Below are 109,021 nucleotides of genomic sequence, written 5' to 3'. Positions count from 1 at the left end.
GACAGGCAGCAGATACCTCTTCTCCATAGAGCTAAGCTGCCTTCCCAGAGCCCCATGGCTCTCAGCAGGAGGAAGGCACAGTGGTCTCTGTTGACTTGTTTTTAAGAGAGCTTTGTTCTGGGCTGGTTTAGGTTTAAATACCCTCTATACCAGCCCCACCCCAAAGTCCACATACAACTCAGGCAAAGCTGCTCCATTTCATAGTCTTCATCCAAAACAGTGGGGAGCCCCTGACTCACTTGGAAGTTAATGGGGGCCCTCCCCTGAAGGTCCACCATGCTCTGTGCACTCTTCACAATGAATCCCTTCGATCAGCCCTGGTTTTATACATTTCTGCCTTCAAAACATCAAAAAGGAGAGGTAGGGAGGACACCTTGCACCTTCCAAGAGGCCTGTCACTCAAGAACATTCAAGTGGCTCCTTTTCCTCTCCAGTGCAGTTTTGTCTGAAGTAACCCAAGGGAGGGGTTTCTACACCCCCCTGGGCTAGTCTAAGATTGTTCTTCACTTTGCATTATAGCAAGTGGGAAGAGCTAGGAAATGATCTGAAGCAGACCGCCTGGTTCTGGATAGCTTAGCTGCAGTGTTTCTAAGGAGACCCATAAAAAGACATCAGCTGTAATTTGTGGTTAACTCATTAACTTAGAAGCCAGAAAAGGATGGGATGAGATAATGTTTATCCCACTTGGGTGGAAAGCTTTGCCTTTCTCCCTACTGCTTCTGTTCTGAGATCCCGAGCTGTGTAGGCCAGTCTGGACCAGGCTAAATCACTGCTGGTCGGGAGACCAGGTGCTGCAGGAAGGGATGCAGTCCTCTCCCCTCCAACAGAGCTTGGCATGGGGGCAGGTACTTCTATGCAGCCAAAGGCACAGCCTTTTAGATTAGTGTTGAGCCCCAGGGTCCAGCTTTGCTTATCAATACCTTGCGTGGGAAGTCCCACTTCCCATTACACAGAGGGGGAAGGAAGCCAAGGCAAAGAGAAATGAAACAACTTACCTAAAGCCCCTAGGCCTCTTACTGCCATGTCAGTTCTTCCCCCATTGGATACGGGCTCTTTCCCTTTGTTCCCCTTTAGCTAAGGCCTCACTGAGTTTCAGCACTGGCTGAAATGACCCGGAAGGCACACTGTCCTAGTGCAAAGACTCAGCTGAGACTTGAGCTCTGCCACTGGTCTACTTTGTGACCTCAGGATAGTCACTTCTCCCCCTCCCCTTCCCTGTGCCTCAATTTCCTCCTCTAGATAACAGATGACTTACCTCTCTTTGTGGTACCCCTTAAGATCCACCAGTGAAGAACACTAGGGAAGATCAAGATATTACTCATCCAGGCTGAGACAGTCACAAAGCTTGGCAAAATCCCTCCTTACAGTTCTGTAGGATGAGACATTAGAAAACACGCCAGTGTAATCTGAAGATGAACTAAATCCCTGTGCAACTTCCCCCAAGTTCAAAGTTTGTGTCAATTGTGCTATTTCATGCACCATTTTAAGACACCCTTTCAAAGTTGGCGCTAAAACTCCCCAACAGATACTTTTTGGACAGTCCCATGTCTTTGTTATAGCCGGTAAGATCAGCCGACTCTGTTTTATATTTGGCCTGTGAATAGTTTGTGGTCTGCACAGTGGCTGAGTGTCATTTCCGCTCTCCAGTGTTATATTATTGCAGGACCTGGTCCCAGGACTAATTTCAGCTGAACTGTTTGAAAGGCAAGTTCATCAGGAGCTGGTAGGCTCCGGATTGTTTTTGCATTTCAGGAGCAGGCAAGCTGAGTTACAAGAGCGCTTTGTTTTTCCTTTAAAGGTCCCGGTACTTTCTAACAGTCTTCGCTATCCATCAAAATGACTCTGATTATTATTTCTGCTACAGTGGTGACCAGGACACCAATGAGGCTGAGAGCCACTGTGCCAGGCACTGTACACACACAAAAGAAAAAACAGTCAGTGCTTGAAGGATTCGACAATCTAGACACTTGACTCTTCGATCTAGATCCGCTGTCATGGATCGTGCATCCAGAGCCCCAGGAGGCCTCAGTTTTTCCCTCATTCATGCTGGGCTGGCCTGGCAGTGACCCCAGCACTGTGAGCGAGAAGAGGACTAGCTGCAGACAGGGAGGCCATCACACAGTGTCCAGCTAACCTTTCCTCATCAAAAACACCACTTTTGCAATAGAAGCGTTTCGTGGAAACATCTGTTTTAACTAAAATGTCTCAGGGCAAGGATGGGATTTCTGGTGCGAGAGCAACGAAGAAAAATCAACAGCCCTATAAACCTGGGAAGTGGTTCAAGTACCTATCTCTGGCTGACTCAGAGGGTGGACTTCAACCCAAGTTGTGCACCTGGCAGGTTTTGAGCACCCTAAATGCTAAGCTTCTTCCTTTCATGTTTTGTTCTTTCCCAACAATGTTTAAAAAATCTTGGATTTTCTTCTGTATTGAAACAAAAAATGAACTATAGAAACCTCAGTGGGGGAGGGGAGGGGAGGGTTGTTTGGGGGTTTTTTTGCTACCCCTGCTCAACTGGGCTCCTCTGAGACACAGGAGCCAATGCCAGTGCATCCCAGTGCAGGAATGGAGCTCACGGCATGCAAGCCGACACACTACCGTACGCACGTGCTTAACTTTACACAGGTGTGTAGGGTCAGCCAATCCAATGGGGAACGCTACCCACAAATGCAGGGCCTGGGGGCATCTGAGGCCAACTCATGTGTCTCACCTGTGGTATGTGCCTTGGTGACCTCCTAACACAGACCAGCTGTGTCCTTCAAGTGACAGGATATGTACCGTTGTTTGGAAAAGCCACTTTTCAAATACAGTCCAAACTCCCTGTGCCTGCCAGATGCATTCTTTTGATTCAGTGGCTGGATTTGCATTTGCTGTTGGGAGTGCTGTCAGCTTCACGGTCCTTCTTCTTTTAAATGGTCCTGATGCATGGGAACATTATCCAAAAACATAGAAACCAAGGGAATCCTCACAACAATATAGAGTAGGGGCGTGCTAAATATGATCTGTAGGCCAGATCCGGGCTGCAGTGTGATTGTATCTGGCCCACAGCAAGTCCCTTGGCCCCACCTGGCCCAGACATAGGGGACAGCCTGGGCCATAGCACATGTGGCCGGTCATGCTACCCCCAGGCACGGAGGTGTCGCCTGGAACAACCTGCCCTGTCCCTGCACATGGCTCTCAGATAGGGAACCACAAGGCAGGGAACCGGTTCATGGAGAGGGTCCAGAGGAGGTCACCCACATGGTCAGGGGGCAGCAGGGCAGACCATACGAGGGGAGGCTACGGGACCTGAACCTGTTCAGCCTCCACAAGAGAAGGCTGAGGGGGACCTAGTGGCCTGTTACAAGCTGGTCGGGGGGACCAGCAGGCACTGGGGGAGTCCCTGTTCCCCCGAGCACCGCCAGGAGTGACCAGGAATAACGGCCACAAGCTGGCAGAGGGGAGATTCAGACTAGACATCAGGAGGCGCGACTTCACGGTCAGGGCGGCTAGGATCTGGGACCAACTTCCAAGCGAAGTGGTGCTCGCTTCTGCCCTGGGGGTCTTTAAGACAAGGCTTGACAATCATCTTGCCGGGGTTGTTTGACCCCAGGACTCTTTCCTGCCATGGCAGGGGGTCGGACTCAATGATCTGCTCAGGTCCCTTCTGACCTGACCAACTATGAAACTATGAAACTATGAGCTGGCCCCAGCTGCTATGATAACTAGAGTGCAAGGAGCTCTGGTTTCACTAAAGCCAATGGGACTACTAACAGGTTTCAATGGGAGCAAGAGCTGGCCCCAAAAATGCCAGTGGGAAGACATGGAGCATGGAGAGGTGATTGCAGACCTCTGTGCAATTTACACCCATTTTGCAATCCAGTGTAAATTAGGCTAGGACCAGGTGTAGAGATAGACAGGCAGTTGTCCTGAGGCAGCTGCAGGCAGCAGGCAACTTATTGTTGCACCTTGCCGCTACTTAGGGGAGCAGGTAAGGACAGCTGTCCTGGGATTTGCATGGACACATGAAACTTAACCAGTGTAACCTGCACTTGTGGGTTTTATCTCAGATTCTTTCAGAGGTAATTCTACACCAGCCTGGGCAAAGTGACCCCCATGTAGTGGGGGGGTGCACCTGCTTTAATTTTTTAACATTGTCTGTCTTTTATTGTTTAATACTAATATTACCCATTATAGGTGTGAACATGTCTGTCCATGCCCTGAAATCATTCTGGAAGAAAGCTTTCGGCAGGGTTGACTACAGTGCATCCCCCCCACACTGATTCAGATCACTTAGAAGAAGTGGTAGATGGAAACATGATGGAGGCTGATGGGAGCTTAATGACTAATTATGGTAGCCAAGGAGAGTTTGCTTATTATTTTTTGCCCATGCTGAAAATTCCCTTGTACATTAACCCAGCATCAAGCGGCAGTATAATTTCTCCGCTAATTAACCCATTCCTGGCTCCTGTTGTTCTGCATTTTGAATGGTGCAGTAGCATCATTCATTTTAAGGGTGGTGTTCAATATTTCCTGAGAAATGACCAAGAGCATAATGAGCGAGCGAGTGTGACTTCAGATAAAGAAGAACAAGGGTGCCCAGAACCCAGCTGTGCCCAGGGCAGGCAGATTATCAGTGCAGCTCAGTATTTATCACGCTGAGCCCTCCTGAGACTCCAGGCCTGCCGGAACATGCTGAGCCTTTCTAAAAAGTCTAAGTGACTTCATAAGTGACACAGAGTTAGTGGCAGAGACTCCAGAGCCCTGAGCTAGTGCTTGGTTACGGTAGTTGTCAGAGTGTTTCGCAAAGGACAAACATACTATTATCCCCACTTTATGGATGGGAAAACTGAGGTGCACAGTGCACAGAGAGGCTTTCCCAGTATTACTCAGTAGTCCAGTGCTAGAGACAGGAATAGACCTGTGGCATCCCAGTCCAGTGTTCTTCTAAACCATCACTGGCATTAAACAGGTGGATGAAATCCAGGCTGGGGCATCAAACATCTGGGAAGAGGGAATCACACTGCAAAGTGACCCAGGAGGACCAGAGCTGTGGGAGGCTGAAGGGAGACTGGATGGTAGTAAATGTAGTGTCAGACACCCATGAGAGGAGGCAAAGGAACCAAATCCGAAGTAGCAGCCATCCCACCCCATTGCCCTGCAGCATATTTATTTTCACGTTCTCTTCCTGATGCCCAAACTGGCTTGCTTGCCTGAGCAAGAACTGCAGGATCAGGCCTTTGCTCTGCCTGAACTGTTCTTTGAGGATCAAGTTCCTTCTGGAGAGGCCAAACAACAAGACACACCGGCAGGGAGGACTTTCAGGTTGTAGATCTCAACGTGCACTTCCACAGTGGGTAAACGGCACCCCCATTTTGCTGATGGGGAAACCGAGGCTGGAGGGGATGAAAAGATTTATCCCTGAGCGAGTCAGTAGCAGAGATAGGACCAGCACCCTGGAGGCCTGACACTCCTCATGACACCAGTGTAATGCCATCCGTTTCCTACCTTTCTCATGTGCATAGAGTTCAGAGCAGCAGCCAGCCTCTGCCCCTTTGCCCTCAATCCTATGCTCCATCCATGAGACAGGGCTGCAGCCTGGTAGGGTTTTTTTGATCCTGCTCTTATAGCCACGAAATGCCTTGGAGGAAAGAAACAGCGCAGCAGTAACGGGGCAGTTCTGAATTTTGCAGCTGCCAAAAATCTTCCTCCAAGAGCTGCGCTCTCACGTCCCTGATGCTTTAGAAATCAGCCTTCGTTCAGTCTCATTGAAAGGGAGGGTTAACCCTTCGGGATGTGACTCCTCCCTTCTTCTGTTGTTGCCTCAGCTCTGCCCCTCTGTTGCAGAAAGTGAAGAGCGTCTTTGGCCTCTTGGTCCTTTCAGGCTGGGGCCTGTCACCAGCGGAGCCCCTTTGTGTGGTATGACAGGCACAGCCTGCTTCTCTGTCTTACGGGCCACGGTGAAACTGCTCTTTGAATCAGGCTGAATAGAAGCACCAGATGTTTCTTGTACCAGAATTAGAGCCAAAAAGTGTGCAGGGCAGCCAAGGAGCCCCATTTCCTTTCGATACACCAGGGTGGTTTAGAAGATCAAAGACAGAGGAGATGAGCCAGGTTGGAAGAGACCCCTTGTTTAGATTTTCCTGGCTGGACTTTCCAGTTATCAATGAGCTCCGCTCCCAGTCAGGTCCGTAGCAAAGGGCCAGATGCTTTGAGCGCGCTCCAGGTGCTGGGTGTAAGTTTGATGCTGACGCTTGAAAAGCTGCCCCGACCATTTGATCTGGTCCTACGCACTGCCTGCCTGGCTTCTCAGGGTCTCAGTCTTCAGAAGAGCAGGACCCCATGAACCAAGTGGCTGAGAGCACATATTTGCCACAGAGGATCTCAAAGCACGGAGGCAAGTTTCAGCATCCCCTGTCCAGACACAGAAAGCAGAGGCCCAGGTAGGGGAACCAACCTGCTCCTAGTCCCACAAACAGCCTCCCACAAACTCCAGCCCAGGCTGACTTTCTAGAGTCAGGTAGCAATGCGGTGCCCTCAGCTCTTCCCCAGCAAGGCAGATAAGTGACAGCGTCTTGCTCTGGCTCCAGAACCATGCTCCCGACTCATTCTGACCGGGGCCGTTCAGGCTGGGGAGTCGCGAACAGCCCATGTGATGCCAGCCACATCCCTCCCTTGTGTGCCTTTGGCTAGAGAAACTCGCAGGCCTTCACAATGCAAGCCCTGTGGGCCATACAGCAGAGGCAGATCCTTGACTTGAGGACCGGTTTCCTCCAAAGCCCCTAATTCACCTTGTTTTGATATCACAATGATCAACATCTCATAGACCAAACCCCAGAGCAAATCCTATTTTAAGGGTAACGGAGGGGAAATGGGCTTCAAGACTGTTTCTGGGAATGTGCTCAAAAGTTCCTCTTCCAAACAACAATTGCGCTGTTTTGTTCTCTTGTAACGGTAGTGTCCATTCACAGCAGAAACACTTTCTTTGAGCTGAGAGGAAATATCTCTCATAAGCTTGGTTTTCAGCTTTCACCGCTATACGTTTTTGTCATCAGGCAGTTCGACCCGTCCACTGGGCTCAACTCTCACTTGTTAAAGAGACATTAAAAAGCTGAATGAATTAGCATAATACTTTCATGGGCAAGTGATTATTTCTTTACTGGGAAACAATGCATCTCTTGACAGCAGCAGCAGCTTCGGCAACCTCAATCTGGCACAGACTGTAGCTGTAGCATGAGCACTGCGTGCAAGGGGCCACCCTGACAAAAAAACCCCAAACCTCTCTTCTGTTAAAATCGATACAATACAGCCAAAGAGACAAGCGACTTTGCCATGTGTTCTTCATGCTTGCAGGGAATTAAATGTATAGCACAGAACGCGCCGAAGTGTTGATATAAGCCAGATCCAGGAACTCGCGCACACTTTTTCCAGCATCGCCAGCCAGCCCAGCTACTACTGACGATCCAGCAGGCACATGCATCACCACTCAGCGGCTCCACTTGCAGGCAGCATGGGCTAGTGGATACAGTGGTAGATGGAGACTTGGGAGACCTAGTGTCTGCTTGGTCAAGGTCACCCAACAGACCACTATTTGAATAGCAGGCTCCATGCTGAATACATGTAATTGAAGGCAATGAAAGTTGTGGACGCTCTGCTCTTCTCAAGTCACGTCAGGCTTCCTAGTACCTAGCAGTGATCATCAGTGCTGTGCAAACACTAACCATGCATCCCCACAAGCCCTTTAGCACACCCTGTTTCTATTTCATACCTCCAGAACCTGAGCCACACCGCTCAGAAGCACAGGAGTTCCTGCATCTTGGTACTACTCTCGTTCAACAGGTACAGACAATCTCCACTATGCTGCAGGTAGCGAGCACTTGACGTGAACAACAAGCTCACTTACTACTGCAGAGTAAATCGCTTTTTTTACACATGCGCTGGAAGGCACTGGGGGGGGGTGCTTTAGTTAGCAAGTCACGCTAATCAAAAGCACCTATGTATCAGTGTCCCCTGCACTGAAATATAGTGGGGGGGCACTTTGAACTAAAGCTCATTCAGTGAGCTTTAGTTCAAAGCACCCCGCTGCTTTTCAGTGCGGGGACACTGATGCATGTGACACTAGAGTCTGCTCAGACACACTAGACTTCCAGCGCGTCGGAGCCGGCCCCCTTCACGTGTATAGGAGCCCCACGGTAGAGAACATCCCTTGCTTGGGAGAGGGCTGGCCTTCAGCTCGGATGCATAAATAAACAGGTGGTTAATATTGAATGAAGCAGGCTCCATTCCTCCTGGGACATAAATAAACCCAGATCCATCCATCATTTCACTTCTGGTAGGTTTAAAAACAGCTTCATTTTTTGGAGGAAAACCAAAGCATCTTGCCTTTCCTGACATGGGAAACAGCCTGCCACATGTGGGAATGAATCACATACAGCCCAGCAGCTTTAGGTGCTGTGTCCTGCCAGTGCAGGACCCCAGAGTGCAAGCGGGCCCTTTTGAACAGGCCGGCAGGTACAGGGCCCTGGCCTCAGCCTTGGCACAGGGCGAGCCACAGGGACCAGAATTAGTCAGGACACAGAAGGAATAACACTGAGCATTTATTTTTCCTCTACGGATCTCAAAGCGCTTTAAAGATGGAATATAGCTATGTGGTAACTCTCTGCAGCAGGTGAATGGTTAAAATGCAGAGAAATTGAAGCAGAGAGGGGAAGCGATTACAAAGAAGGGAGTTAGGAAGTTAGTTAAGCTTTCCAATATCTGCAAATAGGGAAAACTACATGGAAGCAGATGCACTCAAGGCTCCAGGACTCCCCCCACCCCCTGACCAGCTAGGCATTTATACTACACCCATGCCATGGTATTTTAACACCTGATAAATATTAGATCTTGCTGGCTTTTTTCTTAACATCGCTCTCATGGCTCACTTATTCTTGTCCTTCTCCCATGAAGCTTGTAAAAGTCATCAGTACTTTGCGACACCAGGGGCATAGTACAAAGCCACAAGTGTACTGGAATTCCAGGATGAATTGCTTTTTGGCTGACGTGTGGCAACGACCTTCAGCTCCTAATAGCCTCACGGGAGTTCACGTTGGTTGGGCCATGCATTCAGGATCCTCCGTACATGCAGACCAGCCTTCTGGGGCTGAAAGGGCAGAGCTGGAGAAAGCAGCTACGGAGCCCAAAGGCCTTGCTGATGCTGGGCTTACCAGTGCAACTTCACAGGAAGGCAAACAGCCTCACTGCCTTGTGCCGCTGGGAGAGCAGGAACTGCACAAGGAATCGGTGGCCCATCGCACACAGCAGGAGAACAGCTGTCTCACGGTCTGGGCGGTAGGTAGCGGCACAGTGGGTCGCTCAGGGAAGTGGAGCAGCAAGCCCCTTCTGTGCAATCGGAGGGGGATCATTCCCCGGAGAGAACAAACCGTGTTTCCACCATGATCCTTTAGGATTTCCGCCAGGCGAGCAGCATTCGTTCCCTTAAGGCTTCTGATCTGTAGAGTCAGCACATGCCTGGCAGTCCCCCGCTCTGCCCACCCCTCCCAGTCTTCCAGTGACCCCAGGGATACCAGGTACGTGGCAACCATTTTCTACCACTTGGCAGGGTTTGTACATGAGACTGCACAGAAGCAATTCCCAAGTATCCGATCCTGGGAAATACTGGCCGGTTTCAGTGGGAGCAGAGGCCCTATTCCAGCAGAATACACTGATGCGTGCTGAGCTCCGAGCGCAGGAGCAGTCCCAGTGAAATCAATTGGACCCCACACATCCTTTAAGGTCAACACCTGCTTGTGTAGCTGTGCTGTACTCGGGCCTGAGGATGCTCAGCACTCCACAGGATCAGGCCACGATGTGAACTTCTTCCACTCCCTTTGTTTCTATGCGGTAGAGCACAGGTGCACAGGGATGTCATTAGGGACAGCGCTGGGATTTTATACTGCCAATGGTTTATTTCCTCAGGAAAGCTCTGCTCCACTGCAGCAGGTTTTCAATGGTGTTCCTGCCTCTTCCTTTATTTTCCAGCTGCACTGAGGCATAAGGAAGTCAAATCCTTAGTCAAGGTTACACTGGCTGATAGATGTCTTGGCCCAGCACACTCCTGACTGTTGGAAACAAATCTCTTCAATCGTCTACAGCAACACAATTAAAAAAAAACCCAGTTCCAAAAGGACCCATTTATAATCCTGTCAGATGAGGTGCGCCTATTCAATATCTCTCTCATGCACAATATACTCCGCGTATACCTTATTTGTGAAGCCATTTTTGTAGAGAACATAATTCTGAGATGAAGTTCGCTCTAGCAAGAATTACCAATACGCACAGCATCAGGCAGTGAAACACCTGGGCCCGTTCATGCTGCTCCACAAGAAGAGTTTGCTGGTTCCTCTATAGGTCAAACCCTCATATCAGAGGGAGGACTAATTGTGATAATCATACAAACCAAGGCTGGATGGCTGCTGTGACCGCTATACCCCAGAGATGAAGGTAAAGCCATCTATTTTCAGTACTTCCATCTCAAAATAGGCTCCACTTCTGGAGCAATGCAGCACAGGTTGACAAAGCATTATACTGCATTGGCATAGTCCGTACAAGATGAAATTGTGAAAGGGAAAGAGAAGCCACCAGCCCAGCCCTAGTCGAATGGGAGCAAATGAGCATCTCTCATCCTTCAGAGCTGACATTGCCCAATGGCAGCACACAGTTAGAGGGGTTGTTACTGACAGCTCAATGACCCGACAGACATTAACATCTCTGAAAAAACAGTCAAGGTCTCTCAGGTCACTGTGCATTTATGGAGCTCTCAATTCGCACCCCCGTGCCTGCTTTGGGCAGCAATTTCCTGATTAAGAAACCTCCCAAAATGCAGCATTAAATCCCAGTTCACATTAATAATGACCATCTCATTGGGTGAATAATACAGATGTTTAACAATTGTATTTTACTTACTTCAGCACCAAAATCAGATAAATCCATATTATCCAATAGGACCCAGGAGGACTTTGTTAAAACCCAAAGCCTGTTCCAAATTAAGGGAATCCAAATAGCATCTGAACGTAGACAACTTTTATTCTAAAGTACTCAATTGATACAAATACATGTCGTACACAAACACTTGTATGCAACACACACTCACATACAAAAGCCACGTGCACACACATATAAACATGCACTATGCAAAGGGAGAGCATCACTGCTTGTTGTAGCAGACTGAGAGTCAATATTTCAGCCATGTCCTTTGCTCAGCAATTAAACTGTTCAGCGACCTCAGACAATTAACCCCGCAGCTTCACGCTTTGGTCTCCCCATCTGTAAAATGGCACTAATAATGCTGTCTTCGTGTGTCCTTAAAATTAACTCATGAAAATCCATAAATTGTTTTCAGCCATTGGACGAAACCTGCTACAGAAGGATAAATTATAATGATTAATGCCAATGTAGGTTCTAATGCTTGGAAACAGTGAATTGTAAGAGCAATATTGACACTGAGCAGACAGATATGCTCCTTGATGCTATTTATGTGCATTACACACCCAAACTATGGTCAAAGGCCATTCAGCTTGCAAAGTCGAGCACCTGCAAGACAGAAGATGCAAGAGTAAAGGTTGTCCATGCTACCTTAATTCAGACCCATGGGTCATGTCCACAAGAGTAAGCACACGCCTGCTGCAGCACCTCAAAGCAATTTGAAATGCTGCGAGAGGCACGCTAAGACTCCCATGCCGGAAAAAAGTGGTGCAGGACATGCTCCTGGAGCATGCCCAGAGGCAACCAGAGACTGGGATGTCCAAGGAGACATACTGACATGCTCTGGCACCTGTGGGTGGAGAGGCTGTGTGGGGATGGGGGGACTACGTGGGAGGTATAGGTTCCCCACCTGCCTCCCCACATGGCGCATAGCCCTCCCACCCTGCAGCAGCAGCGGCCATCGGGGAGCTCCTGCTTGCTCCTGGCAGAGACCCCCAGTGGCTGCACATGGTGCAGGGCACAGGCCCAGACCCGCTGATACTCACCCTCGGGCAAGACTAGGCTGCTCTTGCTGTCACCCATGGTTCTCAGCACCACACACAGAAGCCATGTGCCCTCGAACACATGAAGGCAGGAACCAGCCCAACCCAAGGGCACGTGGCTTCTACGTGTGGTGCCAGGACCCTGGGTGACAACAAGAGCAGCCTGCTCCTGTCTGAGGGTGTGCACCACTGAGCCAGGCCCGCAGCCTGCACCATGTGCAGCCAGCGGGGGCCTCTGCCAGGAGCGGGCATGAGCTCCCCAATGGCCACCGCTGCTCCTGTTGCAGGGGTGGGGCTGTACACTGTGCAGAGGGCTGGGTGGGGGACCCATTCCTCCTGAGCAGTCCCCCCCCAGCACCACAGTCCCTCCACACCCACAAACCCCCTACAATCCATCCACAAACACCACACCACCAAACTACCCCCACAAACCCCCCACCCACATACCCAGCTACAAACCCCATACCACTGCAAACCCCTGCACAAGCCCCGCCCCCACAAACCACACCCCACAAATTCTACACCCACCCACAAACCCTCCCCACAAACCCCACACCCACCTCCCCACTCCCAAATCCTACATCCTCTCCACAAATCTCACACTCTGTGTGCCCAGCAGCCAGATGGGACGGGACCTGCTGACAGCTGCAAGGGCAACTGCCACACTGCAGCCCTGCCCTGTGCCCACACCACTGCTGGGTCATGGGGCCCCAGTCTGGTGGGGCTCCTGCTCCCAGGAACCACTTAGGAGAGGTGACGGGCTAGGGCAAGGGGTGGGGGTGGCAACAGGTGTGTGTGTGAGGGAAACAGAGATGCGGGAGAGCTCTGGGTAGGAGCGGTTGCCAGAGCCAGGCTTGGAGTGGCCCCTGCCCTCCTAGAGCAGCCCGTGCAGGGGCAGGCCAGTTTGGAAGGGAAGGGGCTTGCCCAGCCCAGTCCCTGAGCTCCAGTTGAGGGCTTCCCAGGAACAGCACGGGGATCGCTGAGGCCTGGGCACAGGCACAGGGAGCAGAGCAGCAAGGGCTGGCACTGCTCAGAGCCACAAAGCAGTGGGTGGGACATCTGCAGCTGGACTCATGTCCATCAGCCAGGAAGGAGATAGTGGGGGCAGGCAGGGGCTGCGGGTCAGGAGTGCGGGGCACTGGCAGGGCTGCTGGTTGGGAGTGAGGGGCAAGGGCAGGGGCAGGGCACTGGCATCCCAGTGCTGCTCAGTGCCCCACATCCTGGTGCACAAAGGAGACAGGGGCAGTTCTGATTTTTCTACAACAAAAAAACACAAAAGCAAATGCCAGAGTATATAGTTATTTAGAATTCATTTTATTACTATGATAGAGGCACTGGTAGGCTTCCAAATTGCTTTAAAATTGTAAATATTATAAAACATTGCCCAGCTGATCTCTTTCTATATCGTGGTGTTTTGTTTTAATTGTTGGAGAACATGGATTTTGGGTATTTTAATGAGAGAATTTGGAGGTTTTTTATCAGAGAATTTACAGTTTTTAAACACAGAACACCAGGATCTCTATGAAGCAAGTGGCAGCACATGGGCAGAGGAGCCTGCCCAGGGCCAGCACCAGGGACCCAGCTGGAGGGCAGATGAGGTAGCTGACCTCCTGGACATTTAGGGTCAGGAGGACATGCATCAACAGTTTGAAGCGGGCAACCACAAGGAACACATCTTCTGGGCAACAGCTGCCCAGATGGCAGAGCGGCGACACCAGAGGACATGACAGCAGTGCCACCCAAAGGCCAACTGTGCAGCCACAGCCCACTGGCAGTGCCTGTACCACAGCCCAGGTGGCCATGTGGTCCCTGTCTGGGTCTGGCAGGCACGCAGCCATTGGGCTGATGCTGGCACAGGTGGCCGCAAGTCACAGCCACGCAGCAGCCCCCACTGCCAGACTGCTGCAGTGGGTAGAGGGTGCAGGGGCCACTCTAGGTTAGGGCTGCTTCAGCAGTCCAGCTGGCACACGGGGCTAGTGTCCCCACATGCAGGTGTTAAAACGCATTAACACTGTGTGTGAACTGACTTGGGACTAAAGTTATTCCCAAGTCAGTCCAGACACACACAGTGTTACTGCACAGTAGGGCATCTACACATGTGTTACTGCACAGTAACTGATCGGGCATAAATCTGATACCTGCAAGGTATCAAATCTGTGCTCAAGCCAGCTTAAGTTCCCATATTTACTGCACAGTACAGGCATGCACATGCAGATACATGCCCGTACTGCACAGTAATTTTGGTTACTGCACAGTAAATGCACACGTGTAGATGCGCCCACTGAGAACCCAAGAGAGATCATTTCCCTGCCCCCTATCACCTGTTGCCACAGCAGTTTGCATTTACAGTGTCCTGCTCAGCCCTGAGGTCCATGCCCAGAACCAGCTCAGTGAAAATGGAAATAGTCAGAGAACTTAGCTGCCAGACTCCAATGAGACCCTCATGAGCATGTGCAAAGTAAAATGTTGCACAGACAGAGCAAAATGTGAGTCGTTGGTCATAGGACCAGTGAAAAGGCCGAACTCTGACACTGGTGATGCCCTTCAATGAAGTTTCAAGAGCTTGCCCCATGGCACGGAAGCAGGGGTACTGCTCAACAAACATTTGGGTGCTTTCAGCCTTTTTTAATGTGGGTGAAGCACTGTATTTTTTCCATTCTCATCCTTTAAAACTTTTTTTAAAAGGTCAGCCTGAAGCAGAGACCCAGCGTGGAAGACTGTAGCCCAAATAGGAAGGGCTCAGAGTCCGACAAAAAGATATAAAAAAACAAAAGCAAACATCAGGCAACACCGACTATCAAAAGCTTTGTTCCTGCACTGCCTACCCCTCTGCTGCTGGTAATTCAGTGCCACAGCACCTCAGAAATAGCCGATGGCATGAAATCCCAAAGGCCTGACTGCCTTTTTCCTCTCCCCTCCAGCTCTCTTTACACTGAGAGGTGGGAGGCATCAGCAACCAAAGCAATAAAGAGCTGTGGGCTGCACCAGCTGGCAGTGGTTTCCTCCCTTCATGGCTCCAGAAGAACAGCTCATATTTTATTCATGAAAAGCAGGGCCTCTGGAGGTCCAGGCACAAAACAGGAAGTAAATATTTCTTAGGGGCACCAGGTCATCATTTGGCTAGCATCCAAAGTGACAAGAGTGTGGGAGAGAGGCAGAGGCGTGAAGCCGCCCGCCTACAGGACCCTGCAGCGGGAAGGAAAAGGATAACAGGGCATGCAGAGCTGGGCTTGGCTTTATTTCCCAGAGCAGGGCACTGCCCTTCTTGCTGTGGGTGCAAGGGCTCTCGCAGAAGTGGCGGCTTAGCAAGCAAAGGGGGTAAGGTCTCCTGCACTGCAGCTGCTTCCCACCAGCTCTGCCATGTGCTGCTGCGACATGAGGAAACACCATGTATCTGGGTCCAAGAAGGCAGTTTTCCTTAAGCGTTCCCGAAGATAACTGTTCTTCTGGCGTGGTTTAGTACCCGCCAAGGTGTTGGGGCTTAATGCCCATTTTATGGAAATGGGAGGCTCCACCCTCGCTTGTTCCTGCAGCCACATGGCTAAAGGCAGGCGAAACTTGGGGGCGTCTGAACCCCAAGCCTCCAGGCTTGGGTCTGCATGTAGGATGCTTGCCAAAAGACGCTGGAAATATCTGAAGCCCCTCATGGGGGTGGAGGACGTTTGCCAGTTGTAGGGTCATTTATGGTTCTGGACTGACACGGATTTGGACTTGATTTGGCTTGGAACACAACATTTCTTTAAAAAAAAGAAAGTTGTTGCGAGTGCTGCATGAATCCTGCAGGGCTGGCACAGGACTGTGCCCTCCACGGGCTGGCTCACAGAAGCTGCTGCTAGCTCCTGCCAGCTTGCACAGATGCTTGATTTGAAGCATCTCAGACTCTCCTCCTAAAAAATACATGAACCATCCAGGGATGGCAACTACCTCAGTGGGAACAGACCTGAGACCCTGGCAGTGTCCAAGCGACAGACATCCCACACTGCTCTGAGCTGGCCACCTAAAGAGCCAGGAGCAGGGTGGCACTGCAGGGAGCCTGGCTCACCTGGGGTGGGCTAGCTGGCAGTGTCCCTCAGCAGTGCTAGGCAGCCCATCCACAGGGCTAGGCAACACAGTTACATGGCTGCCACTTGAGAAGGCGACCCACAAGGAGTTGTAGAGCATGTCTGAGGGCACTGCTGCTGGGCATCGTGAGTTTGCTCGTCTAGACATGGCCTAAGAATCAGAAATCCCCCTTCCTTCCCTTGATGTCTTTCCCACGCTCCTTACTCACATGACTGTCTCCCTCAACCCTGCAGTGCTCTTCCTCCAGGGGCAGAGACAGGTGGGCAGGAGATGCCCTCACAGCTTCCCACTACAGCTGCTGAGGAAAATAATACAAGATACATGCCCCGCAGGTCTCCAGCCACTTTGACCAAGGAATCCCCACTAGAAATGCCCCCTCTTCCTTCACTTGTTCATAAGAAAGCATCCAGTACTGCCTCAGCTGCCCAGCAAAAAGGATTTCATGGTGTTGCTTGCCTCTAGTCAGGTCCCTGCCCTTGACAGCAGGATTGACTCAGGCACCTATCCCCGATGAGCTTTTTTTGCCATGAAGCCTGTGACCCTTCCTGCTACCCAGAAGAGAAGGAGCAGCTATGCAACTAGGGCCGTAAGAGGAAGAGTGGACAGCGGGAGCTTCTCCCAGGGACAGTGGCAAAGGTGACACAACATGCCACATTAACATCCCTTGTTCATCCATTTTACTGCCCGTCTTGTGAACAGCATGGAGAGGCCCCCAAAACATCTGTCCTACAAGCCCGAACAAGCAAGAAAAAAGCCACAGCTGGCCAGTGAGGATGAAAAGAGGCAGGGAAAAATTATGGAGCGGCAGAAAGCTGCAACCTGGGATATTGCCCCCTAATTTAATGATGCCAGCACTTGTATGCAAAGCTTCCCTGGGTGGCGGGGAGGGGTGTGGATTTGTAATACCATGTGGTGGGATTAGATAGGAAAATACATTAACATTTAATTGCCCTTACAGGTGGGGGAAAGAAAGGAGATCACATTTTCAGCATGAAAATGTCCAAGCGCCACCTCAGCTGATTGTCACGGGAAGAAGCTAGAAAAAATATACTAAAGGAAGTCAATGGGAGTTTTGCCACAGACTACAGCAAGCCAGGATTTTGCTCGTGTATCTTGTCAGTTAGTCACTTTGAAAATCCTCCCCAACACACCCTCCAAATGCACAAAGCTGCCCAGGGGACTTGAATAGTTGAACACCATTAGAAATTCATAGGAATCAGCAGGCAATTATGGGCAAAGACAACTCCAAGATGGCATTCAGTACCTCAGCCTGCGAACCTAATCGGCTTCACTGTTCTTCTCTTACAGTCAGTCTTTCCCTTGCCAAAAAAAAAAAAATCTCTCAAATCTCTGCAGGGGACTGAAACAGAAGAGTGCCTCAAACATTGACAGAAATATTTATAATAAGGACGTGGTTTGTCAGAAGCCTTTTTAAAAATGACCATTGTTGGGTTTTCCCCGCCTCCAATTCAAACTCACTGAGTCCCCTTCAGATGTAGAGAGGGTTTTACCCATGAAGATATGCAAAATATAGATCTTATTTCAATGCACTGTTTAAGGTTGAGTGCTCCTTAAAATGTCAGCAAAAAAAAAAAAAGAAAGGAAAAAAGGACGCATCCCCTAGTAGCATGTGCAGCTATTCTATGTAAAGGTGATGGCATTTGTTTAAGCTCTGTTTGATAGTGATGATAATGATCTTACTTTTACCCAGATGAGGCCCAAAGCATTTGCCAAATTATGGCCCAGATCCTGCAAATATTTAATCATAATGTTTGGAAGCTTGAAGCCTATCACAGAAGGACGCTGCCCCTATATAATAAAATACGGTAATAGTAGCCTATCTTGCATAGTGGTCAGAGGAGCTGGGTAGTAAGCCTTGGGCTTAAATTCACGCATATGCAGGCAGCCACATGGGTTATGAACCGTTAAGGTTTCCTTTTCATCTCATAATTCCTACCCCTTCTCCCTGCAGTTCTGCCTACTGCCACCTGCACAATGTTGCTGGAGTCAGTCCTTACCTTCACTTCCTGCTGAAATCCTTTGTCGTGCTTTGCACTGCTTGGCTTAGCTGCTGCTCTTCTCCTTATGGCAGGTCTGAATCCTTTCCTGCAAAGTTCAGGTAGTCTGGAGTGCTGCAGCCAGATCACTCCTGGGATCTAGATAAATAGCGAATTAGCATTTCATAGATGTCATAGATATTAGGGCTGGAAGGGACCTTGGAATTATTCCCTACTTGTAAACACTGGTAATAGGCACCAAGCAAGCAGTTCTGATATGGGCCCCTTTATTTCGTGCCCCCACAGAACTATGAGAAACAGTTTGGGCACGTGCCTAAGCAGCCGCATAAAAATTAACTGGATTGCGTTAGCTCATGTGTCTGGTTCAAGCTAGCAGTAGGAGTAAAGGATTAGCAAGCTGCTGATGCCAGAAAATAATCATGAGATGGTATATGTGACAGGGGCCCTTCACTAGGCCAGCCACAACACTGGTTTGCCCACCTATCTAGGGCAGGCTGCCCTGTCTCGCCTGCCATGTCTTGCTTTTTAAATAACAGATATAAAAATATGGGAGGCTGCCCGTTAAGTGCTTCGATGCCTAGGGCATTATACATTACTCTGACCTTCCCTATACCGTGCCCCATGCCTCACAGATGACATCCAAAATCAAACAGCCCACTATTGCTCCCCTAGCTCCCTTGCTGAACCGCACTTGGACTCTGGCCCAAACTCTGCCTCAGGCATGTGTAGACTTACATTGGCCACTATGCCCCCTCCCTGCCCCTCCCGCTCATGCCCTCTCACCAGGGCCTCCCATTCATGCTCTCGATCCTTTGGGGCCAGCCTCTGCACAACCCTTCGGGCTGCCCCTGCAGCCCTACTCTGTGTGCCCATGTGCAGCCCTTCAGGCCCGCCTACATATACCCTACTCTGGACCTACATTTACAGTCCTTCAGGCTACTCCTGCAAACCTACTCTGCACGGCCTCAACACTTCACCCCCTCACTGGGGCCATTCTTGTGCCCTGTCGCTGGGGTCACACTACTGCTCCCTCACTGGGGCCACCAGGGTCTTACACCCCATGGAACTCAGGTGTCTCACTAGATGTGCCAAGCCCCTTTCCTGTCCCCACTATTGGGTTACCCACCACATTGTGGGGGCTGAGGAGGCTAGAAGGCATCCCATACTCGCCTTTCACTAGGGAGGCAACTGGTGTGGCATTTCCTGGGGACCACCCCACCACAAGCAGCCCCACTACACCATCCTACCCTAGCAGGATGTAGCGTTAGGTCATATCCAGGACCAGGAATCCCCATAGTCTCTGCCCTGTACCTCCAAGGATGTTATGGGAACAGCAGCTCCAACCAGGTGATGCTCCCCCTCTGACTGCTCTCAGCAAACTACTGGCCCTGCTGCTCAGGGTCTGCTCCTATCCCCAACAGCTGTGCCTCCTTCCCAATCAGGTGGCCTCCTGAAGGCCATGTGACCCCTGATTGGGAGTGCAACCACCTGCAGGCTGCTCTGCTGCTTGTCTAAGCCCTTAAAGTGGCAAGCACCAAAGATGCCCTGCTACAGTATAAATGCTACAACAGAACCAAGCCAGAACCCAGGAGAGATAGCAAACCTGAACTACTTGGGGGGTAGGATCTGGAAGTACTCTGACGTACCTTACAGCTTTCTAAATCTTAAATGAACTCAGTCTCTTCAGCAATCTGGCATTCCCCAAACTGTCGACTTTACCTTGTATTTCTGGAGCAGCCTCCATCTTAGAGAATTTCAAAGCACTTTTCAAACATTACTTGAGTTTCAAACTACCCTTAGTGCCATTTTGATGTAAAAGACAAAGAGCAGAGGTTCAGCAACGTGCCTAAGGTCGCACAGAAAGTCTGTGGCAGAACTGGGAATAGACTGATGTTTGAATCCCACTTCTAACCTCCAGCACAAGGGCAGGGTTAGGTAAGGAATGAATCCCCTACTTGATCATTGCTATCTGCCCAGTAGCCCAGGTGGACCTCACCAGGACCCTCACAGGGCACTACAGGTGAGACAAAGGGATAAGATCCTCCCTCTGGCTGAGCCAGCAAGAGCCAGGCCGGGCTGGTCTCAGCTGCAAGCTGCCCTTAGCTGTGCTTACATCCAGCAGCAAAACTCACACACGCAAATGCTTCCTTAGGCAAGGAAGGGAGGTATCATCCTTCCTGAAAGCCCACAACATGCAAACACAAAGGTAGCTGCAGCAGTCACTAACAGCACCATGACAGCCTTCTCCTTACAATAAAAAGGACTAGCCCTTGCCAGCCATTAGCAGCAGGTATAAGTGGCCAGAGGGCCCCATACTGTCAGCTGCAATAGTGAAGCCATTTAGAAGCACAGATGATCGTTTCCTTCCTCATTGTCTTTCACTCCATCACCAGTGGTAACATCTCCCCCCCTGCATTTTGGCCTCCAGGAAAATCTGCGATACAAGGAAGTCTCTTTTTAGGGAGACAAAAGAGGAGTCTCTGTCTGCAATCTGTTTGTGTTCATGGCTGTCACTGCCGACTTTCTAAATGACCCACAAGACAGGAGTACAGGTTCCCTCTAGTGCCTGATATTGTGACCGCATCTGGTTTTCCATCAGTGTTTTGTACAAATGTCTCATTCTTCACTGCTTTAAGCAGAAAGACAGAGGACGTCCCTGAGGCTCACTATTAGTCATCTGTGCAGAGGGTATGTGCTCCAGGGCAGAGCTGAACTTGGGAGTCTCAGCTTCTGAACCCGATTCTCAGTGGCTCCCCAGGCCCAGGACAAGTTAGTTCTGTGCTTCAGTTTCCTCCTGTGTGAAACTGGGTTAACACTTCCCTGCCCCACAAGTGCAGCAATGTGCATGCATTGTTCATATGGTTTGCCCAAAAGACACACCATATGCTATTTAAATACTAACAATGATATTGGAGCTCCCTACACGCGCGGAGATGTCCTGATGCAAAATCAATGTTAAATGGCTGCTATCTATTTAACCACTGGAGCATGCTGGCTAATTGCATGTGCTCCATGTTTCTTCCAGCAGCATGAATTTGCTAACTTTGAGTGAAGGCATCAAGCCCATGTTTGGATACTACCTGCAACTGTGCATATAATGCAGACAAATCATGTGGACCACTCAAGCATGTCCAGCGCAAAGAGTATGCTCCGAGTCAAGTAACAGCAATGGACTGGACAACCCCAGCCTGTTCTGATGAGGATCCACTAGTCTGCATCCATTGGTCACCTTTACTTAAGAGGAAAGATGAGCCAGTTTTGGGCACAGACTCGGGTCCCTGGCACTGCTCTGCTACACTCTGCCTCACCTCAGACAAATTACTTAGGACCCAATTATTAAAAGGTCCTGGGATGTCTAACTCCTAGTGAAATTAGTGGGACTCACAGATCTAGCCTTTTGTCACTGTGTGTCTGATTCCTGCCTGTGGCATGGGGATAACAGCATTTCCCTGAAGTATTCTGGTACTATGGTAATAAAGGTCACATCGGTACATCAGGTAAACTTCCCCTTCTGGCTTAGAGGATCCACCACCCCTGGTCTGGGGAGGGAGAGGCCAGGTGCAGGAACCACACATACAATAATGCAGTTTTTGACACTAAAGCTCTTTTCTCATCTCTATCCTAACCTTCCCATCAGTGTTTCTTCAGCTCGTGCCTCCTGGACCTGTTTCCCCTTTGCAACCTGTGCAATTAGACACAAAATAAAATGCAGCCTTTGTGCTCCTATCTCCGCCGAGCTTCCCAGAGCAAAGGAGAGAGAGCAGGGAAGAGCCTCAGAGGAAATTGCAGGCACTGCACTTCACTGGCAGCGAGACAGTCTGTGCTGCATGACCTAGTTGAGCCTGAACACCAGCCAGTGGCACTAAAAAGAGACAAACTAAAGGAGAGGGAAGCACAGGTGGTTTGCAGAAGACATTTTGCTAAGGGTCACATTACAAGGGAAAGAGCCCAGCACTGGAGTCAGTCTCAGCCTTTGGCCTGAGCAGTACAGGACGGGGAGCCACTGTGTGTTATTCCTAGCTTTGCTGAGTAGCTAAACTGAATTCAAGTATTTCCCACAGCTTTAAGTATCATCTGTATCTTCTCTTGGTCAGCAGTGGGTAGAGTAAATCTTCCTTGAGATCTCGTGATCGGGGAAAGGATCTTCCAAAAGAACCTATGGAGTACTTCTCATGTGAGCTATTTAAGGGTAACATGGACAAAGTACCATTTAGTGGAGTGGTGAATCTCTTCTTGCACTGGTGCTCTGGCCAGGGCTAATCTCCTGATTCTTTAATCTGGTATGGGATTCTTTAACTTCATCCTTTCACTTGGCAGGGTGTTGAAGGCCGCAGATCCTCTGTGTGGGCTCACCTCCTCTGCTGGAATAAAGCACATGGATTTAGAAGCAGGAGTACAGTACAACAAGAGCCCATCTGGCTTTGTGGGACTCAGAAGCACAGTTCAGCTCAGGCTGGCAAGGCTGTACGTGGGTTGGGTAGTTCACAACAATAAAGGGAAGTATAGAGCATTAGGCCATTTTGAGAAACTGGCTACTTCACTCAGATATTGAAATGAAAGCAGGACCCTGAAAAAACCCTAAAAGGAAGGGTCCATTCAGCATTACCAGCTCTGTGAGTTATCCAGTCCCACAGGTTTCCCTCCCTGTGCTGTTTGCTAAGGGCTGGAAACTCCCAAAGGAAAGCTTCAGTGAGTGAGCACATATTATAAAAAGCGCACAGTTTAGTTGCCCTCTTCTTCTACCTGTAATTTTCCTGTCTTTTTGCCCTGTTGGTGCAGTACTGGAACAGACAGGCCCACCTCCTTTCTTCCTTTCTCACCCTGTACTTCCTCAATGTTTGCAATTTCCTGGCAGCAGTCACAATTTTCTGTCCTGCCAGGGGAGGCAGATTAGTGATTATTTGTGGGGTCCAAGAGCAGCCCGAAGTGTTTACAGTGGAGTTTGCTGCAATATGTTCTCACCCTACAGCAGCTCCATTTCCTGCCCATATAGTCAGGGCCTAAGGCTTTCTGTTCCTCCAGCCTGTCGGGGACCAAGTGGTACTAGTATTCATCAGGGCTGGTCCTTCCCCTTGTAAGATGCTACATGGTTTGGTTACATTTTCACAGGTGTTGAAGTCAGGCCTTTGGGGGCTGGCTTTTAGGAGCAAGAACAGCTCCAAAGGAGAGATGTGTGAATGCGCAACTGAATCCTGCACCGTGACACTTTTTTCTCCAGCAGGGATCCTCACATAGCGCATGGTTATTTTACAGCTTACTCTGAAGTGCCTGGATAAAGCTCTCCAGCCTTGTGCTCTCCCTCAGATTTTATTTTTCCAATTCTATTTTTAATTACACCATTTTGGATTTAAGTATGCAGTATCTGGATTAGGTGCCAATGGCTGCCCTTTAGCTTTTCCTCAGCACATGTTTGCTGGACCTGCTGCTCTCATCTTGGTTGACATATTAAGCCATTTTTTTTTCATTTTAGCTCCAGATATGCTGGACCTGAGCCCTGAATTTGGTCTGTGATATTAACTGAGAGGCCAGGTTAGCAACAGCTGAAATTGTGGCGTGCACATGCTGGTTTCAATGGGTTAGCTCAAGGGATTCCCGTGCCCCAGGACAGGGGTGCTTAACCACTGGTCCACAGGTCAGATCTGGCTCCCAGGGCTGTGTCATCCAACCTGCAGGGCTCCCTGCTGTCTCATCCCACCACGGGGCCATGGGAAGCCCTGTGGGCCATGGCCCTGAATGCCAGAACAGGTGCGCAGGGCCGTGCATTGACTAATCTGGGTGTATTGGGCTGGGCAGAGGCCCTGGAGCCTGATCCTGATGCCACTTTTTACATTACACCACTGGATTGCCATAGATCTAAAAGAGGGTACTCTTTCTAACAAAAATCTGAGACCCCTGCATAGAGGCTGGAGAGGTCCTGTGCTCCAAAAGGACACCATGATTGCATTTAGCTGGTGGAAAGATGCCATTCAAGCTGTCGACATGCACTCAGCAGCAACTCTATAGCAGGTCCACCCCTGCCTACTTCAGGTGCTAATCTGCAGCAATATTGCATGCATAATGGGAGAATGGATGTTGGACAGGAAATGACCTCTTATCTGAAGGCTGGCACTTCTTCAGAGCATGACACCTGTTGCATTTGGCCAAGAACCAAGGCACGTTTTGGCATTGTACTGTGTGAATGAATGCACTAAGTGCATCTGCATTATCTCAACTAACTAACCTTCAAGAGTGGCTATCTAGGAAATGTGGTCGTGAGCTACTTCCAAAGATAACACCACAAATACTTTAGTGGCATCACTCTAGAGAGTAAGACGTATTACAAGTTCTAGGCACTCAGCTGTGAGAGTGATGGAAATGGTATAAACACTGACTGTCCTGCTCTCAATCAGCCACGCTCTGCAGCACTATTTAATCTATTCTTTTACTCTCTGCGGATAAACTTTGCAGTTGTATAAAGAGCCAGCATGATGCTTATCTCTTGAATTTGAATGGTGCACGGGCATCCTGCCATTCCTCTGAACAGAGAATTTCACCTTTCTATAGCTCGTCACCAAGTCACAGGAAACTGTGCAATACATTAGCCAACATAGCCAGAACTCTAAATGAGCTATAAAAGTTACTGTCATCATAATTCACCTGTTGTGTGAACTCCTACCAACCAGAGTAACTCAAACAGACACGAGCAAAACTGGAACTTGATTTTTAAAGCGAGCCTGGGTTTTTTGTAGGTCCAGATAGAAGCAAGTCCCATGGGCATATTCTGTTCCAGGTGCCAAATCAAACTAATACAAATGGAAGCCTACATTGAATACCAGGCCCCACAAGGGTCAACGAACTAACTGTTGGGACCAAAAACAGAGTCATGTAAAAAGAAACCGGTCAAACTCAACAGGCTCAGCCACGAAGCCAGCAGAACACACACAAAGGGTGGAAAGTGGTGCTTTCAACTGAGAATGCCCCAACCTCAAAAACGGAGTAAGGCTGGTAAGCGAATTCATTGGAAAACTAACATCATGGTAAGACAGAGACCATGAGGTGGCCTCTTAAGGAAAGATCGCAAGCAAAGTGCCTGTTTGACATTAAGTTTAAGTTATAGAGACACTTTCCATAGTTTACGTTGAGATAGAGACTGAGGGCTTGATCTCATGCTCATTAAAAAGTGATGGGGATGGTCCTGCTGACTTCAACAAGCAGTCAGGGCCTATTGCTGTATCCCGGCTGTAAGAACTGACAGAAGTTTCAAGCCAGTAGAACTGCCCAAATACTAACAAATAACACCGCTTGGGTAGTATTTTAACATAACCCATCTACAATGCCCTTGTGAGCCTGCTAAGTGTTACTGCACCCATTGGCAGATGGCAATAAGAAAGCAGAGAGGCTAAGCCTCCGTTTTTTTCAAAGGTATTTAGTTACTTACAGACATAACTAGGCATCTGATGACATTTTCAAAAGTTGAAGTAAATTGATCATGAAAACTCTCTGAGTCAGGACAAAAATACCTGAAAAAAATCTGTTCCACAAGACGTTGCAAGAGGCCACACAGCGAGTCAGTGCCAGACCCGGGGAAATATATATACCAAGGTCTAAAACCTGGCTGCCAAGCTATGGGGCAGCTCCCAGGCTGTTTAAACGTGACTCCTGAGGAAAGTGATTTAACAAGACATTTTTATTTGAACTGGGAAGTTTGTGCCGATCCTTGGCTCTGGGAAATCCCTGGAGCATTTTTAAAGCCATTCTTGGAAGCTTTCGGTTTGTAAAGAGCAGGATTATGAACCTCAGCCAGTCCTGGAGTATCCAGGCACCTCACTGTCTGCTCACATCACTCAAAGTCACCTCTCTGTTTTAAATGGTACCAATCCCACAATTTGAGCATGATCTCTACCATGGCTCATTGATGGGCTTTGAAATGACTTAAAAGTCCAATCCTTGAGCCAAAGATCCATCCAGAGAGATTGCAAGGTCCTTCCACAGGGAAGAATAGGCTGCAGACTGGGATTTCTCTGCTTTTCCTTCCTCCACTCCCTCTTCTCTGCTTCAAGGGCAAGATGCTTTACCTTAAACCAGGCTGCCACTTGGTTAATGTTGAGGCACCATTGGTGGTCAGCAGCCAGCCCCTCCCAGCTCTTGACGTTGGCATCCTTTTTCTTGAGGTGCACCTTCAATGTGGCCTTGGAGCATTTATTCTGGGTATCATGAGATCTCAGGCCACAACTAAGGTGGGAGTAGAGCACTTGCTCTGGAAGCAGAGAGCTGAGCATCTGCACACAATGTCCAGTCTGGCAAAGTTGGTGCCTGCAGATCACCAACTCAATAGTGGTAATGCTGGCTTCGGTACGGATTCTGGCACTTCTATGGCAATCTTCCTATTTGATGCAGAGGATTTTCCAGAGGTATCATTGGTGATCCCTCCCAGGTTCTTGAGATGACAATAGTAAGTCACCCACATTTCTCCATAGAAGAGAGTGGGCATTATGTTGTAGATCTGGATCTTGGTGTCTTTCCGGAGATCGTGATCAATAAAAATATGCAGAAGCAATTTCCCAAAGGAGGTGCTTGCAAATCAGATCCTGTGCTGGGATCGCCTAATCAACATTCACTCTCTGGTAGACATGGCTACTGTGGTAAAGGAAGTGCTCAACTACCTCCAGGGTCCTTCCCTTGCTGGTAATTTGAGGACAGGGGTCACATTCATGGCCTGGAGCAGGCTGAGAGAGCACTTTAGTCTTTTCAATGTTGACAGAGAGGCCCAAAGTTCAACAGGCTTCTGCAAAGACATCCATTGCAGTCTGGAGATGTGCGCAAGGATGGCCCAGTCATCAGCATATTAATGGTCAAGAACGGCTGTTTAAGATGCTCTGGTCTTCGGGAGAAAAGATCCCGAATTGAAGGGCCCTCCATCTGTTCGATGTTCAGTATTGATTGTGAAAGGGAGGTGGTCCTTAACAAGAACCAGGATGAGAGTCAAAAAAACATGGAGAACAGAATTGGGGTGATGATACATCCTTCCTTCACCCCAGTTCAGATGACAAATGGGTCTGTCTCTGACCCGCTACAAAGAATGGCCATAGTCATCTGGTCACGGAGGGGCCTCAGGACCTTGATGTACTTTTCAGGGCATCTAAATCTGGCCAGTACGTTCCACAACACTTTGCAACTGAGGGAGTCAAAGGCCTCAATGAGGTCAATGAAGGCCATATACGGGTCCTAATGACGTTTCCAAAACTTTTCTTGGGCCTGGCAGGCAACAAAGATCAAGTTAATTGCTCTGCAGGGTGGTCTGAAATCACATGGAGATTTTGGCAGGACTTCCTTAGCAAGAGGTTGAAGATGGTACAGGAGTACGCAGACAAGGATTTTCCCTGCTGTGCAAAGGAGGGCCATACCTCAATAGTTCCTGTACACAGATTTATCTCGTTTCTTAAAAGATAAGAAAGATAAGCTGGCAGTCCTCAGGTCCCCAGGGACATCCTTGTTGTTCCAAACTTGAAGAATAAATTTGTGGAGTCCCAGTACTGGTTTCTTGCTGGCCATCTTGAGGATTTCAGCACATATGCCATCCAGTCTAGCAGCTTTGTTATTCTTGGCTTCTTTGGTTAGCAAGGGACCTCCTTTCAGGGTGTTGAGGGACAGACTCAATAGTGGCATCTGTAACAGTCGGCTCATGGCTCAGAAGTGCCTCAAAGTGCTCGTTCCACCTAGCTTGGATAGGTTCATTGTCTTAAAGGAACATCAAACTATCCTGTGATTGTAATAAAGTAGGAGCACAGGAGGATGGACCACTGACCCAACCTCCCTTTTGCTACCTGGAAGAAACTAGGTGTGTCATATTTGTCAGCACAGAGCTGTCTCTCCCTGGCTTTATCTTGCCACCAATGTTTTTTCATGTCCTGAATCCTGTTTTTTGAACTTCAGCTTTGAGGAGCTGATATCATAGGTGGGAGGGTATGGGGGAGCACATGCCCCCCCCGACAGGGCTGTCCCCACCGCTGCCACAGCTGGTGGCTTCTGTGGGTGCTCGCCAGCCCTGTCCCTGCTGCTGCCGGCTTCTGCGGACGCTCATCAGCCTCATCCCCACTGCTGCTAGCTTCTGCAAATGCTCGCGAGCCCCATCCCCACTGCCGCTGGCTTAAGCAGGGAGCGTGGCTGGTCAGGGGGTGCACCAGCGCTCTCAGGGGGTGCATGTGCACCCCCGTGCACCCCCTACACATCACCACTGCCAGTGCTTAGAGCAAGAGAGTCTACAGGTAGTCTTGTATTTGTCCCTGCATCTGAAGATGGTGTTTGTAAGGACAGCACCATGCTCCACACATTTGCTCAGGAGAAAGATACTGTTGAAATTGGCTTGCCCTACCCCTTCCTTCCCAACAGTGCCACTCCATGCCCAGCTCCACAGCTGAAGTCACCAAGGAGAATGATCTTGTCCCTGGGAGCATTAGTCAGAACACGGTCAAGGTTGGAGTGGACTTGTTCTTGGACATGAGTGCCAGCATTGAGTGCCGGGGCGCTGGCACGGATGGCGTTGGCCGCGCTGCTGTTTGCAACCGATCACAGACTGGAGACAACCCGTACAATCTTCAAGTCCGGTCTCCTGCCACGGGCAGGAAGTATTGGGCTCAGATGAGCTCGACAAGGTGCCTGTCCAGCCTTGCCTTGAACAGAGACCTTTCAGACAGAACGGTGACCTTTACAGAGAAGCTTTTTTCCTTATATCCAACCTGAATTTACCCTCTGTTAGTTTATGCCCATTGGTCCTTGTCCTCCCTTGAGGTGCCCTCCTGAATAGTTGCTTTCCTAGTTTTCACCAGCACCTCACTGCTGATCATTTGTGCACTTGGGCTTTTAACTGCCTTCCTGGCGTAGGTGTTGGCTTTTATTTTTGCCGGGGAGGGACCAAAGATGATGGACATGCGGAAAGTTTTACACACAGACTTCCCTCACTTTATGCTGCCCCTGGAAAACGGCAGGTAACTGAAATTCGCACTTTGCAACGTAACCAACAGCGACACGTCCCAAGACCTCGACCGCGCTGACCCCCAGGCCCATTTCTACCGCTTTTACAAGGCAATTTCGGTACTCGCCAACAGCAGCCTAGTACACACAGCAAGCACATCACCGTACCGGGGACAGCAACACGTGTCGCACACGACGGCCCATCCACGCCGGAGACCACGTTTTGGGCGGTCCTCCACCGTACCCATCGCGGAAGAGTGAATTCACCTCGCATATATTGAATTTTTGGTATAAAAAAAATTGTCTGAGGGGGGCCCGGCGACCACGCGCAGGCGGCCGTGGCAGCAGCGGTGAGGGCGGGGGCACAGGCGGTGTTGGTGGCAAGGGGGGTGGGGAGCGCTGCCCCGTGACTGGCGACCGCCTGCAGATGCCACAGGCTGTGTGTGGCGGGGGGGGGGTGCCCAATTTCAGGGTCATCGCACAAGGCCGCACTGCCACACCCAGGCCCGCAGGAAGCCGAGCGACCTGCCGCGCATGCGTCAGAGGAACCCCCTCTCACGCCCCGCCCCTCTCGGCGGGAGCCCCGCCCCGCCCGTGACGCAGCGCGGGAAAGGGCCCACGCGCGCGGGAATGGCGGCGGCCGAGGCCGGCCCCGCTCCCGCCGGCAGCGGCCACTACGAGCTGCCCTGGTGAGCGCGGGGCCGGGGCCGGGCCCGGGGGCGGCCGGGGCGGGGAGGCCGGGCCGGGCCCGCCCTGACCCGGCCGGGCCCGCCCTGACCCGGCCGCGCTGTCTCCGCAGGGTGGAGAAGTACCGGCCGCAGACGCTGGCGGAGATCGTGGGCAACGAGGACACCGTGAGCCGCCTGCAGGTGCGGGGGGGCCGGCAGCCATGGGGACAAGCTACTGCCGGTTCACTTGGTGGGGTCGCTTGATCCACCTTGGTGCTGGGAGTCGGGGGAAGGGCGTAGCTGGGTCACAATTTCAGGTGGGATCAACTGGCAAAGGGATCTGCCTATAAAACAGCCCCGCGCCTCTGCGGTTTAAAGCGAACCACCTCGACACGCCAGTCGCCCTTGCCCGGCGGCTCAGCCAAGCACCCAACCAGCGCGCGGGTGAGTGACGGGGACCTTTCCGCAAGCGTCGTTCGGCTCGTCCCGAGTTTGAGCGAGGACCCTGTGTCCACCGTAAAGGAGGAAACCCACAAGCGCGGCTGGAGCCCGGGGTGGGGGGCTTGGGCAGGAGCTACACCTCACATGCACTACACGATTAGCTGGGTAATCGCACCATAAGTTTAGACCGGCCACGCGCAGACACGGTCAAAATGGCAGTCTAGCTGTAAAAAGGCGAACCAGCTATAAAGTTAGTGCTTGAAAACGGTAACCACTCTATATCTGGTTTCTATCCAGGTTTAATTTGAACCTGTAGCAGAGCCCCTAGTCGTGGATTTGCTAGGGACTGACTGTCAGCATCCCTTTAAAGATGAATGCAAGGGTACTAACAGCCTCAGACCAAATGAGTACTCCAGGATGTGGCATACAAAGGATGAAAGAAAGAAAGAAGGGAAAAAATGAGAAAGAAACAGGGAAGTGATGTAACAACTGAGTTCTTTGTTCTTGTCCTGAAAAACAGGAGAACATCAAAACTACAGATTTTCAAAGGGGTTTTTTTCCTTGCAAGTAACCAATTCTGTCCTCTCCCTAGGTCTTTGCAAGGGAGGGAAATGTACCCAATATAATAATTGCCGTAAGTATTTGTTTTTTGCCTCGTACCCTGTTCCTTCTTGCTGTGCTTTCTGGTCAAACATTGTCTTTTACTAGATGTACAGATGCGCTGAAGATGTTAACAAGTGAGCTTAGTCTATAGCCAAGGATGAAGTTTGTCTTTAATCTGTTCTTCTGTCAGCAGTGTCCTTAGCTAGCTTGCTGGGCATTATTCTGGCACCTGGCTGCCAGATGCCTGTTATTCACTGCTGTTGATGGAGACAGGATCCTGGAGTAGGTGACCTCCCAGTCTAGTTTTTCCCTTTGGCAATTCTTGTGATCCTGTTCCTGCTAATGGAGACCATCCAACCATTTTCAGGCGTCACCTTTATCAGCCATTGCTTTTCACAGGGTCCTCCAGGAACCGGCAAGACCACCAGTATCCTCTGTTTGGCTCGTGCACTTCTCGGTCCTGCATTAAAAGATGCTGTTCTGGAACTGAATGCCTCAAATGATAGGTGAGTGAAAGCAGAGTCCTGATCAAGGCACGTAAACCTTGGAAAGGGATGGGATCTAAGACACCTTTATCCCAAGTCATTGCTTTAACTCCTGACTGCTCCCCATTCAGCATAGTGGCTGTATGGGACCCCGTCTTGAGGCACGAAGATGTCTTTAACAAGGGGGTCGGTATTTTACTTTGGAAATCAGATGCTTAAAAGTGAGATGTTGCAGCACTGAGCTTCCTCAGATGCACAGGTGTTTTAAGATGATGGATGGAGAGTGCTGTGAGCGCACAGGATGGCTTGGATAGGGATGATCCTGCCACGGGCAGGGAGGGAGTTGGACTACATGGTCTCTGGAGGTCCCCTTCAGCCGTGCTTCTCTATGATTCTGAGTGCAGCATATTGTGCTGCCTTTATTAATGTTCATTATTGAGCAGCTGCCGAACCATAAATCTTGTCTCTCTAAACTGAGCACTGGAAGATAATGTAATTTTGTTTCCAAGAAAAATCACTCGATATTTTTCTGTCCGACAAAAGCGCCTGGTTAGTGACGGGGAAAAGGAGTCTGTCAAGTTGGTTTCCTTAAATGGTGTAGGAAGCCAGAAGCAAGTCTGGGTGAACGTTCAACTGCTTTAATTATTGTTTCAGGGGCATCGATGTTGTGAGGAACAAAATTAAGATGTTTGCTCAGCAGAAGGTCACGCTTCCAAAAGGTCGGCATAAGATAATCATTCTGGATGAAGCCGACAGGTACGGTGTTTTTCTCCTGATTTCAGCTCCTCGGAAGTGTTCTACAGAATTTCGACTTGCATTAAAATACAGAGTTCCTATTGCAAGCATCCTTATATTTTTATGATATTTTTATTGGCCTCTCAAAAATTATTTGTTGTGAATAATGGTCTGTTTAGCAGTTGTCTGAAAGGACTCATCTCTCAGGGCCATCTTATTGCAGAGGAGATGGCGACTATCTGAATGGAGCACTTAAAGATTCAGTGGGATGTGAAATAGCATCCAATTTACTGGCTATTTCTAAGCTCTCATCTGGAAAGAGGGGGGTCATTGCAGCTTTGAACCATTTTGTTAGAAACAAAGGATGAAGCTGGCTGCCAGGGAGACTCGTACCTATCCGTTTATGGCCAAAAATGATTGTTCTTCTAAACATGAATGGGTTTCTTTAAGCTGTGCTTCAGTTGTATGTATTCTGCTTGTAATGCAGGGTGACTTGGTCACGTCTGATTGTCTAGATAAAGCTACATCAGTTTACATGTTGTCCAACCACAAGACCAAATCGTTTGCAAGGTGTGAGCTAACAAACAGACTCTGAAGGCTGTATAAGCAATTCGATTGCAACTGGAAGTCAGTGAAGGGTAAAATAGACCCCAACTGCCTCTTTTTTTTTTTTTTCCTCAGCATGACAGATGGAGCCCAGCAAGCCTTGAGAAGAACAATGGAAATTTATTCTAAAACCACTCGCTTTGCACTGGCATGCAACGCCTCTGATAAGATCATAGGTAAAAAAGCTGCTGGTCTTTAGATGGTCCTCTTTTTAAACTACTTCCATGCTGACCATTAACTTCCTCCTATGTAGCATGTGATGATAGGGCTTGGAGATCAAAGTTTTCCACAATTTAAATCACCAAGTTCTTTGCTGTAGAGTATAAACATGAAACCCCAACCTCTCCCTTTTGTTGCTTTAGTCAAGAACTATGGAGCTTGATGTGATCATTTAAAAAAAAAAAAAAAAAAAAAAAGGAAGAAAAGTCGGGCTTTCCAACAAGCAGCTGGTATGTAGCATGTCTGAAAGACGAGGCACCACATTAACAAAAGCTGTGAACACACTCTGGTTAGGGTACAATCTCTGCCCTGATATTTTATTTCTAACCGACTGCCCTAAAGATTTAAAAGTATTTTGTCATCTGACATTCCTAAACCAATGATGGCTGATGGTACGAGGGGTGGCTCACTCAAGATATGCCCCATTCAAATAGTTTCCCTCCAACACATCTATTACTTCCCGCAGCCAGAAACAAGCTACTCGGGTACATAGGCCGTGGGTCTGACTCAGTTTGTACTTGTTATGTTCTTAACCTTCTTAGCAAAGCAGAATTACATTGTATCAACATTTAGATGGATATTCTTGTAAAATATACCCTTTTCTTGGTTTGTTTTGTTTCTTATTCTCATTGTCCTATTTCCTGTGACACCAAGGTTTTCAGAGTTACAAGTTTAATTACATTTGTCTTTTGGGCCGTATAGGATACTATTAAACTTCTTCTGGGGCAATTAAATAACAGGGTAAACAAAAGTGAGGGTCTTTCACATTTTGGACACTTGCGAACATTTCAGGTGACCAGCAGAACAAAATTCAATTTTTAGATTAGTTTGTCACAAGCCAGATGCATCACAACTGATGTTTTAAACTTGCCTTAGAAGAAGCCATAGTAGACACCATTCCCTGCCAGCTTTCTTGGGGCTGAGCTACATCAGGGAAATTTTCCTGCGAGGAGAAGTGGAGTGAGGGGTTGGGCAGAAACTTCCTAGCTACCTTTCCCCTAAATGTGTGACTCTCTTCCCTCAGAGCCGATCCAGTCTCGCTGTGCAGTGCTGCGCTACACCAAGCTGACGGATGCACAGATCCTTGCCAGGTTAATGAAAATTGTAGAGAAAGAGAATGTGCCATATGCAGATGATGGACTGGAAGCCATTATATTCACAGCACAAGGAGATATGAGACAGGTAGAGAAACACCTCGGTTAGAAATAGGCCTCCTTGCTGAAACTATGAAACTTTGAATTTGGCCTTGTATGCTTTAGGTTCCAGTCAATAAAGAATTGAGGTCATCTTCAGTACTCGGGTCACTAGCCTGCATGGTTAGATCCACTAGAGAACTGAGCTAATCTCCTTGATAATTCACTTGTGGCAACTGAAGGATGACCTGCAGAGGAAACAGTTTGTCCAAATCATGGTGTTTACCCATAACAGTGGCAGTTGTCCCCAAAAATAAATCGGTATTTGACTCTGAGGAGGGGGCAGGCTAGAGGTGGAACACCTCAAAGTAATGGAAATGTTCTTACTAATTGCAGGCCTTAAACAACTTGCAGTCCACCTATTCCGGATTTGGCTTTATTAACAGCGAGAATGTTTTTAAGGTTAGTAGCTACATGTGATTGCTCACCATTGCTATGCAAATGGGACTATGCTGCAGGGAAATGTACTGTGCATCTGATATCAACCCATCCTACCAACGTAGAACACGGCAGTAGAAATCTGCTATGACACATCAGACGCTCTCAAGTTTTGAGATTCCTTTGTCAGATTTTTAGGTAGTTTTGCATATCTAATATTAACTACGTTAAATAAATGCATGCGCTGTTTGAGAAGATGGCTAGAGTACAAAGTTTCCCCACTAATGCTGTAAGAAGAATATGGTACTTCAGAATGTTTGCTGAATTTTGAGATCTTTGGCTTTATAACAGAAAGCAAGTCTCGAGTATACTGTTACCAGGACTGTTACAATGTTCATTAGTGATATGTTGGTTCTTTTCAGGCCAAGATATTAAGTCTGATAGTGTTAGGTAAGTCACATTATCAGAAATATCAGTCAGTTAAAAGTAGTAGTGAGTTGGGCCTTTATTAGATGGTGCCCTCAGATGAGATACTTGAGCTGAATAAAAGCCTTTTTAAAATTATTCTGGGTTTTTCTGAGCAGGAAGGGAAAGCGTGCATTGGAGTCTCTTGAACTCCTGATTCCTCTTTTGGTACAGGTGTGTGATGAGCCACACCCTCTGCTGGTGAAAGAAATGATACAGCACTGTGTGAATGCAAACATCGATGAAGCATACAAGGTTTGGATGTCTGTTCTCAGTCACTTCCTCTACAGCATGTTTGGTTGGTCAGTTGGGTTTTTGTTTGTGCAAAACTTCCACTTTGCTTTGCTGCTTGTCTAAGACAAAGGTAAAAAGCCTCCTACTGAAATGTTTTCATGCAAGTAAGCTTAATGCACAGGGATGCATGTACTGTCCAGACTTCTACGCTGAAAGGCATCCCTGCTACCAACTGGATCTAAGGGTATTTATACACATACCTTTTTGTCCCGTGATGCACCAGATATGCAGCAGGTTGGAGCAGACTCGATTAACAGAGTCTGTTCCACACGTGAGCTGATGCACACTGTGCTATGTCACATGCAGTTGTATAAGCAGCAAAACGCGTGTCAGTGTGGAAAGTGGCAGCGATGTGCTTTTGAACCAAAACTTCTCCGATGTGTCTTAGTTCAAAAGTGCACCACTACCATTTTCTCAGCGCTAATGCGCATTGTTGCCACTTATACAACCGCGTGTGCCAAAGCGCCCAGTGTTGCAGTGCAGGCCCTAAATGTGTACAAATGTGTACAAATGCCCTAAATGTGAAACTGAATACAAAGCCACAAATTGAGGCCCAAATAGTTGTAACGCCACTTAAATCTATTGGCACTTGAAAATGTGCCACAAGGCAGTTATTAGCATGCTGCCTTCATGGTATGACTGGTCTAAATGCCACGTCTGTGAAACTAGTCAGTGGCACAGCCCAGCACCACCCCCCACATTATTCTAACAACCCTCTAAAGTGTGCCTGTGAACAGGAAGGCTTTCAGCGTAGACTGCTTACCACAAGATGGCAGGTGTAGCAACTCTGGGTAACAGGAGCGAAACATTTGCTCCCCCATCTCTGAACATTAAGCTTGTTTCTTGTTTGTCTTAATGGTTTGGGTGGAAGTAGCTCGATACAGACATTAAATTTGCTTTTAGCTGGTAATTGGGTATGTTGATACTGACTGCAAAGGAGCAGTCTGCCTGCCTTTGATCAGTGTAATGTGTAAAGGGGGGAAAAGGTGCTGGAATGAGGAAAACTAGTGATTATCATCATTTTGGAACCTGTTTGTTAGAACAGGCCCAAGATTCAACCACTTGCTAAAACATTGGGGATGCCTATGCACCTGCTGTGGGGTGGGTGGGAAAGGAAAGGGTGCTTTTTAATTAGAACGGCGCCTGGACAGCATCTGTAATTAAAATGCCAAAGTGTCATATGTATTCAGAGTCCCACATTTCAAAATAACTGCAGGGCACTAACTAAAACTCATTTGACATGTTTTAGTTAAAGTGCTCCCTGCTGCCATTTTGAAACATGGGACAGGATGCTGAATATACATGACACTGCAACACGCTGACGCTCCAGCAGACGTGATGAATCAAGTCTGCTCCAGCATGTTCTAATTAGTGTATAGGCATCCTAGGTGCAGTCTCACCAGGTGAGAAACTTGATTGTGAATACCAGTTCCTGTATGACCTTATGGAGAGTAAATCAGACTTCTTCTCCCCACCCCCCCCAGATTCTTGCCCATTTGTGGAGGCTTGGATACTCGCCAGAGGATATCATTGGCAACGTCTTTAGAGTGTGCAAAACCTTCCAAATGCCTGAGTATCTGAAACTGGAGTTCATCAAGGTGAGTGCTAAACCAGGTACCGCATCAAATCATGGGAATATTTTTAACAAAAAAGGATGCGATTCCCAGTGAAGGGGCAGCCCCCCAGCCTGTTCTGAGACTTGCTGGCTGGATCTGAGTGCAAAGGCTCGCTGTTAGCTTCTTTTTACCTCCCGTAGACTTCTGTGCCAGATGCCTGCTAGTCTGTTTTAAGAATGGTGACTTGAAAGTTAAAAATAAACACACACCCAATTCCAGCAGCTCGGGGGGTCCTAGAAATGGATTCCACTAAGTTACCAGTATAATAATTTCAGTCAACCACTGAATCAAAGATTCATCCCCTTCAGCTCCCAACAGCCATTTCAACCCCTTGTCCTAGAATACGCCATGCTTCCCTCTCACAAAAGGGAGTTCAGGTGGCTTTTGCAGTAAGCCCAGAGAGACATGTTCAGGCTGCAGTCACCAAGAATTATATGGCATTGAGATCCAACAGGAGAGGTAAAAAGTCTGCACTCCAGCATGTCTTTTAAGGTTAAATCCTGCCCTTGGGTGGATGTTGCTCCCTTAAAGGTGAATAGGAGACGTGCTGGTGTTGGAGAACAATATTGACCTGGTCTATATTCAGATGCTCTTGCTTTGGAATGGCTGGCCTCGTTTAGCCCCACAAACATTGAAACACAAATTGTTTCTAAGTTCAGGTAGCTTCAGCCTTTTGGACCTGAAGAGTGAGGTATGCTTTAGGTAAATATATATTTAATACCAGGGACTTCTGTAAGCATGGACTAGAACAGGTGAAGGTAGATGAGACAATCTTGCTACTAGGGAAACAAAGGACAAGCCAGAGTCTTTGCTACATCTTATCTCCTTTGCTGAAAGAGCAGGAAATGCCCAGGCCTGATGTGCCCTGGCTGTATTTTTCTCATCAGGAAATTGGATATACTCACATGAAGATCATGGAAGGGGTGAACTCCCTCCTGCAGATGGCTGGGCTGCTTGGCAGGCTCTGTCAGAAGACGGCTGCACCGGAAGCCAGTTAGAGGATTTCCATGGACCGAAATTACATTACCAGGTTGTAGCATGCAAGGTGTGCAGTTGCCAGAAGGCTGGCACCACATATACACTGCCAGCACAGAATGAGGGGAATTTACTCCTTTTGCTTTTGCTGAACCTGAAAGTGAGAGCCAGCCTTCTTTTTAAGGTGTCTTGTCCTTTTTGTGGACTAAATAAAAAAATTAAAACCTCTTGGAACTGTTCCCTGTTGTATAATGGAGGTGAAGGGTAGGATTGGACAGTCCAAATGTAGAGGTCAGGCTTCTTCCTAGCTCCTGTTTGGAAGGGTGCAAGGCTGTAGTGGCCAGGTGTTAATGGCCAGTGGCTGTAAAGCGACCTTTAAAGTGGGATGATCTCGGCCTCTTTCCTCCAAGACGGGTCTCACGTCTCACAGCATCCATGCCTGAATGGTCCACTGAGGCCAAGGAAGGAGAGGGTTGTGTAAGGCGAGTGCTCCGCTTTGGCATAGATGTGGTTTTTTAGATGACCAAGGCCTATTGGGTAAGTGCTGGCATCAGTGCTGTCACTGTTGTGGCTCACTCGGTAATGTCTACAACATAGTGAATGCGTGCATGCTGCCAGCAATATTTACCTCCGCTTTTCCATTTTGAGAGTGAAAATACAGCTTGTGACATGGACGTGCTTTGGTAGTTAAGTGACACTGGGTTATAGATTTGATCACTGCCTTTGGTTGTTACAGACCAGGCTTAACGTTTGATCGGGAGAGTGGAGAAACACCTCTTCCCTTGCTTGTAGTAAGAATTCACTACAGAGCTAGGATAGGAATGAGGATGGGAAAATGGCTATTTGAAAGTAGTTAGCCAGCACTTCAAACAGAGCTGCTGTTTTAAGAGTTAAGCATACAGTATATGAAATACAAAGTGAATTCCACTGTCACCTGTAGGTGAATGCATCTGGAAGTGGAGCTACTCATGTAATTAAGATGACCTTTTTACCTTAAAATTCAGAACTTGCAGGATGCCACACTAATTGGATGCTGTTAATTATATCACCCTTCACTTGTAGGGGGAGGGGAAATTGCCTTGCCTGACTTGGCCACAAGTTGCATTTCCTCAGTGATCAGGGAAATGTAAATAGACATGCTGGATGCAGTGCTACTACCAGGGGCTCTCAGTTAGAGAAGACTTGCATCTTGGCCACAGGTGGAAACAGTTCAAGGGGCAGTGGGCCAAATGAGGGGACAAACTAACATGTTCCCTGCTGTCAGGGTGGAACAATAGTGTTAGATAGTGGAAGAGAGTGTCAAGACTAAGGATGCTGTAGATGAGGCCATCAGTAGCCAAAGACTATGTTCATTTTGCCTAGAAGGGAGAGCAAGGCAAAGGGAGACAGCACTATAGGCAGGTGAGTGGTACTCAGAAAATGTTGTTGTTCCATTGTCATTAAATCTCTACCTAAGCGTATATGATTAGCTCGTATTCCTGGTTGCCATTCAGTGGAATAAGTCTTTTATGTACGATTCATGTGGGATTAGGGGAGCATTCTGCTGGGTCCTGTAGAAGTACAGCATCAGTCTTGATTTCAAAGTGCTGGCCGTATTCACGTGACAAGCTCATAAACAAAAGGCGAAGCACTTATGAAGCCTCTGTCCATCTAGGCCAGCCCCTCAGTGCTACTGCTTTGGCCCCAAGCACCCTCAGTTTCTAGTAATAAGCACAGCTGTTGAAACATAACCTCCCCCCAGCCTTGCAACAGTCTGATCATGGTGGGATGCCCCACTGGCACTTCCAAGTCGCTCACTCCTCCCTGCCCTTGACAAGCTCCTCATCACTCATATTCTTCAGTGGAACAAAGGCCCATCCATTTCAGTGTTTCTAGGACTGCAGTTTTCTGGTCATTGCCTCAGCTTTTTCAGTTTGCTGGCTTGTGTCTCTTCATTTCCCTCCCACCTTCAGGCTGCAGTGCACCCCAGCTTTTAACAATGTTGACACAGGCTGTGCTAACGCAGCACACTTGAATTGAAGAATGGCAGTGGCTTACCAGGATGCCTTCCCATTGCAAGCGAGGCAAAAGGAGGTGGGAGGATGAATTTACTTCCACTTACAGCATTATGTCATCACTTCCTGTTAGCTGAGACTATGCATGGCCAAAATGCCCTGCGCACCTAGACACTTTATTGCTCAGTGATAGAAATGCAGAGTGGGAATGACAACATTTAAAAATGAGTCTGTTGAGTTTCAATAGTTCCAGTAATATGTCCTGGACTTCTTCCAAGGCAGTGAGATCACAGAGTGAAAAGTGCCCCACATGCAGTTTTAAGTTAGGCAAGAATTTACCCCTCTTTAGAGAATGACTATAAGCCCACAGGATGGTGGGAATTTGCCTTTAGTGTGTAAGGAGCAGGTGGTGCAATAGAATCCACGGCTTTGGCTTTAACCAGGAAAACGTGCAACTTCTGTTCTACACCTCTGAGCTCCTGGCTTGGCAACAGAAGCCTCTTTTTCCATATAGGCAGCAAAAAGTATTGATTTATCCACCTCCCTGCTTAGCAATGCACAATAAATATATTGCTTCAGCTTTTCATATACCTAAAATGCACTCAAAAGTTCATACCGGATTAATGGTATGTTGCTGTGCACCAGGCACCTTTTACTGCTGTAAAATATTTCTCCATGCAAGAAACAAGGGCTTGCTCACGTATTTCCTGGCCCATCACAGCTACACCCCCACTCCAACCCAACCTTGCTCTAAGCAGCTCAACGTCTTCCTGTAGTTCAGGCGTTTTCAAACTTTTTTTAATGCGTGTGCTCCCAGCAGCTGGGGAGGTATTCACTGGGGGGTGGGGGATGTACAACTGAACGTGGAGTGGCAGCAGAGGTGGCTGCCCCATGCAGTACACAGAGGGGCACCGCTGCCCTCACCCTGCCCTGGTCCTGGCTCCTGGGAGGTAGCAGTGCAGGGTGATAGCGCTCTGCACCCTGCCACCCACACATACCACCCCCCTAGGACCTTCCCAAGTACCCCCAAGGGGTACACCTACCCCTGGTTGACAAACCCTGCTCTAGCTATTCGATCAGAATGAAACAAGCATCAAGCCAACTGTTTTCTGACAGGAAAGGCTACCATTGTTAAAAGGGACTACTGATCTCAGTGCCTTGCAGCGTTATACAGCACATACAAACCTCCCCTTCTTCAGCTTGCCAACTGGGTACCCAGGATCACTAGTTACTATAATGTTTTGGATTGGGTGCCCCATGTAGGGTAGCTATTGAGGTACCTCAAGAAGAGAGGACAGTTGCATTTAGTTCACCGTGACTGTTGCATGCCTCCTGAGGCTGGGGGTGGGTGGGGGGCATGGCAAGCTCCCACAGGCAGCCGCAGCAGTGTCAGTGCAGAGTGGTGAAAAATAGAGGACATAAAGGGGTCTGGTTTCATCATACAGGACCAGAAAAACAGACTGTCTTCTATAAAACCAGATGAATGGCCACCCTAGCCCTATGACACTCAGCACTTGGCAAGTATAGTGCTTGCTTCTGCTTTCCTGCATAATCCTTTGAATGAAAGCTGCTTTTTCAAAGGAAGCCAGTACAAGATCTGTGTGCTGCTTGTGCATTCACTCTACAGCTTCAAGTGGTACATTCAGCGTGGACCTAGACCAGGGGTTGGCAAAATGGCAAGCAAATCCAGCCAGCAGCTGGACTCCATTTCCCAGCAGCCCCTGTCCCTATTACTGCAGCCAGTTTCCATGGTGACAGGAGGAGGGGTGAGCCTATGGGGCTGGAGTTTCCATGGAGACCCATCCAAGCAGGGGCACAGCTGCTCTGGGGCTGCCGCCAGGATTTTGAAGCACTAACTGCATGGTCCAGAGCTGGGGCAGAGCCAGGGTCCACTGCCCACATACCCAGGGCCGGGGCAGGGGCAGGGGCACGCAGGCAGCAGATCATAGCTTTGATCTAGCTCTGGGCCACAAAATCCCAGCCCCAACCCCACAGCAGCATGCCCTGCCAGCACTGCTTGGGCAGGTCTCCATGGAAATCAGCCATAGTGATGTAGGCAGGGGCTGCTGGGAAGTGGAGTCTGGTGTGGACCAAATCTAGCCTGGAGGCCAGACTTTGCCCGCACTATGGGCCAGCGTGGGTACAAAAGGCAAATATTGCACCTCTCAGCTCTGGTCAGTCCCATTTTTCCCTATACCTTTTCAGTTCCCTTCATTGACACGGCCTTTTGCACAGCAACCGCAAAAGGAAGACCGTTTTGGAAAAGCGCCGGATGCTGGCACTTCAACCTAGCAACCGTGAGGCCTGAGACGGGCAGTCATGTTCTGTAACCAGCACAATGCATCCGGCTAGACCAGCAGGATGGATTCGGTTCAGCCTCCTGCATTATAGCTTTTTGATGTAGGAGTGAAGGAATAAACTGCCTCTTCCACTAACAGGCCAAGGTTTCCCCAACTCCTGTCACATACCAAAAAGTCTGCTGCTGGCAGATAGCACAAGTAGCTGTTGCTTGTGTGTTTTAAAGGACACAAATCCAGTTTTAAATCCACACAAAAAGCTTAAAATATAACCTCCACAGAGGGATTAGAGCCTGTCAACTCAGAACCCCTCCACTTCGAAGAGAAAGGTCTGTTCATCCGTACCTTCAGCTCCAATATGTTCTTTACCATGTCAGTGCTACTCGCTTGTACCAGAAGTAGGGGACTTGGAGGTATAGGCCATCTCTTTACTACACAGAGACAACAGGCTCACAGCGAAGCTGAAGTGCTTTGAGAACCAGTTTCCCGAAACAGCGGAGGGTGTTGAGAGATTCACCTCTGGTAGCTTGCTGTTCTAATGACCCTTTACTAGTTTATTACCTAAATGAGGTCCCCTCTCTCACTCTTGCAAGGATGAAAATTCACCACCAACCCCTTAAGACGGCTGTAGTAGCATCATAGACGTGCTCTACTCTCAGCATGCAAGTGGTATCACACAGCCAAACGGCTACCTGCTCGCAAACTTGCAGATTTCATTACAGGAAAGTACAGCTCCAGGTCCTGGGGCTGCGTGGAGAATATGAATGCACTAGCCAAGTACCCATCACGAATGACTGGCAGGGGGAGCAGGTGGGGACAGAGGCCTGTGTCTGCCCCCCACCCCCGTTGGGGCCAGACCCTCTCCCCCACCGTCACCATCCCGTGTCCCCATCATCATGGCAGCGCTCTGCCACGTTGCCACCTCCTGTCCAAATGCTGTATTCATACTCTAGTTATTTCCATCAGTCAATCAGAGTGCAAATAAAGCATTAGACGCACAGAGGCTTTTATAATACAGGGGCTTCATAATGTCCTTGCGCACCTTTAAACTTTAGTAACTTAGGCTGTAGGTATGATAGAAACAACCTGTAAATAGCATTTAAAAGCAAATTATTAAAAGTTTTAGTACAACTAGAGTACACAATGCTAGACTTCAACATAACCACCATGCATCATGATACAGTGCTCAAGCCCATCTTCCAACTCTTTGTAAACATTTCTCAGCTGCTTTCAAGTTACTGCACTAATTGCATTGGTGATCCTAGCCCTAAGTTCCAGCAAAGAACATGGTTTTGACAAGTACACTATACTTTCAACATATCCCCATAAGAAGTAGTCCAACAGCGATGGGTCAGGTGAACGAGGTGGCCAAGCGATTGGTCCACCTCTGCCTACCCACTTCTCTGGGTAAGCATTGTTTAGGAGCTGTCGTACATTCAGAGCGTAGTGGCACGGCGCTCCATCTTATTTAATAATAAATTCATTATTACTTAGGAATGAGTAATATTCTGGGTAAACTCTTTGAGGTAAGATTCTGGGTAAGCTTTTTGAGAGAATTAACCTGGCACATGTCCACGAGGGGCCAGCAGGGGAGACTATGCTTAGGGACAACCAACATGCGTTCATTCGAGGCAGGTCCTATCAGACCAACTTGGTGGCCTTCCACGACCAGGTCACCAAATCCTTAGACGCAGGGGTAGCAGTGGACATCGTCTTCCTGGACTTTAGGAAGGCCTTCGACACTGTCTCTCACCCCGTTCTCATTAAAAAAACTGGGGGACTGTGGCATCAACACCTACACAGTCAAATGGGTCGCCAACTGGCTGGAGGGCCGCACACAGAGAGTGGTGGTGGATGGGTCATTTTTGACTTAGAGGGATGTGGGCAGTGGGGTCCCCCAGGGCTCGGTCCTCGGGCCCACACTGTTCAACATCTTCATCAGTGACCTGGACAAGGGGGTAAAAACCACCGTTCAAATTTGCTGATAACACTAAGCTGTGGGGGGATGTGGGCATGCCAGTAGGGAGGAGTAGGCTGCAATCAGACCTAGGCAGGTTACAGGGGTGGGTGGAGGGGAATAGGATGGGATTCAACACTGACAAGTGCAGGGTGCTGCACCTGGGGAGGAAGAGCCAGCAGCATACCTACAGGCTGGGGAACTCCCTTCTCATCAGTGCAGAGGCAGAAAAGGATCTTGGAGTCATCATTGATGCCAAGATGAACATGGGCCGGCAGTGTGGGGACGCGGTCAGGAAAGCCAACCGCACCTTGTCAGGCATCCACAGATGCATCTCGAGCAGGTCCAAGGAGGTGATCCTCCCCCTCTATGCAGCACTGGTCAGGCCGCAGCTGGAGTACTGCATCCCGTTCTGGGCACCGCACCTCAGGAGGGAAGTGCATAACATGGCGAGGGTCCAGAGGAGGCCACCCACATGATCAGGGGGCAGCAGGGCAGGCCCTACGAGGGGAGGCTACGGGACCTGAACCTGTTCAGCCTCCACAAGAGAAGGCTGAGGGGGATCTAGTGGCCTCTTACAAACTAGTCAGAGGGGACCAGCAGGCACTGGGGGAGTCCCTGTTCCCCGAAGAGTTACCAGGAGTGACCAGGAATAACGGTCACAAGCTGGCAGAGGGTAGATGCAGACTAGACATCAGGAGGCACAACTTCACTGTCAGGGTGGCTAGGATCTGGGATCAAACTCCCAAGAGAAGTGGTGCTGGCTCCTGCCCTGGCGGTCTTTAAGACAAGGCTTGACAATCACCTTGCTGGGGTCGTTTGACCCCAGTACTCTTTCCTGCCATGGCCAGGGGTCAGACTTGATGATCTGCTCAGGTCTCTTCAGACCCTACCAACTATGAAACTAAGTCTAACATTGTGTACTCTACTTGTCCTAAAACCTCAGTGAATTTGCTTTTAAATGCCATCTACAGATTGTTTCTATCATACCTACAACCCAAGTTATTAACGTTTAGAAGTGCGCAAGGACTTTATGAAGCCCCTGTCCTAGAACAGCATTCCAAGTTGTCACTTTGCCATTGCATTGCTGTAAGACGGATACTGAAGGCACAAGGAAAGTTACCAGAGATGAGCACTCTGAATTATGAACAGCAGAGAGTGGGTTTTTAATAGCCTTCCTCGGACCTTTGTCATTTGTAAATGTTTTGCATCACTGCAGGAAAGCTCTCCTTTTCTTAAAACTTGGCTTGTGACTGGAAGGTTACAGCCTGCTGTTGGCAACAGGGGCCTGGAAACTAGAAAAGAAATATAATCCATATGCTTTAATACAAGTCAGCGTGGCAAATTAAATAGTTGATTGCATTACTGCTCAGCAACTTAAAGATTCATTTCACACTTGACAGCAGCAAACATTGAGCAGACAGGCCTCAGCTCCCTAGAGTGGGTATGGGGGGAGGGAAACCAGGCAGGATTACAAACCTCTGGTTTGGCTCTGCATTGATCAGCTACAATCCCCTGGAGAAGCAGGACAGCTTTCTCCATATGGGCTGTTTTTCTGGTTTTTCTATTTCATGTTTGTGGGCCTTTGAGCCAATAATTCCCTTCCAGGAGCATCTTGGTGGCACTCTTCACATGGTCTTTAGCATGGTTTAGAGAAAAGTCTATTCCATTATACTTGCAGATCAAAGGTCCTTTCTCTTCATGTGTACATGTCACCCCACCTTCAACGTGGAATTACAGTTTTGCAAATAGCGTCTTCAGGTTTTAGGCAGGATACCCTGAAATAAGAGAATGACAGTGAGTTCCCCTCTTTCAATCCCCCTGCATATCTACTGCATTTTATTTCCATTGTTAAGCTTTTCTCCCACAGTCACCATCACTGAGGGACCTTTTTGCACGGGTTTCAATAATAACAGCATTAGGTTTTAAAATTTAAGCAGAAAGCCCATAGTGTACTGCCCGATTGGTGTAACTGATGAACTGAACAAGTCTAAAGAAGAGCCCAGATAGTTTAAGAACCCATCACCTCTGGCAAAGATAGCATCCAAGTAGACCAAGTCCACACTAGAAACTTCTACTGGCATTTGTTAGTGGGATCTTATGGAGCCACACTGGCAAAACGGGAGGGACTGGATGTATTTAAATCAGCTGGTCCGGACAATCTCCACCCCCGAGTGCTGAGGGGATTAGCTGAGGTCGTTGCAGGACCCCTGGCACGGCTGTACGAGCACTCGTGGTGCTGTGGTGTGGTGCCAGAGGACTGGAAGAGGGCCAACGTGATTCCCATCTTCAAAAAAGGGAGGAAGGAAGACCCGGGGAACTACAGGCCAGTTAATCTTACCTTGATCCTGTACACGCTTTTTGAGAGAATTATCCTGCCACATGTCCACAAGGGGCCAGCAAGGGAGATTATGCTTAGGGGCAACCAGCACGGGTTCATTAGCGGCAGGTCATGTCAGACCAACCTGGTGGCCTTCTACAACCAGGTCACCAAATCCTTGGACGCAGGGGTAGCAGTGGACATAGGCCTTCCAGAAGTCCAGAAAGACTTTGATACTGTCTCTCACCCCGTTCTCATTAAAAAACTGGAGGACTGTGGTGTCGACACCCACACAGTCAGATGGGTCACAAATTGGCTGGAAGGCCACACCCAGAGAGTGGTGGTGGACGGGTCATTTCCGACCTGGAGGGATATGGACAGTGGGGTCCCTCAGGGCTCGGTCCTCGGGCCCGCACTGTTCAACATCTTCATCAGTGACTTGGACAAGGGGGTAAAAAGCACCCTGTTCATATTTGCTGATGACACCAAGATGTGGGGGGGATGTGGGCACGCTAGAAGGGAGGAATAGGCTACAATCAGACCTAGACAGGTTACAGCGGTGGGCAGAGGAGAATGGGATGGGATTCAGCACTGACAAGTACAAGGTGCTGCACCTGGGGAGGAAAAACCAGCACCAGACCTACAGGCTGGGGAACTCCCTTCTCGTCAGTGCAGAGGCAGAAAAGGATCTTGGGGTCGTCACTGATGCCAAGATGAACATGGGCCGGCAGTGTGGAGAGGCAGTAAGGAAGGCCAACCGCACTTTGTCAGGCATCCACAGATGCATCTCAAGCAGGTCCAAGGATGTGATCCTCCCCCTCCATGCGGCACTGGTCAGGCCGCCGCTGGAGTACTGCATCCTGTTCTGGGCGCTGCACTTCAAGAGGGATGTGGACAACATGGCGAGGGTCCAGAGGAGGCCACTCATATGATCAGGGGGCAGCAGGGCAGGCCCTACGAGGGGAGGCTACGGGACCTGAACCTGTTCAGCCTCCACAAGAGAAGGCTGAGGGGGGATCTTGTGGCCTGTTACGAACTAGTCAGGGGGGACCAGCAGGCACTGGGGGAGTCCCTGTTCCCCCGAGCGCTCCCAGGAGTGACCAGGAATAACGGTCACAAGCTGGCAGAGGGTAGATTCAGACTAGACATCAGGAGGCGCTACTTCACAGTCAGGGCGGCTAGGATCTGGGACCAACTTCCAAGCAAAGTGGTGCCGGCTCCTACCCTGGGGGTCTTTAAGACAAGACTCAACAAACACCTTGCTGGGATCGTTTGACCCCAGTACTCTTTCCTGCCATGGCCGGGGGTCAGACTTGATGATCTGCTCAGGTCCCTTCTGACCCTACCAACTATGAAACTATGAAACCCCAAATGGCAATGCGCTGACAAATTACTCGCTGTATTTGCAGAATGGGCATGTTGACTATATATTTTCACAGATGCATGTGTACTTTTGCAAGTACAACCTTACCTACCCTCAATAGATTGGGCCAGAGAACTATAAACAAAGTTTCTCTGGGATAAACTAGGTACTTTTGTTGCCCGTCTTCATTGATAATACTGAGTTGATGTGTGGCAGCAACTCAGATGTATTACGCGCTTTCCAGAAAATGAACGAACTTGGTTAAAGCATAGATATCTAACTGATCGTGACCTCACTGTTGAGAGGGTGACACTTTCCATTTTGCAAAGAGAAACCGAGGCACTGTCTGTAATGTGCCTGAGGCCACAGAGATCATTTTTGGAGCAAGGATTGGAACCACTAGACTATGACTAACATGGAAATTGAATCCTTTCATCCTTGACATTTCAGGGCGGAGGGAGTGTCTGTTGTTTATAAATGTTGCCCAGTAGTGTTTTTCCCCCTGTGTTTTGCCACAAGATCTGTTTTCCCCCCATCACTGTCCAGTGTAATAGGCCCTGAAATGCCATAAAGATTTCACGCAGAAATGGGAAAACAATCACATTTTTCATGAGCCTTTCTGAACTAATCCATTTAAAAAAAGTACTTGTTAATTGGGAGCTGTCATTTTGCTGTTGCCCAAGCAAACTGTGACACCTAGCTATGAGACATTGTGGAGTTGTGGATACTGTTTCTCTAAGGGAAACAAAATCTGTTTTGGCTGCTATGTTCCCCTAGCAGATCCCTTACAATAGAGCTGATCTCTTTTAGGGACAGTACGATAAAGCACCTGATCAGTGCAGGAACACTTGGCATGTGAGGAGCGCTTGCTTTGGAGCAAGCATCTGGTACTTAACATCATCTCTGGCATTAGTTTGTGGTGTTGCTAGACTCCCATGCTGGTCCCTGGCTGATCCCAAACCTTGAACTGCTGTAACAGGATACATCGCCACTTGCCAGCTGCTACTCGTTATGGGTCAGTACATACAATATCACTGCCATAAAAGCCAGCACTTCACTGTCATGAAGAGGGCCCCTTGCCCATTTGCTTTATCAATAGCCTAAAGCAGCAGTTCCCACACTTGCTGGGTTTTTTTGTTCCACCTTTGTTGGAAAAAAAAAGTACCATTTAAAGTCCCAGGCGCAGGTTTCTCCTTTCAGCATGTTTTACACTAACAGGCCCCAGTCATTCTGGACTCTATGACAGTAAATTACTAAGGAAACTAAAATGTTCACTTATAAGCAGGGTTTTTGGTTGTAGCCGTGTTGGTCTAAGGACATGGGCAGGCAAGATTCGTTGGGCAGCTGTGATATCTTTTATTAGAGCAACTGAGTAGTCGGAAAAAAGTTCTAAGCAAGTTTTCGGGTGCTGTCGCCCTTCGTCAGGTGTAGTGAGTCTCTCGACCAGCAAAGACTCGCTGTACCCAAAGAAGGGTGCCTGCGTCCAAAAGCTTGCTAAGAACTTTTTTTCCAACTACTCAGTTGATCTAATAAAAGATATCACAGCTGCCCAAAGAATCTTGCCTGCCAATTATAAGCAGGGCTGGCCAGAAAAAAAAAAAGGTTTACTTCAGGAAGGTTTTTTTTTGCTGATTTGTTAAGTTGTAATTTAGAACAAAGCCAAAACCTTTCAAAAAAAATTGAGAAAGAAAAAGAACAAGCCCCAGAATAGCCTGTAGTCCACCAGGCTGGGATGTGGGACATCCATTTCAGTGCCCTGCTGCAAGGCAGGGTGAATGCCTACTAAACTATTGGCTTTTACGTGGTCTCCCCGCTTTTCAACCAAAAACTCCATTCTAAACATGGAGATCCGTCCTGGTGAACCGTGCACACACGCGCACACGCACTTAAAAATATCAGGTTTTCAGGCAGGGCATCAAAAACCCCACACAGTTTTCAGTACATCTCCACTGATGTCTGAATCCATTTTGATCAACTCCTCAGCTATGCACAGTGGATTGTTCTTGTCCGATTTAGGCATAAAGTTCCTGCTTATTCCTTTTTGGGTCCTGGTACCACATAATCCTAAGGCCACTTGGCTTAGCTTTGTACAGAACTTTAACTAAAAATTACAAAGCGTGGAGGGTCATTGGAGAAAAAGTGCCCTCAAGGGGCAGCTCCAGCCCCCTACCTAGCACAGGATGCTCGACTGCCTCCAAGCTTGGGCTCAACTTCCTTAGGTCTCCAAGCAGCTTCAAATACCACCTGGCTACCTGCTGCAGAAATCTGGCCGGTCAATGCTGTACCCAGCCTTTCATCTGCTAGACTTAAACAGCAGAAGAAAGAGGAGAATTCCTCACGCTCCCTGCACCTCCCAGCCTTGCAGATGACAAGCTACAGCTCCTACAGGGAGCTCCTGCTCTGCATCATGTGCAAGTTTGTTCTCAGACCTCCCTGCAGTTCTAGGGTTTGCAGCTGCTCTGGAGCCACATGTTCCTCTTTGGGCAGCACTGGCCTTTCCAACATCACCAGTTGTTGAAGGTGCAGGAAGTCCCGGAAAGGCAGCCAGGGAAGAGCTCACACCGAAGTGGACAGTCGCAGCACAGAGTGCACTGCTCACAGCTACACTGGTCCTTAGATACCATTGTAACAACCCAATAGCAGCCAGGAGAGCACACCAGGCAGTTCCTGGCACACCAAAGTGCAGGCAATGGCTCTTTACTGCAGACAGCGTTATTGGGATGTAGGTTTGGGCTAAATCATTCCAGTCCCAGACCAGCCTGGAGGAGAACGGAGGGGGTCTTGCACTCCAGCCCACAAAACACCCACGCACCCTGCCTCAAAACACCTCAGATGCCAATTTAATCTCTTTCTTACCTTTAGCTCGGCAGGGCTCCCGGGCCAGTGTTAACATAGTCTGGCTCATCATGATCATCCTCCGAACTTGCTAAATGCAGGAATTGGATAGAGGGAAATGGAAAGTATTGACTAATTCGCGTGTTGAACTGAATATACATCACCCACCCTAGCTTTAGGGTTGTTGGATGTAGCCATGTTGGTCTAAGGACATAGGCAGACAAGGTTCTTTGGGTACATGTGATATCTTTTATTAGACCAGCTAAATAATAGGGCTGCGCAAAACGGCACTGTTCTGTTTCTCCTCAAGTTTCGATGGAACAGTGTTTCGTATCGAATTTCATTTCAAGTCAAAACAGCTGTTCCGTTCCAAGTTTTGCTGGGGATGGGGAGTCAGCCCAGCTGAACCGACTTCCCATCCCCGGCCTATGGCTGAAACGTTTTGACTTTTGAAATGTTTCAACCAGCCTTGTTTTGCTTTGAGGCTATTTCAACCGCCTTTGTGCCATTCCGATTTTGCCGTTTCTACCTCAAAATTGGTCGAAACAGTGCTGGAACAAAACAGCCGGCAAAGTCTCGCACAGCCTTACTAAATAGTTGTGAAAAATGTTCTTTGCAAGCTTTTGGGCACAAATACCCTTCTTCAGGCATAGGAAATGTCTGTTGGCGTTTGTGTGCTTTCCCGGGCACAACAGAAGCCAAAATGCAGGGCTGTGGAAAATGCAAATGCACAGCAGTAAGGTTCAAAGGGAATGGGAGACAGTACGTGTGAAAAGGTAGTTGGGGGGAGGGGGGAGAGTGGGAGAAAGTGATAAAATGTAGGTGGTAAAATGCAGACCAGTTACCTGGGGTTATCAGATGGTGGGCAAATTATAATGTACCATAAATCCAATGTCTATATTTAGTCCATGATTTTTTGTATCCAGTAGATTTATGAAATGAAGTTCATAGGCTCCCACAATACACCAACCTTTTTATGGTCTCACAAGAATATCACTTTCTCTCCAGTCTTTCAGTTCTAATCCTCAAAGGGAATCTACAAAACCCCTTTCGTAGACAAGCCTACAAACTTCACTTCACAAAATCTACTGGATACAAAAAATCATGGACTAAATATAGACATTGATTCATGGCACAATATAATCTGCCTGACATCTGATAACCCCAGGTAACCTGTCTGCATTTTACCAGCTACATTTTATCACCTTCTCCCACTTCCCCACCCCACAACTCCCTTTTCACACTGTCTCCCAATCCCTTTGAACTGTACTGCTATGTATTTGCATTTTTCATGCATTGCTCCCTCACACCCCACAAGTGCCACATACCAAAACCCTGTCCCTACAACCCCCACATATACAGAACCCCCCAACATACCCTATGCCCCCCACTACAGAGCCACACCACCTCAACCCCCCACACCCCACCATACACACACCAACACCCCACTATACACACGTACAATATACAAAGCTAAGAATGTATTTTTGAGTTATTATGCTATCACCTCTATATACACCATGCAAACACAAGTCATGACAAAAATATTTTTTGTAATGAAATTAAAATATGTTGTAGTAGGTGTTTGACTTTTACTGCATTTGGGAATTTTTTGGTTCCAAGATGGCAACCCCCCCCCCCACTCCCTGAAGCAGCATTTCTGGGGGGCAAGGGGAGGGACTTCCAGTGGCAAAGGTCAGGGGTGGGATTTCTGGTCCCAAGATGGCAACCAGGGGACAGGGCAACTGTCAAGTGGCGGGGCTACCCATGCAGCCCTTGAAAGCTCACCAAATGGCATTAAGCAGCCGTCCACCCAAAATAATTGCCCACCACTGGTCTAATAAAGGATATCATATCTACCCAAAGAATCTCGTCACAAGCCCCAATGAATCCTGCGCCAGCCTTTTTAGCCTTCAATACTGAACATGCAAGCTATTAATACCAGTACTTGTGTGTTGGCCAGAAAATAGCATATTTCAGCTTCAAAGCTCTTGGGAAAGTCTTTGCATATAACAGAAGTTTAGATCTGTTCCATTTATAATAGATTATAATACAACCAAAGAGACATTATACTCCATTGAATGAATACATCAGGCACAATGAATTGCAGGAATCAATTATCACCAAAGTCAATATTAGAAGCTTCTAAACGCACACATGCACTCAACAGGGCATCTCGCACCCTAAACTAGTCCACACCCCCACCCCACAACACACACTTTACAGGAAGCCACATGTCAGATTAAAACTCTGTTTTAAAGGTTAAGCCCAGGCAAACCTTGCACACTGACAGTTACTGCTAGACCTGCAGGGAGTTTCACAGTTCAGCACCAGAATGTTAGAGAAAGCTATTGCTCATTAAACACTTCCTTGTCTTACGACTCAGGAGCAAGGCAGCATGGAAATCCAAAACTGAAGAGGAGAGGAAACATGAAAAGGAATAACCTTTATTATTTTGGTTATTCCTAACAGCATGGCAGTGCCCTTTCGAGAATCAGAAAAGCAGAGCCATATAAAGATTAGATGCTAGCTCACAGCTGTTGCAAGTCGAAATACAATTTTCAAATTGTTAAATGAGTGGGGACCATGACTGCATTGGATTGTAGAGCCCCTGGCACAATGCAGATCTCAAGCCTGACTAAAGCTACAGGGCACAAGCAGAATATTAAAAATGCCAAGTAATGCTTAACATGTACCTGACATCTCTGATTGTTTCCACATCTGTATAGCTGCACTATTCTCATAGTCATCTGCATCATCTGTAGGTAGAAAGAGTTTGAACAGAAAGTGATGGACTAAAAACCTCTCTGAAATGACACCTCCTCCCCGACTGAAAACGGAGCTAGCTATGTCTGAGGCTGAGTTCCCAGTCACGCGTGTGGGCTTGCCCTTCTCAATCTGAAAAAGCCCTGCTCTGTGCCTGGGGAGAGCCATCTCATCCTTTTTTCAGGCCTGCTCTCTCCCCTTCCCCTCTTCTGGGGCTAGGAAAAGGGTTAGACCTGCTGGTTGATACCACTGCTTCCTAGCAGACATTATACCTGATGTAATCGTTCAGCATCAATGTGTGACTATATCCAGAGGTAATCATCATTGACTCGAGGAAAAAAAAAAAAAAAGATGGATCACTGTTTAAAGTTAAACAACTTAACAATTCTGATGTGCATATCCTGGGAGAGCGGATCATAACCACTCTGCAGAACTGCTGTTCCTTACCAAACTCCAAATTCAGCCCTCAACTCTGTGCAATCCCGTGCTGGTATCTACTGAGTCCCAGACAGGATCCAGGGGCTGCCCACAGGGAGCTCATAAGGGGATCCGAGTCTCCACAGTTAATTTGAGCCAGCTTCCCTTTAAGTAGTGAGACCTGGGAGGTCCTGCACCATGACTGGGCCTTCTAGAGTGCCTGTAGATGCATGGGAAGTCTGCTCCAAGATCCTGTAATTAGTCTCAATTAATTGAGTCTGCTGGTGGATTCCAATTAACGCACTCCAGCAGCCTCAGCGTCTCATGTACTCGGCATCCTCATGCTTCACAATAGCAGCAGGGGCACTTTGATTAAATCTTGTCTGATGAGCTTTAGCTAAAGTGCACCCACCTCCATTCTGAAGCACAGGACTCTGAATCGATATGACGTTGAAGGCGCTTTAATCAGAGTGGCTCCCAAAAGCCACCCTAATTAAAGTGCCTCCTACCCCAGGAGCACGTGTAAAGATGCCCCTAGATGCTACTGCACCGTGCACTATCGTTGCCAAAACCGTGGACACCTACCAGGCTCTGCATTCTGGGACGCCTCACCGACCATCACATTTTGGTAGGCGTGCACATCTTGGTCTCTCCCTGTGAGGGAGAAGAGCAGTGAGTTGGCGAGAGTCTCTGCACGCACAAGATTTTACCTTTCAGTACCACGTCCTGGAAGAGAGGGTCTATTCACCACAGTAAAACAAATGTGGTCGTTAGAAGAACAAATGGAAAGGTCAGCAGAAAAGACTGTGCTAGAACCAGAGTCTGCGCTGAGTGTTTTCCTTAACAAGCTAAACAGGGGCAAATCCTGGATCGCTGCAGTCAGGAGAAGTACTGCTGTTGGCTTCAAATGTTGGCAAGGGTGGGCTTTTACCCTGTTCCTGAGACCGAGATTGTCCTTGTGGCGGGGGTTGGAGGGGAGCAGAAAAATCCACAAAGGTTACCAATCTTGCACCACTGCCTAAGAAACAAAAACTACCAGCCAGAGTGAATTCAGGCCATTTCTGGTAAATGGGAACCTCTGTGAGTTAAATCAGAACCTGCGGGCCAGAGGGGGAAGAAATCCCCAGGCTCTTGTTCAGTCCCTTCTCAGGTTTTTTTCTCCCTGTGAGTTTGAGGCAGGCTGAAGGTTTGAACTGCTCTCCAGACTTTCATTTTAAAACTGGTGTGATTTTTCAATATGCACTCTAGGGCAATGGTTTCCAAACTGTGGTCCGTGGCTCCTTAGGGGTCTACAGACTAAAGGGTCTGCGGAAGATAACGATGATCAATCAAAAGTATGCAAATCCCATGCTTCCAATTCAAAGGCATTCAACACCTCCATTCAAAATTTCCAAAGGGGCCCGCAAATGAAAAAGGTTGCAAGCCACTGCTCTGTGAGCTGTACTAGTGTATAGGGGCCTTGTACCAGGTACAGCTTATGCAGAAATAAGCTCTACCAGCATAAGCATTTTTGCACCATTCTAGCTGTGTTCACAGGAGGCTGTACTGCTCTGCCTATACCAGCACAGCTAAAGGGGTATAGCTGTTATGCCTGTGCAAAGCCAAAGGGGCCAGTGGCCAGCCATTGTAGATGTAGATATATGATGGTCCAGGCAGTGGAAGAACTTGAGCTTTACCTAACCTGGCAGGAGCACTGGCAAAGCCAACGCACCATTTGTTCTGCAGGGCCAGACCACTCCTTGGCCGCTCCTCTGAAGCTGATAGGGGATGTCAGTTGTGGTGGCTTGTTCAGGATGAGGACAGATTCACAGGGCAACAGGCAGCTCTTCATTACTAGTTTCTGCTTGGTTTCATCCAGCAGTCTGCGCTTGTAAGGCCTATTGCCTAAAGCACCGCCTACTCTGAAGGCCCCTTCTCTAAGCTCTTTATGGCCTCTCCTCAAAGACAGGTTGCAAGGCAATGCCAGGATCTGCCTTCCCCCTAGAGTGGAGGCTATGTGAGGACAACATATTCAAGCTCCTGCTACAGCTGGAGAAAGGCACTGTGACTGGGTATGGAAACTGCATCCTTGCAAGACCAGGCAATAGGTAGCCTCATCTCACCAACCCTTTCCACTCCACTCCCTCCTGCCCCATTCTTGTTACTGTCCCTTTTTCCCCCTCTCCTGGCACTGAGCAATCCTCTCTAACCAAATCCCATCCAGAGATTGGAACCAAATCAGTCTTAAAATGACGCTTGCAAGCCACCTCTCTACTCAGACCCCTAACCTTTTTGCCTCATCCATTTCAGCTGCAAGCTTTCAGGGCAGACTCTCTGAGGCTGCTTGGACAGTCCCAGTACAAAGGGTCCCAAGCTCTCAACTGACCCTCCAACTCCACTCTCTTACTCATGTAGTCAGCTGCTTAAATTGTATGGGAATTAATAGGTGTACACCCCCCCCCCCAAATTCCTATTTCAGCCCAGAAATGCAGGGAACTTCTATGGATTTACACCAGCATAGCAAAGAGATCACAATGTGTCCCCGCTCTTTATGCACTAGGACCAATACAACTTGTTTGCTGAAAGTCTCCTTCACAGCTGTCTTATTCTCCCCATGCCTTTATAGCCTCAGCCCACGTTCTGCATGCTATTTGCATATCAACCCTGCAACAGAGATAAGAAAGGCTGAGAGAGGGGCTCACTCTCTGAAGCCTGAGCATTTATTAATACTTAGAAGTGGGATCTGTTTAAGAGCAGCCCACCTGGGGTCTCGAGGGCTATTTTTGCTGCAAGATACGGATGTTCAACCACAGAAGCTATGGCCTGCAGATCACTATCACAAAACGTACATCTACAGATGGGGAACACACAGCTGAAACTTGATGTGGTCACTGCATCTAAACTGGAAAGATTCAGCAAATATGCATCAGCACAGATGTCATTCACTTCCCATCCTTCCACTTAACTGTTAGTCTCCCCCGTGGCTGAAAGTAGGGCGCTAGGCGTATAAAATTAATGGAAGTGATAGACACACCGTGGAAGCACCACTCCTCTTTGCACAACAGAGGGACCCCCCCAAACCCAGAATGCCAAGCTCAGGAGCGAGAAGCATTAGCAGAGCGCTAGCTACTGCACAAACTACCATTGTAACCGATTCAGAGGGACATTGTCTATGGAGTTTCTGCCCTGCTAGAGAACATGAAAGCCTCAACATTAAAAGATTTTTTGTAGGAAGTTTCAAATTCTCAAAATAGCAAAGACAATATTTTCCCCCAAAAAGGAAACACACAACATTTTTCACCTCTTTTCTATCTCAAAGCAAGATCACCTTTGAGGGAAAGCAGGCTTCAGAGTTACTCACAGGAGACAGGAAACCATTATCACATGTATGTACAGTACCTAGCCTAGCAGCTCCTAGTCTTTTTTTTTTTTTTTGGGGGGAGGGAGTGGGGGGGAGTTTGACCCCACTTCCAGGCTCACAATCCAACTTCTGTCCTGAGCCCATTTGTGATAACCGAACATCCTGTGGACCCAGAATCCCACTTCCAAATGCTATGACCTCCAAACAGTGTCATGACTCCCAGTTCCCTAGGTGCTGACCTAGTCCAACGAGACCCTGAACTGCCATGAGGCAAAACCACAATATAAACGTTAGATAATTAAATAGGTCAAGAAGGAAACAGTTTACAGGTCTCCACACCACATCCTCCTTTCACGGACAGACAGTTTATAGCCAGTTAACTCCTCTTCCACATTTCTAGCGTTTTAAGTGCATTCTTCTGTCATGGTTTATTCAACTTTCCCGCAACCAAGGCTTTAATTTGGTAAAAAAGTAAATTGGAAATGGAACATGTATAGGAGACCCTAACTATTATTACAGTGACTGTTTTCATTATTGTGCAAGCAGAGAGGCAGTCTTTACCCTAAAGGGCTGACAGTCTTGCAAGGGGATCCTCAAGCCCAGCCCCTGCTTCTACACAGAGCCCCATTAAGCGGGTCTCTAAACACAACTTCTGGTCTTGCTGCCTCACTTGTTCCTTTACCATCACGGGGTGCTACTTAATAATAGCAAATGGGGGGTGGTGGGGTTCACATGGGTAGACACCACTGACAAAGGGAATGCCAGAGCTGGCAGCCCAGGTCCAGCAAACACTTACTCACAGGTTTCACTGCCCACATTACACAGTAATGCTCACGGGGTAGAAATAAGCACTAGTGCCTCTGTGTGGGACTGAGGCTGAAGTGAATACACTCTCCTGGGCCTAGAGCAAAGCAATGGAGATATCATATGGTTTGAAAAACCAAGGGGTCATCAGGCATGTAAGATCCGTGATGTTTCATATACTTTTCCTAGGACAGCCTGCTGCCTCCGCCAACTTCACTGCACATCAGGCAATGCAACAGGGCAGGGGCTGGGTAATACCACGGGACCAGAAGCAGCAGCTTCCCCAGCATGGCTGGGATCCACCATGCACAGAGCCCACCGAGACAGGATCTCAAGTCTACTGCTGTTCGTCAGAGAAGATGCCACTTCTGAATGATCATGCCTTTGGCTCTGGAGTACGTGGGGATTCAGCAACCACTTCACCATGGGCCTGCAGCCAGGCCAGGGTTGAGCTGATTTATTAGCTTTATTTGCACAAAAGGATGCGTCGCATGAGTACGGTCCCACCCCGCGCCACTTCTTTTCAGTGGTTTTGCTGCTCTGTAGCACTCTTGTTCTTTTGTGTTCCCCCCTGTTTACAAAGCTCTTTAACTCCTTAATGCCCACAGCCCACTGCATATTACATGCCTGTTAGCCCTGAGTTTGTCAAATCATATTGTAACAAAGACTAAAAAAAAAAAAGGGGGGGGGATGGACTGCTTACAGGTTCCCCTACATCCCACAAGACAGGCTTACTGGTAACACTCGGATTGCTTTATCTTCCCCAAGTCTATCAAATCAATTGCTATTCCATTCTGTCTTGCAAGCTTACCATTTGGTGGTCTTAAGTACTTCTCACAGTTGTAGTAATCTGTAGCTATGGGGTCACTGCAAAAGATAAAGCATCCATCTATTAGGTACTTCCTGACCTAGATGGTGCTGGGGCAAAAACCCACACATCTATTTCACACGTGACCCCAGTTTCTCAGCAGCCCCATGGCCATAGAGCACAAAGGAAAGGCCCTTGAGTATGTTTTCCAGGTCTGAATATACCAGGACCTTGTCTAATTGATGCTCATCTCTGGGCATTACAATGCTATGACTAGGTAAGTCAATTCCCAGCCTTACTAGAGATGCAGTGCAAACTGATTTCTAAGCATTCTTTGCACTCCCCCATCCCCTTCTTTTGTAAGGAAACAATTGTCTCCTTTATACCACAAGTATGTGACCTGTATCGGTAAGTACCACAGTCCACTTTTATGCTTCGTGCAGTATGCAGACACTCCGACTCTACAGCAATGGGGCCATCTAACCATCTTTGAGACTAAAAGGAAAGCATTTGGTTTCCTGTGCGTTTTGCACAGTTCAAGCAGTTGGCTATTTGGCCAGCAACATTTACAAAACAAGCCTATTTTATTTGTCGAGTCTTCAAAGACCTGAAGACCTGCAAAAATGTGCAGCTTCACAGTTAGGTAAGAGCTGCGCAGAAAGTGGACACGATTCAGTAGAAAGCTTATCAACATGAGCTTTGTGTGACAACAGAGGGTGGGCTTGGAACGCCTTCTTGGAATATGCCTATTGATGCTGAGTGACTGCCTTCCCATGTTATATTTATGATCAAGTCAGAAGCATTTGGGGAAAACACTTTTCTTCCTGTTCTAAGCAGTAGTTGCACCAGGCTGAGGGGGACTGCAATTGAAAGTTACTGATCATGATGGAAATAGTGGCTCAGGGTGGTTTGTGATCCCTTATCAAGTATTATTGAGGCTGTGAAATAAAAGAGAGCTAAACATAAAAGTCTCAATAATAAACTGCAGCTATGATCTCCAGAATCCAAACTAGAGTTTAATTTTCCTTTTAAGATGGATTAAAGGCAAAAGCAGTGAGTCTCAAGAGTGCCTTGGGGTTCCTGGAGATCCTTTCAAGGATGCCACAGGCTGCCATGCAATATCAGCAGCGTTGGGTGCTTGATTCACTAGATAACCCCAGAGACTTCATCTAGGCATCCGTACTCTTAAAAACATTTTGACCTGTTGTACTCTTTCTGAGGTCTTTATAACAGAAAAATTGCTATTTTGTTTCTGTAGTCAAAAAATAAGCGCTGGCATTTTCCAAGGGATGCCTCGAGTCTAACCAGGGTGACTTGAGTCTAAAAAGGTTGAGAACTACTGGGCTAAAGGATTAAATGGATGCACTGGTACATTAGAGAAAGAACGACTTACACATAGGTAGCCTCGCAATCCTGGCTAGCTCCTGAAAACACAACGTATTTGCCATTAGTACAACCGCCAGGAAAGTTGTCAGAGCACAAAGTCAAAGTAAAATTGTAGGATTGATCCAGATGAATGGAGACACAGAGACAGCGGGGAAACAGCGGCTGCACCTAGACCATCGGTAATCCTCTGGTGACGGAAGCCAAGTTAGATTCTGGAGGTGCATCTGTGGGCTGCTGCTTCCCCTCAGGCAAGCATCTAGCTGCCTCTGCTTTGTTACTCAGGTTTCTTTATCTGAATTCAGGGTATGTTTTTGGCCCTCCCCCCTGCCCTTTATTTTAGGGGTTTAGAAGTTGTAAGCTTCACCTTCCTATCCTCTTGTCTTGGTCCATCAGTCTCCCCTCCACCACTGCCACTCCCTACCCTGTTGCATTACCTGTTCTCTGCTAAGCACTTTCTGCCATACAGCCGACTCAAGTCAACTGACCCCAAAACCTTCAGAAATAATACTCAAGTCTGCAGCTCAGACCAGGCAAAAGAGTGCTTGCCACAGGACTAAAACATTAAGCCATCCACATCCACCCCTTGAACTTAGGCACACGGACCGGGTTCTTACATCCGTAATCTCAATGCAAGTTTTGCTACAAACTACAGCCGGAGCAGGCGTGGACCTGAAGAATTCAGGGAAAGAATTTAAGGACATTATTTTACAGAAAGAGTAAGTCAGTGCATGGCCTGCATTATCCTGAAGGCCCCTAAAATATAGTCAAGGCTTATGACTCTTAACATGAAACAATTTGATCTGCTTCTGCATCAAGGTGGGTTAAACAATTTCGACACGTTTTGCTGTGGGAGGGTTGCTCTACTATATGCCACTGCCCGATCAGCCCTAGACAGCAGGAATTCCCCAGCCCTTAAAGATGCAAAACGTCCTTCATGTAACCTCACTACTGAAGGCCTGAAGACTAAAATTGCTCTTCATCACATGTCACATAGGAAATACCACAGGTAGGAGATGCTGCCTTTATTATTTGTGAATTATTAGGATTATAGTGCAAGCTAACGGCCTCAACTCAGATCAGAGCCTCTGGATGCTATGGACAGCAGCTAGATTACAATTTAAATGGACAGGACAGGCAAAAAGTGGGAGAAAAGGAGGATAATGTTGTTTTAGAGATGGGAAACTTCTTGTAGCTAAAGCAATATCCTGCTGCCGTTGATGCTGCATTATGATAGGTGCTGTAGTAACTGAACCGAAGGCACTCTCTGACCCTAAGAGTTTATGAGATGAGAGATGGATACTGCCAGACAGTGACGTTCATGGAAAAATGCTGACACAGTACTGGTAGCCTGTACTGGTAGAGTACAAGCAGTGAGCAGGACACATGGGGAGCCCAACTGGTAAATTTTCCACAGGCATAATTTTAAAAGAGGGATTTGAAGGAGGACAGTGGCACGGCTTTATAGGCGCGTTTAGGAGGAGCTCCCTGCAAACAAGGGGCATCAAGGAGAAAGTAAATTGTTAGCATAAAATGTAACAAGTGGGCAACAAAGACTGGTGTCACAGGCCAAGAGAAGGCAGGAGTTGACCTCTAGATGCTGCATGAGAGGAGTAAGATGGACCACCAAAAGCCTTGAGTGGGAAGATAAGTAGATCATTTGATGCTACAAGAGCGATTTCATAGACATCAGGGCTGGAAGGGACCTCGGGAGATCGAGTCCAGCCCCCTGCCCAAAAGGCAGGAAGTCAGCCGGGGTCATAGGATCCCAGCAAGATAAGCATCCAATTTACTCTTGAAGGTGTTCAATGTAGGTGCTTGAACCACCTCCGCTGGCAGACTGTTCCAGACCTTGGGGGCTCAGACAGTAAAGAAATTCTTCCTTATGTCCAGCCTGAAACCGTCTTGCAGGAGTTTGTGACCGTTCGACCTTGTCATCCCTTGGGGCGCTCTGGTGAACAGACGTTCCCCCAGATCCTGGTGATCACCCCGGATAAACTTATAGGTGGCCATCAGATCACCCCTGAGCCTGCGCTTTTCCAGGCTAAAGAGTCCCGTGGCTCTCAGCCTGTCATCGTAAGATCTGTTTTCCTGACCTCTGATCATGCGCGTGGCTCTCCTCTGGACTCTCTCAAGCTTCTCCACATCCTTTTTGAATTGTGGGGCCCAAAACTGGGCGCAGTACTCCAGCTGCGGCCTCACCAAGGCCGAGTACAAGGGGAGAATGACGTCCCGGGATTTGCTCGAGAAGCATCTATGGATGCAAGCCAGCATTTTGGTCACTTTATTAGCCGCAGCATTGCATTGCAGGAGGAAGGTTAAGAGAGCGATGGTCTAAGGAACAGGGTAGGAAAATGATTTCAGCAGCAGCCTTGTAGAGGACACAAGTGGAACAGGATTTGTCAAGGGCGGAGATGGATGTTGCAACAGTTGAGAAGCAGCGAGATGTGAAGTGATGAGAGCCTGCGCAGGAGGTTCGGCCGTGAGGCTGAGAAAGGCTGCATCCTAGAGATGCTGTGCAGGAAGAACCTGAAGCATTTAGACACAGCCTGGGCGCAAAGGCTGAGAGGAAGGTCTGATTTGAAGATTACACCCAGGCGAAAGGCCTGAGTGATGGCAGGATGTAGTGTTGTCTGCAGTGATCGACCAAAGGACCTGGGGGTTACAGGGGACAATAAGCTAAATATGACCCAACAGCGTGGCCTTGTTGTGGAGAAGGCTTATGGCACACTGGGCTGCATTGGTAGAAGTGTTGCCAGCAGGTCAAGGGAAGTGATTATTCCTCTTTATTTGGCACTGGTGAGGCCACATCTGGAGTTCTGTGTCCAATTTTGGGCTCGCCACTACAGAAAGGATGCAGACAAATTGGGGAGAGTCCAGCAGAGGGCAACAAAACTGGTTTGGGGGCTGGGGGGCCATGACTTCTGAGGGGAGGCTCAGGGAACTGGGTTTATTTAGTCTGGAGAAGAGAAGACTGAGGTGGGATTTAATAGCAGCCTTCAACTCCCCGAAGGGTGGTTCAGAAGAGGATGGAGCTGGGCTGTTCCCGAACGGAACAAGGAGAAACGGTCTCAAATTGCAGCAAGGGAAGTTTATTTTAGATATTAGGAAAAACCTCACTAGGAGGGTAGCAAAACACTGGAACAGGTTACCCAGAGAAGTTGTGGACTCTCCACCCTTAGAGGTTTTTAAGATCTGGCTAGATAAAGCCTTGGCTGGGATGACATAGTTGGGGATGGCCCTGCTGGTTGGACTAGATGTGACCTCCTGAGGTCCCCTCCAACCCTAATTTTCTGCTATTCTAAAGAGGTGACGAGGAGGATTTTGCTGTGAGGAAAGGGGTATGAAGGTGAGTTGGTAGCACAGGAGAGGCCCTGGGTGCTCAGGTTCTCCGCTTCATAACAGCAACACAGAGGGAGGGTGGGGGAAATGGAGAATATCACTCAGGTCTCTTCCGAGCTGCTTCCAAGCCACTACTCTGTTTAATTGCTAGTCTCTGCTGCACCTGGACCGGAGCACAAGTTCAAGGCTTGTCTGGTCAGTGATAATCCTAGCACTGGGAGGGGAATCACATAGACATGGCCTGCAGGACACCCACAGCAGGGCAGGGAGATGGATGCCCAGAAGGTGGCAAGGCCTCTTAGGGAGGCAGGAAGAGCACCTAGAGAGGCAGAAACCAGACAAGGACATTGAGGACAGCCAATCAATGGCACTGGAGACAGATGACCCATCAGTAGGACAAGGAGGCAGTTGCGGTTCTGAGATCTGCTTAAGAGGAAGGTCCTTGTAGATTTTGGCCAAGCCATTTTGGTTAAACTTATGGGGCAGGAAACAGCTCCCAACCATGGTCCTTGGGATGGCAGGTGAAGCCAGATACTGTCGCAGCTGGATAAACAGGTGGGGTCAAGAGTCTTTTCTTTAAAGATGGACGAGACTAAAGCATGGCGTGTCAAGGACAGAGTTATTTCACTGTTTTAACAACATTTCAACAGTCCATTGTACAGGTGGGTATATCGTCTGATGAGCACTGACCAAACACTACCAGCCCTAGGATTGTCACCCTCCATGTTTTTAGCCTAATTGCATTATATTGCAGCACAGCTTTTACCTGTTGTTGAATTTTGGCATTTGGGCTCAGCACTGCCACGTAGAAGACAGCACATGTTTACATGGTATTATAGCTGCAGCCAGCTAACTGATGGCTAGGAGGGCTACAAAATTAGATAAGGAAGGATTTGGATCCATTAACTGAGGACTTCCAGGTGTCCAATAGATCAGTATCAAATAAAAGGCAGAATAATTCATGGGAGAACAAGAGGTTACTCTGGCAAAAATACACCAAAGGGAACACCATCTAGGTCATCTCTTAGGAAGTAGATTTAAAGGCGTGATAAAGAATCACTGATACCATCAGCTCAGCGTGATATTGTGGCGAAAACAAAACCAAAAGGCAGAAGTCACAGGCAGAGCCTAGAATAGTGATGACAGGACTGCTTCTTACAGGGTTTTTGTTAAACCCCACCCCACACAGGGAGGACAGCACTGCAATTAAGGCACTGGTCTTGGACTCGGCGGGCTGAGGTTCAGTCTCCACTTCGCCGCACGCTTCCCATATGAGCATGGGCAAGTCACCTAGTACCTCAGTTCTGTGAAGTGAGAAGCAGATTTTCCAGGGATGCAAAGCAAATATTTCTGAGATACTCAGATATCACTGGGGAAAGAGGTGGGGACTCTAGAAATCCCACATAAAACCCCAGGTGATTGTCTCTATTACCCACTAGGGTCGCCAGAGGCTTTGCAAATAGTCCTGAGCTATGCAGTGGGCCACAAGTGAAACCTCCCTCCCCCTGGTAGCTCACCAGAACCCAGGTTTACTGACCTTTCTTCCAGGAGGGATGAAAGACCTGTGATTTAGGACGAACTATGTACCACCACGGTGTTACGCAGGGTAAGTGGGACAGTCCAGATGTTAGCGTGGCCCAGCAGTTGCAGTCCTAAAAGTCTTTCCCTCCCAGCCATGGGGTAACATGTATAGCAAGAAAGAATCAATAAAAAAGCAGAAAGAGGAAAAATCCCACTACTGCTATTTGATCTAGTCTTGAGGCCACCGCCTGACCTAAAAGCATATTCTCCCCATCCTCTCTCACACAGACATACTCTCATATCCCTGAGCAGCCAAACTAAGACAAGAGCAGACAGCTGAACTAGAGTTAACCCCCTATTCACCAGTGACCTGACAGAGTACCATGTCTCAGCAGTGCCTGGAAGGAAGCTGGCTGTGCTGAATGTGAAGGCTGTATAGTGGCATGTTTCCACTTAACATCATGTCGAGTGCCTGATTTTCAGAAGTACTGAGCACCCGAAACTCCAGCTTTGAAATCAATGGGAGCTGTAGATGCTCTCTAGCCATCAAGCCCACAATGTACATCATGTTCCCAGACACCGGGCAAAAGGTAATGAGACAACTAGAGTCAGAATCATGTCTGTGGACTCAGCCAGAGAGTCATAAGATAAAGAGACTGAAGAGAAAAAAAAAACCCCCTACAAGTTCAAGGACACAGACAGGGTTACACCATGCATTTACATATGGCTGTCAAAACCATCAAATACTTATTGTCTGTATAACATTTTAAGTGCTTGTCTACCTGGGGGGAAAGCCCAGAACACCTCCTATTCTGTCCTTCTTCCCCAGAAAAGCACTCCTGGCTGTCTTTGTGGATTAGGTTAACTCACTTTGGCAGTAGATTGAACTACAACCACAGCACACAACAGCTATGACATTTTGAATGCAAGGCATCAGGTTCCCCAGAGACTTCCCAATCAGTCCTCCCTATAGACAAGTCCCAGAAATACCTTGCTGGGTAATGTTATAGGAGTAGATTTAACTCTAAGAAGCTTCCATAGAAATAGGATGTTCAGAAATCAGGAAGGCTGACAAGAAACAAGAATTGAACATCCCTTCACGAACTTCACAGGAGTTGACAGCAGCCAGGGAAACAAGCAGAGATTGGTAACATTCCCAGTTCCTGATTTTCTGTTAGATAAGGGCATCTGTCCGAGAGCAGTTAAAATAAATGAATGTTTTATACAAATACTTACTATCAAGATCTGAGGTCGGGAGCTCCTTGGATCTTCTGAAAGAAATCAAATTGTGGACACAACTAATGACTGCACATGTCATTTACCGGTAGTCCCCCCCATTTCAGTTCATGCTGGATCACAGGAAAGTAGGTCATCTACTCCAGCCCCCTGTTCATGGCAGAGTCATCCCCAACTAAACCATCCCAGACAAATGTCTGTCTAACCTGCTCTTGAAAGCTTCCGGGGGAGATTCCAGTTTCTTTAGGTTATGCCTGTTCCAATACTTGAACCCCTCATAGTCAGAAAGTACATCCTAATCTCCAACCTGCATTTCCCCTGCTGCAGCTTGAGGCCATTGCTCCTAGTCCTGTCCCCTGCAGCCAGAGAGAAAAGCCCATCTCCATCCTCTCCATAATTGCCTTTCAGGTATTTGAAGACCATTAGCAAACTCCCTCCCTACCCCCAGTATCATACCTCCTCTAAACTAAATGACTCATTTTTTCAGCCTTTCCTCATAAGGCTGTCTCAGCAGTTTCCCCAGGCCCCTCATCATTTGTGTTGTGCTAGACTCTTTCCAAACTGTCCACGTGCTTGAAGTGTGGAGCCCAAAACTGGACACAGTGGACACATCTACATGAGATGCTAGCTGAGCAGTACCCTAACAACACTGTGCAGTAGCATGCTGGGCAAAACCCATGCTATTATGCTACTGTGCAGTAGTATTAGGATACTACGCAGTTAGCGTTTGTGAAAACCCACGTGCTGGTGCTACTGCGCAGTAGCACCAGTTACTGCGCGCCGATTCAGGATTATCCAAGTCCTAAACTGAAGGTGTAGTAATTACGGTGCATTAATCAATGTGTAGATGTACCCAGTATGAGGTGAGGCCTCACCAGCACCGAATAGAGTGGAAGAACCCCTCTCCCTTTGATTTGAAGGTGACACTCCTGTTAACAGCATAGTGAATTGTGCTGGGGGGTGGTAATTTTTTTTTTTTTTTTTTTGCAACAAGACCACACACCTCTGGCTCATATTCAGCTTATAGTCTACTGCAGCGGTTTTCAAACTGTGCTCTGTGAAACCCTGGGGTTCTGCAAAGAGAATGGGTGTAATGGTGGAGTGGGCAGGGAAGCAAACGTGCTGCTATATTGGGGCCAGGTTGCCTGGCTCCACATCAGTCTTTAGGATAAGGATGCAGTTGGGGGTTTTGTGGCAGAAGTAGCGATATGAAAGCATTCTATGACTTCAGGAAGTTTGAAAACCACTGGTCTACTATAACCCCCCAGTCCTCCTCTGCAATACTGCAGCCTAGCCAGTCGTTCCCCAATCTGTATTTATGTATGCTGCCTGTGTGTTGGAATACAAATCAACTCACAAAAGGGATGGAAACCAGTGCAGCTATTGCATCTTTCACTGGTCCTCAAACATGGGTCTGAGTAATGACTATAAAAGTGACATGGTCCTTTTTGTGGGTCTGAAACAGAAGATAATTTGGAGGACTCCAACATGGGAGTTGGAGCATTTGGAACAAAACCCAAGGTTTAGAGAAATACTAGTATACATTACAGCAATATTTTTACCATACGTTTCCCATGAGTTTAGTTGGGCTTCACCATATAAAATGGATTAAGATCAAAGAGCCTCAACTTGTTCCTAACATGATTTGCCTTTTATCTGCAACGCTATGGTGTTTCCTCGCGTTTCATTTGAACACTCGTGCTAGTAAATGCTATAAAAGCAACTGGAAGATATAAAAAAGGATCGAGAACCTTACAAAATGATTAAACAGCAGATTCGATATATGCCAAGTCATAGAGCTTAGATCCCAAACCTAAAGATCCCCAGTGTTCCCAACTTTGGCTAAAATTCATATCACATACCGTATAACTGGATCGCTGTCCGGTGACTTAAATTGTTCAAGCCTTGTCGTTGGAACTGGCATAGAGAATAGAATCGAATGTTCAAGGTAAAGGCAACAATAGACATGCTTCCAAACAGGGCACAGAGCAGTTAGGTACAAAGGACTTCCTGTGCATATTCAGTTACCTTCTTAAAAAAAGTGCACAGTGGGCCAAGGGACAAAGTGAATATAGCACACTTTCTCATCTACAAGGAACAGGACAAGCTGCTACAAACACCTTTCCTAATGCTACAATCTCAATAGATGTGCCAGCTGCTATTCCTGCCACAGTTGCCAGTTATTTTCTCCCACTCGGCCTGACCTACAGCCATGCTACAATCAGGTCTTTCTTATAAGCTCTTAAAATAAAAGAACTAGGTTCTTCTAGAAGTCCTAATAACTTCTCTTGGAGTTTGGCTGCACCTGTCATGCTTCCTCCACCATGTTAAAACAAATGTGTTTATTGGTGCTTATCCCACACTCTCCTCCCTCAGATGAAAGTACTTCGGAAAGGCCAGGTGATGTTATAGATAACTTATTGCAGCCCTATTTTAAATGTTTTTTCTCCGCACCTTTAAGCAATCCCTTCCCAGTTCTTTTGCTAGGAACGCATTTGCAGTGCTAACAAAACAGCACTGGGTGGCCAATGGATAAGGAGAGGGACAGTGTCCATGAATCTTTTTACATCAGCTTTCCCCAATGTTTGTTACTGTTCACCATACAGTCCCTGGACTCCAGTGTTGGAAAGTGCTCTTCTGCAGTTAAAAAAAAGTTGGGAGAAGCTGAGCCCAGGCAACAAACACCTGCAACTTCCTCATCTCCTCCTGGGCTGCTCAATGTCCTGAAAACTGCTGCTACAAAGAATGTCTTCCTCCAGTACCAGCCAGCCAAGCCACTGGACCCCATCTGTCCAACAGAGACCTGGTTGTGGTCATCTCTAGGTTAGATCATTGCTACCCACTGTGCCCTGGTAAGAGCTGCCATCTTGTCAGCCATGTGGGCCATCAAGAAAACAATACTCCATAATACAATACTGCATTAGGACAGCCATAATTAAGGTCTTGTGTCTATAAGCAGTATCAGACTGGCCCAAATTACCTTAAAACCTTTCCCCTCTTGCTGACAATGGTCCCTTAATCCCCAATTACGACAGAACTGTCAGCCTCTGCCAGGGGCTCAGGCCTTCCCAGTCAGCCCCAACCAGCAGAGTTCATTTTACAAATCATACTCCCTTCGGAGTAAGGTGGACTCCCTTTTTCAGATTAGCTGTCCCAGAGGAAATAAAAATGCAGCAGAGGAACAGAAGATGGGGGCTAGTGATGGTAAAGAGAAAAGAAAAGAGAAAGCAAGGGAGGGGAGGCACGGGTGGGGTGGGGTGGGGTGGGGTGGAAGGGCAAAGAAAACAAGATGCCGGGGGCGGGGGGGGGGGGAAGAGGAAGTGGAAGCTTCTCCCAGCCCCTGCAAAATCCCAAGGACCAAAGGAGTGACCTGGACCAAGCAGTGGCCCGGGTGTTTGTTGTTATCATATTACTGAGATCGGACTGAAGACGGGAACAAGACAGCACCCGGAAGCCAGATTTGGTTTGTGGCAACTTAATTTCATAGATGTCATAGATATTAGGGCTGGAAGGGACCTCAGAAGATGATCGAGCCCAGCCCCCTGTGCCAAGGGCAGGAAGTCAGCTGGGGTCAAAGTATTGACCCAAAATAACAGCAGCTGAGTTTGGGGAAAAAAGCAAAAAGGTCATCACGTAACCAGATTTGGAACAGGAAGAAGTACCAAGGTGAAAACAAGTGAGTCGCTCATCAGTAGGGGTTCGGGTATCCCATCATGCACAGAGTCATTTTCCCAGGCACAGGCTTCTGTTCAGAGAAGCCAAAAACCAGTAAGCTGTTATTTTTTGCAATACTTGTTTTCTATGACCTAAGGAGCTGGGCTGGGACTTTAGCAGAGTCAGGCCCCTGAGTCTCTTAACTCTCCTTTGAAGGAGCAATAAATTGAGATGGTCAGTCAGGTCTTAAAGAGCAAGGATTCAAGCCATGACTTTCCTTCTCTATAGGGTAGGTGGTAGTGTTGAAAAGCTACACAAACCAGTACGCCAGCAAGAACTGCAGCCACATCTTAGGGCCGTGAGTTTCCTTCCGATGTCCAATGAGCACGGTAAAATTCATACTTACTTGAGTAGGTCCGAATCACCTCAAATGTCTGCCGGTTTCCACGCCTGAAAATACAAGGAAAGTTCTGTCCTTATGAGAGGGAACTACAGGTGTGGAGGGCACAACCAAGGTCTAGGTCACAGCTGTTAAGATGACAACAACAAGATGAGGTCAACGTTGCACAGCTCTCCAGTGCACAGGCCATTACCACACAAGTCAAAAGCGAGATACTTCTCTGACGCAGTGAAACGTTTCTGCTTTTGTCATGGGTGGAGAAGCGGAATTTCAGAGGGAAAAATAAAAGGATTGTGAAGGGCAACTTACCGACCCCTTTGCTGATGCAGCTGTTTATTTTCCCGTTTAGCAGCTAGAAGAAAAAAAGAATCAGAATGGGTGACTTGGGATTTAAAGTTCAGGAAAAGGAGAAGGAAAAGATCTAGAAAACCTGAGTGAACATACACTGCACACAACTTGCGAAGGCAAGCAGCAAAGAAGGCAGAGGGCACCAGCTGCGAAAACATTTCAAGAACCGTCTCCATCAAGCAAACCTGCAGCCAGGACCAGGAAAGGACATGGGATCCCAACAGCTGTCCCAGTGCTCAGCTAAAAACCGTCTTTAATTTTTAAAATGTTCTCAAAGCTTGCAGAAAAAAAGGGGAGGAGGGAGAGCTTGCACTTTCTTAGTTGGTCTAATACAAGGTATCCCCTCTCAACCAAGAGTTCTGGAGTTTTGCATGTCTTTTGGTCTCAGACCAACACAGCAACTAAATGCATCCCAGCTAAAAACCACACATTCAGAAAGTCTGACCAGGACACCCCCCCTCTTCCCCGATTGAGTCAAACTCATCTCCAGTCAAATTGGACTGGTCTTAGATTTAGCACAACCCTCCGAGTCTGTGGGTCTGCAGGGGAATTTATCATGCTCTCAGATTTACATCCATCGGCTGCACTCTGTGAGGTTATTTCTTTGGGGAGCTGAGCAGTTCCCATATACCCATTCATTTTCAGAAGTGAAAGGGGCCTTTCCTCCACAACTCCCACCCATTGCTGGCTGGCCTTCACTACCAGCAGCACGGGAATCCCTCAAGATTTTTTCCTGAAACCTCTTGCCCCCAGAGGACACAGTGTCTGCAGAAGCGATGCTGTCAAAGGTCCCTTCCATGGCAGATGTCCCCACAGCTCCCCACTGATGGGCATGGATGGGTAGAGGATGCAAAGCCGACATGCAGCTGGACTGTGCTATCTCCCATGGCTCTCCCTGGCTGTAGAAGCAGGTGGAATATGGAGGGTGCAGGCAAGTCCCAACATCTTCCTTCCTTCCAAATCCCAGACCTACTGCACTTCCACAGAAGGGCACTACTGGGCAAAGGGGGAGAGGTATGATGCAGGCCATAAATTAGTGGCTTACATAAGCTGCAACACCCCTGCATCCAACCACAAAAGCAAAGCAGCGGCAGAGATGCACGGAGCAAAAACCAGACAGCAGGACCTCGTGCTGTGCAGGGTGCTGTACTCCAGCCAAAAGTGCTACAGCCTAACTGTCCCCTGCGCACACGAGACACGAACAGAAAGAAAACGTGAGCTTAAGGACATCAGCTTTAGCTTGACCTGCGGGGTACTGCACACCAGCAAAACCATCACACACTGGGACAAAGCTTTCAACACACTGAACAGTATGGTCACCCACGTGAAAAATTAGGCATCCAACTCATTAGACGTGCTGTAGATTGGTCACTTGGGCAACAAACTGCAAGGAGACACGTTGCTGTCTGGCAGCCTTCAGACAAGCTAGGCAGCCCATGTGTTGCCCACACTAGCCTTGGACTGCCCTGTGACTCAAAGAAATGGGGAAAGCCTTACCGGACTGCTGACACTTCATGCACATGCCCACTAGAGCTCCAAGCAGCATCAAGGACGCTGCAGCCCAGAGCAGTTCCACTTGAGCCATTACTCTGCAAATGTCCAGCCTGAAAACACAAGCAATGGAAAAAAACCCATTAATGCACTTGCTTAGTGCCTTGCAGCCCTGTTGGCTCCCGGGAGCATTTAAGTGCTCAAACCTATCATGCAAAGACCAAATAAATCCTTCCTCCTTTCTTCCAGAGATCATCATAATTATATTGTGCAGAATGTAGTTATTATTATTCCCCTTTCCATGACCTTTGTGTTGAAATTGTGATCGCCTCAGAGCAGAGGCTGCCCTTCTGTGTTTGGATGATGCCTCACACTACTTCAAAGGGCTGCCTTCTCCCCATTCTGCTTTGGGGAAACAGAAGCAAAGAGAAAACAAGCGACTTGCCCAAGGTTACACAAGAAAACAGTGGCAGAGCCAGGAATAGAAGCCAGGTTTCCTGACTCGGCCTAGTTTCCCATCCACTAAACTATGTTGCCTGCACACCCAGGAGAGACTGTCACAGAAGTGGAGGTATGATTTCCAAGCATGACATAACTCAGAAATAGGAAAGACCCCAACACCAGATAGTCTAGTCCTTTCTGCCTGCCAGGGTAGAAAATGTTTTCCGACATTGCCCTCAGCAATGCTAGTCTCTGGTTTTAGAAGGCACCTTAGGGCACACTGCTACATTAACAGAGCTCATCGAGAAAAAAAACAAAAAAAAACAAAAACATTCCTCGCTATTCAGCCTGGTGTTTCTTTTGTTTGAGGTTTCCTCCTCAAAATGCAAATGCCATATGTTCTTCTGCTGGGCCAGAGAAAGAGGCAGCTGCCTTCTCCCAGATCTTGCATGGTCATGAACACCTGTACAAAGCAGATACTACTCTTGAGTTCTTCGCTCACACTACCAGCTGCATTTTCCACCTACTTTGCATAGCTGAAGGATAGGGAAAACAAATGCAATAATTCCATTGCTGCAATTTCTGAGTACAGGTTTCCCTTGCCAACCACTGCGCTTCGCTTCCTGAAAGTTCCCGTGATTAGCAAGACAAAAGGCTTTATGAGAAAAACGGCAGGTGGCGAGCTAACACGTGGCCACAGAAAACTGTGGTTAGTCAGAACTGTATACCGTGGTAGCCAAAATGGTATATAGAATATTACGCGTGGATACTCAGAAGCGTGGTTGGCGAAACCGTGGTCGATGAGGGCAACTTGTACATCATTTTAACCCAGCGGAAGCAATGTTTTTGACAGGAGTACAAGAAATTACCCCCACGCCCTCCCCAAGGGCCACTGGTACCCCCCTTGCCTGCTTGATTGCCTGCTCTGCTTTCTGCTCCCTTCCTGATTTGCTGCTCTTTTCTGGTCCCTACCCTATCTGCCACCATATTGCCCGCCCCTTCCCTGGTCTGCTGTGTTGGCTCTTCCTAGAGATAGAGTATGGATAGGACCCGGTCTCTCCCCTCCACACTGACACGCACTTCCTGGCATTGTGCGTTATAGCTGGTGACTTTTTGCCAGCTCTCCCAGGAAGCACTTGGCTAACATCCGTTTATGGGACAGAAGCCCTCATGACTCTGAGTAAGCCAATTGCTTGGCTGTAAGAAAATTCCCCTGTGAGAAAGCTATTGCCTAATCATACATTATGGGATATCTGGCAGTTTCTTTAGAAGCATCTCAGCCCTTTTAAAATTAAAGATTGAGAGGCTATGATACAGCCTGTGGTGTCTGCAGCACAGAATTATTCAGGTTCCAAAAGCAGGGAGAGGCCTTCATCTATGCCAGTATTCCCAGCAAGAAATCGGGGCAGGATGGTCTCTGAAAGACAGGTCTTTCAGGTAGCCAAGAAGCACTGCAGAAGAGAACACCCTTCACATAGCCAGAGCAATCCTCTTGTCCTAGCATTGCATCCCCTTCTCCAGCCACAGGCCAAGGGAAGCTGCAGCCTGGCACATCACACGGAGGTACACAGCACACACGTGGCAGCGGAAGGAAACCTATACTGCAGGCTGGTAACTGCAGCCTATACCCTTGCCTAAGGCTTGAGGATTTTTCTCTCTGGCACCCTCCTGCCCCCTCTTCATTGTGTTCAATTCCATTTCTGTCTGTGCTTTATCATCTCTAGCCTACTCCTTTGCTGGGGCACCCCAGAAGCAGCTGCATTTGATTAATTACTTCACCGAACAAGTGCTTAAAGATGCTTCATGGTGCACAGTGCATACAAAGCAACTGTTTACAAAGCCAAAACTTCAGGATGCAAAACTCCCATTGGCATCTAAGGTTGCAGATTCAAACCCTTATTTTAAAGGCATCCCTATCTGTTTAGTAAGTTTACAAGTTGGCAATGTCAAGCCAAATGAGTCCTTTTGCTGTCAGTAGATGCTGTGTTGCTGGCTTAAATTTAAACTCAAAAACTCCAGCACAGCAAAGCGTAGAGAGGAGCAACATTTCACAAGCCACCCTTCCCAAATCCCTGAAATTTCATGTTTTGGTAGTGTTGAAAATTAGGCAGGGACAAAAATGGATCCCACATCCTCTAAGGGACTTCACCCCTAGAGCTTTGCAACACCTAGTTTGTCTCAAAAACCACGAGTGCAAAAAACACAACAGCAAATATTCTACAACCAAGACAGAGAAATACAACCCAACCCACCCACACTTAACCCTGAAACAGCAAACAATGAAAAAAGAACTCACAAACCTGCATACAGCCCTGATCAGGTTCCCCACTAGGCAACAACAAAAGCATAACCTTCCAGGCACAGGCAGTCATCAGCCAAGCTAGCAGAAGCGTGACCATGAGAAGCCAAGTATGGCCCGTGATTGCTCATCTGCTTATGCTGCGTTAGAACCCATGTGCAAAGGTATTGAGAGACACAACCCACTCTTTTGCAAAAGATCTAACGGAAAAAGCCAACAAGCAGGCTCGTGACTGGGCAGGGAAAGGTTAGTGACACTTGCTCATTGTGGGAGAACATGAACAACATGCATTTCTCCCTTCTCTCATTCTACTAGGTGGGAAATACAGAACAGGCTCAAGGATCTACATTTTCACTTGGGTTTTGACTCGGGTTGGAGTATTTGACTGGTCAAATAAAGGTTTGGTCAACTGGCCTATCAAATACCAGTAATTTTTTGGTTTTTTGTTTGGACCTGTTGGCAATTAAAAACATCACAGAAAAAGCCCAAATCTTCCATTAAAGGCGTCAAACAATTCAAAAAATTATATTTCTGCCAAGAAAACTACAAAAAAAGTAGTTGTTTTTTTTTTTTTGTAAAGTTGCTATATTTTTGACCAGTCAAAAATATGCAGCCAATTGATTGGTCAGCTGACCCACTTGTCATCCCTAGTTTTGACGACATAAGGGGTCAGGCATCGTCTGGTTTGATGATGGGGCCCTTTGCAAGTCTCAGGCATTGATCGCAAACAAAAGAGTTTTACTTTTGTCGGATCCTCTTATCAGAGTTATGAGTAAAGATGCTCAAAGCTTTACCCTCGGTGGCTTGGCCCCGTTTCAAAAACTTCTCGATCTTCTCTATTATTTACCACACATGCCAACACCCACAGAAGTCTCTATGTAAAGTAGCACAAGCCATTAACGGTCTATCCACGCTGTTGGTGAGTCTTAAAAAGCATTTTAAACATGCGTCAGACTATGCACGGGTCCTTAGAATAAATTTCTTAAGTTAAATTATTCCATTCAGAATAACAAGTGGTAGAGACAGGAATAATTGCTAGTTTCCATTGCATGATATTGCCCCATAGGAATTAGCAGTGCACTTACCAAAACAGCGTGGGGCTCTCTTTTCAAATGCCAGGGTATTCTTAGTAAACAAAAAAAGGAAATACTTATTTAAATGAGATGAAACAGAGAAATAGTTTTTTCAAGAGCCCTCCAGGCCTATTCTCTCTAGCTCCTTTGATCTGCACCTGCTGTGTTTAAAGGTAATCTTGGCATTTGCCTGTTACTGCCCTGAGCCTGAAATTCAAGCAGAGCCTCAATAAAAGTTGCAGAGAAGGGCTACAAGGGTGAAAAAGAGCCTAGATTGCTTCATTGAGCAACAGAGACACAGAGGGGAGAAGATTGTTGCCTTGCATGCGCCATAGAAAAGGCTAGTTCAAGTTTAAAGAACTAAATGGGAACAAGAAGAAATGAGTATCCAAATGCCATTATTAAATTTAGGCTGGAAATTAATTGGAAGATTGCTATCAGAGCAGCGAGGCTCTGCAACTGTCTGCCTTTGGCAGTAGTAGGGTCAAAAACTCTTCTGGTTTTAAGATCGAGCTCACTGAACATATGAGCAGGACTGCCCACGAGGGCAGGTACTCATCTATCAAATTATTTATAATGAAGACAGCCGGACTCTCTGAGCCTACCAGGCTCTGCCCATGTAACTCAATTAGAGGAGAGAGGACTGAAACTGGTATTTTAAGGAGTTTATGAAACTCCTCTGCAAAGCCTGCGCTCCTGTTTGAAAATCTGGGGAGAGCAGGTGTCCTTTCCTATTTTAGCTTAGGATTTAAAAGGACTAACCATTTGCAAAGCCTGTAGTACTTTTAAACAAAAGGAGAAGAATCTAGAGTGGTTGGATGAAGTGCTAGAGGGAAAATAAGCTGGATAGATTAAAAACAAACCATTAAAAGCTTAACACACCTTACTCCTTGAACTTCAGCATACAGACTGAACAAGCAGAGTCAGTATTTAGACTGATTTGATAGTTTTTAAGAGCTCCAGAGACCTTCCTTGTCAAAGGCCTCCTCTACCTTAGACTTTCCCCTGCTCCAAAATAACTGATTTTAAAAGGTGGACAGGACCTTCTTGGGTTGGAACAATTTCCAGGATCACTCTAGTTAAGACTTCTAAATAGTCCCAGAAAGGCGTCTGGCTGCCAGTGTCGCCTATACCAGCCCCCAAGGCCATTTGAAGTTATTTAGAAAGTCTCTGCGATATAGAAAAGAACGTAATGCGTATTTGTGCAGAGCCCAATGCAGTGAGGTCTCTGCCCAAGGTCCACAAACAGCACTCTGCCCAGGACATGGGAAATCTGGCCCAGGTACGAAGTAGATCCTGGTGCCAGTTCAAAGTCAAAGGAACTGTGCCGACTCAAGCTAGGGCTGAAGTTTACCCAGCCATTTTTATCTAGCCCCTACCAATGTTGAAATATCTATGGTCTTTATTTTTTCCCCGGGAGGGAAGTCTATGCATTTCTGCGGCAAAGGGAAAGACAGGAACACTGGGACAGACACAGTATTTTATGGATTTTAGCCGATTCTGAGGAACTGCCTCCAAGTTGGATGATTTGTTTCAGTAGGGAAACCTGTTCCCTTCCCAGGGAAAAAGAGAAACCGTCTGGTTCTAAGCATGTTTCGGGAGGGTATAAATGCCCCTGTCTTGATAGAGCAGCACTTCCAAGCTGTATTCAGCTTGGTTGCCTGTTTCCTATTCTCACTCTAATTGCCCATGCATGCAGAAGCCTGAGAAATACCATTCAGATTAAACACCAGAGCATAACAGTGGTTATGACCCCTTAAAGGCAGGTATGAGAACTATTCAGGAAAAAGCCATTGCCGCATTTTCATGCAAGCTTCTTCTTCTTCTTCTTATTATGCACCAGTAGTACATTCTGGGCTACACAGACCTAATAGGGGACAAGGATCCTGAGGTCTAAAACCTACACATACAAGCCTTGACTCTGCGATGCAATCCATGCAGGGGAACCCCTGGTGTCTCCGCAGTGCCACACCAGTGCAGAAAGTTGTCCAGTTGGATCCCAGTATAGGACTGGGGCTTGTAAGACCTGATCCCTGCAAACAACCTGCTGATTCCCACGTAATATATGCTATCGTGCAAAATCCCGCTGAAGTTAGTGGGAGTAAAGAGTGCTGGCAGTCAGCATTGGCTCTGTAGGCCTAATATGCAAGTTTTCAGTTCCGGTACAAGGAACCAGGATGATTTCCTGAACCTGGACCCTGATACTGGGTGGCAAATACATGCATGAGAACAGAAGAATGGTTCAAACAAGAGCAAAACTAAGAGGCAAGCATGGCTGCTGACAGTTAATGTTGCTCTGAAAGTTCGAGGATGACTGAAGCAGCAAGCATTATGAAAAGGATGTGAAAGATTGTCCTGCTGCAAATTAGCTTGTTTATTTATACATCATGAAACACTTTGGAGTCCTCCATTGAAGATGCTATCTATCTTCATAGGCAGGCAAGGTTCTTTGGGTAGATATGATATCTTTTATTGGACCAACTGAGTAGTTGGAAAAAAGTTCTTTGCGGGCTTTTGGGCGCAATCACCCTCCTTTGTACGTAGGCAGTCTCTGCTGTTTAGAGACTTCCTATGCCTGACGGACGATTGTGACCAAATGTTTGCAAAGCACTTCTTTCCGATTACTCAGTTGCTCTAATAAAAGATATCGCATCTACCCAAAGAACCTTGTCTGCCCATGTCCTTAGACTAACGAAGCTACAGCCAAAAACCTCATTTCTTTATGCCACAAGAACTACATCCTTAACTAAAAACTTGTTGTGCGACTGTCTTCCATTTGCCTGGAGCTCAGCAAAGTACAAGACATGTGGTGCAACTAACCCTTACCAGGGCTGTTAGTAGGAAAACCATATTGCAGCGTTAAGTAGCGCATGTGTAGGGAATAAAAGCTTCTATTTAATTTTTGTCCATCGTTTCAAAATATGCATCTTGTAACCAATGTGTCGTATTGAATTCCCTAGTAATTAGCTCGTTTTGCTAAATATCTGGGGCACTACTTACCAATTCTATTACTGTAGCATCATTTTTTTTTTTCACCCGACTAATTTTAAGACCAGTTTAGAAGCTGCAAAAAGTGACCCCCACCCCCGCTGAGACAGAAAGAGAGAAGAAAGGAAGAGGGCGGATAGTCGGGATCCCCGACATCCTAAAGTAGAAGGCTGTGGCCAAATGTATAGAGGACAGCTAGAGAAGCATAGCTTATTCCTCACATAAGGACCCCATCGAACCTAGGATCTATTGTCTTTCTCCTCCTCTCCCAGTAAGGTGTGATACATGAGGAATGTAATAGAAGTAACCAGAGCCAGGACTAACCTGTAGATTGATGGGGAAGGGCTCTTTCCCTATCCCAATGGGGCTAAACACAGATAACAGAAGGCTGGGAAAATTGCATGCAAGCTTTGCACACAGTACTGCTGTAAGCTGATCGTTGTGGACCCCATCTACAGCCCCAACCGCAGTGGGGTCTGATCCAAAGCTCATTGCAACCAACAAACAGATTCTTGCAGGCATCGCAGTGGGCTCTGGGGGCAATGCCTTCCACATCCCCCACTTCCTTCCCTCCTCAGGCCCATCTTACCTGCAGCATCAGTCTGCTCTCTCTGGCTTTCCCATCCACATTATGTCTCTCAAAAGCTGCCAGCAAGACTGGAATAAGTTCCTCCTCAGGATTGTAAGCAGGGCTCGGGTTTCCTGTCACCATCTGAATCACTAAACCCAACATCCGCTGAAGCGCCGGACAGCCCCCTTCAGTTGAGAGAGACCAGCTCACTTCTATGACAGACTGGCCCCAGATGGTTGTAACGCAAGCATGTTTGCCCGGCAAGGGGAAGAGACTCAAACCGCAGTAAACGTGCGCATTACCCCAGCCATCACTACAACACTTTAGACTTTGACTCACAGCCCTATGTAGACCAGCGTCACCAAGCTGTTTCCCCCGGCAAAGAATCTAGTACTAGAAATGAATGACGCTCACGAATTCTGTACGATTTGTATTACTATGAGATCCCTAGTTAAGTTCAAGCTCAGGTGCCTAGGTGCTGTAAACAGGCAGAAAGAAGTAGCCCAGAGTTCAATAATAAGCTCAGAAGCAGACAAGGGACAAAGGAAGAGTCTGTTTTACAGACATGGACAAAGAGGCATGGAAGATTAAGGGACTTGCCCACAATCACAAAGGCAGGCAGTGGCAGAAAATCAGAACTGAACCATGAGCCAAACTGTGGTCTGACATCTTAACCACTGGGAGAGACTTCCCTTCTCATTTCAGCCTCTTTCACCATTGGTGCCTGGGAGTATCACAAGTATTGCGTGATGGACTTGTACAAAAAGTCTGATGAATGTTGTTTTTCCTCCTCCTTTTTTTTTTTTTTTTTTTTTTTAAGATATTTCTGCTTTAGACACTGGGAAGGGTGTGTGAACCTACCACCAGGGGATTGATTTACTGGTTCTGAGCTTTTCAGTGATGACACAAGACATGCGCTCTGGGTTAGAAACAGCTAGTACGTTTCACATAGCAAACACCTATTTGATCGCTTTAGGAATGCAATTAAAATTATTTTTGTTGCATCACACCATAAAGGCACCCCTGATTGCCATGTCCCCTTGAATTCAACTACACATGCATTTTACTTACTTCAGTAATTTCATACTTGCTTGTCAGCAAAAGAAATGCCTTTTAAAGTGTGACACATTTAACAGTTTAATTACAGTGTTCAGAATGGCATACCAAGGATTTGTAAATACAAAACTGAGTAGAGATGTGGTAGTTTCCTCACATCTATTATTGAAACAGACCACCAGTTTTGGGACAAGGAGTATGCTAGCAAAGCAAGCATCAAGAAAATCACTGAGGCATATAAGCCATTATATGGTCCAAATAAAAAGCATTTGCTTCTATGAGTCTCTCTCCAAACGCCAAATATGGAAAGCTGAACTGGAAGCATCACAGGGATGGCACGGCAGCACGCACTTTAACTGGGCAGTTTTCATGCAATGCCAGACTGCTCAGCTATTCAGGTGCTTTCCAGCACCCTTTTTTTGAGGGGGCGTACATCTTTAAAAAAAAAAAAAAAAAAATACAAAAAAAGCAAATATTTGCGTAACTATTTAAGCACAACTTACAACCTCTTCCATTGCGTGGGGAGAAATAAGGGACTTTGTAAATGTAGCTGAGCAGCTGCATGCTCCAAATGGACTGAAGACCACAACAATGGCTTTTTGTTATTTTCCATATTAAAAACACAGCAACGTTTCAAATTGGATGCTTTGTGCTTTCAGATGGTTAGATCGCTTCTCCGCTACCTCCTGTAGATTTAGATGCAACGCACTTTAAATTGCTGTTGGTAGGAATCTCCCACTGTAACAACAAGCATGCTTTGCACTAGGAACCAGGTTCTCTATAGCACGCACCCGCAGGCTGGGCAAACAGTACTCCCACATTTGAACGGTAGTGTTTCACACCCACAACATGCACGGGTAGACTGACTGCAAACAGTACAAAGCACTGGAACTTCAGACCCGTGCTGAACTCTAGCGTCTCCCTCCAGAGGCTGCAGTCGCAGTCTGCATTTTCCCAAGAGAAAAATGAACGTGCACATAACAGACTTTCTAACTTGATTGAAATTTAACTGTTGTAGCCACAGGGTCAGTTGCAACAAACTATTTACCAAGCCTCATGGTAATGATAATGGCCTGCAGCACTGGTTAATTCCATGGAGTTTGCATCCATTCCTCCTCATCTCTTTCTTCTCCAGCCATCCAGACTGAAGACTGACTGCTTTTAAGATATTAGAAATATGGAAGAGGCCAGCTCTTTGGCTGTTAGCAGCATCCGACAGCATTCGGGAGACCGCTATTCCTCCCAGCAGTTACTAGGCTGAATACTCTGATCTTCGCTGGGCAAGGCCGGCAGCATTCCCACTGCTTGAAAGATCCTGCTTTCAAGTTGTTGAGTTCATTTCCCTCTTCTCTCCGTTAATCCCCATCTCAGCTGAAGCGACTTCTCAAGCCGTTGGTCCTTAAGCAGAGGTCACAGGCTTTCACTTATTACAAACTGCTTAAAAAAATCTGCCTGCTTTATTCCTTGTGAAGTCCATTCATTTCAAACCTTTACAAGACAAAATGCACCTTCTTTGCTTTTCTGGACCAGTCCTGACCTGTATATTTTCAGTTTGTGTCCAGCACATGTATTCAGTTTGATGGCAAAATGTTGACTGGACACAATACCTATAAAAACACTAAAAGAGAGTCAGTACCCATTTTCAACGTGTGCCCTTGATAAGAGTCCCATTCAGTGAGGAAAGATGACAAAGACTCAAGCATGAAGATTCTTGCTCTGAAAGTGTGGTGTGTGCATCTCCTGCGTCACACAGAAGCAGTGAATGGTCAATGGCTGTACCCTACTTGAATGGGCTAACCACGACTATAGCTGTCCTGCAGTTTCTCATGAAGCATAAGAACTATGATTTAAATCAAAACCTCTCCAAAGAAACATACCACCTCATAAAAGCTTTTGCTAGCAAAACCACAGGGGCGAGGCCCTTCTCTTCCAAGTACTCTGACAGGTAGAAAACTCACAATTCATGTCTCTGATTTGCGCTGGACATCCCTGGGCACCAAGATGCTGGCTATATTCCTTCCTGTGGTCTCATGTTCATTGTGAAGAATTATTTTCTGACCTACTGAGCATGTTTGCAGGCAACAGCACCGAAATTAACTAAGCTTAAGATGGCACCTGCTATCCCCACTGTGCAGCTCACATCTGACCTCACGGAGATGTTACTGAAAGTAGCTAGGCTATGGATGAAGATGTTATGCTACCCCCCAGTGGTTAAAGCAGCCACTGGCAAAAGACTGCACCTAATATTTGCAGTGGATTTGTGGAAACTTATAATGAAACAACCCAGTCACAAAAATATATCATCTCAAGACTATACAGATGCAGTGGCTTCAGTAAGTGCTGTGTGTTTCTTGCTAAGACCTCTCAGCAAATCTTACAGGCAAAAAACAAATTTCTGAGTTGAACACAAAATGCTAGCAAGGTTTGAATGCCTTTATTGGGTTTTTATACAGCAAGAAGAAAGTTACACAGTTCATTACAGTACAGATTCTTGTAGGGGTTTATAGGTGCTTACTAATTTTTGGTTAGATTCAGAATATAGCAGAGGCTCTTGGGAGCAAGGAGTGCACAGTCAGGTCTCAGATAGCAGGAAGTACTGACCTACTGTGCTGAACAGCAACTTGCTAAGTCAAAAGCTGCCAAGCAAAAAATTTAAACTACATGCAGTGTTTGGCAAAGGCAGCATATTCAAAACATCAGCCCTGGGCTACCCTCTAGGGCTTTACACAAGAGCTTGTGATTTTCAAAGTAGCAGATCTATTGAAAACCAAGATGCTTCAGCCCATGAATATTGTTGTTTCAAGCAGGACAGAAGTATCCAAGAAACCACCGATCCAAGTTGTACCTTGCAGCTGATCATGCAAAATTAAGTGACAGCAAGTCCTATTGATCGCATAAAAGGTGAACCATAACTGCTTTGTATTATAGTATTAGTGCAGCTCTTTTCACTTAAAATGAAAAACACCCTGTGATCCAATGACAACTATTATACCACAATCATAATGCAAGGGTAGGCTCAACCCTGCATCTTTTGCACTCTTAGGCAGCATCCTATTCAACTCAGGTGTGATATGAAGGCATCAGTAAGAAAAAAATCCCATTCTTTAAATGCGAGGGAGAAGTCCAGATAATGAAGTATTATCTAAGCCAGTGGTTCTCAAACACTTTTTTCGTGGACAATTTGAAAATGACTGAGGGTCTCAGTGGACCACTTAATAAGCTTTTTTTTGTTCTACAAATCAAAGCACACAACTCATAATTTTAATATCAGTAGTCTTACCTTTCTAATGTGATGGATGTGCCTGTTTTTTTGAGCAAAGTTCTGGGAACTCGGATGTAATGTTTGTCAGCTTTGTCCTCAGGTCACCTTTCTGTGGATCACCTGAATGGAGTTCATGGACCAGTGGTGGTCTATGGACCAGTTTGAGAACTTCTGATCTAAGCCGCATCAGAGTGGGGAATGGGGAATAGCAGCTGGTTGCCCAAAATATCCTTGGGCTATTAATCCTTCTAGCCCAACTCAAGAAGCTTCAGTGCTGTGCTGTTAGGACCTACAGTCAGTTTCAGGGCTGCTGTCAGTCGCAAAACTTCTTGTAACGGGGGAGAGGTCTTTCGGCTAAAGCCTTAATGAAGTGCCAACAGCTGAGCACATGCTGTTCTTCCATGAATTAACCAGCAAGACTAGCTGGATTTAAACCAAGCAAATATCACTAAGCCATTTAGATGGCTACCACCATTACTTATAAGCATTTTAAAGAGGCCCTGTCTAGCCAAAAATAGGAATCATACTAAATCATAGAACTAAAGCCATTAGAAAACCAAGCAGCCTTGTAAAACCCAATGTTACTCTGAACCTGCTGTGGGAGTCAAACCTCTGGTGCTGAAAGGTTAAGTTATAGCAAGTCTGCTGTAGTTACAGCAAATCTGCCCTTTGGGGGTGGGGGTAGACCTGATAGATCTTGAGGTCCCTTCCAGCCCTAATGTCTATGAAACTTATTAAATCAAATCACTAAACACTTCAAACTTTACTTCAAATGCTGCTCCCAGGTCTAGCTAGTTTCTGCCATTATTTCTTCCCTTCCGTTAAAGTATTTAACTTTCAAGGTAAGCTGTTGGATATGTAGATAATCAATAATCCTGTACCAATTCTCCACAGCCAGAAAGGTCGAGATAACAGTACAGGATGCTCTCAAAAGTTCACTGAAGGACAAACTGACGGCCTTAAAATCCTGGAGCAGAATAAATTGCATGCAACGTGGGGAATTTAGCCAGCAGGGAACTAAACACTTAAGAATGAAAAGCAATTCAGTATCTAAGCACTTATGCAAAATTCCTATTTCCAGAATTAAGTACAAGCAGTAATCTACTTTATACCAAGAAAGACAACTCACAACCCGAAGCCAACCAAATCTTTGCGAGTGCCACAATGGGATACTTGGTTCTGCATTAGGAAATAAGAACTTACTGGTGTATATATCCTGCATATCTATATGCCTGTAGTGGTAACTGAAATTTGCTAACAAATTAAGTCCATGGCCTTTACAACACAACCCTAAGAAAATAAATCAACAGCTAACCACAGGAAATTTGGCTGGCATGCTTACTGAAAGCGAGCATTTGAACAAACGTGACAGAAATGCATTTAGTAAAGACTTGGAAGATAGACGAGCTTAAAATAAATGGCATGAAATCCGGCCTTAGAAACTAAATGCAGGCACCTGATGGGTTCGGCCCCTGCAGCAGGGAACAGATTCTAAGGGGACCACGTATTAGCCATAGTAAGGATGGCACCAATCACGTAGCAGCAACACTCAGGGCTTTGCACAGCAGAGGGTGATCGTGAAAGCGCATGCCAGAACCTTCCAATGAAGAGGTCATTGGACACACTCACCCTTCTGATTCAGCTACATTGCCTGCTCTAAAGCCAGCTTTGCTATTAAATCTGTTCCGCACAGAATTTGCAGGAATTTCAATAGGTCTTGTTCTGAACAATTGCAAGTAACAATTTATAGTTCTCCGAACATACAATTAGAATTTGGCAGCTGACATGAACACATTACCAAAAGCTTCTCCACCTGCCAAAAAGTCCCCGATTAGATTTTGTTGCTTCAAGCCACATCAAGTGGAAAATACCAGCCTAATCCAAAACTGTGATGGGGCAAGATTAACTGGACACGTGTGTTCATTCTGCTCTGGCATGATTCTCCATTTTAAGTCCCATAAGCTGCTAGTTGTATAATATCTTCTATATCTGCCAAACTTTGGTATGTCCAGCAAAAGTTTGGGTAAAATGTCAACTCCTTGTGACTTGTCATTATCCTGGTCTCTGCATACTAAGTTACACATTCAGTTGTATAAAGAAATATTGGCAGGCCCCACTTACTGGTCTGTTGGAAAAAAAAAATGAAAGCAACTTCTTGAAACTAAAGCCTGCTTTTGATCTTTGACTTGTAAGAGTTTTGCATCAAGTTATTCAAATCTCTCTCTTCAGTGTCTGTAACTGTTAGAGCACCATTTTCTAGGATTATTAGAGCACGTTCAAGGAAACCAAGCTGGAAGCACTGTCAGGAGTATTATTATGTACTTGGCAAAGTAATGAGGCAGTGACAGATCTCAGGTCTTAACTTCAAGGAAATTTCTGCAGTGTTAAGATTTGAAATGCCAAAGATGGTAGTTAAAAGTAAACAGCTAATTTATCTTGTAACACCCTATACCAAAGCTCACTAGCATCGCTTTCTCCAAGGACAGCGTACTGTGTGCAAGAGAGATACAAGACGAACTCAACTTGAGCAAGGCATACAAATGGCCAAACTGTAGCAATTTTTGCACAAAGAAGTCTGTCAGCATCTTGAAAAATTTGCAAAGCAGTACCTGGTTTCTCCATACTCATATTCACAATGTGACAGAAGCTAGGCAAGCTGAGCCCTTGAATACTTGTAGTTTTCCAGGACAGCAAAACTATATACAACTCTAAAGACAAGGATCTTGCTATAGGGTATCCTGCTCTTCATACCCCAGTACCAAAAATAAAGAAACTGGACAAGAGAAAAAAATTAATATTTGATTTCTCTTTCAAGTACTTATTGCAACTTAACCCCCTGCCCACCCCCCCTAAAAAAATTTCAATTTAGAATTAGACTTCTGTACTAGGTGGGTTTCACTGCACTGAGGATAGGAAACATCCTCTGGTTGGACAGGTTGATCACGGTCAGTTTGCCACCTGAACAATGAGCTGCTTCCACAGAAGTAACACACTAATGCGGCAAGTCCCAGTAATGAGTAGAAGTGATTTTTTTAAAATTCAGTACAGCTTATTTGATTTACAATACAAAACTTCTACATCTCCCCACAGAAACTGAAGGTTTTTCACATCTATATCAACGCCATTTACTACAGGTTATACCACTAAGTTTATCAACAAGTCAATCATTTCCTACTTTGTGCTTAGGACATGGATTTGTACCATGATATTAAAGTAAGCACAGAAAATACCCTATCCCACAGAAGCAAGCGTGCTCTTTTCCACTGCAGCCAACAAGTCACAAAGATGACCTGGCAGGAGCCGATCAGCTTGGAGTTCTGAGATTTCCAGCATTCCCCTCCAAATCATTCCCATCTCTCCTAACAGTGCCCTCCCCCACTACCTGAGTCCAATCAATGTGTGAAATATTTGTTTTTGTCAGGCAAAAATCAATCCCAGAAACAGTTCACAGACATGCCCAGATAGGGCTGATTATTTTGCCTTAGTCTAGATTAAAAGAGGCCCTGGCAAGAGGACTAGAACAAAGCCTTTTTCCAAAACCCCCCCACAGATTTTAAATCAAGTGATGCATCGAATTCTGCAGAAAGAGTGCTACTCTGCATCTAATATCCTTGACTCTGACAAATTTCTTTATTAAAAAGAGAAGCAAAGCTAGGACTGCTTTAGGCAAAATTATCTTAAGCAAAAGCATTTAGATGCATTTACCAAAAAAGTGATCACTAGTGTGCCATTCTTACTCGCTCCCAAAAGTTTTATGTTTAAATGAGAATCTCTCTTCAATTCATCTTTATTGGACTTTATGGTATACCCAAGTTCTCATAAATGTCCAATACTGACAATGTTCTCCTTTGTTAAATAGATGGGAAAAACTTCAGAAACAATGTTATATTGCAGAGGACTGAAACAAGGTAGGAGACTCACAGAAATAAAGACCAGCATTAAGTATTACTTAATGTCTTCTTTTATTTAAAAGATCATTCACAAAATACCATATCCATAAATTTACTTTCTGTTATGAAGCAGAATGTGTTAAGTGTTTGGAATTTTTTTTTTCCTTACATTTAAAAGTCAACTGTATTGACTAGAAGTGAGCTTTTATATGGGAGCTTTCTTGTTCTTAAAATCTTTTCCACATTGATGATGTAAAATAGGTCAAATATTATTGGTTCGGAATACAACCACACAAATGCATGTCTGTCTTAACTTAAGTATTAGTGTTAGACAAATGGTTCTTATGTCAGAAGCAGATTAAGTGATAGGCAGAAAGAAGGAAAGAATAGTTCTGTAAATTGCTGAGACTCTGATGTTACAAAAGGTTAACAGGAAGGAAAACAATACGGTACTAGCAACAGAGCTGGTACTGAAGCAGCCTTGCTTTCAAACAACTCATGTCCTCTTTGAGGTACCCTAGTATGTTTGTTGCTTGCCTGCTATCTGAAAATTGTCAGCACTGATGTTAGGAACCCAAGAGTTATTTCACACTGGACTTGTCTTCTCAGTTTTTTTAGAGCTCCAAGGTTTGTATGTTTTTTTCCTTTACATGACAAACTATTCAGGATCACTTTTCTCACATGCCCTCATCAACCCTGACAACAGCGCTTTTGAGGGTCAAGTAGGTTAGGCAACTGTTGTCTGGAGAAACCATTACCAAAAATCTCTACACACCAAGCAGCAGAATTCAAACCACGAAAGAGGTAAAGATTCAAATCTTGCCCATTTTAGAGGCCGTTCCAAAAGCAAAATTACTGTCAGCTGTATATGACTGCGTCAAGATGCACAGAAGATGGTGGCAGATACACATACGTGGCATGGCAAATTATACACTTTAAATAAACAAAAAAAAAAGAGAGTCAACTTTATTTGTAGAAACTTATTTTAAAAATTTACCAAACATGTAAAACTCAAATTACAAGCAGAAAGAGCCAGTCAGCAGTTATGTGCTAGAATAGGCACAGCTTTATAGCACCAACCTCAAGCTCAAGAGTGCAACATTATACTACTTGTAGACAGCCAGTTACAAAATAGTGGGATGCATCTTTCCCCTCAAGGTATGCCTACTGAAGCAAGTGCTTTCTTCATATAAATGTCATTAACTAAATTAGGCCTGCCTGCAAATTGTTTTACTTCTATCTGTTGAGAAGCAGTTTCTTCTCTGTGAACTGCCTAAAAGGACATTTTTATTTTCAGAACGAGTGCTCTTGTGGTATGTGGTAATCCTATTAGCCACTGTCACAGATGGCATCTAATTCTACAGGGTCAGGCTGTGCAAGTTACTTGAACTGTTCAATTTGCCAGGGCTCTTCAGTTTACCTCTTTAGAGCCACAGCAATTCAGAACAAAAACATGCAGGGCAGAAAAGGAGCACTGAGGAAGCCAAAAGGAAATGGCACAGAATATTAACCAAGTCTAACCTATGCTTCTAAAGTAAAACAAACCCAGAAGAGGAAGGAAAGCAGCACCTTTGTCCAGCAGGACCTTCACACAGGTGGAAGCAGCTACTACATGATCTACTGGAAACTGTGCTGCTTGGAAGGAAACAGAGAAGAGGGAAAACTCAGCACAAAGCAGGCACTAGATACAGCAAAGCCAAGAACGTACTAAAAACCACTTGTTAACAGCTGACATGCGTTCACAAGCTCTGTGTTTTCGGTTTCAAAGAGGACAAAATGTCAGATGGCAGGAATGGTAACTGCAGGGTTGACGTTCCAGCAGAGCTAGTCACTCTGTGCTGTCTTGCTTATTCTCCTGCCCCACCCCCCACCCCTCCCCACTCCCATTCCCTCTCAACCCCAAGCTCAGTCGTGCTCTTTTGCCCCTTCCTCTCGGGGCTTGGCTCCGCCAAAGATAGCAGAGTTAGGATTGGCTACTTGATTGAGGGGGGTGGCAACTGTTCGAGGTTTGAGCTGAAGTCGGGGCCTCTGTGCTCTTTCCTCTGGAAAAAGAAAAATAAGATTGTGAAATTGCCATTGAGGACAATAACTTAAAAATTGGAAGCAAAGACTGTTACGTTAGTTTTACTGGGGATGTAGGTTCTTCAACAGTGGTTTCTACCTTCTGTTGGCTCTCTGAAGTCCATGGAAGTCCCACGGAGGGGAGGTCCATCTCTAAAGCGGCCAGTCCCTCCCCCTGCCAGTGGAGGACCTGTTCGCCGATCTCCAGGACGAGTCCCTCTGCCCCGACCTCCTAAGAAGTCATCATCTCTGAAGCCTGCAGAAGGAAGATGTTGAATTTGGACAGTGTGTTTTTGCCATATTCCAAATCTAATGATATCTTACCGGCTGTCTGGAACACTGTGTCAATGCCACCGCAGTCAGTCCAAAACACTACGCTGGTTTTACCACAAAAAAAAAAAACAACTTATCATCTGGATGGGTTTACAAGTAAGCTTATTACTGAAAACCCAAGCATAGCAAGCTTCTGACTCCCTGAAGGTTTTCAGTGAACTATCATCATCCATTCAGCATCTAACTGGCTGCCACAGATTTCAACACAAGACACCTTATCTGTTGTTAAAAATCAAATTCAGCACTTCGTAAACCCTTAACAAGTCAGAGTTTAAAAAAAAAAAAAAATGCTACAAGCACCATCTGAACTGGTATTGCTATATTTCCCAATATTGTGGCATCCAGCTCAGAAGCTACTTACCCAGCTAGATATTTATGCCATGCGCACATTCAAACGGTAGCAAGCTTTGGAGATGTACTAACAAGTAAAGATCTCGTTGCAGTCACTACCACTAATCTGGGAAGAGGTCAGATGACTACACACCATGTGCAGAAGCAGGGAAGGCCAGTGCTGGAGCAATGCAGTGCTGCTTAAAGTAAGACTCTGTAGTAACCAACTAAAACACCTTGCACCCAATTATTTAAACATTTAACTGAGTATTTGCCATAAAGTCATTTCAGCTAATGAACTAGTCTATTATGAATTGCTTAGAGATCAAAGCATGCTGTACGTTTCAGTCAGTGATCCGTAATAGAGGATGGTTTTACAAATAAGCTTATTACTGAAAAGCACAGAATAGCGAACTTCTGATTGCCTCAGGGTTTCCATGAACCATGGTCATTCATTCAGCATTTAACTGGCTGCAAAAGATCCCATATTTTAATGAAATATCCTCAATGAAAGGTACCAGACTAACAGATTAGGACAGGAATGTGCTCCAGGCTGCAAAACAGGTATAGTACAAGCACTAGCACTGCAAGCTTCCCACCTACTTGATGCTTCAAAAAGCATACTTCAGTTTCAGACTACACGAACTGATCAACTGCATTAACTGTTCCTCATACCACAAATCCATTCAATTCATGCAGAGATGGACAACTGCCAATTTTGCATTTCAGCATCTCCCCACCAGAAAATGGACCAAACCCACACTCATTTCACAGAGGACTTTGAACAGTTATCAGATGACCACTGCCCCCCAACAGGAAGGTGTTGTTTTGAAGTAAAATCCATTCACAGAACAAAATTTAAAAAAAACAAACAATAAAAAATAAACAATAAAATAAAAAGAAATCAATGGCTGCAGGCTGTCACCAGCTATTTGCTCTACAAGCTCTGTCATTTGCGGCTGTTTGCAACAAACTTGCAAAACAAAACAAAAACACGTGGAAAAAAGTTCTAGAAAATATTTATTGAAATCTTTGTTTGATAAACTTGATCTTTTGGGAGAAGTCATTTCTGACCCTTTAGTTTGAAGAAAACATACTTCTACCTGTTGATAGTGGCCTTGTATCAAGTGCCACCTTCTGCTTCTATTCAGAAGCAAGTTCTATTACTTACTTTTGTCTGTCAAATTAAAAGATTACTTTGTTTTCCTAACTACACCCTGCAAATAATACTTTCCAGGCGTCACATTTTGCATTCAACATTCAGGACACATCACCTTTCCTCCAAATTAAGATTACTCCATACAATTCATCATCACCCTTATCTTATCCTGTTGTGTATGCCAATGGAAGCCTGCTTGCTAGCCATTTCTGCTTAAGCCCACTCAGATGACCGATTTATAATGCAATAAAAACTGATTCTCAATGAGCAGCCAAGGGACAAAATGTAAAGACATATTAATTTATGAACTTTTGCATTTCTTATGCTGCCTCTCAGTAAGAATATAAATACTGATACCAGCATTGAAGTCATCCCTGGAATCCCATCCACCTCCTCTTGATTCTCGAGGACCTCCTCCTCCCATTCCTAGGAAAAAAGCCATACATCAGTTTGATCAGGTCTGACGCTGTGTTGAAAAAATGATTAAGTAGACACGGAACCTGAATTCCAGTCCTCCAATAGCAGACCGACCTTGGTTGAAAATTTAGGCTGCTTAAGTCAGTCAGCATGCTGCCTACTAGGCCTGCGTGAAGCAGCTAGTGTTCACTTCAGATTTGGATTCGGCCGATTTAGGGGACAGCGATTCAATTTGTGACACGAATCATGGTCCCAAATCCATTTGGCCGAATCTGATTTGGAGATTCAGCTGCAGCCGAATTGGCCCCATCCCTGCCCAGTCTCAATGGCTGCCCTGCCTAACCCAGCTCCCAGCCTTCAAAAAAAAAAAGAGCCCCCACTCACCAGCACGTGATCCCTGCTGCCCCCCACTGCCCTGCACTGCATGGGAGGCTCTGCCACAAGCTCCCAGAAGCTGCTGCTGCAGCAGCCAGTGAGTAGAGGGGGGGGTTTGTTTGTTTTTTTAAAGAGCCTGGAGCTGGGGCTGGCAGGGCAGCCATGGGTCCTCCCCCATGGTCTCTCCCCCCCCACCCCTCCTACCAGCACAGAGTCCAGGTCAGCTCCCTGGTGCAGCGAGCAGGGACTGCCGGAATCTCCGAAGCTCTTTGAATCTTTTCTAAATTGATTTGGAGGGCTTCGAATCGATTAGGATCTTTTCACTGGTCTCCTGATTCAATTCGCATTTGGAGATTCAGCCACTGAATCCAGCTGAATCTCCTCCGAAGTGAATCAGCACCCAAAGCTTTGCATAGCCCTATTGCCATCAAAGGTGCAGAAACTATTTCAGAGAGTAAGAATATTCAAGTGAACTCTCAAGGGACTGATAAGACCATTTCTTTTTAATACAAATTAAACACACTTGAGTCCAACTCAGGGAGGCAATGGTAAGGAAGGCAAAAATTCCTGTTCATCATAGGCTATTTCACAAGCATCAGATTAACTGGTGCACTGATGTTAAACTACTTATTTTCTATGCCAGGGATCGGCAACCCCTGGCACACATGCCAAGTGTGCCACGCGAGGCCCTTTTACTTGGCTCGCTGCAGCACAGCTGTTTAGAGCCTCCCTGTTGCAGCCGGCCCCAACTCCACTTAGCTGCTGCCAGGAGGCTCCAAACAGTTGTGCTGGGCTCCTTCATCAGCACGCCTCAGAGTGGGGGAGGCAGGCGAGAGGCTTGAGGCAACGCAGCCCCGATCTCTCCCCCCACCCTCCGTGCCCAGCACAGAGGTGATGAGCCTGACGCAGTTGTTTGGAGCCTTCCAGCTGCAGCCAGCCCCAGCTCTGGGGAGCTGCTGCCAGCCAGGTTCCCAGGCTGCTCCCAGCAGGCAGCTGGGACGCTGCAAGCCCTGCTGGGAGCAGCCTAGGCTCCAGCAGCTACCCAGAACCGGGGTAGCCGCTGGCAGCCACAGAGCCCAGGCTGTGAGGCAGAGGCACAAGCAGGGCATCTTGCCATGTAACCCTTGCCCTCATTTTGTTTTTCTGCCATGCCAGCACTCTGGCACCTTCCAAGGTAGGCAGTGTGGTGTTTTTCGGCACTCTGGCCAAAAAACGTTGCCTACCCCTGTTCCATGCAGTGAAAAAGTAGTAGCAGAATAGACTTTTAGACTGTTGACTGTACTCTATAAGACACCGGTGGTTTTGCTCTGAGCCAGGATTGACCATGCATTCAGATCTTGGAAGTACAGAGTTTCAATCCTATAACCAAACTCAGGAGTAGCAATAACAGAGCTAAAAGGGAACAAGCATCATATCTGCTCTACATGCAATTCAGGCAGAAAGTTCATCCATGTGTGCTTTTTTAAAAGCATTTCTCACCCTTTTAGCACATTTAACAGCTGTCATTTAATAAGAGAAGATCACCTCTTTCTTCAGGTCCGCCACCTTTCCTGAAGCCAAAGCCACCTTTGTCCTTATTTCTGCCCTCTGCTATGTCCACTCGGAGTGTTCGGTCACCCAAAAGCTGGTAAAAACAGAGGGGAGACTCTTGTATTTATTGGGCAAACTGGGTTCCCCAAGAGTTCTAATCTTCTGCTCGTCTTTTCATTCAAGGATTAAATACTTACTGCACCATCATATGTAAGAGCTTCCTTAAGTGATTCCACCTCATCGAATTCTACATAACAAAATCCTGCAAAAAAAAAATCTAGAAAGTTAGTACCAGTTTTAAATAACTTATTTATCAATATTTACCCTGATTTCTACACATCTGCCCCCCACTTCCTATTATCCCCATACCAACAAGCTGAGAGCAGAAGTGACTGAGATAAGGACTACAAAAATGTGGCCCTCAAGAAAACAAAAGACATAGCTTTCAGAATACACACCAGTGCTAGAAAGGATCTGATGAGTTATTTTGCTACAGCCGGCTACTAGCAAATATGCGCAAGTCAGAAGTTAGCTTCTTTTAACACTGCAGGTTCTCACGTCTGGTTAAAGATTTTATTTCTTTGCCTCTATGGGTAAGCAGAAAGTTTACAAGTGCATCCCTGAGAAGGGCTGGCTCTTCAAGTTTTCCAAGATTAACTGTAGCATCGGTGGGGCTGCAATAACAGGTCTGAGTAAATGCCACAGCAAAAATGTTACCAGGTTAATTTTAATGTCAGTCCTACTACTGTAGTATCTGCCCTCTTCTGGAATCTTCCTTGCTAGCAATTTCATAGAAATCATAGCTTTCTTTCTGCTCCAAGCAAACTTTGCAGAAGAAAACCCAAGAGAATAATCAATTTCCAGGTTCCTTGCAGAGGGCAAAAAATTCTACTCTTCTCACACACATCACCTCCATTTCCTACAAACAACCTCTAGATATAGATTAATGCTCTGGGATCAGCCACTTCATATTCACGTATCACGCGCTAGGAAATTCACAGAAGTCACTGGCAAGGAAGAAAGTTGCACTAAATTTGCCAGACTAGAGCTGGCTTTAAAGAGAGAGAACCCACAAAGTTAAAGTAAATGTACACTTACAATGAGTCACTCTTACCACTTGATTAGTCACTTGTAATATAAGGAATAATCACACCTTTACATTTGCCTACCTTTAAATTTGTCCGTTTCTTTGTCTCTGACTAGTCGTACACTCCTTACACTGAGATCCTTAAAGATTGCATCAATATCTCCTTGAACAGTGTTGAAGGGGAGATTTCCCACGTATGCAGTGAAAGGGGGTTCTGTTGGCAGATCTTTCTGCTTACGGGAACCAGCAGCACCACTACCCCGAGACCTATTAAGAAATACAAAGTTACAACCCCAGTAACTGCCACTGTGTTTGCATAATAATCAGTGCAGTTAAGTTACTGTTGGACTCTGGTTTTAAGTCACTGAGTTAACTGGTCAAACATTAGTGCCTCTTTACAAACTATTAGGCAAAACTGAAGAGGAAACTGCCTGAGATGCTACATTAACGTTTCCATTCTGAATACTCGACAAAGTAGGTTGTTGCCTCTGCAAGCTCATACCTCTCTAAACCAATTAGGCTCCATGGTGCCACTCTGTTTTACCTTCTTCAGAAATTAAAAACTTACAAATTCAATAAGAAGCAAATTTGCTCACACTGGCGCACCACTGCACCTCAGAGCAAATAGAAGGAACACTCTGGAGGCAAGGAAACTTGCCATGTTTTCTTGTATACAATACACCCTAAGAATATTACTATTCAAATAGTAAACAAATGAAAAGTTAAAAGTCTGGATTTCAAAAGTCACAGGTAACCAGACTGAAGTAATGTTTTAATATAGCTAAGTGGACGGTAGTCATCTTGTTTTTTGAAAGACAAGAATAAAGAAAAATGGTTTTTCCAACCTTATGCCTGTATAGAGCAGAGAACCTGCTCTTCAGCTGATTCACCCTCCCTTCCCTACTTAAAAAGGAAAAAAGGTGATTGCTAACATCTCTGGAGGTGGGTCAACCAACTCCCTCAGTGGTCAAAATAGTAACACAACAGCTGCTACACTGTGGAGCAGGAATTGACCTAGGATGCTTCTATGCCAGGTCAAAAAAAAATCAGCTTAACCTGCTTAATACGCATGCCCCAATTTTGGGAGGCTGATTTTTGGGAAATCAGATGACCTGTACCATGGCAAAGGAGGCTAAAAGTCCCAACTTGTGCTTTTTAAAAACAAACATCTTTGATATTTACTCAATTTAGTGATCTAAATTTATACATCTTTAGCTAGTTATTAGTCATCTAACATTTAATTTTTGCTTTTTTCTAGTTAAAGCTGTTTTTATAAGTCAGGACAGGATACTTCCAACTGCATCAGTCACCTGCTGTAAATAGCAAGACATTTAATACTCAGGTGATCACAGAGTGATAGAAAATAGCGGTGGAAGGGACCTAGGAGGTCATCTAGCCCAACCCACTGCTCAAAGCAGGACCACCCCCAACTAGGTCATCCTAGCCAAAGCTTTGCCTAGCCAGGTTTTGAAAACCTCCAAGGGTGGAGCTTCCGCCACTTCTCTGGGTAACCTGTTCCAGTGTTTTACTCCCCTCCTAGTGAGAAAATTCTTCCTAATTCCCAACCTAAACGTCCCTTGCTGTAACTTGAAGATGGCCAGAGGCAAGCTCTGGTACTATGAAAATGCACTGTTTGGGCTCCAGAGCCCCAAGTTGGAGCCCTACTCCACTCCTGTGCTGAAGTCTGTCCACAGCTGACTACAGGTGGGTACCTGATCATTGAGGCTGTACACTTTAAAGTGATGTGACAATGCTGGTCACGTTGCTGCTCCCTTATGCACTGCTGGTTATAGTCACTATTTTAACCACGGTAGCTCAATGAGCCATTAGGCTCAGATGGACTTTTGCCTTGGAAAAATACTCGAATTAAACGCAAGTAGCGGGTGCGTATCTAACAGTACTGATAAATTCAAAACGGAGTTGGTTTCAGACAGCAGCCTGGAGGCCTAGTGGAGAGCTAAATGTCACAAATGTTATCCTGCACAGGGATCATTAACAGTCATGAGCTCTTGCAGCAACTGGATCAAGAATCAACAATGCAGAGCTTGCTGAAGACATTATCCTAGAATAATATACCAGAAAACAGTGCAGAGGCTACAAAGTTTTGCTACAGGACTGAGAAAAAGCCAAACCACATTGAATATCCACTTGTTCAAGAATAGCAAAATGAGGTTGGAAAAGATGGAACAAGCAAAGCACAGCGGTTTTCAAGCAGTGCTCTCAGTTCGTAAGCATTAAGACCCATTTGGCCAACTGCTGTACTTTTTGTTGCAATGTCATTCATGCCATTGGTAAAGCAGAAATACAGCTTAAATGAAAGCACAAGAAAGTGCTGTTTCAACACAGTGTTTAGGCATGCATCAAATCCTTGTATCTGTTTGAAAACTGGCCTCATTTCTTGCCTAAATGTCTGCTGCTGTACATGCAAGTCTGCTTGTCAAACAATGGCACTGACTCCCAGCTGCAAAATTAGTGTCAGGTTCTCTCTCCCTTGATTTTATCCCTGCACTAAAAATATGTTTGCACATTGCTGCCCACCCATCATAAGGTTTACAGCAATAAGGTTTTGCTTATGAATGCTTAGAAGTGATAGCTTTTTATCTGACAATTTACAATCTTTTTCCCCACAGCACCACCTCAGGATTGAAGGCCAGTCTGTATCAGGATGTGCATAACAGGCAGTTTCTCTCCAAGGCCAATGACCTCATCACTTTTTCAAATTTACATGCAATGATCATAATATTTACCAAGGACAACCAATGATGCAAGTAACTTTCACTTCTGTCTAGAAGCTGGATGCCCAGTGGTTCTAACATGTTTCCCGTCACCTACACATACCCCAGCCTTTGGAAGCTCATCTACTTTTCAGTTGTCTTGCTTGCTTTCTATTTGTTCTCTCATTTCTCTTCCCTCTACCATTTTTACTCATTTTTGTTTTCCTTCCTTGGAGAAGTCCTCGTTACTCTAAATCACTAGTGCCAAGATTTCAGAGACATAGCTAGTAAGCCAATGTCATTTTTGAGCCTATTGCCGAGGGCAGTGTTCTGCTTTCAAATATCATGATCTCTTACACCCATGATACTCAACCAAGTGATTCTCACCCAAGGTGCTGCAGCACCAGACCTTCTGAAGGGTGCTGGGATGCGTGAGGAGGTAAAATGAGGTGTGATGACACGCAAATAAGTGCAGGCTCAAGGTTGTCTCTGACTGGTCAATCCCCCATCCCCACAGCGTGGCCCCTTTGCAATGATTATATATAAACAGTTGGGTTTTTTTAATTTAATGCCACTCACTTCACAAAAAATTATAGAGGAATGCCCTGAACGGTTGAGAACCACTGCCTTACACTAAAAGCACAAGGGCAGATGCATGTTTACCAGCATTTACTGTTATTCCAGGACCAGCTCATATACCCTGACATCTGGGTATATATCCTACAGGTTTCTTTAAAAGCACTTATGCTTGGTATTTCATCTGTCTGTCTGACATGCTTACAACCGATCTGCAGGCAATAGGCAATACCCAAAAGCTGGAGTTGCCAAGGCCATATGTAGCAGGATAGGTTATAGTCTCAGAAGACAGAGCTTTACAAGCCTTGTGGAGGAAACTCCCCAAAAAATGACTCGTCTTCTGTGCGTCTTCTCTTTTGCGACAAGGACAAACCCATCCTGAAAAGCGCTAAATCAATTTTCATCCTTTTACCACAGATTTCTGTCATTTTTTAGAGAAAGGAAAAAATTGAATTTGATCAGAAGAGATAAGAAACTATTATCTTAACATTTCCCTCTCAATGTGCACACAGCAGAAAACAATTATTTTCAGAAGAGAATAGAATTGATGTGGAAGCAAGCCAGCGAGATAGTTCCAATTCAAAAGCAGATGGTGAACTATCCTAAATTCATAACTCATCTTTTGTGCTATAGGGCTAGTAACCCTATAGAGAGCTCAAGAGAAAACTGAAAGCTGTCTCCTGGAATACTGCTGTTGGAAATATAGCGTTCTCTGTTAGTGAAATTGCTAGTAGCTTAAAAACAGTCAAAGGTCTGGAACAATGCACTTTCAAGTTCAGTCATTCCTTTTAGCAAAAACCAAGGTATAGGACACTAGAACAGCGGTGGCCAAAATAGGCCGTGTAGCCTGGTGGACTAGATTCGGGCTATTTCATCCGGCTTGTAGGTGCCCACCAATTAACTGTATCCCACCCAGCCCACATGCCTTGCTCTCATCCTCATGAGGAAGGGCTCAGCCCAACCAGCAGTTTTTGGGCAGGGCTGCTGCTGCCACTGCTGCAGCTGCTGGAGGACCTGTTCAGCTTCCATAGCCCCCAGCATCTCCTCCTCCTGTCCCTGCTGCAGCATGTAGGGAAGTGGTGGGGAGCAGTGCGGGCAGGATCACTGCAGCTGCACAAAAGCACAGACCCTGCACCCAAGGGGACAGCAGGAGTGCAGGTGGGCAGGGGATGGATGTGTGAGGTGTAAGGGAGGTCAGGGGGAAGGTATGGAGACACCCATACACACACACACTCTCCCAAACAGTGCACAGCCCCCTGCCACCAGCAGCAGCAGCCTGTGATGGGCCCTCAGGTTGTTTGTGGAAGCGCAGCCACCTGGCAGTCTGCACCTCTGGTTAGTTCTGGGAATGGCACACGGTAGCAAGGACTGGAGCCAGATTGGCACTCTTCTGCTGCATGGAGCTGCCTGCAGTGCATGTTCAGCTCCTGGCACTCATGTGCCACTGGGGGAAGCCCTGCACGATGGAGCTGGTGGCCTGGCCCCACTCCCTGCCACCACATGCAGCTGCTAGAACTCTGCTGGAAGTGGAGGGGAGTCCCACCCCCTATTTCCTGGTGGAGTCCCAGCAACTACATGTGGCAGCAGGGATCAGGGCCAGGCCACTGGCTCCCCCGGGGGCACGCAAGTGCCAGAAGCTGTGGGTGCATTGCGGGGAGTCCCATGTGCTAGAGGGCCAGTCTGACTCCACTCCTTGCCACCACATGCAGCTCCCAGAACTGCGAAAGGAGTACTTTAAGGGACAAGTGGAGGGGTTAGGGGCAGGACTTACAGCCAAAAGTTTGTGACGAGGGGGTAGGGCTACCCTTGTGGCCTTCGACAGCTCACCAAAACTCACAGAGGCCCTCCAGCCAAAATAATTGCCCACCCCTGCATTAGAAGCTAGTAAAAAGTTAACATTTAGTGTTTTTAAATATTAGCTACCCAACGGCAGCGGCACAATAAAGTTTCCAGGTCCATGAAGTGAACTCCAGAAAAAAAAAAAAAAAAAAAGAGAAAAGAGTGGGTTGCAATCCATTACCTGGTAAAGGAAATATCCTAAGAAAGATCACTGGGAAAAATGTACTCTGAAGACTCGAGAACAGTTGTATAAAAAGGATGAGATGTCTTTTCTATTAAAGACTGGTAACTGATAGCCTACAATACTGGCAAGGCCTTAATCATTAATGTTAAATGGACAAGATAGATATGTGAAGAACCAAGAGGTGGAAAATGAAGGATGGATCTGTTTTCAGTCACCTATAGAAACAATTGGAGGAGATGAATCATAGCTTTTGCAAAACTGGCCACAGGCTTCAAAGATTCCAGGTTTCTGGGCTTAAACATTATACATTAGCAGCCAGCCCAATTATAGAAATACTAAATGAACACAGCTGCACAGGAAGGCTACTGGGTGCTTACACTTGGTTTTGGTGACAAAATTTGAGTGACATTTGAAGTGTCAACCAGCACTTCATGCTTAGTTGTTTCTTGCTCCCCTCCCTACCCACTCCTACGTTGCTTTCAAGGTTCTAGACCAAAGCTGTGCTCTGTGACTTCTGCATCACTTACTGGCCAGTTTCTGGACATACAAGCATTTGTCCAAACACAGAAAGTATGACACCTGTGCCCATTATATGGAAGCGCAACCAGATTTCCTTTTATGCAGACAACAAAGTTATGCAGCTTCTAACACAGTAATCTCTGAAAGCTACTGGCAGCAAACAATCTTTCTTTTAAGTAAACAAATGGGTGGACACTAACACTAGCTAATTTTACTTGAATCTTCTCTACCACTCCATAAATGTCTACAACAGTTATTTAGTTTTACTTAAATCTTCTCTACTACTCCATGAATGTCTGTAACATTTATTCTAATGCGCTGTACTTTGTCCCTGTGGAAAATAAGGCACAGTTCCACAGCTTCTAACTCCACAATTTTACCTCTGTTGAGCAGCAAACCTCAGGTATACCATACCCTCCAGGATGCTTGATGGTGCACACATTTAAAGGATGAACTATATAAATATGGAAATAAGTCAGGGATATGAATTTCATCATTAAAGGAAAAGAAAGTTAACAAAACAAGATATGCAACTTTTTAAAATCAAAGAAAGGGCTACATCTTAATGTCTTCATCAACTGAACCACTCTCAAATGCTACCAAGTCAATGGATGCACAAAGTGACATGACCCTCTTAAAGATACCCTGACATTGTGGAACAAATCCTTTCCCCAACACCAAAAAGAAGCCTCAAGTGCGTACGTGCAATCTGAGGTGCCCCAAAAGCTTCTGAGGTGCTACAAAATGCACCCCGTGCATGCAATTTGGTTCTCCACACTGCATATTTGCAGCACAGGGACAAGTTTAGGTATCATGATATCCTGGTATCAAAAAAAAAAAAAAACCAAAACACCATGCCAAAAAAACAGGGTGGCGCACATGACAGCAGCATGTGCTGCCCAAAACTGGAGCCTAGCTGGCAAGGGCCATGCTCCAGCTGCCAGGCAGGTTCCGCACACCCGAATCATTTCTGCTGCAGTCCTGGGAGGCCCCCAAGACAAGGCTGCTGGGGCCAGCCCACTTACTGGCCCCAGTCTCCCCTACACCATCCAGAGCAATTCGCCCCACACCAGAGTGAACATTCAGGTATTCCCCAGAGACGAGCAGTTGCACAAATATGTGCTGCTGCTCTTTGTCCCTGGGGAAATGCATGTGTGCACTCATATGGAAGCACCCAAGGTGTTCCAGTTATACTCATCATCTAACTGAGGTACTTTAATATTTTACAATAATAAATCTAGCTTCAGCATTAGGCATCCAGGTTCTATGGCTGTAGTTTTTCATTCCACCTTTGGTTTAAAAAAGGAAAAGAAAAAAAGCAACAGAGGATAGCTTCCTCACCCCTTTATATAACAGACAAACACTAGAGCCGAAAAAGGCTGCCCCCGAAACTTTTCTGGTATCCTTGACAGGTTTTGACAAGTTAATTTCTTAGGCTTGACTTCTGTATGATTTTTAGATCATAACAGGTCGTGCAAGTTCAACAGGCTACTTTATTCACCTGTTTCACCCTGTATGAGTCAATTATGCAAATAAAAGTAAAAACGCCACTTCAAGGGAAAGCAGCAACATTCCTACTCCTGTCTACCTTACTCAAACAAAAGGAAGCACCGACTCTGACTTAAGGAGATAGCTGGTTTGAACTACAGGAATGCATTAGACTGCCACCCCATTGTTATGCAGCAAAAGGTACTGCATTTTTAACTTGTGCTATTGTAGCACCCAGGACTCCCAGTTACAAACCAGAGTCCTGCTAGATACTGTACAGTTGGGTGCTGCCCCAGATATTTTAGATAAATGACAATCCCTGTCTGTCATAAGCATTCACAAGAATAAGCAAACAGTGAAACAATACTAATCAGCACAACAGACAACGATAAGTGGAAGTGAAAGGCAAATATCTGAGATGGTAAAACAATGTTACACTTCAATCTGTGCTTGAAAATTAAACCAGTTTCCATATGTATTTCTATTTGACACAGTATGAACAGTTTCCATTGGTCAAAGCATTATGACTTTATCAAAACAGAAGCTATTATGTTAAGTCTCAATGGATCATGCTACATTAGTCCTACAATCAGAATGAATTCAATTCCTGAAATGGACACGGTACAGGAAGAAATAACTTTAGAATTCAAGAAAATGGCATTAATTCAGAAGCATCAAGCATAAGATTTAACTGCATTCCAATTAAGTATTTGTTTCTATGAAAACTAAAACTAAAATCAAAGGGAACATATTCTTTCACCTATAGATATTTGCTGGTATCCTAGATACTAGGGTCCTGGGTAGGACTAAGTCCCATCTAACTGGCGGGATGGGTAAAAATGTGGCAGGACTATGCATGGCAGGGCAGTTCCTATAAAAAACCCACACAATGTTGCACCCTCCAGAGTAAGGCAAGCACAGGGCACCTCAAAACGCTAGCCCCCATCGCCGTGTGGGTACTCCTTGGTTGGAGAAAGGCTAAGGGACACCATCCTGACAGAAATGCGCCCTTGCTGAGGCATTAGGCAATCAGAAGGAGTTCTTACCTGCTGTTCTCTGCAAGAAGCTACAACAGGGCAAAATGCGGCCCATGGGCCAGATGTGGCCTGCCAGGCCATTCTATCTGGCCTGCAGGGCCCCTAAAAAATTTAAAGAATTAATATTAATCTGCCCCTGGATGCCTGTCACGAGGTCCTCGATGGCTTGCCAAAGCTCAGTAAGTGGCCCCTCCGCACAAAATAATTGCCCGGCCCTGAGCTACGTCAACTGAGGTGCTGAATGTCTGGACTCGCTCTGGCTTTTGAATGGTCGAAAGGAGGGTTGGTAGCTCTTGGGGAGCCTCTGCTTCTACATACTCTTGCCTAGGCACATGCATCCATGACCTTGGTGTGATTGTCACAGGACTCCATAGAAGCAGACTCATCAGCCACCTGACTAGACTTCTTACACATCCACCATGATCCAGAGTATCAATGGTTGCCTACTAGATACTTGCTGATCTCCCCGATTTTGTTTTGGTCATTATTAAAGTAGAAAATAAAGTAAAATCTGCCCTTTGCTTAAAAGATACACTGACCCCACTGCAGCCCTTAGTATTAAAATATAGGTCAGCGTTAATAAACTCTCTCAGGACAGACCCCTGGCTTGCCTGTACAGACCCACAGGAACATGGCTCTGCACTGTACAAGCCACACGGCTCCACGGGTGTGCAGAGCACAGCTCCTTCAATGCAACTTACACGTGTACCTAATGAGCTGAGGGCCCAGGCATTGGGAACACAGCAGCTGTTGGGAATATTTGAGGGGAAAAAATGCATTAACGCTAGGTTACTTAAATTGTTATGTCTTGAGCTTTTTACAGAAACTTTTGTTCACCAAGTGCCTCCACCACTGCTCAATATCTAGAGTTGCTGGAATGAATTTTAAATTCTATTATTTCAAGCTATTTTCAAATTAGTTCCTATTTTAAACAGCCTATTTCAACAATTGTTGCAGCACCGGGACACCAACTACCATTGTCACCCTGCTTGAACCCGTGGCATTTTAACTGTGCCTTGCAGCTGTGTGACAGGGTCAGTGGTATAGTTTTAGTAACATCGCATTTACTCAAATCCAGGACAAGGGTGTTAGTAACACCACCTTTACTCAAAACCAAGATGAGGGTCCATCCCCATCCTCATTCAACATGGGGAAAGAATAGCCTCGTCTTGGATTCAAGCACCAGCCCGGGGAAATGGCTGCAGAGCTCCTGCTCCAGGTCTGAGCTGCTGAGCGGAGAGGGGGGAACATAGCCACGGGTCTGGTTTACAGTTTCTCCACTGACTGGTTAGCAACAAATATAAGACACCGCCCCCCCCCCCACAAGAATTAGATCCTATATATGAAAAGTGAGAACAAATGTACACAGCATCCCACACAGAGGATTTAATTAACAAGAGGATTCTCCCATCCACTGCCAGTTTAGATTCAGGTACTTGAGCAAGGATTTGTGCAGGCAGGTTTGGATAGGGAGGATCCTGCCCCGGGGCAGGGGGCGACTAGACCTTCAGCCCCACTTCCCCGGGGTCGGGTGAGGGGGAAATGAAACCCAGACAACGCTCTTCTCCGCCGGGGGCCCTGCTCACACAAAAGGCTGCTTCCACCGCCCAGGCTCTGCCGCCACCCGACGGCGCAGAGGGGCCGGGTCCCCCTGCGCTGCGGCCTGTCTCCAGCCCACCTTTCTGCCCGCCCCGCCCTGCCCCGCCCGGCGGCAGGCCCAGGCTCCCCGGGGACCGGCAGGAACCGCCTCCCGCGGCCCCGGCCCCCACCCCGGCCCGCGCTCACCCGCGGCCGCCGCCGAAGCTGCTGTAGGCCCGATCGTCGTAGGCATCGAAGTCCGCCATCGCCGCCTCAGCCGCCGCCTCCCGCGCGAGCGTGACAGGGCCGCGCCCGCAGGTCCCCGCGCCGCTTATATACGGGGTCCGCGCGGGGCTGTCCGCCGTACTGCCTGCGCCGCCGCCGCCCGCCTCGCGGGGCTGCCCTGCGCGCTGCCTGAGCTGGCGCGCCGCCCCCACCACGTGGGCCCGGCCCGGCCCGGCGGCGCCATGGGGCGTCACAGCGCGGCGCGGGGCCTCCGCGCGTCACAAGGGTTGGGGCGCCCGCCGCCCGCTGTCCCGTCCCGCCCAGCCTAGCGCAGCGCAGGGGGGCCGGGCCTCGGGCTCCGCCAGGCCCGCGGGTCGGGCCCGGGAGTGCGGGGAAGGGACGAGAGGAAAGGGAAAGCGGGTTCTCCTCTCAAGGAGGAAACTGGGGGGGAAGCGGCTCTTCCCTTGCAGCCTGGCGGCTCCCCCCTCCCCCCTCCGTATGCCACACACCTGTCCTGCACCCCCCGCCGTCCCCCACACACCCCGCTGCCCTGCACACCCCCCAGTGTCCCCCCCCCCACACACCTATGACCCCCATATCCCCCTGACATTTCTATACACCCCCCACACACACCCCGTGTCCCCCATGTCCCTCTGCACACCTCCTGGTGCCCCCCCATGCCCTGCACACCTCCATGTTCCCCACACCCCGTGCCCTGCACATACACCTCCAGTGCCCCCATGTCCACTCACCCCCCTGTGCCCTATACATACACCCCTTTGTGTGCCCCTTCCCCCCACATAGCCCCTATGCCCTTTGCATATACCCCCATGTCCCCCCCACACCCCCTGTGACCCATACATATCCCCCTGCTCTGCACACACACACACCCATGCTCCACCCCCCCATCCCCCACACCCCTTGCCTCCTCTCCCCCATGGCCCCCCATGCCCCACACACACACCCCTGTCCCCTGCACCTGCAGGATTCCCCCCATGCCCTGCACCCCCCCCCTGTGTTCCACAAACACACTCCCTGTGTCCCGCGCCCCCCCCGTGCTCCTGCACACCCTCCCATGCCCCAAGCCCCACACATACTCCTCCACCTCCCATGCCCCCTGTTACCCCCCACAAACCCTTGTCCCCACCCATGGCCCCCACACACCCCCGTGCCCCAAACACTCCCCTGTGCCCCATATGTTTTCTATCTAAATTATTTACTGGGTCTGGACTGGCTGTGGATGTTTACACGTGGGTGCTGGTACAAAAAAATTTGAGACCTGCTGTGCTAAAGGACTGGTCCAGCTAGGCCAGGCTCAGGATGATTAGGGATTTCCAAGGGGAAGAAAACCCAGTTTACAACCCGTGTGTTCACAGCACTGTCTCTGACTCTTTTTAAAAAAACGTAGAAGGCATTTGTACCTTACAGAATAGCCAAAGGGAACTAGATACATAAAAACACATGTACATGTGTATGCATTACATATACATATATTCATCAGATCACAGCATATGTGTTTAGTACAAGTTTCCAGAGCTGAAGTTCAATTCAGCACATGTGTGTACCTAGCTATCTATCTAGCCCAAGCTTTTCCTAGCCAATTAGTCTGTATCTGGTTAGACATATATCTGGTTAGCCTATAAAGTGCAAATCTACTCTGCCTTGTGCTTGATTTCAGATTAACGTGGTTTAGTCTCTTTTAACAAAAGATGTCAGTGAAAGTACTGGATGCAAACAAGCTTCTTCACTGTCTGCAAGAAAATCATGGCAGTGCTGTGTGCCCTGTATGTGGGAAAGGAAAATGGTTTGAAACTCAGCGAAATGCTGAAAACAATGCTAGGGCTTAAATGGGAAAAGCTAAGCCCTAAAAGCTGCATGTGATTTTAGTTTTAATAATCTGTCAGGGGTAGATCAGGATACTTGCAAAATCAGAAGCAATGCACAATCAGGATATTTCATTTAAAAATAATGTAATTTTAGCTAGCTGGTCTTAAAATATTATTTGCATTCAGTCAGCATCTCTTTTAAGTTCACCACAGATGGCCTAGCAATTATTAGTAAAGTGATCAAAAGTAGTTCTTTCATACTGCAGCCCCCATTCCTGCTCTCTCTTCTTTAGATACCTGCACCTGACCTGAGATGAAGTGATATTTTAAAAAGAAAAGCAACCAATGCCACACATTTATTGGTGGTTCTTACTCTATGAGCTCCCTCTGTAGTTAATAAAGATCACTTTTTTTTTTCTTTTTAATGGTGCTGTGGGCAGGAAGATAATGGACTGTAGCTGAGGGTTTCCTAATATCTTCCAAAGTGTGTCTTTTGCATTATTGATTTGTTTTTCTTACTGGGCCATACTTTAAGGTTTTACTATAGAGAACTACAGCGTAATTGATTTCCCCCCATCTGACTGTGTCAATAGGCTTAGTGTCTCATCCCAGACAATACTAGGCTGTCATCATGCAAAAGATATTTTTCTGAGGGAAGCTTTTCTATATGACATTGTATACCTTGACTTCCAAAAAGCCTTTGATCTGGTATCCCATGATGTCCTCATGAGAAAATTGGAGGATTGTGGGCTTAACTCCAAGATGGTCAGGTGGGTAGGAAACTGGCTGCAGGGTAAGACTCAGAGAGTCCTAATGAACTGCCCTGTGTTGTCCTGGCAAGAAGTGGCCAGCGGCGTCCCCCAGGGGTCGGTCTTGGTCTAGTGCTTTTCAACATCTTCATCAACGATTTGGATGTGGGGCCAAGTTCACGGATGACACCAAGTTACGGGGAAGTGTGATCACGCTTGAAGATAGGCTGCAGATACAGGACAGGTTTGCAAGTTGGGCGGATCAGAATGTGATGAAGTTCAACATTGAGAAATGTAAAGTGCTCCACATAGGGACGAACAACCCCCAACACACCTACAATCTTGGTGATGCCAAACTGACTGGCACCATGAACAAAAGGGACCTGGGGGGTAATAATAGACCACGGTATGAATATGAGCCAGCAATGCGATGCTGTAGCCAGCAGGGCAAATAATACTCTGGCATGCATCAATCAATGCATTGCTAGCAAAACCAAGGAGGTGATTCTTCTGCTCTGCTTGGCATTGATGAGACCGCACCTGGAGTACTGCATCCAGTACTGGGTGCTGCGCTTTAACAGGGATATGGAAAAGCTTGAGAGAGTCCAGAGAAGGGCCACCGGTATGATCAGAGACTTTCAAGGCAAGACATACAAGGAAAGGCTGAGGGACCTGGGACTCTTCAGCCTGAAAAAGAGAAGGCTCAAAGGGGACCAGGTAGCTTACCACTACGTTAGGAGAGTACAAAGGCTCCACGAACAACTGTTCACCAGGGCACCCTTGGGAAAAACCAGGGGTAATGGCCACAAACTCCTGGAAGACCATTTCAGATTCAACATTAGGGAAAAACATCTTCACAGTCAGGGTGTCCAGATTGTGGAATAAGCTCCCTCCAAACGTAGTGCGATCACCTACCCTAGAGATCTTCAAGAGGAGACTGACTTGAGTCACCAGACCCAGGCTGTCTTTCCTGTCTGGTGCAGGGGGCTGGACCTGATGATCTTCTGAGGTCCCTTCTGGCCCCTTCAAATCTCTGAATCTCTGAGTATCTATATCCAGCTGGCATTTGAGAGTCCAGGACTGCTTAAGAGGTCAGGAGAGATGGGCCATGTCTGCAAGTGTAGTGAATACACTTCACTAGTCACAAGTGAAGTGGTTGATCCCCCTTCGCACCCATATATCTGTGCTTATGCACTTTCAGTCTTCAAAATCTTGGTCACTCTCCAGTTTTGGGGAAAATAAGACCAAGCAACTCCAGAAAAATTAAATATTAGAGGTGCACCAAAACATCAGTCCAATATTAGATCAGCACCAATAAAAAGAAAATGGACTGTATTGGAAATCGGCCTGGTGTGGCTGATAATCAGGCAGATAAATGCCTGTGCATGCACACAGATGCAGCGCAGCACGCAGGCAGCAAGGAGCACAGCCCAGCGACATGGAGAG

At 46.9% G+C, this 109,021-nt stretch overlaps 3 protein-coding genes and 1 long non-coding RNA gene across 13 annotated transcripts; 1 reads left to right on the top strand and 3 right to left on the bottom strand.

Moving 5' to 3' along the window:
- Positions 1 to 11,031: 11,031 nt before the first annotated feature.
- Positions 11,032 to 22,511, bottom strand: LOC149854110 (uncharacterized). 2 transcript variants are annotated; one of them, XR_016438873.1, is made up of 3 exons: positions 22,272 to 22,511; positions 18,065 to 18,202; positions 11,032 to 11,376 (listed from the first exon to the last, which is right to left on the bottom strand). It is a non-coding gene; the product is annotated as an uncharacterized LOC149854110 (long non-coding RNA). The 2 variants fall into 2 exon arrangements; XR_016438874.1 differs by lacking the exon at positions 22,272 to 22,511 and adding an exon at positions 19,376 to 19,573.
- A 7,062-nt stretch (positions 22,512 to 29,573) lies between these two features.
- RFC2 (replication factor C subunit 2) lies at positions 29,574 to 37,922 on the top strand. Its single transcript, XM_090026077.1, has 11 exons — positions 29,574 to 29,703; positions 29,814 to 29,883; positions 30,716 to 30,757; positions 31,126 to 31,232; positions 31,866 to 31,967; positions 32,628 to 32,728; positions 33,796 to 33,953; positions 34,301 to 34,366; positions 34,982 to 35,062; positions 36,586 to 36,699; positions 37,605 to 37,922. The coding sequence occupies exons 1-11, from the start codon at positions 29,645 to 29,647 to the stop codon at positions 37,713 to 37,715; spliced, it is 1,011 nt and encodes a 336-aa protein (XP_089882203.1). The 5' UTR covers positions 29,574 to 29,644; the 3' UTR covers positions 37,716 to 37,922.
- A 6,438-nt stretch (positions 37,923 to 44,360) lies between these two features.
- Positions 44,361 to 80,862, bottom strand: LAT2 (linker for activation of T cells family member 2). Of its 9 annotated transcripts, XM_090026335.1 has the most exons (13): positions 79,359 to 80,862; positions 75,794 to 75,833; positions 71,975 to 72,081; positions 70,439 to 70,481; positions 70,136 to 70,179; positions 67,938 to 67,992; positions 66,076 to 66,110; positions 59,987 to 60,017; positions 58,597 to 58,652; positions 54,227 to 54,295; positions 53,155 to 53,217; positions 50,480 to 50,549; positions 45,244 to 45,718 (listed from the first exon to the last, which is right to left on the bottom strand). In XM_090026335.1, the coding sequence occupies exons 3-12, from the start codon at positions 72,060 to 72,062 to the stop codon at positions 50,482 to 50,484; spliced, it is 552 nt and encodes a 183-aa protein (XP_089882461.1). In that variant the 5' UTR covers positions 72,063 to 72,081; positions 75,794 to 75,833; positions 79,359 to 80,862; the 3' UTR covers positions 45,244 to 45,718; positions 50,480 to 50,481. The 9 variants fall into 9 exon arrangements, 8 of the variants coding, with proteins under 8 accessions (XP_089882461.1, XP_089882460.1, XP_089882457.1 ...); XR_016439019.1 differs by lacking the exons at positions 75,794 to 75,833; positions 79,359 to 80,862 and adding an exon at positions 44,361 to 45,235 and having other exon boundaries at positions 45,420 to 45,718; positions 71,975 to 75,784; XM_090026334.1 differs by lacking the exon at positions 75,794 to 75,833 and having other exon boundaries at positions 79,359 to 80,861.
- A 1,946-nt stretch (positions 80,863 to 82,808) lies between these two features.
- EIF4H (eukaryotic translation initiation factor 4H) lies at positions 82,809 to 105,140 on the bottom strand. Its single transcript, XM_090026328.1, has 7 exons — positions 104,983 to 105,140; positions 94,923 to 95,107; positions 93,951 to 94,015; positions 93,748 to 93,847; positions 91,789 to 91,857; positions 89,710 to 89,865; positions 82,809 to 89,590 (listed from the first exon to the last, which is right to left on the bottom strand). Exons 1-7 carry the CDS (start codon positions 105,039 to 105,041, stop codon positions 89,454 to 89,456), a joined length of 771 nt encoding a protein of 256 aa, XP_089882454.1. The 5' UTR covers positions 105,042 to 105,140; the 3' UTR covers positions 82,809 to 89,453.
- Positions 105,141 to 109,021: the final 3,881 nt, after the last annotated feature.

This window comes from Crocodylus siamensis, chromosome 13 (genome assembly GCF_052110815.1).
Source record: "Crocodylus siamensis isolate JL-2025a chromosome 13, ASM5211081v1, whole genome shotgun sequence".
Classification (NCBI taxonomy): Eukaryota; Metazoa; Chordata; order Crocodylia; family Crocodylidae; genus Crocodylus; species Crocodylus siamensis.
This window is presented reverse-complemented; position numbering and strand designations above follow the sequence as displayed.

Bases quoted from the DNA above. Each gene is read 5' to 3' on its own strand.
- RFC2 (XM_090026077.1), top strand. From the start codon at position 29,645: ATGGCGGCGGCCGAGGCCGGCCCCGCTCCCGCCGGCAGCGGCCACTAC. The intron at 30,758-31,125 runs GTAAGTATTTGT...TGCTTTTCACAG, and splicing joins TACCCAATATAATAATTGCC to GGTCCTCCAGGAACCGGCAA. The intron at 31,233-31,865 runs GTGAGTGAAAGC...TTATTGTTTCAG, and splicing joins CTGAATGCCTCAAATGATAG to GGGCATCGATGTTGTGAGGA.
- LAT2 (XM_090026329.1), bottom strand. From the start codon at position 72,227: ATGATGATCTCTGGAAGAAAGGAGGAAGGATTTATTTGGTCTTTGCAT. The intron at 67,993-70,135 runs GTAAGTATGAAT...TCTCTATGCCAG, and splicing joins GGTGATTCGGACCTACTCAA to TTCCAACGACAAGGCTTGAA. The intron at 50,550-53,154 runs GTACATGTTAAG...TCCTGCATTTAG, and splicing joins GAAACAATCAGAGATGTCAG to CAAGTTCGGAGGATGATCAT.
- EIF4H (XM_090026328.1), bottom strand. From the start codon at position 105,041: ATGGCGGACTTCGATGCCTACGACGATCGGGCCTACAGCAGCTTCGGC. The intron at 93,848-93,950 runs GTAAGTATTTAA...TGTTTTTACCAG, and splicing joins CTCTTACATATGATGGTGCA to CTTTTGGGTGACCGAACACT. The intron at 91,858-93,747 runs GTGATCTTCTCT...CTTTTTTCCTAG, and splicing joins TGGCGGACCTGAAGAAAGAG to GAATGGGAGGAGGAGGTCCT.